The 143,219-nt window shown below is 46.0% G+C and overlaps 2 protein-coding genes and 1 long non-coding RNA gene across 4 annotated transcripts; 1 reads left to right on the top strand and 2 right to left on the bottom strand.

The window, feature by feature from the left end:
- Positions 1-78,500: 78,500 nt before the first annotated feature.
- MRPS6 (mitochondrial ribosomal protein S6) lies at positions 78,501-133,311 on the bottom strand. 2 transcript variants are annotated; one of them, XM_083884390.1, is made up of 4 exons: positions 133,078-133,311; positions 102,868-103,007; positions 80,721-80,940; positions 78,501-79,350 (listed from the first exon to the last, which is right to left on the bottom strand). In XM_083884390.1, exons 1-3 carry the CDS (start codon positions 133,120-133,122, stop codon positions 80,766-80,768), a joined length of 360 nt encoding a protein of 119 aa, XP_083740516.1. In that variant the 5' UTR covers positions 133,123-133,311; the 3' UTR covers positions 78,501-79,350; positions 80,721-80,765. The 2 variants fall into 2 exon arrangements, with proteins under 2 accessions (XP_083740516.1, XP_083740517.1); XM_083884391.1 differs by lacking the exon at positions 78,501-79,350 and adding an exon at positions 79,539-79,648.
- On the top strand, positions 79,513-80,759 carry LOC310923246. Its single transcript, XR_014592569.1, has 3 exons — positions 79,513-79,549; positions 79,600-80,500; positions 80,553-80,759. It is a non-coding gene; the product is annotated as an uncharacterized lncRNA (long non-coding RNA).
- On the bottom strand, positions 112,189-120,021 carry SLC5A3 (solute carrier family 5 member 3). The gene is made up of 2 exons (XM_083855893.1): positions 117,266-120,021; positions 112,189-113,395 (listed from the first exon to the last, which is right to left on the bottom strand). The coding sequence occupies exons 1-2, from the start codon at positions 119,407-119,409 to the stop codon at positions 113,392-113,394; spliced, it is 2,148 nt and encodes a 715-aa protein (XP_083712019.1). The 5' UTR covers positions 119,410-120,021; the 3' UTR covers positions 112,189-113,391.
- Positions 133,312-143,219: the final 9,908 nt, after the last annotated feature.

Here is a 143,219-nt window from a genome sequence, read left to right as displayed (position 1 = left end):
GGATTTATTAAAATTAATCAATTTAAAAAATCCTATTTTTCACCCTGCTCTTCCCTCAAAATTAAAAATGATTTAAAGTGTAATTATTTTATGCAAAGCATGCTGTAAAAAATAAAGACTGTAAATAACAATACTCCCAAAAAAAAATCAATTTTGCAAAGTCTTTTCCACTCTCTAAACTTCCTGATTTTGCTGATTTCTTGGAATACACTTTATTTTTTTCTTTAGGAGAGAAAATTCAAGATATATTTTAAATTTCCAAAGCCTCCGGTCACCCTAATTTATAGAATATAATTAAATTTTCTTAAAATCATTACAAATATCAGTAATATCAATCACAAACCACTGGGTTAATCACATAAATGGCTGCATAAATTAATTTTTAATGATTTTTTTTTTTTTTAATGGAAGCCACACTGCAACCTTTTGAAACAAACCTGTCAGAAATTTCCAAGGTATTGAACTCCCCCAGAATTCCATTGCTGGCAGTGAAAGAAACATGAAATGAAACAAAATGAAACAAAACAAAATGAAACAAAATGAAATGAAACAAAACAAAACAAAATGAAACAAAATGAAACGAAACAAAACAAAATGAAATGAAACGAAACAAAACGAAACGAAACAAAACAAAACAAAACAAAACAAAACAAAATAAAATAAAATAAAATAAAATAAAATAAAATAAACAGACCTGGCCTAAATCTTCAGAGCTAAAAAGTCCTGAATTAATCCAGGACTGAGTTGACGCACCTGGAACTGAGGCCGTTCTTATCCCAACAATGGAAATCTCCTCCAGGGAGCTTTGAGGGTCTCTTTAAGATAAGTTGGGAATTCCTTCAAGTGATATTTGGGAATCCCCTCAAGGGATGTTTGGGAATCTCCTCAAGGGATGTTTGGGAATCTTCTCCAGGGATGTTTGGAAATTTCCTCAAGGGATATTTGGAAGTCTCCTTAAAATACTTTAGGAATCTCCTCAAAAGGTCTTTGGGAATCTCCTCAAGGGATATTTGGGAATCTCCTCAAGTGATGTTTGGGAATCTCCTCAAGGGATATTTGGGAATCTTCTCCAAGGATATTTGGGAATCTCCTCAAGGGATGTTTGGAAGTCTCCTCAAGATGGGTTGGGAATCGCCTCATTGCTGGCTGGGAATCTCCTCAAGGGATATTTAGGAATCTCCTCAAGGGATGTTTGGAAGTCTCCTCAAGACAGATTGGGAATCTCCTCAGGTGGTGATTGGGAATCTTCTCCAGGGATATTTGGGAAAACTCCTCAGGGGATGTTTGGGAATCTCCTCAGGGGATATTTGGGAATCTTCTCCAGGGATATTTGGAAATCTCCTCAAGGAATGCTTGGAAGTCTCCTTAAGATACCTTGGGAATCTCCTCAAGAGGTCTTTGGGAATCTCCTCAAGGGATATTTGGGAATCTTCTCCAGGGATGTTTGGGAATCTCCTCAAGGAATGTTTGGAAGTCTCCTCAAGATGGTCTGGGAATCCCCTCATTGCTGGTTGGGAATCTCCTCAAGGGATGTTTGGAAGTCTCCTCAAGACAGATTGGGAATCTCCTCAAGTGGGGGTTAGGAATCTTCTCCACGGATGTTTGGAAATCTCCTCAAGGGATATTTGGAAGTCTCCTTAAGATACCCTGGGAATCTCCTCAAAAGGTCTTTGGGAATCTCCTCAAGGGATATTTGGAAATCTCCTCAAGGGATGTTTGGAAGTCTCCTCAAGGGATGTTTGGGAATCTCCTCAAGGGATATTTGGAAGTCTCCTTAAAATACTTTGGGAATCTCCTCAAAAGGTCTTTGGGAATCTCCTCCAGGGATGTTTGGGAATCTCCTCAAGGGATATTTGGGCATCTCCTCAGGGGATGTTTAGGAATCTCCTCAAGGGATATTTAGGCATCTTCTCCAGGGATGTTTAGGAATCTCCTCAAGGAATGTTTGGAAGTCTCCTCAAGACAGATTGGGAATCTCCTCAAGTGGGGGTTGGGAATCTCTTCAAGAGGTGGTTAGGAATCTTCTCCAGGGATGTTTGGAAATCTCCTCAAGGAATGTTTGGAAGTCTCCTTAAGATCCTTGGGAATCTCCTCAAGAGGTCTTTGGGAATCTCCTCAAGGGATGTTTGGAAGTCTCCTTAAGATCCTTGGGAATTTCCTCAAGAGATCTTTGGGAATCTTCTCCAAAGATGTTTAGGAATCTCCTCAAGGGATGTTTGGGAATCTCCTTAAGATCCTTGGGAATCTCCTCAAGAGGTCTTTGGGAATCTCCTCAGGGGATATTTGGGGATCTCCTCAAGGGATGTTTAGAAGTCTCCTCAAGATGGGTTGGGAATCTCCTCAAGAGGTCTTTGGGAATCTCCTCAGGGATGTTTGGAAGTCTCCCCAAGATAGACTGGGAATCTATCTCAGGTGTTGATTGGGAATCTTCTCCAGAGATATTTGGGAATCTCTTCCAGGGATGTTTGGAAGTCCCCTCAAGATGGGTTGGGAATGTCCTCAAGTGGTGGTTGGGAATCTCCTCAAGGGATATTTGGGAATCTCCTCCTGGGCTGGTTGGGAACCTCCCCAAGGAATGTTTATCCCAGTGGGAGTTTCTAAGCGTGGGAAGCCCTTCAGAGCAGGTAAACAGAGGGGAAAGTTTGGGTGAGCCCAGGAGAGGTTTGGCAGCTGCTTTGGAACAACAAATCCAACTTTTAATATTCCCCCAGCACAACCTGGAGCTCCTTTGAGTTATTCCAGTGGCCACGTGGAAAGATGAACTCTTGGAACAAGAGAGTCCTTGTGATGTTTGATGAGGGGTCTGTTTAAATATTGAGATATTCTCAGGGTTTAATCTGGTTGTTTCTCACCTGAGATTCCAAAGCTGGTGGCTCGTGTGGGCACGAAGGGAGTGATTTTCCCTCTTGACCTCTGAAGGATTTGAGTCTGACTCTGTGTCTCTCTGTTTGGTGCTGTGTGAGAATGATGAGGAGTCTCAAGGTCTTGGTTTTCTTGGTTTCTCACGTTGTTTATTAATTCTGATCTTACAATTCTCTGTGTCTGGCCAAGGTGTTCACAGCAGCCTGGACACGATGTGACTGCCCCGTGATGGGAGGTCACTGTGCCTTTATACAGATAATTCCGTGGTTATTATTGACCATTCCATAGCAATGTCTGTCACCTGCACTAACAGAGTCATTTCTACTCTGCCCCAACCCACTGAAACTCCTTTGTGCCCACGTCACTGCAGGAGATGGAGGCCAAGGGAGAAGGAGAAGAGCCCAGGGCACCGCCCTGAAATCTCCACCTTGTCCCTTTGCATCTGCATTCTAAAATCCCAAACTACAAAATCTTCTGCACAGTGATAACTCCACCACTGTCTGTCACACATTTGTGACTTGCAATTCTTCTCTGTGTTGGATGTTTTTCTCATGGACCAAAATCAAAGCCTGTGTCCTCCTGGGCTCTGTGCCAGGCAAACCCCCCTGGGCAGACCCCAGACCCCCTGCACAGACCCCAGACCCTCCTGGGCAGACCCCAAACCCCCCTGGACAGACCCCAGACCCCCTGGGCAGACCCCAAACCCCCTGCACAGACCCCAGACCCCCTGCACAGACCCCAGACCCTCCTGGGCAGACCCCAGACCCCCCTGGACAGACCCCAGACCCCCCTGGGCAGACCCCAGACCCCCTGCACAGACCCCAGACCCTCCTGGACAGACCCCAAATCCCCTGCACAGACCCCAGACCCTCTTTTTTGGGTTCCAGGCCTCTCTACTGAGGTCTGTGACTTTCCACAGCACCCAGAGGGATGCCCTGGACTCCAACAGGATGTTGCTTCTGACTGGAAGAGGAGAAACTCAGAATCCCAGAATGGGGTTGGGAGAGCCCTTAATTCCCTTTATTCCCTTAATTCCCTTAATTCCCTTCATTCCCTTAATTCCCTTCATTCCCTTAATTCCCTTCATTCCCTTCATTCCCTTCATTCCCAAGGATATTGTTGCTTCTTTACCTCCCAGGCCTGTTTTCCTTGGATTGTCAAGAACTGAGGATACTCAGCAGCAATTTTATAAAACGAAGTTAACAGCAATTTTTTTATTATTTTTTTAAGTGATGTTGCAATTTTCCCCCTTGGAGAAACGCACAGAAGAATTATTTCCCAGTGGGACAGAAGAATTCCACGCAGAAATTGTGTTCCAGAAGAAAAAAAATCGAGCGCAGAGTTTTAGATGAGGCAGTTGGACTGGTCAAATGACAAAATCTGAGATAAAAATAATGAGCTTTGCCCACAAATTACGTTCATTTGTACATAAAAATAATGGATTTTGTAGGAATTTTGTCCAGGCACAAAACTAGGCTAGAAAAAAAAAGACTAAAAGGAATTTCAGAGCCTTTTATTTCATTTAGAGGCTCACAATTAGCCCATTTACCCAACAAAAATATCTTTACCAGGCTCCCATCCCTTCCATCCCAGTTTTTAACCATTGTGCTACTCCAAAAAAAAAAAAAAACAGGAGTGAAATCAGAATTTTTTATGTGGTTTTCTCTCTATTTTTCCTTTTTTTTTCTGGTGTTAAATTGCCTTGAGCAACAAAATCCAGGCTTTGGCAGGTTAGTCCTAGTCAAGGGCATATGGCTCTTTATTCCCTGTGGGAATTCAGCCAAAAGTCAGCCAGAAAATCCAGATTCCCCTAATTAACAACAGCCAAACATTTGGCTAAAAAAAAAATCATGAGGGCTTTTTTCAATTTTTTTTTTAATTTTTTTTTTATTATTTTTTTTGCTGTTGTTTGTTTGTTTTGTGTTGGTTATCCCATTTATCCCTCTTTATTTTTTAAAGAAAAAAAAAAAAAAAAAAAAAAAAACCACACCACTTTGGAATTGATGGAGCAAATATGGAGCAAATTATGTTGTAATTATCTTAACGACGTCCTTGTGATTTTTTTTTGGGGGGGAAAATATTTGTTTTTTACTACGATCCTCCTTGGATTTGCCACAGATTTCAAGAAGAATTGAAATAAATTTTGTTGATTATAAATCATCATCTGGGGACTTTTTTTTTATTATTATTATTTTTATTTGAGGGAAGCCAAACCACTCTTAGATGCTCCAGAGGAGGCCACAAAATCGAGGATCCCACTGGGAAATTGGGAAGGCTGGAGCACCTCTAATAAATTAAAAAATGGGAGAGTTGAGGTTTGGAAAAGAAAAGGCTCCAAGGGAGACCTTCTGCACTTCCCTTGTGTGAAGGATGTTCCTAAAAAAGATGATCACAGACATTTTTCCCAAGGTCTGGATTGACAAAAAGCAGATTTAAATTGGACTTAAGCAAGATATTATTTGGGATGAGGATGGAGAGACACTGGGAGAGTTTCCCTGGATCCCTGGCAGTGCCCAAGGCCAGGTTGGACATTGGGGACAGTGGGAGGTGTCCCTGCCATGGCAGGGGTGGAAATGGGATGAGTTTTAAGGTCCCTGCAAACCCAAATCATTCCATAATTCCATGATTTTGTGATTCCATAATTCCATCATTCCATCATTCCACGTTCTCAGCACCCACTATCAGAGACATTTCCCAAGGGCTTGCAGTGACAGGACAAGGAATAACGGCTTCAAACTGAGAGAGGGAAGGTTTAGACTCGATATTAGGAAGGAATTCTTCCCTGGCACAGGTTTCCCAGATTTGCTGTGGCTGCCCCTGGATCCCTGGCAGTGCCCAAGGCCAGGTTGGACATTGGGGACAGTGGGAGGTGTCCCTGCCCATCCAGGGGTGGAAGAAAATGATCTTTAAAGGTCTTTTTCAAACCAAACCACTCCAGGAATCTGGGACAAACCATCCCAAAAAAAACCCCAGAGTCTCCCTGGTATTGCCATCAAACGGGAACAGGAAAAGTTGGGAATGTGACCAAGAGAAGCAGCTGGGAGGGATTTTAGCAGCCCTGATCTGCTCCATGACCTTGGACATGGATAAATCCTGGATTTCCTCCTCCCTGCCCTGTCAGACTTGCTCCAGGCCATCCCTTTCCCTCCCTTTCTGTAGTGGTGTGGTTTTGGTTTTATCAGTTTTATCTATGTATTTGTTCCTTGTATTAAGTTCATTTTTATAAGTTATAATGGTTTGCCCCATGTCACCTGTGTTCCACCTGTTTTGGTTTTACCCCAACCCCAGTTATGTGTCAATCATAAGTCATCCAGCCCCTGGGTCTTGTCTGTCACTTTGGGGTCTCTACCAAAAGTCTGGAAAGTTCCAGTGAGGACCCCAAGAGTTATTGATTTATTACAATGTGAGTCATTTACCTGGAGAGCCCCTGACTTGTCCCCAGTTAAACCCATCCCTGAGTTCCTCCCCCCAATAAAAGGTGTTACTTTGGGGGGTTTCTTGCCTTTTTCCCCCTGAGCTCTTTTTTCCCCACTGTTTCTGCAGAGGGGTGTCTGCTGGGGCAGATAAATAAATAAATGATGAATAAAGCCAGCAGTTAACCCTGAACAGCCTCCCTCTTTCTCTCCTGCTGTCGTTGCTTCACTCCTTGGGGCAAACAAGAACTCACAGGGGTGGGTGAGGTTCATCCTGGTACCAAACCCTTTCCTGTCGAGGTGTCAGGGCTGGCCCAGGCAGAGACAAGACACCTCTACACCTTTCCAGGCAGCAGGACACAGGTGACTACCAGGGAAAGGTGGGAACAGAAGGAAAGCTCTGGAATGTGCAGAGAGCTCCAAACCATGACTGGGAAAGTTCCTTCACACCCCAGTGCCAAAAAAAAAAAAAAAAAAAAAAAAAAAAAAAAAAAAAAAAAAAAAAAAAAATTAAAAAAAAAAAAAGTCCCAAAGCTGCTTTTATCAGAGCCTGCAAGTGTTGCTAAATTTCTTAGGGAAAGAAAACATGATTTATATATAGATATTGAACTACCTTGACTGAGGCTTAACCTGAGACCTAAATTGGGATCCAAGGACTGTGACACAGCAAAAAAATTCTCAGTTAGAATTAGATATTAAGGCGCAGTTAGAATTAGATATTAAAGTGTTTGGGAAAGGTAATAGAGTGTTGAAGGTCATTGAATAGAATTGTTAATATGCAGGTGTTAGCCACCTTAAGGGTGAACCAAACAATGTGTGTTTAAATTCTTTCCTCTGCTGTGTGCCAGTGAAAATGTGTCTGCATTTGTGAACTCTCTGAAAGAGTGTATAACCTGCCATTTTAGGTGAAATAGAGGGACTTTGTAGAATTTAACCATAGTGGTCGCGTCTACGTCTGTCTCTCTTATTATCGGTGTCTTTTTGCAAGGATGGAGCTGAGCCCATCTCAACATCCCCCTCCCCACCTGGAAACATCATTCCCTGCTGGAATTCCCTTCTGCACCATCTCCTCTTCCTCTCCTGAGTGTCCTCCTCTTCCTCCCAGAGTGCCAGAACCAGCATTCCAAGGCCAGCAATGATTCAGCAAATCAGGCAGGGCACAGTCCCAGCTCCTTTTTGGATGTTGGAGAGCAAACGTTATTCACATTCCCAGCAGTTCATTAAAAAAAAGCTAAATCAAGATGTTGCTGGGCTTTATTTTCGGTTTGTTGCTTCCAAAGGCTTAATAAGAAAATGTTGGTTTCCTTAGGGATGATTCAGTCAGACTTTTGGAGGCTCTGGGAGGGAGCAGCAGTGATTTGTGAGCTCTGGAAGGGAAAGGCAGCAGTGGAGTCCTGATCCCAGCCTGGAACTCTCCTAATAAATCACCCCGAGCTCCAGGCCAGGTCCCAGGAGCTCTCCCAGGCTCTCCCTCCACAGCAACCCCCTAAAGCCCTGCAAGAACCTGGTGAGCTCAGCTCTCCCTGCCCTCCTCCTCCACAGCCTGGCTGCCAGTGCTCTGGAATAAAGCCCTAAATCCCTGTCTTCTGTTCCTGGAACAAACCCCTAAATCCCTGTCCCTTTCTCTTCCTGGAACAAACTCCTAAACCCCTGCCCTTCTCTTCCCATTTAAAAAAAAAAAAAAAAAAAAAAAAACAAAACAAAACAAAACAAAAAAAACCTAAATCCTTGTTCTCTTCTATTCCCGGAGCAAACTCCTAAATCCCTGTCCTTCTCTTCCTAGAACAAACCCCTAAATCCCTGTCCTTCTCTTCCCATTAAACCCCCCTAAATCCCTGTCCTCTTCTTTTCCTATAAAAAAACCCTAAATCCCTGTCCTCTTCCCATAAAAAACCCCTAAATCCCTGTCCCCTTCTCTTCCTGGAACAAACTCCTAAATCCCTGTCCTTCTCTTCCCATAAAAAAAAAAACCTAAATCCCTGTCCTCTTCTCTTCCCATAAAAAAACCCTAAATCTCGGTTCTCTTCCCTTCCCGGAGCAAACCCCTAAATCCCTGTCCTTCTCTTCCCATAAAAAAACCCTAAATCTCTCCCTTCTCCTTCTCCTTCTCCTCCTCCTTCTCTTTCTCCTCCTCCTTCTCCTCCCTTCCATTTATCATCACAAACCCTTCCTCTCCCAGGTGGGAAAAGTGGGAATCATGGAACAGTTTGGGTTGGAAAGGACCTTAAAGATCATCTCATTCCAACCCCTTGCCGTGGGCAGGGGCACCTTCCACTATCCCAGATTTATTTATTTTTAATTTCACCTCTTTTATTCTCTTTTTTAATCGCTGAGGACATCAGCAGTTTGGAAAATCCTGGTGGATTTTGGGAATCCTGGGGATGTGCTGGTGGCCTCACATTCCAGAGGATGTTTGAGTGCCTGGAAAGCTGCACCTTTATTTTATGATGTCATTTTTTTAAAAAAAAGCTTAATGAAAGGAGCTCCAGGAGCATTTGGACAGGGTGGGATAATAAACCCCTAAATCCCTGTTCCTTTTTCTTCCATTCCTGCTCATTTTCCTTCCTCGAGCACCTCCCTGTGTCCCTCCAGCCCATCCTGGCTGAGCTGTCCCTGTCAGGACAGGGGTGACAGCAAAGTGTCCCTCAGGGGGGCCTGACTGAGCTCACCTGCTCCCAGCCCCTGGGCTTCAGATCCAGGAGGGATTTTCTCCCTAAAAAAGGAGGAATTTGGGGCAGTTCCACCCCTCTGTCCCAGCAAAGGCTGTGCCCTTCTCAGTAGGATCTGGGCACTTCTTCCATACCCAACTCCAGCCAGGCTGGGGTGGAACTGGAGGATTTCTAAGTCTCTTTCCAACCCAAATCATTCTGGGATTCTCTGACTCTACTCCCCTGATTCATCCCAACATCTTTTTATTTCCTCCATGTTTCCATGTGGATGGGGAAGGAATTTTTATAAGGGCATGGACAGGACAAAGGGGAATTTTAAACTGCCAGAGGGCGGGTATGGATGGGATATTGGGAAAAAATCCTTCCCTGTGAGGGTGGGGAAGGGCTGGGATGGGATTTCCAGAGAAGGAAATTCCTGGCAGTGCCCAAGGCCAGGCTGGACATTGGGGACAGTGGGAGGTGTCCCTGCCATGGCAGGGCTGGGAATGGGATGAGTTTTAAGGTCCCTTCCAACCCAAACCATTCCATAATTCCACGATTCCATGTTCTCAGCACCCACTATCTGAGACATTTTCCAAGGGCTTGGAGTGACAGGACAAGGAATAACGGCTTCAAACTGGGAGAGGGAAGGTTTAGACTCGATATTAGGAAGGAATTCTTCCCTGGCACAGGTTTCCCAGATTTGCTGTGGCTGCCCCTGGATCCCTGGCAGTGCCCAAGGCCAGGTTGGACACTGGGGACAGTGGGAGGTGTCCCTGCCCATGGCAGGGGTGACACTGGGTGGGATTTGAGGTCCCTTCCAATCCAAACCATTCCATGATTCCAACCCCAGTGATCCTGGGATTGACCCTCAGTGATCCTGGGATTCTGGGATTCAGGGCTGAGAGACGTTGCTGCTGTTCCCCTCCATCCTCCAAGACAATTCCTGTGGCCAGGCAAGAACATGGAAATCCATCCTCTCCCTCATTTCCAGCCCCTGACCCCAAGTTCCGTAACAAACCCCAACCCTCGTCTCAGCCTCTCCACAATCCAGGGGGGGATCTGTGGGATCCAGGGTGGGGGCAACCCAAACCAGACAAGTTATTCCTGCAGATTTGATGAAAGGTTCTTGGGCCAAAGGGTTTTGCCTGAAACCCAGGAATTTTTCCTTCCCTGCTCCAACTCTGACACAGCCAATTGTGTGTGGTTTGTGCTGCTGCTGTGAACATTCCCTGGCTGTACAAGAGCAGGGCTAATTAAACTCTCACAGCCATACATTAATTAATAATCAACATAAATAATCATAAAACCATCACCCTTTGATGGCAGGACTCAACCAGTTCCAACAGGGCTTGGCCCAACGGAGCATTCGAAGAATTTGGCCAATAATCTGCTTTTTCTGCCAACATTTAAAGGATTTTTTTTTTTTTTCTCCCAATGCTAAGCATGTTTTTCTTCAAGAGATTATCGTCCTTCCAAGCCAATTAACTGCATTCCAACGAAAACAGGGAGAATTTGAAATAAATGATACCAGGCTGTTGGTAAAAGAAAGAGAGAGGGGGAAGGAGAAGACAATTGAGAGGCTGAAATTGCGGTCACTTAAATCAAACCCCTTCTGTGCACAGCTGAAAACATTTTCTCTCCTCAAATCCTGACATTTTACCACGGGAGGAGGAACAAGGGCATTAAATCTTCCAGGGGTTTTCACTTGTTTGGGTTGCCAGAGCGGCTCTGGTGTTGCCTCACGTTCTGAATGTTTTAAGAAAAGACGTTAATTACCCAATTCAGGGGCAGAACAATCAGGGAAAAGCAGAAAAAAATAAAAAAAAAGGAGGAGAACGCAAAATATTCTGAGCTGGAAAGGACCCACAGGATCATTGAGAGCAGCTCTTGAGCTCGGGGATCAAATCCAGTCTTTTTGTGGAATCAGAGCTGAACAAAGCGCAGGATAAACCCACAGGAATTTGGGAAGAGGAGCTGAAGGGATCCCTCACCTTCCCTGAGCACCTGAGGTGAACCCAAAAAATGACACTGAGGCTCAGGTGTTCACACAGCCATGACCCAGGAGGTGAGAAACCAGGAGACGAGAGCAGAACTTGGATATTCCAAAAGGAATTTGGATATTCCAAAGAAATGGAAGGGCTGGGATGGGATTTCCAGAGAAGAAAATGCCTGGCAGTGCCCAAGGCCAGGCTGGACATTGGGGACAGTGGGAGGTGTCCCTGCCATGGCAGGGGTGGGAATGGGATGAGTTTTAAGGTCCCTTCCAACCCAAACCATTCATGATTCCATCATTCCATCATTCCACGTTCTCAGCACCCACTATCTGAGACATTTCCCAAGGGCTTGCAGTGACAGGACAAGGAATAACGGCTTCAAACTGAGAGAGGGAAGGTTTAGACTCGATATTAGGAAGGAATTCTTCCCTGGCACAGGTTTCCCAGATTTGCTGTGGCTGCCCCTGGATCCCTGGCAGTGCCCAAGGCCAGGTTGGACATTGGGGACAGTGGGAGGTGTCCAGTGGAACTGGAGGAGTTTTAAGGTTTCTCCCAACCCAACCTGTTGGGAAAGATGGGACAGGAAGGACTTATAGATATAATTGTCTGGTAAGAAATACTGCAGATGTAAAACTTGTGAGCAAAATAAAAATGAAAGTCAGCTTTGAGATTTAGGCATGGGAGGCAGGAAGACAGGGATGAGCTGGAGATGGGTTGAAGGACAGGAAAACAAAAAGACTCAAGAATGTAGTTTTTCTACTCTGCCAAGGCATAAAAAAAACAAGTGCATAAGGAAGTAGTTTTTAGAGTTTAGAATATAAAATGACATGGTGATGTAGCAGTTCTCACAGGCTGCAGGCAAAGTCTGTAGGTTTTGTATCTCACGCCGGTTGGTCACTGTAAATTAGAATATTCAACACAAAAAGAGATAGAATGGATTGGAACAAGATCTTCACTCTCTTTTCCCTGCTCTCTTACTCTTTTACTCAATTTCTACCCCTTAGCTCTCTTCTACCTTCTCTCTCTCTCTCCTCTTTTTCTCTTTTGGGGGTTTCCCTCCAGCCCAGGCTGGTGGCTGAAGACAAAGCCCTCCTTACCCACCACCCTTGCAATAAAACCACTTGTTTCAAGAATATCTCAGCTCTGCAGAGTTCCTTGTCCCTGCCCTCCACAGATGCTCCTACACCAACCCATTCCACGATTCCATGAACTCTCAATGGGTCTGGCTTGCTTTGACAGCTGCTCCTGCTGGTGGCCCCACCAGAGCTGCCCCTGGTGTCCCCTCTGTGGGATCAGCAGCTGCCTCAGGACTGGAATTCTCCAGGAAGCAGCTCCCAGAGGAACTTGAGCCACGAAGAGGATGAAAACCAGCCCAGCCTTGAGCACTGAGGAGAAAGAGGCCACTGAAAGCTCTCCCAGGTTTTTCCATGCAGGTCTGGTTGAGCACAAGGAAGATCCAGCTGGATTCCCTGTAGAAATTTTTCCATGGATGGCAGGGACAAGGAGCTCTGCAGAGCTGAGATGTTCTAGAAACACGGGGGTTTATTATTCCAAGGGTGGTGGGTAAAGAGGGCTTTGCCTTCAGCCACCAGCCTGGGCTGGAGCAAAGCCCTAAAGAGAGAATGGGGAGAGAGAGAGAGAAGAGAGCTCAGGGGGAAAAACGGGGCAGGAGCAGGAAAAACGTGGGGAGAAAACAGGAGCAAGAGAGGGAGAGAGGGGGAGAGAGGTAAGAGATAGCAAGTGAGGTAAGAGGGCAGAGGGTCAGAACAAGAGAGTAAAGAGAGGAGGGGAAGGGCGAAAGAGGAGCCAGAGAAGAGCCAAGAGAGCGATCCTCTTGTTCCAATCCATTCTATCTCTTTTTGTGTTGAATATTCTAATTTACAGTGACCAACCGGCGTGAGATACAAAACCTACAGACTTTGCCTGCAGCCTGTGAGAACTCCTACATCACCATGTCATTTTATATTCTAAACTCTACAGACTCCTTTCTCATGCACTTGTTCCCTGATGCCTTTGCCAAGGTGGAAAGGCAACATTCCTGAGTCCTTTTGTTTTCCTGTCTTTTCAACCCATCTCCAGCTCATCCCCGTCTTCCTGCCTGCCATGCTCACATCTCAAAACTGGTTTTCATTTCTATTTCACTCACAGGTTTTACATCTCCAGTATTTCTTACCATGAAATCATATCCATAAGTCTTTCCTGTCCCATCTTTCCCAACAATTCCCTTCCCAGGGAACACCCTGGAGCTCGTCTCCAATGCCTTCCCACCTCCCAAGGTGCAGCATTTCCACAAAGCCAGGCCTGACAGGATCCTTGGGAAAGGAGAATTCCTGTTTTCACCTGGAGCAAACCACCAGGTTTGGATATCAACACCCATCTGTGTGGGCACCCAGCTCTCAGGGTGGATTTTTGGGACTTCAAATTCTCATCCTCAATGGAAAGGCAGCGGCAGCTCTCCCATCCTTTCCCCCCTGTCACAGGGATCCACCACCAGTCCTATCCCCATGTCCAATGGCTGCACCCACACAGGGCTGGAAAAAAGTTTTTCTAAGCTTTTCTTAGGTCAAATCCCAGCCTGGCATGTTCCACATCCATCCTGTGAGGAGCCCCTCTGGAAAGGGGAGGATTCCTGCTGTTGTTATTTCTGTTCCCTTCAACACTCCGGCTCAAGGGTCTCTTTATTTTAGGAATTATCCAAACAAATTCTTTCAGCAGTCCTTCCCTGGGGGGCTGCCCAAACAGGAGAGCCTGAACTCCTTCAGGATTGTCTGGTCCTCCCACTTCCTCCAGGACCTCTGCCTGCATCAGGATTTATGAATGTGAGAAAATAGCTGCAGTTCCTCCTCTCCTCTCCTCTCCTCTCCTCTCCTCTCCTCTCCTCTCCTCTCCTCTCCTCTCCTCTCCTCTCCTCTCCTCTCCTCTCCTCTCCTCTCCTCTCCTCTCCTCTCCTCTCCTCTCCTCTCCTCTCCTCTCCTCTCCTCTCCTCTCCTCTCCTCTCCTCTCCTCTCCTCTCCAGTTCCTCCTTCAGCTTTCCCTGAATTCACCCACCACGCCGTGCTGGGGTTGTTTCCATGGACCATTCCCAGTTCCAATCCCAGCTCTGGTGACCACCAGGGTGTTCCTCATTGGGAGTTTCCTCCCTGTGGCTCTGCGTCCTGGGTTTCAGTGCAGGATGTGCACAAAGTATTTATTCTATCAATTCTATATAAATTATCTTAATGAGCTGCTGGAACCAGGTGGGGCAGTGTTTTCCCAGGCCCCTCCTTTGGGCTCTTCTGCTCATGGCCCATCAATGCCTTGCCCAGGACTCACAGGGAACTCCCTCCAGGAGCTCTCTCTGTTTAATGGGCCATCAAGGAGCCACTGCACGACTCCTCATCCCATTGGGAGATGCTCCCAATGCCCAGGGGGAGGAGCCAAGCATTCCCACCTGGAGAGAATCTGGGATTTGGGACAGGACAAGCAGCCCTGAGCCACTGGATTCCCAGAGGAGCAGAGCTCCCAGACCTTTCTGTGGGATCACTGCTTCAGGAAGAGCCCCTCACCTGGACTGCTCCCACCACCCTGCTCAGGGTGTGTTCTGACTCTGGCAGTGCTCCTTTGTGTTATTGCATTGATTTTATTTTATTTTTACCTTTTTACCTTTCTTCTTATTAAATTGTATCTCTGACTTGGAGCCTCTCACTCGTTTTGCTTTTCAAACCACGACACTCTGCAAGAGGCTGAAAGGTGGAGCCATGTCAGAGCAAATTCCCAGTTCTGTGCAGGAATAAACTGCAAATCCTGGGAAAAACCAAAGCTGTCAGGACTTCTCCACCCTCAGGTGTGTCACCTCCCTGCCAGTGAAAGGAAGGCACAGTGAGGGATGAGGGAACATTCCCATCCTTGAGTGTTGGGAAAGATGAATCAGGGAAACCTTATAAATATGATTGCTTAGCAAAAGATTCTGAAAATGTGAAACCTGTAATCGAAATAGAAATGGAAGCTCACTTTGAGTTGTAGGATATTGAGTTTTAGTGACTATAGAACCTGATAACAACAGCCTGGGCAGCTGAAGGAGAATCCCTTTGGATTGAACAATCCCCTTCTGCTGCCTGAGGGATCCAAAGGTCAATGCAGCAAAACAGAAAAGTCTAAAGAGGAGTTTTTAGAGTTTAAAATATAACACACGGTAATGTAGTAGTTCTTATAGGCTGTGTGGAGATTCTATAGGATTTTGTGTCTTGTGCTGGTTGGTCACTGTAAATTAGATTATTCATCACAAAAGGAGATAGAAGGGATTGTAACAAAGACCTCACTCTCTTTTCCCTGCTCTTCCCCCTGCACTCTGACCCTGCCCCTTGCTCCATCACTCCCCTCTTCTTCCCCCAAACCCTCTTGTTCTTTCTCTCTCTCTCTCTGGCACTTCCCTCCAGCCCAGGCTGGTGGCTGAAGGCAAAGCCCTTTTTACCCCCAACCCCTGCAATAAACCCACATATTCTAGAATATCTCAGCTCTGCAGAGTTCCTTGTCCCTCTAAGTCACGGATGCTTCTACACTTGGGAATGCCCAAGGCCAGGTTGGATGAGTCATGGACCAACCTGGGATAGTGGAAGATGTCCCTGTCCATGAAATGAGATAATCTTTAAATTCCCTCCCAAATCCAAACCATTCCACGATTCTCTAAGCTCTTCAAGCCTCAAATTTTTATTAGGGAATTTAAACCACCTTTCCCTGTCTCCCACATGCTCTGGGCTGTCTCTTGCTGCCCAAAGATGCAGGAGGAGCTCAAGGCCCCCCGAGTTCAGCTCCTGGGGGCTTCTCCCAGCTCAAAGAAAAGCTCCCAGAGGCACCTCTGGACACCCAAACTGCACTTCAGTAGCCTGGATTCCAGGGGATTTTCACTCAGGAGCTGTGCTTCCCTCTCTTGGCCAGTTTAGAAGTTCTAACAAGCCAATTTTTCTTCATCCTCCACCCCAGCAATTAGCTGGACATCCTCCCTGGATTCCTGCACCATCCCCTTGTTCGCCGAGGCAAATTTAATAAAGTCTCCAGGAGAAAACATCTCCCAGACCAAGCTCCAGTTACTTTTTGATGCCTCCCAGGAGCAAGTCTGGGCTAACAGAGCTCCCAGCAATTGAATTCCACCTTTTTTTTTCTGTCTGCTGCAGAGGGAGGCTCAGTGTCCCTGGCAGATCCCACAGCTGTGTGGAGTGTTCTCAGCCTCCTTCCACATCTGGGGCTGGAAATCCCAGCCCAGCTCAGTGTCCTGCTTCATTTATCTTGGAAAGGCTCCTGTGGATGTGCCTGGGACCTAAATTTTCTCAGCTCCTCACTTTCTTATGCCCCCCCTCTCCCCCTTTTTTTTTTTTTTTTTTCTATTTTTTTTTTCCCACCAAGAATTGAAGCCAAATATAGAGATTTCTTATCCTGCATCCTCATCTAAATAAAAACCGGGCCACAAATCATATTTTTGAGGATTTTTTTTTTTTTTTTCCCTTCAAGCAACTTGTGGTTTTTTGTTTTTTGGGTTTTATTTGGAGGTTTTTTTTTGGTTTTGGTTTTGGTTTTTTGGGGGTTTTTTTTGTGGGGTTTTTTTTTGTGTGTTTTTTGTTGGTGGTGGTGGTGGTGATGGGTTTTTTGGGTTTTTTTTGGGTTTTTTGGGGGTTTTGGGTTTGTTTTGTTTTGTTTTGTTTTTTGGTTTTGTTTGTTATTTTGGGGAAAATTTTTTTGGGTTTTTTTTGTTTGTTTGTTTGTTTGGGGGTTTTTTGGGTTTTTTGGGGGTTTTTTGTTTTTGTTTTGTTTTGGGTTTTTTTGGTTTGGTTTGGTTTTTTTGGTTTTTTGGGGGTTTTTTGGTTTTTTTTGTTTGGTTGGTTGGGTTTTTTTGGTTTTTGGGGTTTTTTTTTTGTCTGTTTGTTTGTTTGTTTTGGTTTTTTGGTTTTTTGGGGGTTTTTGGGTTTTTTGGGGTTTTTTTCCTGAGGAGCAAATTCTCTCTCACTCCTAGAATCAGCTTCTCTTGGGGCTTGTTTACAGAAGGAGAAAAAATAAAAAAATCAGTGACAGCTTCAAAGAGAGATCCTCTGGTGAGATCCTACTCACAAAGTGCGCCCACCAAGTGCCGTTTCCCAGGAGAAAACAAGCAGGAACCAATGACAGAAAACATTTTCCTGCTCCCAGTTCCTGAGTCTCTCCTCCTCCTGTCAGTCCTGATTATTTTTATTTTTTTTTTTTTCAGCACATATTTATCTATTTCTGGGGGTTTTTCACTTTTTCTCCCGCTCAGTGACTCCACTTTGGAGGAGTGAAGTCACTGCACTCATTTATTTTTTTTTTTTTTCCTCCATGGAACTTCCTCCAGAGCAAAGTTTTTGCCTCAAGGCAAGTAGTAACACCTTGCTCTAAACAACTCAATTTTCTGTCAAATCCAGCTCTTCCTCCAGCCCTTCCACCCCTAAACCCGGTTTTACTCCCTCAAGCACTCCTGAAATTCATCTCCTGGGGGTAAACAGAGCAACCTGATCATTATCCAGGGCACAGCCTGGGGGATGAGCCTCAAAAAAAACCTGGATTTGGGCTTTTCTCAGTGTCTTGGTTTGGAAAATCAGGTCTCTGTTCCTCCCCGCCTCTCCAGGGAGTGGCAATAGGCAAAGACAAACGGCTCAGACAAGAGGGGGAGATGTTGGAATTGTGGAAATTGAGATTTTAAGATTTCAGGATATAGTGATTTGTGTGAAGCATTGTGGAGGATTTGAAGGGTTAAGTCCTTCTTCACCTTTTACTTCCTCCTTCTTCACCTTCTTCACCTTCTTCTTCAACTTCTTCTTTCTCCTTCTTCTTCACCTCCTTCTTCATCTTCTTCTTCACCTTCTTCTTCCTCTTTCTTCACCTTCTTCCTCCTTCTTCACCTCCTTCTTCCTCCTTCTTCACCTCCTTCTTCCTCCTTCTTCACCTTCTTCTTCCTCCTTCTTCACCTCCTTCTTCCTCCTTCTTCACCTCCTTCTTCCTCCTTCTTCACCTTCTTCTTCCTCCTTCTTCACCTCCTTCTTCCTCCTTCTTCACCTCCTTCTTCCTCCTTCTTCACCTTCTTCTTCCTCCTTCTTCACCTTCTTCTTCCTCCTTCTTCACCTCCTTCTTCCTCCTTCTTCACCTTCTTCTTCCTCCTTCTTCACCTTCTTCTTCCTCCTTCTTCACCTTCTTCTTCCTCCTTCTTCACCTCCTTCTTCCTCCTTCTTCACCTCCTTCTTCCTCCTTCTTCACCTTCTTCTTCCTCTTTCTTCACCTTCTTCCTCCTTCTTCACCTTCTTCTTCACCTCCTTCTTCACCTTCTTCACCTTCTTCCTCCTTCTTCACCTTTTTCTTCACCTTCTTCACCTTCTTCTTCAACTTCTTTCTCCTTCTTCTTCACCTCCTTCTTCACCTTCTTCACCTTCTTCTTCCTCCTTCTTCACCTTCTTCCTCCTTCTTCACCTCCTTCTTCCTCCTTCTTCACCTTCTTCACCTTCTTCTTCCTCCTTCTTCACCTTCTTCCTCCTTCTTCACCTTCTTCTTCTTCACCTTCTTCCTCCTTCTTCACCTCCTTCTTCCTCCTTCTTCACCTTCTTCACCTTCTTCACCTTCTTCTTCACCTTCTTCTTCCTCCTTTTTCACCTCCTTCTTCCTCCTTCTTCACCTTCTTCACCTTCTTCTCCCCTGGGTGGAGCATCTCCCCGTGGGCTGATGGAATTGTCTCAGCCCTGCAGTGACCTGGATGGGCCATGGACAGCAGAGATCCCCTGGAAGGGATAAAGAAAACACTTTTAAAACTGGTTTTAACAGCCGGTGATAGAACACAAACTGCTGGTGACATCCTGCATTACAACCCATGACAGTCCCACACAGAAATAAAGTTTTGTCGTCCTTTTTTCAGACATCTGCTCCAGCTCGTGGCCACAGAGACCTTCTGTGTGCCCCAGATGGGTCGAGGCAGGGATTTGACTGATTTCTGAGTGGATTAAATTCTTTTCCTGCATTGAGACCAGACCCTCTGCCAGGTTTTCTGCTGCTCCCAAATCCAAGCCTGGAAAGTCAGTTTTGCCTTGGTTGCTTCTTTCTATGGGAATTTCTGGAACACCCACCTCAGAAAAGCTGGGGGAAAAAGGGGAAAAAACGGGGGAAAAAAGGAAAAAAAAAAAAAGGAAAAAAACGGGGGGAAAAAACGGGGAAAAAAAAGGGGGGAAAAAGGAAAAAAAGGGGATAAAAGGGGAAAAAAAGGGGGAAAAAGGGGGAAAAAGGGAAAAAAAAAGGGGGAAAAGGGGGAAAGGGGGAAAAAGGGGGAAAAAAGGAAAAAAAGGAAAAAAAAAAACGGGAAAAAAAAAGGAAAAAAAGGGGAAAAAAGGGGGGAAAAGGGAAAAAAAAAGGGGAAAAAAGGGAAAAAAAGGGGGGAAAAAAGGAAAAAACCCCAAGGTGTTGCTGGTGACCGCAGGGGACCCTTCCAATCTCTCCCGTCCTGGAATTCTCTGCAACAATTTTTTTTTTTTTTTTGGCTTCAAAAATATTCCTCGACTTGTGCATGAAATCCTGGGAGTCAGGATTAGGGAATGTTGGTTTTCCCAAGGGAAGTGAGCAATCCCTGAGCCAGGCTTTTCTCACAGCCGGGTGCTGTGCGTGGCAGGATTCATCCCAGCCTCCAACAGGTCTTGAGATTGGGGCAAGAAAGTTGAAAATTAGGTTATTTTAAAAATGACATTTAAAGTTGCAGTTTAATTTATTTAAAAAAATGTGTTTCAATTGAGGGGAGAAAGTGGAACTTGAATTTATTTTAAAGGCTGTATAGAAAATACGGGCAGCGAGAGTTTCGGTTTAATTCATTTCAAATTTGTGTTTTAATTTGGGCAAGAAAGTTGAAATTTAATTTATTTTAAGATTTCTCTGAACTTTGGCCAAGCTGCCTCATGCTGGAAGAGACATTTTTCCCCCCAGACTTTGCAAGTTGACCCAGTTCATCCACAACCCTCATTTACCTCAATAAAAAAAAGAAAAAAAAAAAAAAGGATCTTTCATCTTCACTTTTATTTCTATACCTCTCCTGCAAATTGCAGCCTCGTATCACAGAGATCTGGGAAAAAAAAAAATAACTTTTCAGGGTTTAATAAGGATGGAAACATCCTCACCTGGCTGAATTCCAGCTCAAGAGCTCACCCAGGCCTTTGTCACCTCCTGACACACAAAGCTGCACTCCCAAATCAAATAAAACTCAATCAAGCCCCTTGGAGGACTCAGAAGTAAATAATTTGCGGCATTTTAGCCCAAATTACTGCTATTTACTCCCTATTATTGTTCAAACAACTCCCAAGACATCAACAGGGTTTTATAAACACGGAGAGCAGGGAGATCTCAGCCCATAAAAGCTTTGGATGGGAACAAAAGGGAGCAGTAAATGAAGGCAGACTCTGGTGTGGGGGCTGAGGGAATGGTTACAAGCATGACGGATCATTTGGTGGAGCTGTAAAAATAAAATTGTGCATTTTTCAGCTGATATTTCTGGCATTTAAGGCTTGAAAAGCTTCTTTCTGAAACGTTCTGGGTTTATTTTGCAGGGAAATATTTGCTCCATCACTCAGAGAACTGCAGGATTGGCCTCAAGTCCCTCTTTTAAAGCAGAATCTCCAGGTTTGAGGGTCCAGACTCTTGGGAGAAGCCAGGGAATGCTGATCCCAGGCCAATCCCAGGTTGTATCCCAATGACTGGATCTTCCCTTGGAAAAACCCTGATCTTGTTTCCCCATCAGCCTCACTGAGGAGGGGAGGGGGTGGAAAGTGGGAGGTTCAGGTGAGATCAGAGAGGAAATTTCCCCCTCACAGAGTGGTCAGGCCTTGGGATGAGCTGCCCAGGGAGGTTTGAGTCACTGTCTGGGGGAGTGTTCAGGAGGAGGCTGGAGGTGGCCCTTGGGGACAGGCTTTGGGCTGATGCTGGTGCTGCTGGGGTGGCACTGCCTGATCCTCAGGGGCTCTTCCCACCTTGGCCATTCCATGGAATCAAAGCCAAAGGCACCTGCACATCCACCAAATCTTCAGGGGGCCACAACTCCCAATTCATCTGCTCCCAGCCTCAGCCCCTTGAGGGCTGTCAGGAGTCTCCAGGATGGTCCCTCCCATCCAAAGCTCAGCTTCCTCCAAAGCCAAAGGGCTGAGATGAAGTTCAGCTGAGCTTTGGAGTGACAGGCTGGAGGTGGCCCTTGGGGACAGGCTTTGGGCTGGTGCTGGTGGCACTGGGGTGACACTGGGTGATCCTGGAGGTTTTTCTCACCCTGGTGATCCTGGGATTCTGCTGACCTGATGGGATCCAGGCCAGCAGAGCCACTGCCATGGGAGTGTCACCAGCTCAGCCCTGTCCTCACCACAGCAGTGACAAAAAACCACCTTTTTGCAGTAACAGATGGCAACGATTTAAATTCATTTTATTCCATAATATTAAATAGCTTAAACATGATAATTCAATATGCTCAGATGATCTTTTCCGGTTAGAAATCAGGTTATCACCTCCTGCTAAATCCTGGATCCTGCAGCTGGGACACATATCCCCTTTTCCCCACACCTTCCAAGGCCACCCTGACAAAGAGGTTTTTCCCAATCCAAAGATTGGAATCTTTGGGATCACTGTTGGGATAACCACAGGCACAGGGATGAGGAAACATGAGCAGGTCTGTGCAGAGCTGGGTGGCGACTCCTGAATTTCCCCAGGCTGGAGATGATTCCCAGAGTTTCCTTCTGTTGTGGTTTGAAAGCAAAACGAGTGAAAGGCTCCAAGTCAGAGATACAAGTTAATAAGAACAAAGGTAAAAAGGTAAAAATAAAATAAAATCAATGCAATAACACAAAGGAGCACTGCCAGAGTCAGAACACACCCTGAGCAGGGTGGGGGGAGCAGTCCAGGTGAGGGGCTCTTCCTGAAGCAGTGATCCCACAGGAAGGTCTGGGAGCTCTGCTCCTCTGGGAATCCAGTGGCTCAGGGCTGCTTGTCCTGTCCCAAATCCCAGATTCTCTCCAGGTGGGAATGCTTGGCTCCTCCCCCTGGGCATTGGGAGCATCTCCCCAATGGGATGAGGAGTCGTGCAGTGGCTCCTTGATGGCCCATTAAACAGAGAGAGCTCCCTGGAGGGAGTTCCCTGTGAGTCCTGGGCAAGGCATTGATGGGCCATGAGCAGAAGAGCCCAAAGGAGGGGCCTGGGAAAACACTGCCCCACCTGGTTCCAGCAGCTCATGGGGATGGGGATGGAATAAATACTTTGTGCACATCCCACACTGAAACCCAGGACAGATCCCCATCCTGAAGCAATCAAGGCTCATTCCAGATGGGACACATGGAAGTATTTCCATCCCCACGGCAGCAATGCTGAGCCCCTGGGGAAAGCAGGGCTCCAAAGGCTTTGGCAAGAGAATTTGTTCAAAAACCCCAAATTCCTCCGTGTGCTGCCATTGTGCCAACACCTGTGGATGTGCAGGGACTCATTCCACCTGCCTGGGAGGGCCTGGGGACACTCAGGGCAAAGCTCTGGGCATTTGGAGAACATCAATAATTCAAAACCTGCCTGTGACTTACGCTGCCCAACCCATCCCTCCTAAGGTTACTTGGATTTAAATATTCACAGAAGGCACATGGTTGTTTCTTCTTCCAAAAAAATCATGAATAATTTACCATTCATTACCCAAAACTCTCTTTTTTGATTTTTTTTTTTTTTAACAATTGGCTTCAATCCAAAAGAATGAAAAAGCAGCAGAGAAAATGTTCATTTCCTAACCTCTTCTTGGTTCATTTTTTGTTGAGCATAAAAGTGTCCCTCAGAAATGTGGAGTTAGCAAAAGATGACATTTTTTGGGGGTTTCCTTTGAAAAACTGCATTTTTGTTTGGGAGGCAAAATTGACTCTGTTTTGAAAAAAGTGAAAAAAAAAGGCAAAAAAAAAAAGTTGGATATTTGGACAATGGTCTGAGGGATGGGGTGGGATTGTTGGGGTGTCAGTGCAGGGCTGGATGATCCTTGTGGGTCCTCCCACCTCAGATATTCCATGATTTTAAAGGAATGCACGGAAGTCACACTTCAGGAACATGGAGTGCTGGAGTCTTGTTCTCCCTGCTTGGCAGAAGTGGAGAAATTCCTCCAGAATTCCACCTGGGACCATTGGGAATGTCCCCAGCCAGAGCAGTTCCCTGGGCCTGATTTGGGAAAAGCCATCCCTGCATGGAGGCCTTGCCCATGGGATCAAGTGGATCCTGCTGGTTTTCTCTGTGGGAATGACACCTGGTCCCACTGGGAGTGACACCTGATCCCACTGGGAGTGACACCTGATCCCATTAGGGTCACACCTGATCCCACTGAGAATCACACCTGATCCCACTGGGAATGCCCCCTGCAGTGTGGGGTCTGTAGCAGTCACCACACAAACTCATTTCCATGGGATTGTCCCACCTGGCCGAGCTGAACACTTTTCCCAGAGTTTCATTTTGGGGTCTGGACAAGTTGCTGGGTTTGGGATGGGATTAGGCCTGTCCTGGGTTTCAGTGTAGGATGTGCACACAGTATTTATCCCATCCCCATCCCCATGAGCTGTTGGAACCAGGTGGGGCAGTGTTTTCCCAGGCCCCTCCTTTGGGCTCTTCTGCTCATGGCCCATCAATGCCTTGCCCAGGACTCACAGGGAACTCCCTCCAGGAGCTCTCTCTGTTTAATGGGCCATCAAGGAGCCACTGCACGACTCCTCATCCCATTGGGAGATGCTCCCAATGCCCAGGGGGAGGAGCCAAGCATTCCCACCTGGAGAGAATCTGGGTGGAGCATCTCCCCGTGGGATGATGGAATTGTCTCAGCCCTGCAGTGAGCCTGGATGGGCCATGGACAGCAGAGATCCCCTGGAAGGGATAAAGAAAACACTTTTAAAACTGTTTTTAACAGCTGGTGATAGAACACAAACTGCTGTTTACATCCTGCATTACAACCCAAGACATTCCCACAGATCCTGGGGACACTGGGCAGCCTTGGGGACAGGACAGGACCTGTGCCACACCAAGGCCTGGCAGGAGATTCCTCTCTCCAGGTGCATCTCCCTGTGGGACAAGGATCCTACTGAAACACCAGCAGTGATCTGTCCCTTCAGCTTGGAGCTGTGCCAGGAGATGGTCATGGAATGGTTTGGGTTGGAAGGGACATTAAAGACCATCCAGTTCCATCCAGGGACACTTCCAGCAGCCCAGGTGGTTCCAAACCATCCAACCTGCCCTTGGAGACTCCCAAGAGCAGCCACAGCTTCTCTGGGCTCCAGATTCAGCCTTGGAGCCTTTGGCCAGAGGAAAGCTTGAGGAGAAGAGGGTAGAGAAAAGGGCCAGGAAGTTTCCTTTCCTTTCCTTTCCTTTCCTTTCCTTTCCTTTCCTTTCCTTTCCTTTCCTTTCCTTTCCTTTCCTTTCCTTTCCTTTCCTTTCCTTTCCTTTCCTTTCCTTTCCTTTCCTTTCCTTTCCTTCCTTCCCTTCCCTTCCCTTCCTTCCCTTCCCTTCCCTTCCCTTCCCTTCCTTCCCTTCCCTTCCCTTCCCTTCCCTTCCCTTCCCTTCCTTCCCTTCCCTTCCCTTCCCTTCCTTCCCTTCCCTTCCCTTCCTTCCCTTCCCTTCCCTTCCCTTCCCTTCCCTTCCCTCCCTTCCCTTCCCTTCCCTTCCCTTCCCTTCCCTTCCCTTCCCTTCCCTTCCCTTCCCTTCCCTTCCCTTCCCTTCCTTCCCTTCCCTTCCCTTCCCTTCCCCCTTCCCTTCCCTTCCCTTCTTTCTTTTTCTTTTTCTTTTTCTTTTTCTTTCTTTTTCTTTTTCTTTTTCTTTTCTTTTTCTCTTTTTCTTTTTCTTTTTCTTTTTCCTTTTCTTTCCCACCTGATCTGGACACTAGCTGAGCACAGAGGGAATGGCTCTGCTGGCTCTGACTCTGCTCAAATCCTTCTCCCTCAGCTTTATCCTGACTGGATTTTCCCCTCTCCAGCTGCTGCTGTGCCTCATCAACCCTGGAGTGACACAATTCCTGAGCAGGCAGAGCCTCCTGCTCCTCATCCAGGAAATTATTTGGCCAGGGATGAAGCAGCCCATGAAATGAAATGAAATGAAATCCCATCCTCCAGGGCACAAAAATCCTGAAAAAAACCAACTCCTAGGAGAGAATAAACCCCAACAGGAAAACCACCAACGATGAACTCGGAATCCAACACAGCGAAAGGGGGAAAGAGGGGTTGGGACAGGAAGAAAACCTGGTGGGGCTGGAGCAAGTTAAATTCAGCAAATTCCATCAGTGACAGAATTCCAGACTGGTTTGGGTTGGAAGGGAGATTAAAACTCATCCCATTCCATCCCTGCCATGGGCACCTCCCACTGTCCAGCCTGGCCTTGGACTCTCCCAGGGATGGGGAATGCAGGGAAATTATTTTCTAAGCAATTGTGGCTTTAATTTGTCTCCTACCATCACTAAAACCTGAAAACTTGTGCAACATTATCACTAGAAATATCGGGTAAATCTATTTTAAATATGGGGTAAATCTATTTTAAATATGGTGTAAATTTTATTTGACACATTGGCTGTAACAGCCAGGTCACTTTAAAATTTATATATTAATATATATCACACAGATATTTATATACAGGCATACATATAAACCCTGTTTTTCTTTATTTTTATGCTACGAACTTTTAAATTTTTTTCTTTATTATTATTTTTTTTTAAATAACCATGTTCCCAACTGCTTTTAGCAAAAATCAGCAGTTCAATATCATAGCAGAGGCTACTTGGCTGTGAATTATTTAATTTTTTTAGATGTTCCTTTACATTTTTTAAATGTTCCTTTTCCATTTTTTTATGTTCCTTTTCATTTTTTTAAATGTTCCTTTTCATTTTTTTCTAAATGTTACCGTTTAGTTTTTGTTTAATATGGGGGTACCAAGCACCCCAATTTGCCCAGTTTAGATTCTTGTTTAGATATTCCTGTGCAGCTTCCACAAAGAAAAAGTTGAGCTATTCGAGTTTATCAAGAAAAAATTTGAATTATTCAAGTTTATGCAAGTTTTTTATTAGAATTATTGAAGTTTAAAATCTAGCCAAATTAAAACCAGATTAAAACATGGCCACTCCTCATCAGCATTTTCCTAAAGGTGAGACAGAGTTTTCCAAGGAATGGAAAGGGTGGAAGGAAGGGAAATATCCACGGATTCCCTTCCAGGGGTGAGGGCACACAAATCCCAAATCCTGAGACCCAGAGGGATCTTCAGTCAAGTCAGAGGGATCTGAGCCTGGAAGGAGGAGAGTGGACAAAATTTGGGATGTAAATTTATGTGGATTTGAAGTAAATTTCATCGGAATGTGGAGACCTCTACCTGAACATGATGATTTTTATCCCTTGGAGCCACCTGGGATAATGGAAGGTGGCACAAGATTATTTTTAAGGTCTATTCCAACCCAAACCATCCCACGATTCCATAATTCCGTGATTCTCTCACTGGGACAATCAGCAGGACAATTTTAGTTGGGAAATCTGACTGGTTTTTTAAAACCTTCTGAGCCTGGAAGTTCCTGCCATTCCCAGCCTGGAGGGTGGGGATCAGGAGCCCAGCACACAAATCCCAAATTCTGAGACCCAGAGGGATCTTCAGTCAAGTCAGAGGGATCTGAGCCTGGGAGGAGGAGACTGGACAAAATTTGGGATGTAAATTTATATGAATTTGAAGTAAATTTCATCGGAATGTGGAGACCTCCAGCTGAACATGATGATGGCACAAAATTATTTTTAAGGTCTATTCCAACCCAAACCATCCCACGATTCCATAATTCCGTGATTCTCTCACTGGGACAATCAGCAGGACAATTTTAGTTGGGAAATCTGATTGGTTTTTTAAAACCTTCTGAGCCTGGAAGTTCCTGCCATTCCCAGCCTGGAGGGTGTGGATCAGGAGGGCACACAAATCCCAAATTCTGAGACCCAGAGGGATCTTCAGTCAAGTCAGAGGGATCTGAGCCTGGGAGGAGGAGACTGGACAAAATTTGGGATGTAAATTTATATGAATTTGAAGTAAATTTCATCAGAATGTGGAGACCTCCAGCTGAACATGATGATGGCACAAAATTATTTTTAAGGTCTATTCCAACCCAAACCATCCCACGATTCCATAATTCCGTGATTCTCTCACTGGGACAATCAGCAGGACAATTTTAGTTGGGATATCTGATTGGTTTTTTAAAACCTGACTGTTTTTTTAAAACCTTCTCAGCCTGGAAGTTCCTGCCATTCCCAGCCTGGAGGGTGTGGATCAGGAGCCCAGCACAGGCAGGGAATATTTTTCCATCATATTTTTTGGAATAATCCAAACTCACCCCTTGTGCCTTTTGCCTGAAAAAACATCCAAATGCTTTCTAAATCCACGTGAAGCAATTCCCAGTGAGGGGCCCAAAGGTTCCCAACAGGGAGGACCTGCAGGGGCAATTCCCAATAAAAAGGTGTTTTTATTGCCTGTTTTTTCCCAGCTGGGAAATGGGAATGGAGCTCCTGAAATGGCAGCTCAGGGCAAGGAGGGTTTAGAAGTTTTTATCTTCTGTGAAGATGCAGCTCCTTGGTTTTTTTTCCCACTTTTAATGGACCCTTAAGGTAGAATAAATCATGTTTTTTACCTCTGCTGATTAGCAGAGACTTCACAGGAGAGCTCATACGCAAAAAACCAGGAATTATAAACAAAATTAATTCCCAAATCCTGCTCTGGAGTAGCTCAACACTTACCAGTCCAGGCAGGTGTTGAATAGGGAGAGTTTTGGGGATCAACCAGCAGGAAATCTGCTCTGGGATCGTGCAGCCAGGTGGGTAAAACCTGGCAGGAGAAGATTAAACAAGACTGGGGGTAAATCTGCATTAATTGGAGGTAAATCTGCATTAATTGGAGGTAAATTTGCATTAATTGGAGGTATAAATCAAACCTTGAGAACACTGAGCAGACCCTGGGCCTGTCAATAATGACACAACACTAAATAAAGATTCCTCTGGCTGCCCTTAGGACACAAAAGGCTCCTGAGGTGGGATGAAGGAGTAGAAAAAAACCAGTAAGGGAAGGATTATCAGTCCCCAGGGTGGGGAAAAAAAAAAACAAGGAATGAAACAAATGGGAATAACCTTGAGGTGTGCAGAGCTCCCTGATTTTTCTCAGCTGCCCCTGTTCTTGGGCAGAGCCATAAATAATGAAAAGAAATCTCTGGAGCTCTTCAATAACAGAAGTTTCCAGGTATCCTATCAGCAGGAGCAGCTCCCAGTGTTTATCGTGGAGATAAAGCGGGAAAAATATTTCTCAGGCTGAATCCCATTGGCCACAGTGAGATCAAAACCCAAACCAATCTGCTCAGCTGTTTTCCTCTGCTTTTTTTTTTTTTTTTTTTTTTTTTTTTTTTTGAGGAATTTCTGAGCCCTGTTTAGAGGTGGAGAGCTCCTCTGCTTTCCCAGTTAGTCAAAACAGGGTTATCTGGGATGACAGGACATGGACACAGTAGCTAAAGAAATAATAATTGAAAAAAAAAAAAAAAGCTTTTTGAACTTTCCCCTCAGAGATTCACAGGGGATTTTGTCCTGTTCAAACTCAAAATGAGGCTCCAGGGTTTGGTTTGGGAAAAGCTTTTGGCTGGTTTGGGAATAACTTCCAGTCACTGAGGATGGGCAGGGAAGTCCCAGTGCAGATCCATGTTGTGGTTAGAAGGGAAAAGGAGTGGAAGGACCTTCCTACAGGAGTGGAAAAGGCAGGAAAGGCACAAACACTAGGAATATCTATGTTTATATAGATATTTATATAGCTATATATAGATATTTATATGGATAAATATGTTTATCCACCCACACACAGAGCCTGGTGTCCCTTGGACTTGCTGCTTCCACAAGGTGAGCTCAGGGATTGTGGAGATTCTGGGATATCCCCAGGGAGAGACCCCAGAGCCTCTCTGGACAATCTGCTCAGGGCTGGGCAGGATTTCAGGGGAATTGCTGGGCTCAGGCCCTGCCCGGGGCTCTGGGGCCAGTGCTGGGCCTGGGGCAGAGCCTGGGGCTGCTCTGCCCTCCCTGACACAGGGACAGACATGGGGACACAGGGACAGACATGGGGACACAGGGACAGACATGGGGACAGACATGGGGACACGGGGACAGACATGGGGACACAGGGACAGACATGGGGACACGGGGACAGACATGGGGACACACAGGGACAGACATGGGGACACAGGGACAGACATGGGGACAGACATGGGGACAGACATGGGGACAGACATGGGGACACAGGGACAGACATGGGGACACGGGGACAGACATGGGGAGAGACATGGGGACACAGGGACAGACATGGGGACAGACATGGGGACACGGGGACAGACATGGGGACACAGGGACAGACATGGGGACAGACATGGGGACAGACATGGGGACACAGGGACAGACATGGGGACACGGGGACAGACATGGGGACACACAGGGACAGACATGGGGACACAGGAACAGACATGGGGACAGACATGGGGACACACAGGGACAGACATGGGGATGCCAGGGACACCCAAAGATACCCAGGGACACACAGGAAGATGCAGAGACAGACAGGGACACCCAAGGACAGAAAGGACAGAGTGGGATGCCCAGGGACACCCAGGGACACCCAGGGACACCCAGGGGACACCCAGGGACACCCAGGGACACCCAGGGGACACTGATGTCCCTCTCCCTGGGGCTCCTCTCCAGGCTGAGCAGCCCCAGCTCCCTCAGCCTTTCCTGGGCACGGAGATGCTCCAGGCCCTTCCTCAGCTCCAGGAGCTCCTGTCCCTGCTGGGCTCAGGATCCAGGGCTGGACAAATCTCCATTATTCTTCTTTGTTTTAATCCAGAAAAATCCCTCCATTTGAATTTCTGGAGGCCCCAACCCCTTTTTTTCTGCCCTCAGCCTCTGTGCCAAACACAACAACATTCCCAAGTCACCTCCAAACTCCTCCTGAGCTCCTGAAGTCACGATCTGAACATTCCTCAGGGAAGAGTTTTCCAAATCTCTCCGCTGGCTACACTCACCTGTCACGTTTTGGGAGTGAGACAAATTCAAAAGGGGGGATTTATCTTGGAAAAACAGCAGAAGGCACAGCCCTGACCCCATTGAGAAATCCAAGCATGGAAACACCAAAGATTCTCAGCAGAACCTCTGGGATAATTTAGTTTTTAATGCAGCGTGGAGAAATCAACATCATTTTTTTACTCCTGGGAATGACTGAACTCATCCAGGCAAATCATCCACAAAAAACACCAATCTGAGGTGGCTGCTTGAACCAGAACCACTGAAATAGTCCAAGACTTTTTAAAAATGTGGGAGATGCAGGAAAGCTTCCATTTTTATTTTATAAAAATTAATTTTTATTTATTTTTAAAACGTGTTCTACCTGTCCATGCTGTGAGGTGGCTGCTTGACCCAGAACCAATGAAATAATCCAAGATTTTTTTTAAAATGTGGGAGATGCAGAAAAGCTTCCTTTTTTATTTTATAAAAATAAATTTTTCCCTAATTTTTCTGGCATCCAAAGAGCGTCCTGGGGTAGCAGGAGAGCTTGGAGCACACCCAGGTTTCACCCCCAGGGGCTCTGGGGATGCTCAAAAACACCTCAGAGGGGTAAAGGTGCTGCCAATGCCAACAATTCCAGAGTAGGGAAGGACCCCAAAAACTTGGAGGAAAGAAAGTTTGGGGAAAAAAAAAAAAAAAAAAAAAAAAAAAAAAAAAAGAGATCTGGCACGCTGAGAGTTTTCTTTGGGCAGGAATTGTTCCCTGGGAGGGTGGGGAGGGGCTGGGATGGAATTCCCAGATTTGCTGTGGCTGCCCCTGGATCCCTGGCAGTGCCCAAGGCCAGGCTGGACATTGGGGCTTTGTCATGTTTTGAAAGCAAAATGAGTGAGAGGCTCCAAGTCAGAGATACAATTTAATAAGAAGAAAGGTAAAAAGGTAAAAATAAAATAAATGCAGTAACACAAAGGAGCAGTGACAGAGTCAGAACACACCCTGAGCAGGGTGGGGGGAGCAGTCCAGGTGAGGGGCTCTTCCTGAAGCAGTGATCCCACAGAAAGGTCTGGGAGCTCTGCTCCTCTGGGAATCCAGTGGCTCAGGGCTGCTTGTCCTGTCCCAAATCCCAGATTCTCTCCAGGTGGGAATGCTTGGCTCCTCCCCCTGGGCATTGGGAGCATCTCCCAATGGGATGAGGAGTCGTGCAGTGGCTCCTTGATGGCCCATTAAACAGAGAGAGCTCCTGGAGGGAGTTCCCTGTGAGTCCTGGGCAAGGCATTGATGGGCCATGAGCAGAAGAGCCCAAAGGAGGGGCCTGGGAAAACACTGCCCCACCTGGTTCCAACAGCTCATGGGGATGGGGATGGGATAAATACTGTGTGCACATCCTACACTGAAACCCAGGACAGTGTCCAGCACCCACAGGATGAACCAAAGGAACAACAAGACACAGGAGAGCAGCTCAAGCAATCCCAGACTGGTTTGAGTTTGGATTAAAGATCACCTCATTCCACCCCCTGCCATGGGCAGGGACAACTTCCACTATCCCAGGTTTTTCCACCCCTGGACATGTCCCAGGCCAGCTGGGGCAGGGCTTGGAGCAGCCTGGGACAGTGGGAGGTGTCCCTGCCCCAGTGGAACTGGAGGAGCTTTAAGGTTTCTCCCAACCCACTCCATGATTCCAGGAACTCCCAACCCAATGGGTCTGGCTTGCTTTGACAGCTGCTCCTGCTGGTGGCCCCACTAGAGATTCCCTGGTGTCCCCTCTGCCTCAGGACTGGAATTCTCCAGGAAGCAGCTCCCAGAGGAATTTGAACCCCAAAGAGGATGAAAACCAGCCCAGCCTGGATCCCTGGCAGTGCCCAAGGCCAGGTTGGACACTGGGGACAGTGGGAGGTGTCCCTGCCATGGCACTGGGATGGGATTTAAGGTCCCTTCCCACTCAAACCAGTCTGGGATTTGTTGATTCTCCCTCTCAGGTGAGACCTCCCAGAGCCAAAAGGAGAAGATGGAGCCTTTTCTCTGCACCCATTTTCACTGGGAATCTGGAGATTCCATGGAGCAGTGGAACCATCCACACCTGCTCCAGAGTCCTGGGGCATTTTGTTGCTGTCACAAATTCCAGCTGGGAATTCCTCCCTTCAGCAACCCCAGGGTTGGTGTTCCTGAGGAAAACCAGCACTGGCTCCAGGACTTGTGCAGGGTCACCACAGGGAGTGGGAATAAGGGAATGAGGGAATAATCAGGGAGTGGGAATATAAGAATAAGGGAATAATCAGGGAGTGGGAATAAAGGAATAAGGGAATAATCAGGGAGTGGGAATATAAGAATAAGGGAATAATCAGGGAGTGGGAATAAGGGAATAAGGGAATAATCAGGGAGTGGGAATATAAGAATAAGGGAATAATCAGGGAGTGGGAATAATGGAATAAGGGAATAATCAGGGAGTGGGAATAAGGAAATAAGGGAATAATCACGTCAAACAGGGAGAGGGAATTCAACTGAAGTTCTAAGCTCTGCTGCAGGGAGAATTCCCAGGCCAACCTTCCTTGTCTCTCCACCTGTGCACTCCACAAATCCAGAGCTCCCTTTTCCTCCTATTTCCTCCATTCAGCCTCTCATTTCTGAGGAGCAGCTTCTCCATGCACAGCCCAGGGAGTCCCTGGGCTCACCAGCCTTGTTTTCCTCAGGGAAGTGTCTGTGGAGTCCAGAAAGGAGCTGGAGCCTGTAAAAACACTGCCCTGGACACTCTCCCTGCAGCTGGATCGCTCCAATTTTCCACTGCTGGACTCTGCTGCCAGGGCTAGAGGAGCTCCCAGGGCCAGCCCAGTACTTTTCCATGGAAGGATGAAATCCCTAAGAATAACAATCTATCAGAGGAGCTCTGGCTCTTTGACCTGGCTCGTTTTTCAGAGATTAGGAACCAACGAGCTCCCAATGAATTGTGGTGACTTTGGTTTTTTGGGGTTTTTTTGTTTGTTTGTTTTTTGTTTTGTTTTGTTTTTTGTTTTGTTTTGTTTTTGTTGTCTTCTTTTTTTTGTTTGTTTGTTTGTTTTTGTTTTCTTTTTTTTTTTTTTTTTTTTTTCCCCTAAGAAGTGATTTTCATGTTTCATCAGTTCTCGGGGAAGGGAGGGAGGGAGGAGGGGGGAAGGAATGCACATCTGTCTTCCCAAGTGGATCAGGGAGAGGATAATAACAAATAATGATAACTCACCCACGTGGAGGGCCTTTCATCCTGCAGCAGCCCTGGAATGCTCCAGAGCCAGCCCTGCGGATTTCAGGGAGAGCTGGAGCATCACACAGGGCAGGGCAGGATCCCTGCAGGAATCTCCACAGGTATTAGTGGGAAAAGAAATTGTTTTAGCAGAATTTTCATATTCCTGCTCTGCTGGAGCAGAAGATTTTATACAGGAACGACTCATTGGGATTCAGTGAGTGGAAAAGGAGTGGGAGATATCCCTGTCGGGATGGAGGAGACAGTCATGGAATGGGCTTGGGAAAGCCACAGTGAGTGACAGGGTGACTGTCACCATCTCACTGACAGAAACAACCCCTGGCCATCCCTGCAGGTCCCACCTGCTGCTGGATTGGCCAAACCCCAAAGGTGAGGGTGGACACAAAGCCAGGCTGAGAGAGTCATGGGATCATGGGATGGTTTGGGTTGGAATGGACCTTAAAGATCATCCAATTCCAGCTCTCCACCATGGGCAGGGACACCTCCCGCTGTCCCCAATGTCCAACCTGGCCTTGGGCACTGCCAGGGATCCAGGGGCAGCCACAGCAAATCTGGGAAACCTGTGCCAGGGAAGAATTCCTTCCTAATATCGAGTCTAAACCTTCCCTCTCTCAGTTTGAAGCCGTTATTCCTTGTCCTGTCACTGCAAGACCTTGGGAAATGTCTCTGATAGTGGGTGCTGAGAACGTGGAATCGTGGAATGATGGAATCACAAAATCATGGAATTATGGAATAGTTTGGGTTTGGAGGGACCTTAAATCCCACCCAGTGCCAGCCCTGCCATGGCAGGGACACCTCCCACTGTCCCCAATGTCCAACCTGGCCTTGGGCACTGCCAGGGATCCAGGGGCAGCCACAGCAAATCTGGGAATTCCATCCCAGCTCCTCCCCAGCCTCCCAGGGAAGGATTTTTTCCCAATATCCCACCTAAACTTGTCATTTCTCAGTTTGAAGCCATTCCCTGTGTCCTGTCCCTCCAACTCCTGATGAAAAGTCCCTTTCCATGTTCCCTGTAGCTCCTTCAGACCCTGGAATTTGCTGGGAGGTCTCCACACAACCTCATCCTCTCCAGGCTGAACATTCCCAGCTCTCCCAGCCTGGTTCCATTGGGGGAGTCCTCCAGTCCTCTTGGGAACTCTTTGGCCTCCTCTGGATTTGCTCCAGAGGAGCTTCCCCATCCTCCTCATGCTGGAGGCACCAGGAGTGTTCCCCCCTGGAATGGTGGGATCTCAGGGGAGCAGAGCAGAGGGGCAGGATCCCCTCCCTGCCCTGCTGCCCTCGGGGCTCTGGGGACAGCCCAGGACACAGGGAAAGGTTCTGAGCTCAATAAAGCTGCAAAAGGCTCAAACTCCTCACAGGTTTTACCAGGCAAATCCTGCCTCCATGGGGAGCCAAAGGAGTGGGAAAAGGACACTCCTGGATGCCTCTAGTGAGATAAAAATGGCAAAATCTGTCCCCATTTCAGGTTCCTGCTGCACCTCAAACATTTCCCTGCCATCTCCACCAACCCCAAACCCATCATTAGGTGTTGCCCTAATGAGCTGCACATTCCAGCTCTTCCCCAACTCCAGCTTTGCCTCCTGGGATGACTCAGGAGCTCCAGGTGCGACTTCAAAGGCACCACCAGGGCTGGTTGTTGTGATAGGATCTCCAGATGAGATCCTGGGGATACACAAATTAAAAATATAACAGAGAATGATGAAGATGTGGATGTGCTGGAATTGAAATTGCTGGAAAAGCCACCCAGGTTCAGTGCTGGGGTTGAAGTTTTCTAACAGGCAGGGGAAAAAATTCTTTCCCATCTCATGGACATCTGTCAAACGAAAAAGGGGAAACGTTTTTAAAACATTTTTAAACGTTTTTAAAGCCTCTGCCAAATTCAGCTGCTGTTTGCTCCTGCCACCACTCCAGAGGTCAACACGAGAAATGGTTCTCACAGCACAACATCCAGTGGATCCTGCTCTGGCCAGGACAATCCCAGGCTCCCCATTCCCTCCAGGAAAACCCTGTGGACGTGCTGGGATGCCACAATCCCCCCCCTGTGCAGAGCTAAATTTGTCCAGTGCTCAACATCTGGGAGATGCTCACAGGCACAGAGGGAGGAGCTCCATGGATCCATTTTGCCAGGAAAGCAGCCCCTCTGAAAACACACAAAAGGTGCAATTCCAGCCCAAATCTGCCTCTGGAACAATCCTCACCATCTCCTGCAGCTGCTGATCCTTCAGGGGAACCTGGGAGTGGCAGCAGTGGGGCCCTGGCTCTGCACTGGCAACAGGAGCCCACAATTTCAGGGATAATCCTTGCAGGAGGTGGCCACCAATCCTAAACCTTGGGGACATCTTGGCAACCCCCAGGGAGGATTCCAAATCCATGTAACCCTTTGGAAAATACTCCTGGCTCATCGTTCAGGGCTGAGCCCCAGTGTTGGTGGGGATGGGGCTCTTCTCTCATGGAGAAACCTCTTTCCAGATGTTTCTGGGAGATGCTCACAGGCACAGAGGGAGGAGCCCCACAGAGCCATCCCTGCTCCAGGAAAGCAGCCCCTGTGAAAACACACAAAAGGTGCAATTCCAGCCCAAATCTGCTTCTGAAAAATCCTCACCATCTCCTGCAGCTGCTGATCCTTCAGGGCACCCTGGGAGTGGCAGCAGTGGGGCCCTGGCCCTGCACTGGACCCCAAAATTTCAGGGATAATCCTTGCAGGAGGTGGCCACCAATCCTTGGGGACATCTTGGCAACCCCCAGGGAGAATTCCAAATCAATGGAGCCCTTTGGAAAACACTCCTGGCTCATCCCTCAGGGTTGTGCACCAGGAAAATCCAGTGTTGGTGGGGATTGGGGTCTTTTCTCATGGAGAAACCTCTTTCCAGATGTTTCTGGGAGATGCTCACAGGCACAGAGGGAGGAGCTCCACAGAGCCATCCCTGCTCCAGGAAAGGTGCAATTCCAGCCCAAATCTGCCTCTGGAACAACCCTCACCATCTTCTGCAGCTGCTGATCCTTCAGGGGAACCTGGGAGTGGCAGCAGTGGGGCCCTGGCACTGCCCTGGACCCCAAAATTTCAGGGATAATCCTTGCAGGAGGTGGTCACCACCAATCCCACACCTTGGGGACATCTTGGCAATGAATTCCAGATCAGTGGAGCCCTTTGGAAAACACTCCTGGCTCATCATTCAGGGCTGTGCCCCAGTGTTGGTGGGGATGGGGCTCTTTTCTCATGGAGAGACCTCTTTCCAGATGTTTCTGGGATATTTTTGTGAGGGGTTTCTTTTCAATAATTCATGTAAGAATCAGAAAAAAACCCCTCAGAATATGATGCTGGGGGCAAAAAACATCAAGCAATGGTGCCTCACACAGGGACTGAGCCCACCCCAAGCCCAGCAATATCCACAATAAACATATAAATAATTCAGACCTGAATTGGAACTGTGTTTAAGGGTGGCAGAGCAGATCAGAATTGCTCCAGTCAGCCCAAATAATGCTCCATCCTCCTTCCAGAAGCATTTTCCAGACAGAAACATCCCGTCTTCTCTGGTGGCTTCTGGGCCAAGGTCATTCCCATGGGATGACACAAACCCTGACTGTCCTTGGGGATTTGGAGACTGAAAGCAGCTGATGAGTGAGGGTTGATGGTGCTTCTCAAGGCACTCTCTGAGCCTGGTTTTGCCTTCCTAGATCGTGGAATTACAGAATGGTTGGTGTTGGGATGGATTTTAAGGATCATCCAATTCCAACACAAACCATGGGCAGGGACACCTCCCACTGTCCCCAGTGTCCAACCTGGCCTTGGGCACTGCCAGGGATCCAGGGGCAGCCACAGCAAATCTGGGAATTCCATCCCAGTCCCTCCCAGGGCACAATTCCTTCCCAAGATCCCATTTAAACTTGTCATTTTTTCACTTTGAGGCCATTCCCTGTGTCCTGTCCCTTTGGCCCTTGGGAATTGTCTCTCTCCAGGTTTCCTGGGGCTCCTTCAGGCCCTGCAAGGCCACCCTGAGCTCAGCCCAAAGCTTCTCCTGTCCAGGCTGAACAATCCCAGCTGTGCCAGCCTTTCCTCCCAGCAGAGCTGCTCCATCCCTCTGCTCATCCTGGAGCCTCCTCTGGGCTCTCTCCTGCAGCTCCAAGAATATCCCAGCTCCCAGTCCAGTGAAAGGAAAGGAAAATTGCTGAATTTGAGGTCTCAGCTCCAGAGCAGACAGGGATTGATCCAAAGAGGATTAAAGGTGAACAAGCTCGAGGGGTTTGTTCTTTGAGACAAGTGGTTCTTAGAATGTTGGAAGTTGACCCTTAATTTGTTCCATTTTTACATTAAGCTGGGAATAGTAAATGGATTTTCCAATCCAATAATATTTATTTTGTTCCAGCCTGTTTTAATGAGCTTGTGCTGCCCTGGAGGCAGCTCTGCATCCAGGGACTCCATTTCAGAGCTGTTGGTTTCTGGGAGAGAAGGAGGAAAAAGATTGACTTTGATGTTTTGTAGCCCAGGGCAGAATCCTTCCTGACATCCCCTCTCCTCCAAGGAGAGGAACCTTCTGGCTGTCAGCAAAGTGGGTGGAAAAATAACACGTTAACATCCAGCAAAACTTCTGGTGATTGTCAAAAAAAAAAAAAAAAAAATAATTCCCATAGTCTGGGATGTGTGAGCACACAGGGAGAGCACAGGATAAGGGAATTCCCTGCTGTGTTTGCAACTCTGCTGCTCCCACCTCCTTGGGAAGGTGAATTCCCCAAATGTCCAACAGGCTGATCCAACATGGAACTGCTCCTGGGACCTGATGGGAGCCAGGGAGAGGCTGGAGCTGTTCCAGGAGGGATTGAGGGGGGATTTTAGGGCAAGGCTCTTCCCCCAGAGGGTTCAGGCACTGCCCAGGCTCCCCAGGGAATGGGCACAGCCCCAGAGCTCCAGGAGCCTTTGGACAGCCCTGCCAGGGATGCCCAGGGGGGATTGTTGGGGTGGGTCTGGATCATCCCTGTGGGTTTTTTCCCCACTCAGGAATTCCATGACTCTGTGATTCTCTGAACCAGCTCAAAGCTGAGTGTGCAGGACAGTGGGGAAGCAGAAAATCCCATTTTGGGTTTTTTTTTTTTCCAAGACTTCAGAGCAGGAACAGCCCAATCCCTGGGACACAGAGAACATCCCTGTGCCCACCAGAGCCACCACCCTGAGCTGGGACAATCCTGACATCCCCCAGCCCTCCATGTCCCCAGCAACACCCACCCCCTGCTCCTTCATCCAGGGAGATATTCCTGAAGGGTTTGTCCAACTCCTGGCTGATTGGGATCCCTGGACACAGCACAGACCCCCAAAAGGATCATCCCATTCCCAGAGCTGCATCCAGCTGGGTGATCCCTCTGTGTTCCCGTGTTGGGACTGGAAATTCCCATGGAGGACACACCAGGGGGGAAACAAGAAGGATTAGGATGAAGTTGGAAATTCCCAAGCAGGACACTGAGCTCTCACCCTCACTCTGCCCTTCTCATTCCCAATTTTTCTTCCATCCACATTCCCCCATGGGAATTCCCTTTCCACACCTGCACTTCCCCAATCCCTCAGGAATTTCTACCATTTCCCCACATCCCTCTCCTTTTCCCAGGTGGACCCACCCACATCCCTGATTTCCCACACCTGGGGAGGTCTCTCTTCCCACCCCTCACCAGGAGAAAGTCATGGAAGGGTCTAAAATTCCCTGAAATCCCAGAATGGTTTGGAAGGGATTTTCTAGTCCAACCTCAGAATTATTATTCTGTAATAAACAGAAACAGAAACACCTCCAAGGTCCTAAAACTCCATCCACCACCTCTCTGGACAATCTTTTTCCAGTGTTGTTCCACCCTCACAGTAAAAAAAAAAATAAAATTCTTCCTTCCATCTGATTTAAATTCACTTTTAATTTAACCCTTTTTTCACCCTACAGGCCCTGTTGGGAAGCCTGTCCTTAAAATTCCTTGAGATATTCCATATTTCTATAGGATTGAGATCCAAGTGCAATCCCAAAGTGAGGAATAAATACCTTGTTTGAAGTATTTTGGGGGTGATTGTGAAGGGCTGGGGTTAAATTCAGCCCCAAATTTCCAACCAGGTGATTTTATGATCTTTAATGTTCCTTCCAACACAAACAATTCCATGATTCCCTGTTCTCTCAGCCTGATTCCAGGAATATGGAAATGGGAAACAAATAAAGAGGGTGAAAAAAAATGAGTGAAGGAATCCACAATAAACATATAAATAATAAATTTAAATATTGTGAGCAGTGTAAGAATTGTTATAAGTGTGTATTATAAAATCGGCTTTTCGCAAAATGCGTGTTATATGATTAATAATACAGTAAAAATATAAGATATAAGTTTATTTTTGTTATTGGTAAAAGAAGATTAGATATAATGGGAGTGGTTGATGTAAGTATGATTAAATTGTTTGTTTAGTTGAGATAATACTTAGTGAACATATAAAGAAGACTCTGTTATTGATACACTAATTATGGAAAAGAGATCAAACATAATCCCAGGGGAAGAGAAAGGTGACAAAGGGACACCCAGACATGCTCTGAGGGGACATTTTTTGTCCCAGATGTGTTTAAACAGAGGAAAAATCCAGAAAAATCACCGGATTTCTTAATCTAGAAATAGAAATTTGCCTTGGCCAAAACCATAACCTTGAGCAAGAGGAAACTCCGGGTGAAACTGAGCTCCCTTTGCCTTTCCTGAGCTCCTGGGATCCTCATTTGCAGGATTATTCTCCTCAAATTAAGGATTTCAAGGCTGTTTCCCTGCCCTCACTGCCCACAGCCTGGCCCCACCTGCAGTTCTGCAAAACCAGCTGGAAAATCCACATTGGGAAAAAAAAAAAAAAAATCCAGTTTGGGACCAGATTTTTGTTTTAAACATCCAAGAATTTAAGCAAGAAGCAAAAGGAGCTGTTTGCCCATCCCTAAATTAGGGATCTGTTAATTGAGAATGAGCAAAGGGCTGAGATTAGAGGGGTTTTATTGCAGGAATTTTGGTGGTGGGATAATCCAGGGCTCTTTTCTGTGTTGTCGGTGGTTACGAGGGAAAACAACAACAAAACCAAAACAAACCCGAAAAAATAGAAGAGGAAGAGAAGTTTTGGGGATTAATTTCTCCAAACATCAGTTTCTGTAGCTTTGGAGAGCTCAGGAGAGCAGGGTTTGGATTATCCAGGGAGGAGATGATTCCTTCAAGACCCAACAAAGGTCAAAAATCAGTGGGAAGACAAATTTAGAGCAGAACTACAGGAAGGAGAGGCAGGAAAAATCATGGAGGTTCATCCAGGAGAGAGATCCATGATTCCAAGAAAAAAAATAAATTTAAAAAGGGAAGAAATTGTTGAACATCAGGTTAAAAATAGAGCTGGAAAAATGGCACCGATCTCACTTTAAAAAGTGAGATTAAACCATTTAAAAACTGGAGAGAGGGACAAAGCAGCTTCCCCAAGAATATCTGATGGGTCATGGAGAACCCTTGGATAAGGAATTCCATGGGAAAAGTGCCTGGAGCAGCTGAGTGAAGCTTTGGATGGGATTTGGGGAAGGTTGGGGTGGCTTGGCTGGGCTTTTTTGCCCAATTCCAAATGACAAACTGAGAAATAACTCTTGGGTTTAATCTGGTTTTTTCTCACCTGAGATTTCCAAGGCTGGTGGTTCGTGTGGGCTCGAGGGAGTGATTTTCTCTCTTGACCCCTGAAGGATTTGGGGTCTGACTCTGTGCTGAGTCTGGTGTGGCGTGAGAATGATGAGGAGTCTCAAGGTCTTGGTTTTCTTGGTTTCTCACGTTGTTTATTAATTCTGATCTTACAATTCTCTGTGTCTGGCCAAGGTGTTCACAGCAGCCTGGACACGATGTGACTGCCCCGTGATGGGAGGTCACTGTGCCTTTATACAGATAATTCCGTGGTTATTATTGACCATTCCATACCAATGTCTGTCACCTGCACTAACAGAGTCATTTCTACTCTGCCCCAACCCACTGAAACTCCTTTGTGCCCACGTCACTGCAGGAGATGGAGGCCAAGGGAGAAGGAGAAGAACTCAGGGCACCGCCCTGAAATCTCCACCTTGTCCCTTTGCATCTGCATTCTAAAATCCCAAACTACAAAATCTTCTGCACAGTGATAACTCCACCACTGTCTGTCACACATTTGTGACTTGTAATTCTTCTCTGTGTTGGATGTTTTTCTTCTGGGACCTGAGAAAGAGGGTCTGGGGTCTGCCCAGGAGGGTCTGGGGTCTGTCCAGGGGGGTCTGGGGTCTGTGCAGGGGGTTTGGGGTCTGTGCAGGGGGTCTGGGGTCTGTGCAGGGGGTTTGGGGTCTGTGCAGGGGGTCTGGGGTCTGTGCAGGGGGTCTGGGGTCTGCCCAGGGGGGTCTGGGGTCTGCCCAGGGGGGTTTGCCTGGCACAGAGCCCAGGAGGACACAGGCTTTGATTTTGGTCCATGAGAAAAACATCCAACACAGAGAAGAATTGCAAGTCACAAATGTGTGACAGACAGTGGTGTGGTTATCACTGTGCAGAAGATTTTGTAGTTTGGGATTTTAGAATGCAGATGCAAAGGGACAAGGTGGAGATTTCAGGGCGGTGCCCTGGGCTCTTCTCCTTCTCCCTTGGCCTCCATCTCCTGCAGTGACGTGGGCACAAAGGAGTTTCAGTGGGTTGGGGCAGAGTAGAAATGACTCTGTTAGTGCAGGTGACAGACATTGGTATGGAATGGTCAATAATAACCACGGAATTATCTGTATAAAGGCACAGTGACCTCCCATCACGGGGCAGTCCCATCGTGTCCAGGCTGCTGTGAACACCTTGGGGGACACAGAGAATTGTAAGATCAGAATTAATAAACAACGTGAGAAACCAAGAAAACCAAGACCTTGAGACTCCTCATCGTTCTTACGCTGAACACCAAGCTCAGCACAGACACAGAGTCAGACAACAGACCCCAAATCCTTCAGAGGTCAAGAGGGAAAATCACTCCCTTGAGCCCACACGAACCACCAGCTTTGGAAATCTCAGGTGAGAAAAAAAAAAAAACAGATTAAACCCGAGAAGGATCATCTCATTCCCATGGGCAGGGACACCTCCCACTGTCCCAGGCTGCTCCAAGCCCCAAAATCCATCCTGGCCTTGGGCACTGCCAGGGATCCAGGGGCAGCCACAGCAAATCTGGGAATTCCATCCCAGCCCCTCAGCGCCTTCCCAGGGTGGAATTCCTTCCCAAGGTGGAATTTCTTCCCAACATTCAGCGTAAAGGAGGAATGATGATGCTGTGAGAGAATGATGACGCTTTGTGAGGCACAAAAATGCCAGAAATGAAGGAGGATTCCAGGGAAAAGCACCAAGCAGACACAGCATCCTGGGCAGGAATATTTTGGGAGAATTTTTACCTTTTCACACCACTTTTCCCTTTATTCCTCTCACACACAGAGAGCGAAAAACACAGTGAACGTTTTTATCCAACCTCCTTCAATTAACAAATCCCTGCAGAAAATATTTTCATTTTATTCTTTTACCTCATCCCATTTTTTTCTCAGGCAGTGAAAACCAACAACAGGATGTACTCAAAGCATCCAAATTTTCTCCCTGGGCACAGCAGATGGGAAAGGGGCAGGGAGAGGCTTTTCCAAGAAGGAAGTTGGGAGCAGGAGCCTTATCCCTGTTTCCAGGATCGTGCTGAGCTGCAGCTTTTCACTCTGGCTCCCAGAGCCAGCCTAAAATTAGTCTGAATTAATGTGCTCCAGTAGAAAACCAAGCCAGGGATTCTTTTCAGGACACGTTTGGAATTCCTAGTCGGTTTTATGTTAAAAAAAAAATTTATGTTATATTTGCTAAACACACATATTTTATAATTAATTTGAATTTAATTAATTTTCAGTCTTCCATTGAATTTTTAAGTCCTCTCCATGAATTCTTTTCTGGTTTTCCACAATAAAAATAAAATATAATCCCCAAAAATAAAAACCCAAAAAAATTTTCAACGAGCTTCAAAACAAACAGTTTGTGTAAATTCAGCCTGCCAGGCACAGACAAAGCTTTTTAGGCTTTTTTTCCCCTTTTTTAGGTCTGTTACCCACCTCTGGCTCTGATTCCTCCTAAAGACAAGAAAATGGTATTTTTACCTGATATTTTTTTTACCAAGGAAATTCAAGGGCTTCATGGAAAAAGCCACTTTGACTTTTGAATTCCAGGAATGAGGAGCCTTCCATAAAAATGGACTTTTATATTGTTGGATTATTCTTATTCTGCTCAGCCTGGGGGGGAGAAACTCCAGGGAGAGCTCAGAGCACCTCAAGGGGCTCCAGGAGAGCTGCAGAGGGACTGGGGACAAGGGATGGAGGGACAGGACACAGGGAATGGCTTCAGAGTAGGATTTGATGGGATCTTGGGCAGGAATTGTTCCCTGGAATAGAATTCCCAGATTTGCTGTGGCTGCCCCTGGATCCCTGGCAGTGCCCAAGGCCAGGTTGGACATTGGGGACAGTGGGAGGTGTCCCTGCCCATGGCAAAAGTGGAACAAAATGATCTTTAATGTCCCTTCCAACCCAAACCAGTCTGGAATTCTGTGATGCTGAACTGCTGATTTTTGCTAAAAGCAGTGAGACATGGTTATTTAAAAAATAAATAAATAAATAAATAAATAAATAAATAAAAATTTAAAATCCATAGCATAAAAATAAAGCAAAACAGGGTTTATATATATGTCTGTATATAATTATCTGTGTGATATATATTAATATATAAATTTTAAAGTGACCCGGCTGTTACAGCCAATGTGTCAAGTAGATTTATCCCATATTTAAAATAGATTTACCCCCATATTTCTAGTGATAATGTTGAACGGGTTTTCAGGCTTTAGTGATGGTAGGAGACAAATTAAAGCCACAATTGCTTAGAAAATAATTCCCCTGCATTCCCCATCCCTGGGAGAGCCCAAGGCCAGGCTGGACATTGGGGACAGTGGGAGGTGTCCCTGCCCTGGCGCTGGGTGGGATTTAAGGTCCATCCCAACCCAAACCATTCAGGAATTCTGGGATTCTCTGAACTCTGAGGCTGCAGATGAGCAGAGGACGATGCTGCAATGGTCACACGTCACCCTGAGCTCTCCTTGCCCCTGGAATGCCCATGGAATCCCTGGCTCTGCCTGATGGATCATCTGAGAACCAACCAAAGTGGGGAAAAAGAATCTGTTTGCAGCTGAATGAGGGAAATGTGGAATTATGGATGGGTTGGGTTGGGATGGACCTTAAATCCCACCCAGTGCCAGGGCAGGGACACCTCCCACTGTCCCCAGTGTCCAACCTGGCCTTGGGCACTGCCCGGAATTTCCTTCTCTTCTTCTCAGAGCCTCCCCTGCTCCTCCTCCCTCCCCCCACAGGCTCCAGCTGCCCTGTCCAGGGCTCCTGGTGTTGGGAACAAACCTTTCCCTCTCCTTTCAGATAAAGAAACAGCCAAAAAGGGAATGGAAGCAGCTCCAAAGCCCTCCATTGACACACACACACCTCCAAGTGCAACCTCAGCAAGGGGCACATCCCAAATTCCAGCAACCTCAGGAATGGAGAGAATTGGATTTGGGGGCAGCCAAACCCTCCTCTGTCTCTGTTCCAGCTGCTCCATCACAAAAGGATGGGCTCAGAACAGGGAAAGATGGGACAGATTCATTCATCTCCAAATTAATCTCAAATCACATAAATTTTCAGGTTTTTTCTTGCATTTAAACGGGGTTTTTTTGGCAGAAACCTCTCCCTGTCCTGTTCCCACTGAGCATCTCTGCCATTCCCTGGGCAGCCTTGGAAGTGCCAGGTCACAGACCAAACCCACCTCTGCCTCTGATTCCTCCTAAATTTCTGTCTCTGCATCAACTCAGTGAGTCTTTAGTGATGCCCCATCAGCCAGAATTCTTTGCCATTGAACAAACTCTGATTGCAGCTGCAGCAGGAGAGAAATTCCCTGGTTTTCATTTCCCAGAAGGCTCCTTTGTCCATCTCCAGTTGTGAAATAGGGGCTTAAGTAGACTTTACACCAAGTAGGTTGCCCACAGAGGCATGAATAAACATGAGGAGCTCGCTCTCCTTTGTGTTTGCACAAGAAAATTATGATTTTTTTTTTCTCTTTGCTCGCAGCAAATCCCAAGGATTCTGCTGTAAATAGACGGGGCAAGAAGTGAAATGCTCAGGGAAGATGGAACAAATCCATTGTTTGCAGTGATTCTCCCCAGTTCCAAACCAGACCCAGCAATTAATTAGCTTTGATAGGCCCATGGTTTTCGTTAGAGCCCCTCATATTTAATTATGTCTTAATCTACCTCCAAAAAGCAGAGGGAGCTCAGCACAAAACCATTACCTACGAACAGGAGTGGGAGCCAAGCATTTGAAATCCAGTTATTGATAGAAAACAGAAGGCAGACCTCCAGCTCAAGCAGCCCCTGGGGTTTAATCTGAAGATCTATCAGGGAAAATCTCTTCTCTTTCCCACTGGAGGCTTTCATCTCTTCCCAGGAGGGAGCAATCATCGTTCCCAACCCCTCCCTCGTGGTCCTAATTGTCCAAAAGGGAGTCTTTGTGTTTGTGCATTTAATGAATTTACTGAGGGCAGATCGTGTCTGCCACGGGACGACTCCTGAGCTGCAGCAGGGTGTGATTCCCAACGGTGTGTCCTGGAAAAATCCCCTCCCATGGAGCCAGAACCCTGGAGAAATCGCTGCCTGCTTCTCCTGGAAGTTTGTCACCAGCTCACAGACATCCCCAAAGTTAAAAGTTTCCTCAGGGCAAAGTTAAAAAAGTTGCTCCTCACCTGGGACTCCGAGTTGTCCCAACCAGGGCTGGGATGTTCCTTAAGGAACTGGCACAATTTCAGGGAAGGAGAAAATCCTTTCCCTGCAGGTCTCCAGTTGTGTAGAGGGTTGGGGGGTGAAGTAGGAGAAGCTGGAGGTGCCCAAGGCCAGGTTGGACATTGGGGACAGTGGGAGGTGTCCCTGCCCATCCAGGGGTGGGCTCTAAGGTCCCTTCCAACCCAAACCATTCCATGATTCTGTGACACTGTCCTGGATAAAGCATCTCCCATGGAGCCAGAACCCAGAGAAATTGCTGCCTGCTTCTCCTGGAAGTTTGTCACCAGCTCAGAGACACCCCCGAAGTTAAAAGTTTCCTCAGGGCAAAGTTTAAAAAGTTGCTCCTCGTCTGGGACACCGAGTTGTTCCAACCAGGGCTGGGATGTTCCTTAAGGAACTGGCACAATTTCAGGGAAGGAGGAAAACCTTTCCCTGCAGGTCTCCAGTTGTGTAGAGGGTTTTGGGGGATGAAGGAGGAGAAGCTGGAGGTGCCCAAGGCCAGGTTGGACATTGGGGACAGTGGGAGGTGTCCCTGCCCATCCAGGGGTGGCACTGGGTGGGCTCTAAGGTCCCTTCCAGCCCAAACCCTTCCATGATTCTGTGACACTGTCCTGGGCAAAGCATCTCTCATGGAGCCAGAACCCTGGAGAAATTGCTGCCTGCTTCTCCTGGAAGCTCAGTTTATCACCAGCTCACAGACACCCCCAAAGTTAAAAGTTTCCTCTGGGAAAAGTTGCTGCTCCTCGTCTGGGACTCCGAGTTGTCCCAACCAGGGCTGGGATGTTCCTTAAGGAACTGACACAATTTCAGGGAAGGAGAAAAACCTTTCCCTGCAGGTGAGAGGTCTCCAGTTGTGTAGAGGGTTTTGGGGGATGAAGGAGGAGAAGCTGGAGGTGCCCAAGGCCAGGTTGGACATTGGGGACAGTGGGAGGTGTCCCTGCCCATCCAGGGGTGGCACTGGGTGGAGTTAAGGTCCCTTCCAACCCAAACCATTCCATGATTCTGTGACACTGTCCTGGATAAAGAACCTCCTCCCATGGAGCCAGAACCCAGAGAAATTGCTGCTCCTGAACTGAGTTTGTCACCAGCTCAGAGTCACCCCCAAGGTTAAAAGTCTCCTCCAGGCAAAGCTGTTTCTCCTCACTTGGGATTCAGAGTTGTCCAAATCAGGACTTGGGAGGATCCTGTGGGAACTGGCACCGTTTCAGGGAAGAAGATTGATTTCTCCCTGGCAGATGGGATTTCTCCAGTGTTGTACAGGGTGTGGTGGTGGGGCAGGAGAAGCTGGAGGTGCCCAAGGCCAGCCTGGACAGGGCTTGGAGCTCCTTGGGACAGTGGGAGGTGTCTCTGCCCATCCAGGGGTGGGATGGTGTTGGGAAAGATGAATCAGGGAAACCTTATAAATATGATTGCTTAGCAAAAGATTCTGAAAATATCACACTTATAATTGAAATAGAAATGGAAGGTCACTTTGAGTTGTAGGATACCGAGTTTTAGTGACTATAGAACCTGAAAACAACAGCCTGGGCAGCTGGAGGAGAATCCCTTTGGATTGAACAATCCCCTTCTGCTGCCTGAGGGATCCAAAGGTCAATGCAGCAAAACAGAAAAGTCTAAAGAGGAGTTTTTAGAGTTTAAAATATAACACACGGTGATGTAGTAGTTCTTATAGGCTGTGTGGAGATTCTATAGGATTTTGTGTCTTGTGTTGGTTGGTCACTGTAAATTAGAATATTCATCACAAAAGGAGATGGAATGGATTGGAACCAGGACCTGGCTCTCTCTGGACCTCGCTCTCCTTTCCCTGCTCTTCCCCCTGCACTCTGACCCTGCCCCTGCTCTCTCTCCCCTCTCCTCAGCCCAAACCCTCTTGCTCTCTCTCCTTCTCTCTCTGGGATTTCCCTCCAGCCCAGGCTGTGCCTGAAGGCAAAGCCCTTTTTACCCACAGCCCTTGCAATAAACCCACATATTCTAGAATATCTCAGGTTTGCAGAGTTCCTTGTCCCTGTAAGTCACGGATGCTTCGACAGGATGGGATGATCCTTAAGGTCCCCCCAAACCATTCCATGACTCTGTGACCCTGCACTGGGCCAGAGAGGAGATGTCACTACAACTACCCAACATCAGCTGCTCCAAACCCAACCATTGACTTAAATTTCCTGGGAAAAAACTGGATTTCTCCCAGTTTTCTGTGGTGAGGGTGAGAATCTGCTCTCTGTAACCCAGTTCCAATCCCCAGAGTCAGAACCTGGAAAGGAATAGTTGGTGTTCTGCAGCCTTCCCTCAGGAATTCTTCTCCAGGATGGTTTGATGGAAGATCACACAATTTAGAAGCCTCACGGCCAATCCCAAATTTGCTTTTATAGGAATGAAACCACTTTGGGTGGGAATGGCAAATGTGGGTGATGAATTCACCTAAAGGAGCCCCATTTTTTTGGAGCAGCTCAGTGATTCCCATTCCCAAGCCAGGATAAAACACCCCTGGAAATGCTGAGCTGTTTGAACAGAAGCTGTAATTTTGCTGCGGGTTCCGAGACTTTCAAATCCCCACTGCTTCAATATCCACGGAAATTAATCCAACAGCAAAAAAGTCTCCCAAAACATTCCAAGGCCCGCCAAGCTGGTTCTTTAAATCCCACCCATCCCCAAAAACATCTTTACAGAGGTTTCTCTCTGCCTGCAGAAGCCCTAAATCCTCTCCTCCTGTGGCATTTCCACCCATCCACCTGGACTCAACAGTGGAGCATCCCTGTCCCATTTTCATCTTGAGTTTTTGAATTCCTACAGGAGTTGAGTTAAGGATCTCCACTTTAGGCTCAGGGAGATAATATTGCTCTTATCTAACCCTGAACGCCCAAAGATCTTTAAGATCCATCCCCTTGCTGCCCCAAAATTCTCAGAATTCCCCTCTAAATCCTCTCCTCCTGTGTGGAACTTCCACTCATCCACCTGGACTCAACAGTGGAGCATCCCTGTCCCATTTTCATCTTTAGTTATTGAATTCCTGCAGGGCCTGGACTGGAGTTGAGTTACGTATCTCCACTTTAGGCTCAGGGAGATAATATTGCTCTTATCTAACCCTGGGCGCCCAAAGATCTTTAAGATCCATCCCTTTGCCACCCCAAAATTCTCAGAATTCCCCTCAGCTGTGATTCCCACACCTGTGGAGGTGGTTGTGAAGGGACCAAGGTCTTTTGAGGTGAAATTCTTTGAACCGAAATGAAAATATTTTAGCACCTGATAAATATCTGGAGTTTCCCTCTGATCAGAAGTCACCCCCAGGCATTTCAGCCTGTTCTCCATATTTTTATTTTTTTTATTTGAGGGAATGAGTCAGGATTTTTGGATCACTTCCACTTTGTAGGAAGGATAAGGACACGGCTCCTGGATGTTTGCAGAACTGCTTTGGGAGCTTTGGGAGACTTCAATTAATTTTTTCTGAGCTAAGGTGGAGTTTGTGATCAGTCCAAAAATTATAAAATAAACCCACCCTGGTGGATTCAGAGGGACATCCTGGTGGTTCTGCCTGGCAATCGAGATTGACTTCAATTAATTTTTTCTGAGTTAAGGTGGAGTTCAGATCAGCCCAAAAGTGATAAAACAAACCCACCCTGGTGAATTCAGAGGGACATCCAGCTCCTGGTGGTGGTTCTGCCTGGCAATCAAGATTGACTTCAATTAATTTTTCTGAGCTAAAGTGGAGTTCAGATCAGCCCAAAAGTGATAAAACAAACCCAACCTGGTGGATTTGGAGGGACATCCTGGTGGTTCTTCCTGGCAATCAAGATTGACTTCAATTAATTTTAACTGAGCTAAGGTGGAGTTGTGATCAGCCCCAAACTGATAAAACAAACCCACCCTGGTGGTGGATTCAGAGGGACATCCTGGTGGTCCTACCCGGCAATCAAGATTGACTTCAATTAATTTTTTCTGAGCTAAGATGGAGTTCAGATCAGCCAAAAACTGATTAAAAAACCCACCCTGGTGGATTTGGAGGGACATCCTGGTGGTCCTATCTGGCAATCAAGATTGATTTCAATTAATTTTAACTGAGCTAAGGTGGAGTTCAGATCAGCCCAAAACTGATTAAAAAACCCACCCTGGTGGATTTGGAGGGACATCCAGCTCTGGTGGTGGTTCTGCCTGGCAATGAAGATTCCAAGGGAATCCAAGCTGGAGCTGCTGGGATCTGCTGATGGCCCAGATGAAGGAAAGAGGCGTCAAAGAGCAAATTGGCCAAAAATCCCCCCATCCACAGCCACACACACACATTTGGAATGTCCCTCAGCAGGGGAGGCTCCCAAAATCATTGTTGGGAGAACAAAGGGCGAGTTTGGGATGACAGACATTTCAAACAACAGAGGAGTTGGAGGGGAGCAATAAGAAAAACAATTGGAACGGGGGAAAAGGATTAAGTGGTCAACGGGAAAACAACAAAAGGAAAATTAACATCTTTTCAAAACTCACAAAGAGGCCTCAAAAGCAGGGGAGAGAACAGTTAAAAAAAAAAAAAAAAAAAAAAAAAAAAAAAAAAACACCAAATTATGCACAGTTTAACAGCAAAGCTCACAAAGAGCTGAAGTGACTCCTGCAGAGAAAGGGTGTGGGGAGATCTCATGAACTGAGCACATTCCACAGAGGAATAAAACAGCAATTCTCACACACAAACACACGGGGTGGGAGACACCCAGCCCCACTCCGTGCCCTGGGTTTGGAAGGCCAAAATTCTGAAATGCATCTCAAATCCCAAGGGTTCTGCAAAGGGAGAAGATGGAAAATGAACCAACATCCACCAAGTCCAGCTGGGATTGGGAGGAGCTGCCCAGGAGTGACTCTGCACAAATGTGATTTTCTGGACCTGTCACCTCAACAAACTTCAGCAATTTGGGGTGAAAAATTTGCTGTGACAGGCAGTGAACTCAGGAAAAAAATCTGTTTCTTCTGAAACGTTCAGCTGATGTTCATTGTGGTGATTCCCAGAGTTGGGGTTGGTAAATTATCGAATCGCTGGAAGGAATTTCCCTCTGGAGAGCTTTGATATTCCCAGGATCTTAAAATTTAGCCTGAAATTGAGTTTCTCTGTGTCATGGTTTCATCTTCTGCCATCAAAATCCAAGTGAATTTCATGATAAAGCTGAGGGAAAAAAAACCACATCCTTAGGAGATGAGAGACCTCCTGGATTCCAGCAGTGAAACGTTCGCGGAATCCCGGGATCTCTGGGGTCGGAAAAGATTCCCAAGGCCGTGGAGTTCAAACTGTGCCTGATGCCCACCTTGTCCCCAACTCAGAGCTCTGAGTGTCACCTCCAGGTGACACCTCCAGGGATGGGCACTCCAAACCTCTGTTATAAATGTGTGTTATAAAATTGGCTTTTTCGCGAGATGTGCGCTGTACGATTAATAACGTTGTGGTGAGGATATTGTTATGAATAAAAATGGGCGGAGATAATATTAATCTCCTTAAAACGCCTTTATTAATCAGCTCTTTCAATATTTGCTCGAGGGGTTTTTGGCTGCCCGTGCGCGCCGTGGAGGAGGAGGGTCTTTATCAGCTCTGTTGCAGGGAGTTGATCAGAGCTGGAGAACCCGCCCTCTGCTGGGAGTAACCCCAGGGTTCTGAGTTTCTTTTGTTTCCTCCGGGGGTCTCACCTCTGGTTTGGTCGTTTTAACTTACAGCTAGTAAGAAAAACCGGAGAAATCAGCTCTTTCGATACTCCAGGGTCCACACGGCCTAGCATTGGTTTCTTTGCGTTTCAATTTTGCTTAGTTTTATTTTATAAGGGGTTTTTGGTGTTAAACGGTATCCCGAGATGCATTTCGAGGTCTTTTATTTGCATGCGGGGTCGGCCTGGGCGGGCGGCTGGAGACTCTTGCGACCGCATGGCAGTTTTGCAGCAGTCATGGCGTCTCAGGGGGGGGCTCGCGCTGCCTCACAGCGGCGGCAACGTTTGCGGGGGTTCGGGTCGGGGCTTGTGAGGTGGGGGTGGAACGTGGCGGGCGTGGGTTCCCTTCTTTTGGAGCGGGGCGGCGGCCCGGGCGCGTTTGGGGACGCGCCATCCAGCAGCGGCGGCTGGCCGCGGGCGGGCCGAGCCACGTGCGGGCTTTGGGGCTTCTCTGCGACTGGGCTTAAGCCGGGCAGGCGGCATGGCGGCTGGAGCCGCGCCGGGCTTGGGGGGGCGCGGCCGGCCCCTCTTTCTCCCGCTCCGGCGGCGGCGGCTGCGGGCGGCCGAGGTCTCCCGTGCCGGACGGCCGACTGCTTGGCGGCTGGAGCCGCGTCAGGGCGGGCGGCTCCACGGGCTCCGGGATCCCCCGCGCCGGTTCTTTTCTCCCTCTCGGCCCTGGCGGCGGCAACGGGTGGGGGCCGGGGCTGCTCTTCCCCTCTCTGGTTTTGGCAGGGTTGGGGGAGCCGCGGTGCTGAGCGTCTTTGAAGGGAACGGGCTCTCGCTTTACAGGTCTGTTTCTAAGGTGGTCTGAGGGGTGCCACGGAGGTGGCTTTTTACTGTTACATTACAGGATAAACATTCTAAATTTCATTTTTATCAGATATAAGGTATAAGTTTTTTTTATTTCTGCTATTAGTAAAAAGAAGATTAGGCATAGTGGTAGTAGTTGATGTAAGTCTGCTTAAACTGTCTGTTTAGTCAAAATAACACCCAGTGAACATGGAAAGAAGACTCTGCTATTGATACACCAACTGTCAGCATCTCCATCTGAAAAAAGTCTGGACCAAGGCCTGAGCTGGAGGTGATAATGAAGACACAGCCCAGAAACACAAATGCTCCAAAAAGGCAAACCCAAGGAGGGACCATGCAAAAACAGTTCCTGGAATATGGAAACTAGTTTATAGAATTATATGAATATTCATAAATTAATGTGACAGAAAGAGTATTTAAAAAATGTCTCTGAGATAGCAAAGGGTGGACTTGGCTGAATGCTGAGTCACCCGGCCCGGCCGTACTTGGCTTTTTTTTAATCTCCTAATCGTCTTAATTTTTTTTATTAAACATATTTCTTAAAATTTACCAAAAAAGTGAACCTCGTTTTTCACACCTCCCTGGGCAGCTCTTCCCAAGGCCTGCCCACCCTCTCCAGAAAGAATTTTTTCCAAATATCCAACTTGAGCCTCCTCTGCTGGTCCAGCCTGAGGCTGTTCCCTCTCCTCCTGTCCCTGTTCCCTGGGAGCAGAGCCTGATCCTCACCTGCCTCCACACAATCCCTTCATTATTATTTCCCAAACAACCCAGGAATCTGCAGAGGGAACGACTCCCTTCAAACCTGCAGAACCCTCATTTCCCCCTCTCCTATCATAGGCTCAGATAAGAGCTTTTAATGGCACAACCCTGGCAGGTTTTTCCTCCAGCCCATGTTCCCTCCACACGTGGCTCTCTGGCCACGCTCTCCCAGCAAACTTTTCCACAGTTTGTTCTCCCACAACCATCCGGTGTTGGCAAACATTATTTACAGCACACAATTCCTGCTGCCTCCCAAGAATTCCTCCTCCTTATCTCCCACGGTAAACTTCCTTATATCCTTCAATACACACTCGTTCACTTCCTCACTGATTTTTCTCTTTGGGTGTCATTCCAAGCCTTTCCCAAAGCCTCAAGTCTGCTCAGTTTCTTCATTAGCCCAGAGGTTTTAATGGAGTTTGGAATAACAAGGCTCAGCCTTGCCCGACATATTTATCTGTATTTGAATAAACACCTTTGAAAAGCTGCTTCTCTGGCCTTGCACAACTCCATCCAGTCCCTTTATTTTCACAACTCCCATTTCCCTTTATTTTTCACAACACTCCCCTCAGGGCAGGGCAGACAATGTTGTTTCCCTCGTTGGGAAATTGGGGAGATGAAAGTGTCGGGGCAGAGGGGGTGCCCAGCTGGAGAGGGGCAGGAATTGCTTTTGGTGCCACTTTGTTGGCAGCAGCTCCTCCTGAGCCCCACAGGAGCCCCCTGGACTGAAAATCCTTTGGGAAAAGGCGAGTGCTGGGGCTGAACCTGAGCTGGGACAAGCCCTGGGATCAATCCAGGCTGGGATGAGCAGATGGAGCAGCTCTGGGAGAGCTGGAGCTGCCCCAGCCCAGAGCCCCCCATGCCCAGAGTGGGGTCAGGAAAGGGTTTGGGGTCAGGAAAGGGATTGGGATTGTTCCCTGTGCCCCCCCAGGTGAGGCCCCACCTGCAGAGCTGCCCCAGCCCTGGGGCCCAGCCCAGGGAGGACGTGGAGCTGCAGGAGAGAGCCCAGAGGAGGCTCCAGGATGAGCAGAGGGATGGAGCAGCTCTGCTGGGAGGAAAGGCTGGCACAGCTGGGATTGTTCAGCCTGGACAGGAGAAGCTTTGGGCTGAGCTCAGGGTGGCCTTGCAGGGCCTGAAGGAGCCCCAGGAAACCTGGAGAGAGACAATTCCCAAGGGCCAAAGGGACAGGACACAGGGAATGGCCTCAATGTGAAAAATGACAGGTTTAGATCAGAATTAGGAAAAATTTCCTCTCTGGGAGGGCGGGGAGGCCCTGGAATAGAATTCCCAGATTTGCTGTGGCTGCCCCTGGATCCCTGGCAGTGCCCAAGGAAACCTGGGACAGGGAGTGGCATCCTCCATCTATGGCAGAGGCTTGGATTGGAGCAGCCCTTTACAGACCCTTCCATCCCAAACCCTTCCATGACTCCATTCTGTGATTATCCCAAGCTGACATTTCCCCACCACTGAAATCCCCCAGGGATTTGCTCAGGGCCAGCAGGGAATCTGTGCACAGCCCACCTGGATCCCAACACAGCCTTTTCCCATCTGTCATGGTTTGAAAGCAAAACGAGTGAGAGGCTCCAAGTCAGAGATACAATTTAATAAGAAGAAAGGTAAAAAGGTAAAAATAAAATAAAATCAATGCAATAACACAAAGGAGCACTGCCAGAGTCAGAACACACCCTGAGCAGGGTGGGGGGAGCAGTCCAGGTGAGGGGCTCTTCCTGAAGCAGTGATCCCACAGAAAGGTCTGGGAGCTCTGCTCCTCTGGGAATCCAGTGGCTCAGGGCTGCTTGTCCTGTCCCAAATCCCAGATTCTCTCCAGGTGGGAATGCTTGGCTCCTCCCCCTGGGCATTGGGAGCATCTCCCAATGGGATGAGGAGTCGTGCAGTGGCTCCTTGATGGCCCATTAAACAGAGAGAGCTCCTGGAGGGAGTTCCCTGTGAGTCCTGGGCAAGGCATTGATGGGCCATGAGCAGAAGAGCCCAAAGGAGGGGCCTGGGAAAACACTGCCCCACCTGGTTCCAACAGCTCATGGGGATGGGGATGGGATAAATACTGTGTGCACATCCCACACTGAAACCCAGGACACCCTTCCATGACTCCATTCTGTGATTGTCCCAAACTGACCTTTCCCCACCACTGAAATCCCCCTGGGGTTTGCTCAGGGCCAGCAGGGAATCTGTGCACAGCCCACCTGGATCCCAACACAGCCTTTTCCCATCTGAGCCAACAATTCTGGAGCCCAAAGGGAAAAGAACAAGATCCAACTGTCCCTGGAACGAGGCCTGAACTGCACCAAATGCAGCAAAAACTGAAATTTGCACTTGAAGCGCAGCCCATGAAGTTCCCGTGGTGTCACTTTGTCACAGACTGGCCAGGAATGGATTTAATTCCAAGTTTTAAACCTCAGGAGTGATTTAATCAAGGCCTCCCATCCTGATGTTTGGTTTTCCAGCTGCAGGGCCACAATTCAGGCTGCAGACTGGTGGCACTTCTCTAACTCATTCCTCTCCCCTGGAAAAAAAAAAAAAAACAACCTGCTATTTTCTAGATTTCAATTTTCTGGACACAAAATGATATTAAAAAGTCATCCTGGCTGATGAGATTTAAGAGCAGGATTACAGCAAGATTGAAAAACTCCATTCTGCTGGAGGAAAATCAGTTACTCCTCACCAGATTTGTGCTTTGCTGCTGCTCAGGAGATGATAATACCCACATTATTAATACCCACATTAGGTCCTGCAGCCCCTGAGGAGCCACAGACACCCTGGAGGAAATTCCAGCTCCATCCATTTGGGACTAATGAAAGAAAATACTTCCCAAAAAGGTCCAGAACCAGCCTGGGGAATTTTCTGCCACAGAAATTCATTGAGGGGCAAGAGCACAACCATATTTTGTAAAAACCAGGATGATTTTCTGGACATTCTTGGAGGTAAGGAAGAAGGAAACACACTCACATTTATTTTCCAGTCCTGTTGGGGCCTTCCATGAAGAAAAGCAGCTCCAGAAATCCAGCCCTGGGCTCTGCTTGGGGAAGTCTAAATGCACATCCCCAATAACCTACTTGAAAATTTCCACTGAGCCTGGCAGAGTCAGCCCAGGGCAGGATTCTGGAGAAGTTTGAGGTCAAGCATGAATTGGAATTAAAATGTTTATGGAGTTCAAGGACTGCAATTCCCAGGAGCAGCAGAGGAGAGTTCATGGAAATGCCAAATCTTGTGGGATAGTCCTGCTTAGGAACTCAGTGCCCTCTTGGGCTTTTAGTAGTGAAAAAACTCTTTAAAAGAAGATTTCTGGTGCAACCCAAAGCCCAGAGAGCCAAGGCTGGTGTAGGAACTGTTATCAGCAATTGAACTGATAACGAGCTGATAGCAAAGAGCTCTGAGCTGATAACAGGGACAGCAGGGCCAGGCTGAGCCAGCTCTGCTGCCAGGCAAGGCCAGGTCCCTCCTCTGACCACACAGAGGTTAAAAATGCTAAAATTCCACAGAATCCCAGAATCCCTGAGGCTGGAAAACAGATCCAAGGCCATGGAGTGCCCAGTGCCCACCTTGTCACCCTGAGTGCCACCTCCAGGTGACACCTCCAGGGATGGGCACTCCAAAGCTCCCTGGGCAGCCCCTGCCAAGGCCTGAGCCCCCTTTCCATGGGGAAATTCCTGCTGCTGGCCAAGCTGAGCCTCCCCTGGCCCAGCCTGAGGCCGTTCCCTCTCCTCCTGTCCCTGTTCCCTGGGAGCAGAGCCCGACCCCCCCGGCTGTCCCCTCCTGGCAGGGACTTGTGCAGAGCCACAAGGTCCCCCCTGAGCCTCCTTTTCTCCAGGCTCAGCCCCTTCCCAGCTCCCTCAGCCCCTCCTGGGGCTCCAGACCCTTCCCCAGCTCCCTCAGCCCCTCCTGGGGCTCCAGACCCTTCCCCAGCCCCTTCCCTGCCCTGGACACGCTCCAGCCCCTCCAGGGCTCTCCTGCAGGAGCCACAACTGGACACAGCCCTGGAGCTCAGAGGGACAATCCCTGCCCTGCTGCTCCTGCTGGACACACAATTCCTCATCCAGCCCAAGGGCCTCTTGCCCACCTGAGCACTCCTGGGTTTGTGTCCAGTCCCTGTCACCAGCACCCTCAAGGCCTTTTCCAGCTTTTCCAGCCCCTCTGCCCCAGCCTGGAGCTCCATGGGGGGGTTGTTGTGATCCAGGGCAGGGCCATTTGCACCCCTTCACCTTAAAACAGTCCCAGCACCACCCTTTGTGTCTGGACCCCCAGGGATTTGTCCTCCCTGAGCTCCAGGACACATCCAGGTGGGACAGGAACATCAGGCTCATACTCCTCCCTCCCTCTCCACCAACCCTCTGCTCGGGACAAAAACCATCAGAATTTCCAGGGTGGAGGTTTGGAGGTTTCCCACATGTGGGTGCAAAGCCCAACTCCCTGCAATGTCCATCCCAAGCCCTGGACACTCTCCCTCCAGTCCTGGTGAAACATTGATTTAGAAGAATTAAAGACTTCAGTCAAAACAGATAGTGCTGAGGTAATGTAGCCAGGACTTCCCTTTTGTTAACAGAAGCCGGATTGAAGGAACTGATAAATCACAGAACCTGACAAACCAGGTTTTTGCATCCTGAATAATCAATAGACCCCATGAATACAATACAATCATAAATCAAACAGTCCTGGAAAAACAGGATTCAGCTGTTCCTCAAAGAGAGGAAGACCCATCTTTCTTCATCATTTTGGGACCCCACCCCATAAAAAAGACCACCGACCCATTTCAAAGAACAAACTACTCATCTTAATGGCTTTTTGGCTAATTACCATACAAAGCAGAGAATAGGATGCACCAGAGTTATGAATGTGCATTTGTGTTTTGGGTGTTCAATACTCCTGGACATAAAAACTCCCTGTGATCATCTGTGGATTGAGGTATTTGTGTATTTGGGAGTCGTAATAAACCTACACTTTCTAACTTTAAACGGTTAGAGAGTCTTTGTCCGTCATAGTTGGATATTGGTATTAAATCAATATCCACAGTTTTTTAATAATTCACTGGATTTCCTGACCTGGTGCAATGCAGGTTCCAGTGCCAGGGAGGGACAGCCCTGGTGGCTCCATCCCCACCTCAGGCAGGATTTCTGTCCCCTCACAGGGACATTTCCACACATTCCTCAGCAGCATTTGGTTCATTCCCTGCCCTTCCCACCCTGGCTGCTCATTTTCAAGCCCTGACAGCTCCACTTCCCCTCCCAGAGTGGGATTTTGGGCTCAGGCAAGGGAAGAGACAGAACAAAAAGAAAAACAGCAGAAAAGGTGGGACATGCTGCACTTCCCTGGAGATGAAGCTCCTGTTTTCCTCATCGTTCCCAATGAGGGAATTTCAATTTTTGGCAGAGCAAATCTTAAAGTTCCACACCTGCCTTGTCCCAGCCAGGAAAACTCTCCTGGCCAGCAGATCCACTGGCAGGAATTCCCACTCCTGCAGGAGAGCCCTGGAGGGGCTGGAGGGTGCCCAGGGAAGGGAATGGAGCTGGGGAAAGGGCTGGAAAAGTCCTGAGGGAGCTGGAAAGGGGCTGAGCCTGGAGAAAAGGAGGCTCAGAGGGGACCTTGTGGCTCTGCAGAGTTTCCCACCATTCCCAGCCCCATCTGCATCATTCCCCTGCCACCAGGAACCCAGAGAGAGCTTTGGGATTCAGAAAATTCCCATTTGAGGCAGCACAAAGCTTCTCCTTCTCCTTCTCCTTCTCCTTCTCCTTCTCCTTCTCCTTCTCCTTCTCCTTCTCCTTCTCCTTCTCCTTCTCCTTCTCCTTCTCCTTCTCCTCCTTCTCCTTCTCCTCCTCCTCCTCCTCCTTCTCCTTATTCTTCTAATTATTATTATTATCACTATTATAATTATTATTATTATTATATTATCTTTATTGTTAGTATCAACTCGATAATAACTCAAAATAATCCTAATAACAATAATAATAACAAAGATAATGAAGAGAGTAATAATAATAATAATAATAATAATAATAAACAATAACAATAACATTAACAGCAACTACTGCTCCCAGATAATCAGCTGTCACACTGTGCTGGCTGGAATATTCAAATCCACCTCCAAATCACTCTGAAAAGGGAACTTGGAGAGTCCTGAGCTGCTGGGGCAGCTGAGGAGGGCAAGTTCCAAACACCTTCTACCACCTTAAAATGGCAATAAAAGGCACTTGGATGAGGAGAACCCCCTGGCTGGTGGAGCACACGGTGAGGAGAGCTCAGAAAAAGGTTGTAAAACCCGAATTATGGAAGCTCCCAGTCCTTCTCTGTAGGGATTTTTTTCGTGGATGGCAGGGACAAGGAGCTCTGCAGAGCTGAGATGTTCTAGAAACACGGGGGTTTATTATTCCAAGGGTGGTGGGTAAAGAGGGATTTGCCTTCAGCCACCAGCCTGGGCTGGAGCAAAGCCCTAAAGAGAGAATGGGGAGAGAGAGAGAGAAGAGAGCTCAGGGGGAAAAACGGGGCAGGAGCAGGGGAAAAACGTGGGGAGAAAACAGGAGCAAGAGAGGTGAGAGAGAGGAGAGGGGATGGGCCAAGAGAGGTGAGGGAAGAGGGTGAGAGGGCCAGAGGAGAGATGTGAGGATAAGACAAGAGAGGGGAGAAGAGTGGGGAAGAGCAGAGAACAGAGGACAAGAGGGGATAAGAGAGGACGAGAGCGGGGAGGAGAGGACAAGAGGGCGATCCTCTTGTTACAATCCAATATATCCTTTTTTCTGTTGAATATTATAATTTACAGTGACCAACCGGCGTGAGATACAAAACCTACAGACTTTGCCTGCAGCCTGTGAGAACTACTACATCACCATGTCATTTTATATTCTAAACTCTATAGACTCCTTTCTCATGCCCTTGTTCCTGGATGTCTTTGCCAAGGTGGAAAGGCAACATTCCTGAGTCCTTTTGTCAGCTCATCCCCGTCTTCCTGCCTGCCATGCTCACATCTCCAAACTGGCTTCCATTCCTATTTCACTTACGCGTTTTATATCTGCAGTATTTTTTATCATGCAGTCATATTCATAAGTCCTTCCTGTCCCATCTTTCCCAACACTTCTCCATTGATTCCTCCTCCCTTCCTGAGCCAGAGAATTCCCGGGATTCTCATTTCCTGGGATCAGAGAGGGGGTTTGAAAACCATCCAAGCTCCACTTGCCCACAGTTCCCACATGGAGTCTCCTCCTCAGCAAGGAAACCTCCCCCAGCTCCGTGCCAGGGGACATGGAGCAGTTTCTGGGAAAGCTGCCACCACTCCTTCTCAAATCAATTGTTTTTTAAGATGCCACCACTTCGCCCGGGCTGGAAGTGCCACTCTTGGGGGACATCTGAAAATAATTCCTTCAGTTTTTTTAGGTCAAGCGTTGCCCTCCAGCAGAGCAGAGTCCCCACATGGCAGGAGGGATTGGAGGGAGAAGTGGCCAGCTCTGGAATTGAGATGCCCAGCACACAGAGAGCTCCTGGTGTGGTCCAGGCTGGAATGCCATTGAATATCCAAGGCAATGAGGTTTGGAGGGAAGAGGATGAGCTCAATCCAACCTCTCCTGGGGGCTAAAGGGAGGGGAGAAGCAGTTTAGGTTTCAACCTCAAGTGGTACCTCACTCATTTAGGAGAAAAAAAAAAATAATAATAAACCCAAGAGGGGATGTGAGGCTTGAGATTCCTCAGGAAAAGAAAAAAAAATAAAAATAAAATAAAAAATAAAAATAAAAAAGGGAAAAAGCAGTCCAAGGCCTAATCCGTGTGCTGTGACAGCTCTTTATCAGCCCATAAAGGAGCAATGAACACAATAATTCAATTTTGCCTTCAGTAAAGGCTCAGCTGGAAGGGAATCCTGAGCTTGTGACAGTTTTATGACTGAACAACAGGAAAAAAAACCCAGCCAGGATGGAAGATTTGGAAGGCCTGGGATCAGAGGAGGAGCTGGAGCAGCAGCAATTCCCTTTGGAACACCCAGCTGGGTGAGGAGAGAACAAACCATCACACCTTGTCTGCTGCACCTCTGCCTGCCCAGCCTTAACTGGACCCCAGTTTGAGAAAACTGCGATTGAGAGCTGAGAATCTGAGAAATTTGAGCATTTGAGAAATTTGAGGATTTGAGAAAACTGATTGTCCCAGACTGCATTCCCAGGAGTTGGATCAAACAAACACTGGCACCTCCAGAAGGCCAAGAAGGAAGAGCAAAATCCCAAATCCCCATTTTGGCCTGCTGGGAGCCCCAAATAAAAAGCCCTGGGGAGTTGCCTCCTTCTAAAGTCCCACCCCAGGAAAACTCACAAGGGCCAGGAATTGCCAGGATAGATTTTGTTCCCAGCCAAAGGGTTGGTGGTTTTATTGGGGTTTTTTTTGTGGTTGTTTTTTTGTTGTTGTTGTGGGGTTTTTTGGTTTTTTTGTTTTTTTGGGTTTTTTTCTGTTTGGTTTTGAGTTGGTTTATTTTATTTTATTTTATTTTATTTTATTTTATTTGTTTGGGGTTTGGGGTTTTTTTGGCTGGTTTTTTGGGGGGGTTTTTGGGGTTTTTTTAATGGAAGTAAAATTTTGCAGAGTCAGGTAAACCCCAGAATTCCATGGAATGTCTTTTTGGTGCCGTCCAGCCATCGACCCCAGGTGCTCACAACCATGGCCACGAGCACAGCCAGGGCTTTAGTTCAGCTGCTGTTGTAGGAGGGCCCAAAATTATAAAATCATGGAATGGTGTAGGTTGGGAGGGACCTTAAAGATCATCCAGATCCATGTGCAGGGACACCTCCCACTGTCCCCAATGTCCAACCTGGCCTTGGGCACTGCCAGGGAACAATTCCTGCCCAAGATCCCATCCAGCCCTGCCCTCTGGCACTGGGAAACCATTCCCTGTGTCCTGTGATGCCTTGGGAAGGCTGAGCTGGAGCAGAGACTGGACAGAGCTGGAGAATAAAGTAGAGATTTACTGAAAGGTCTTTAAAGACACACCTTGGGCAGGACAAGAGCCTGGCCAGGGCTACACCCAAGGTGGACCCAAAATGGACACAAAATGGACACAAAATGGTCACACAATGGTCACAAAATGGACCCAAAATGGTCACAAAATGGTCACAAAATGGACACACAATGGTCACACAATGGACACCTGGTCAGGAGGTCTCACACTTTTCTAAGTTTTGGTCCATTTGCACCTTGGGGTTGAATTGTCCAATCCCAGCCCCAGGTGGTGCAGTCCCATCCTTCTTGTTTTCTCTCCTCAGCCCAGCCTTGGTTGTGCTTTTGGGCCTGAACACTTGTCCCAGTTGTCCTTGGTGTGCAGCAGGAAAAGGGTTTGTTTTGTGTCCCTGCTGTGTGCAGAGCTGAGTGACACTGACTGTGAGCTCAGAGCTGCACCCCTGGCCACCACAGACACATCAAATACAGCAAAGAGAAAACTTCAGGCATCACTGTCCCTCCATCCCTTGTCCCCAGTCCCTCTCCTGGAGCCCCTTGAGGTGCTCTGAGCTCTCCCTGGAGCTTCTCCTCTCCAGGGGAGCACCCCCAGCTCTCCCAGCCCTGGAGCAGCTCCGTGGCCTCCTCTGGACTTGTTCCAAAAGCTCCACATCTTTCCTGTGGGGAGAATTAGGCAACTTTGATCAGCTGTTAAAATTTAAGATTCCAAACTCAGGCTGCCACGTTCTGGCTGTGAGGCTGCACAGTGTGAGCAGGGAGATACCAGAACAATCAGAATTTCCCAGGGAAGGAATCCAGTCCTTCCCAGGACTCCCAGTTGTTGAGCACCAATGAGGCCACAGCTCAGGGAACTGTTCCCAGAAAACCATCCCTGGGATTGTGCTGTGCAAACGCCAGGCTGGGATGTGCAAATCCACCTCCAAAGGAACCTCTGCCCTCTGGAAAGGGAACTTGGAGAGAGCTGAGGGATGGCCAAGGAGGGCAGATCCCAAATGTCTTCTACAAACTTGGATGGAAAATAAAGGCACTTGGATGAGTTCTCACTCCCAAGGGCAGCTTGGATGGGACTTGGAGACACCTGGGACAGTGGGAGGTGTCCCTGCTGGTGGCAGGGGTGGCACTGGATGGTCCTGGAAATCCCTTCCAACCCAACCCAACCTAACCCAACTCAATCCAACCCAACTCAACCCAACCCAACTCAACCCAACCCAACCCAACTCAACCCAACCCAACTCAACCCAACCCAACCCAACCCAACCCAACCCAACTCAACCCAACTCAACCCAACTCAACCCAACCCAACCCAACCCAACTCAATCCAACCCAACTCAACCCAACCCAACCCAACCCAACCCAACCCAACTCAACCCAACCCAACCCAACTCAATCCAACTCAATTCAACTCAACTCAACCGAACCCAACCTAACTCAACCCAATCCAACCCAACTCAATCCAACTCAACCCAACCCAACTCAACCCAACCCAACCCAAATCAACCCAACTGAATCCAACTCAACTCAACCCAACCCATCCCAACCTAACCCAATCCAACCCAACCCAACTCAACCCAACCCAACTCAACCCAACCCAACCCAGTATAACTGAACCCAACCCAACCCAACGAAACTCAACTCAACCCAACTCCACACAACTCAATCCAACTCAACCCAACCCAACTCAATCTAACCCAACCCATCTCAACCCAACCCAACCCACTCTGGGACTCTGAGGTGATTTTTCCTGGCTGCTCAGCTGCCTTTCCTACACTGTGAGGGCAGAGATGAACCTGAACAAGGTTCTCCATCCAGGTGAAATGCCCCAACCCTGCTGCATCTGGCAGAAATGACCCTGAACGAGGTTCTCCACGCAGGTGAAGTGTCCCAGCCTTTCTGCATCTCCTGGAAACGCTCCAGGAGCCCCTTCCAGCCCCTCATTGCAGGCAGGAAGCAGCTGGCAGTAATTGCTTGTCCTGCTTTTGCTTCCAAGCCCAGCCGAGCCAGAGCCTGGGGAACAATAGAGGAGAAATGACACTTGTGGGACGAGGCTGCTGTAAAAGGCTTAAACCATCAGCCCCTGACAAAGACATCCCAAAGTGTCCAATTGTTCCAGGGGGAGGGAGGGAGGGGAGCTGAGCAGGGACTCTGTGTTCAGACTCACAAATCAGGGAAATTAGGGAATAGAATTGGCACCTGGGGCCAGCCCCAGTCCCCACTGAGGGGAATTCATTAATAAAGGGCCTGAGGAGGGAGCAGAAGGCTCCGTGGGGAGCTCCAGGAGGGTGTTTAGGCTGCCCCAGCAGGCAGTGGCTTGTTTGGAAAACTGCTCCTAATGAAGGGGATGATAAATGGCTGGGAGGGAGTGAGAGAGAGAGAGGAGAGGGAGATCAGAAGAGCCGAGCTGGAGCTTTGAAAAACAAACAGCCCCAAAGTATTCAAACAAATCAGCTCGAGGTCTGCGCAGGACTTGTCTCTGTTTGTGCCTCGGTGCAGGTCAGGGGAAGGGTTTGGAGCAGAGATCTTCATCTTCACTTGGTGTGCTCTGCTCCTGGGGCAACGATGGAAACTGCCTGGCTCCAACCCCTGGGTGTCCCTGAGTGTCCCCATGTGTCCCTGTTTGTCCCTGGATGTCCCTGAGTGTCTCTGTCTGACCTGGGGTGTCCTTCTATGTCCCTGGGTATCCCTGTGTGTCTCTGGGTGTCCTCAAGTGTCCCTGTCTGTCCCTGGGTGTCCCTGTGTGTCCCCATATGTCCCTGTGTGTCACTGAGTGTCTCTGTCTGTCACTGGGTGTCCCTGTCTCAGGGTGCCCCTGTGTGTCCCTGTTTGTCCCTGGGTGTCCCCATGTCTGTCCCTGTGTGTCCCTATATCTGTTCTTGTGTGTCCCTGTGTGTCCCTGTCGGTCCCCAAGTGTCCCCATGTCTGTCCCTGTTTGTCCCTGGGTGTCCCTGCGTGTCCCCATGTCTGTCCCTCGGTGTCCCTGGGTGTCCCCTGGGTGTCCCTGTGTCCCCCCATGTCTGTCCCCATGTCTGTCCCTGGGTGTCCCCATGTCTGTCCCTGTGTCCTCATGTCTGTCCCTGTGTGTCCCTGTGTGTCCCCATGTCTGTCCCTGTGTCCCTATGTCTGTCCCTGTGTGTCCCTGTGTGTCCCCATGTCTGTCCCCGTGTCCCCATGTCTGTCCCCATGTCTGTCCCTGGTGTCCCCATGTCTGTCCCTGTGTCCCCATGTCTGTCCCCGTGTCCCCATGTCTGTCCCCATGTCTGTCCCCGTGTCCCCATGTCTGTCCCTGTGTCAGGGAGGGCAGAGCAGCCCCAGGCTCTGCCCCAGGCCCAGCACTGGCCCCAGAGCCCCGGGCAGGGCCTGAGCCCAGCAATTCCCCTGAAATCCTGCCCAGCCCTGAGCAGATTGTCCAGAGAGGCTCTGGGGGCTCCTCCCTGGGGGATATTTGGGAACTCCAGGCACAGAAAATTCTCCAAACCTCGTCCAGGCAAACACAGAAATGGTCACAGGGTTTGACCTGAGACCACAAGCAAAAATGTGGGTTTGTAGTTTAGATGGAAACACATTAAATTAGGTAGTGGAAAGTTTTAAGGTCTTAAAGTTTGGATATAGAAGTAGTTACATAAATAGTAAGAAGTTTTAAGGTGTAACAAGTAGGTTTGTGTGACACTATAGGATTAAGAAAAATGGGCACTGAGGCAAGAGCTGTGACACAAATTAACCAGGGATTGGTGTGAAAGTAGAAACATTCTGTGTGACAGGAGTTTAGTGGCTGAAATAAACCTTTAAAACACCTTTTATCTTGTGCTCTTGTCACCACTGACCACAGACAACTGACCTTCAACTTATTCAGTGAAAATGTTCTCACTCCTTCCTGAGACTGGGACAATAAATTATGATTTAACCATCTCTTGGTGGTCCTGACAGGGATATTCCATAATTTTCACAATCTCTCCCATGCCCTGAGCTCTGGGCTGATCCCAGGTGAGCTCTGTGTGCCCTTCCAGCCTCTCCCATCCCAGGATTCTGTCCCAGCAATTGTGGTTTAGGCTCCAACCCAGCACAGAATTCAAACCACATTTCATCTTTACCTTGCTGAGCCTGGGTGAAATCACACCAGGTCCTTACAGAAATAAATAAATCCATCCACCCTTACAGAAATAAATAAATCCATCAAACCCAGGCCCTGTTTCAATGCCTGGGAGGTTGCACAGTCCTGGAGTTGTGTTTTTTTTTTCAAGAAGCTGAACCAAGTCAAACACCACCAGAGCTCATAGTCAAACAAAGTTTGAAAAAGAGAACAACAGAACTTCACTCAGAGTCCTGCAAAAATCTTTTCCTGGGAGGGTAGGAAGGGGCTGGGATGGAATTCCCAGATTTGCTGTGGCTGCCCCTGGATCCCTGGCAGTGCCCAAGGCCAGGGTGGACATTGGAGACAGTGGGAGGTGTCCCTGCCCATCCAGAGGTGGGATGGGATGAGCTTTAATGTCCCTTCCAACCCAAACCAGTCTGAAATTCTGTGATGCTGAACTGCTGATTTTTGCTAAAAGCAGTGAGACATGGTTATTTAAAAAATAAATAAATAAATAAATAAAAATCCATAGTATAAAAATAAAGAAAAAACAGTGTTTATATATATGTCTGTATATAATTATCTGTGTGATATATATTAATATATAAATTTTAAAGTGACCTGGCTGTTACAGCCAATGTGTCAAGTAGATTTATCCCGTATTTAAAATAGATTTACCCCATATTTCTAGTGATAATGTTGAACAGGTTTTCAGGATTTAGTGACGGTAGGAGACAAATTAAAGCCACAATTGCTTAGAAAATAATTTCCCTGCATTCCCCATCCCTGGGAGAGCCCAAGGCCAGGTTGGACACTGGGGACAGTGGGAGGTGTCCCTGCCCTTGCTCTGGGTGGGATTTAAGGTCCATCCCAACCCAACCCATCCATAATTCCACATTTCTCTCATTCAGCTGCAAACAGATTCTTTTTCCCCACTTTGGTTGGTTCTCAGATGATCCATCAGGCAGAGCCAGGGGTTCCATGGGCATTCCAGGGGCAAGGAGAGCTCAGGGTGACGTGTGACCATTGCAGCATCGTCCTCTGCTCATCTGCAGCCTCAGAGTTCAGAGAATCCCAGAATTCCTGAATGGTTTGGGTTGGGATGGACCTCAAATCCCACCCAGTGCCACCCCTGCCCAGGCAGGGTCACCCTGAGCAGTGACACAGTGACACATCCAGGTGGGTTTGGGATGTCTCCAGAGAGGGAGAATCCATCACCTCCCTGGGCAGCTCTTCCAGAGCTCCATGGAAAGAGTTTCTTCCTCTGTTTGGGGTGGAATTTGTTGTGTTTTATTTTCATGGCCGCTGCTCCTTGTGCTGTCACTGACACCAATGGAAATGCAACAAAATTCTGAGTAGAATGTGATAAAAACCAGATTTATCAAGAGCGTTTTTTGCATCAGTTTCGTAGTCTCTGGTCACAATTATGATTTATTTGGTCTCAGAGCCGTGGGGTTTATTGGTTGTTGTTTATTTGATTTATTTGCTCTCAGAGCTGTGGTGTTCCCAGCCCTGCTCCAGGTGACACCTCCCTGGCTGTGCCTGTTCCCTGTTTGTCCCCTCTGAGGGCTGGGGGAAGGTCCTCACTCCTCTGGGCTGTGTGACACTGGTTTGGGAGGGGAGAAAATTCCCGGTGGTGGGAGAACCCCAGAGCTCTGCCCTGATCCCTGTGTGTGTGCTGGGAGCCATCACTTGGAACTACAGAATCACAAAATCCCAGAGTGGTTTGGGTTGGAAGGGACCATAAAGATCATTTTGTTCCAGCCCTGCCATGGCAAGGACACCTCCCACTGTCCCCAGTGTCCAACCTGGCCTTGGGCACTGCCAGGGATCCAGGGGCAGCCACAGCTTTTTTGGGGTATTATGAAATCTTAAAATACGGACAAGAAATAAAAAATGACTGCAAATTATCTTTTGACTGAAGCCCCACTGCGAACTTTCATTTCAGAGCCGACCAGAACTCCAAACTTCTCATCGAAGTTTTGACGCTTCGAATTTTGGGATCAATCCAAGTATTGAAGCAGAGGGAGAGGCTGGAGCTGTTCCAGGAGGGATTGAGGGGGGATTTTAGGGCAAGGCTCTTCCCCCAGAGGGTTCAGGCACTGCCCAGGCTCCCCAGGGAATGGGTGGAAAAATATCACATTAACATCCAGCAAAACTTCTGGTGATTGTCAAAAAAAAAAAAAAAAAAAAAAAAAAAAAAATCCCCTAGTTTGGGATGTGTGAGCACACAGGGAGAGCACAGGATAAGGGAATTCCCTGCTGTGTTTGCAACTCTGCTGCTCCCACCTCCTTGGGAAGGTGAATTCCCCAAATGTCCAACAGGCTGATCCAACATGGAACTGCTCCTGGGACCTGATGGGAGCCAGGGAGAGGCTGGAGCTGTTCCAGGAGGGATTGAGGGGGGATTTTAGGGCAAGGCTCTTCCCCCAGAGGGTTCAGGCACTGCCCAGGCTCCCCAGGGAATGGGCACAGCCCCAGAGCTCCAGGAGCCTTTGGACAGCCCTGCCAGGGATGCCCAGGGGGGATTGTTGGGGTGGGACTGGATCATCCCTGTGGGTTTTTTCCCACTCAGAATTTTCCATGATTCCATCAAAGTTTTTCAGAAACATCCCAAAACATGGCCAATCTGGAAGAAAACAAGAATTTAACCTGGTTTTAATTGCTTCAATTACACCTCATTCCCAGAGTCCATCGTAAACCTTTCAATCTTCATTTGAAGCCACATCCTCTCTTATAGAAATTCCCTTACTCTGTATTTTCCCCTTATTTCATGACTAATCAATGGAATTCTGCACTGACTAATCCCAGCATGTCATAACATGACACAGCATCATTTCCATCTCCTTCTCTTTTACCCAAAAAAAAATGTTATTTTTAACAGCATGAAGGGCAGTTGCTGCCTGGCACTGATCAAAATATCTTTTTTTTTTTTTTTTTCCCTCTCATAGGATAGTTTGGTGCTTTGACACGGAAAAGAAAGGAAGATGAAATATTTTCAGCAGAAGTTACTCTAAATTATTTGAGAATTATAAAATAAAAATAAATCAATCAATCAATAATAAATAAATAAATAATAAAAATAAATAAATAAATAAATAAAAATAAATTTAAGAAATCGAATGGGAGTGGTGGGATGTTGGAACTGAGTGTCACTCTGTGTGTGCAACACCACATACAACACCCAGAAACAGCTGAAAACTGAAAAATACAAAATAAAACACGATAAAAAATATATATTTTTAAATCAAAACGCTCACTACAATTATATAAAATAAGGTTATTTCCCCCAACGATTCCCAGAAACAGCTGAAAACCCTGAAAAGTCCAAAATAAAACAGAATAAAAACGATCCCTTTGATTGTGCAGCGATTTTTGATCCCAAATCTGGCTCCATCCTGGTGGTAAAAACTTCCCTGTTTGAAGCTGGAGCTGCCACTTGTGGGAGAGCACAATAAAAAAAGGGATTGGCTCAGGAATTGTGTCCTGAAAAGGGAAATGAGTGATAAAAAAATTCCATTATTCCAAATTCTCCTCATTTTTGCAGCCAGTCCTCATGAACAGCCACCCCTTATGTCCAACTTTCCCTTCAGGTGATTTGGGATAATCTGGGAAAATTGCAAAATCCCAGGAGAGCTGGAATCAATCTGGAGCTTCTCCAGGACTCTTTATTTGTAGGGAAAGATTTTCATGGAAATCCAGAATATCCTGACTGGAAGGGACCCACAGGGATCACCCAGGGATCATCCAGACCCTGCACAGACATCCCAAAATCCCACCCTGTCCAAATGCTCCTGGAGCTATTTTAATTAAGCTTTTAAAAAAAAAAAATACAAAATAAAATAAAGGTGCAGCTTTCCAGACACTTTGGAACGTGGGGCCACCAGCACATCCACAGGATTCCCAAATTCCACCAGGATTTTCCAAACTGCTGATGTCCCCAGTGATTAAAAGAGAATAAAAGAGGTGAAATTAAAAATAAATAAATCTGGGATAGTGGAAGGTGCCCCTGCCCGTGGCAAGGGGCTGGAATGAGATGATCTTTAAGGTCTTTTCCAACCCAAACCGTTCCATGATTCCCACTTTTCCCACCTGAGAGAGGAAAGGTTTGTGAGGATAAATGGAATGGGGGAGGAGGAGAACAAGAAGGAGGAGAAGGAGAAGAAGGAGGAGAAGGAGAAGGAGAAGGAGAAGGAGAAGAAGGAGGAGAAGAAGGAGGAGAAGAAAGAGAAGCTCCATCCCCAGGAGCAGCTCTGTGCTCAAGGCTGGGTTTGGAGAAGCTGCTCCAGGCAGATTCCAGAGTGGGATGGGATCAGGGACAGTGAAAGCAGAACCCCACAGCACCTCAGGAGGGGAATAAACATTGGAGGCTGCAGGATCTCTGATTTGTGTCTTAATATTGCCCTGAGTTCGCAGGAAAACGTTCCAATGAAAACGGTGATTACTGGGAACTGAGAGGCTCCTGATCTGCTCCATGATCTCTGCAGGGAATATCCCAGAATTCCAGAAAGACTGAGGTGGGAAAAACCCTCCAGGGTCACCCAGGGCCACCCCAGGGCCACCAGCACCAGCCCAAAGGCTGTCCCCAAGGGCCACCTCCAGCCTGTCACTCCAAAGCTCAGCTGAACTTCATCTCAGCCCTTTGGCTTTGGAGGAAGCTGAGCTTTGGATGGGAGGGACCATCCTGGAGACTCCTGACAGCCCTCAAGGGGCTGAGGCTGGGAGCAGATGAATTGGGAGTTGTGGCCCCCTGAAGATTTGGTGGATGTGCAGGTGCCTTTGGCTTTGATTCCATGGAATGGCCAAGGTGGGAAGAGCCCCTGAGGATCAGGCAGTGCCACCCCAGCAGCACCAGCATCAGCCCAAAGCCTGTCCCCAAGGGCCACCTCCAGCCTCCTCCTGAACACTCCCCCAGACAGTGACTCCAAACCTCCCTGGGCAGCTCATCCCAAGGCCTGACCACTCTGCCAGGGAGGTGCTTGAGGAATGTTCTGTCCCTGGATTTCTGGGGATGAGTCCAGGTGGGCGAGAAGGTCAAGAACATCCTGGGCTGGATGAGGAATTGTGTGTCCAGCAGGAGCAGCAGGGCAGGGATTGGGGATTGTCCCTCTGTGTCCCAGGGCTGTGTCCAGTTGTGGCTCCTGCAGGAGAGCCCTGGAGGGGCTGGAGCGTGTCCAGGGCAGGGAAGGGGCTGGGGGAGGGTCTGGAGCCCCAGGAGGGGCTGAGGGAGCTGGGAAGGGGCTCAGCCTGGAGAAAAGGAGGCTCAGGGGGGACCTTGTGGCTCTGCACAAGTCCCTGCCAGGAGGGGACAGCCGGGGGGGTCGGGCTCTGCTCCCAGGGAACAGGGACAGGAGGAGAGGGAACGGCCTCAGGCTGGGCCAGGGGAGGCTCAGCTTGGCCAGCAGCAGGAATTTCCCCATGGAAAGGGGGCTCAGGCCTTGGCAGGGGCTGCCCAGGGAGCTTTGGAGTGCCCATCCCTGGAGGTGTCACCTGGAGGTGGCACTCAGGGGGACAAGGTGGGCACAGCTGGGATGTTCTGGGAGGGCTTTTCCAGCCTCAGGGATTTTGGGGATTCTGTGCAAACAAAGCTTTGCATTCCTGGCCCCACGAGGCTCTTGGGGTGCAATATTTGGGATGTGATGCAAAAGAAAAAAAAAATGATCCCAGTGCAGCCTGAAGGTCACAAGCAGGGTTTGGTCACAGCCCCACCTCCTGTATTTCTCCTTCAGATTCCCAGTTCTCTTCTGGTTTTAGGGATTTTCCCTCCAGGATCCCCTTTGTGAATGTGGGATGCTCCTGCTGTAGTTGGCTGAGGAAGAATCCAAAATTCCTGCCAAGTCCCCCCTGTCAGGGGCAGTTCAGAAATGAAACTGGGATTTTTTTATCCTGCCTGGATAAGGTGGCTTCATTCCAGGGATGTCACTTTTGGGTTCTGTGGTGCTCCTTGGGGAGGTGGGATTGGAGAATCGTGGGGTTCTGGAATGGTTTGGGGTGCCAGGGACCTTAAACCCATCCATGGAGTGTTTTGGGGTGCCAGGGACCTTAAACCCATCCATGGAATGGTTTGGGTTGGTAAAGGACCTTAAAACCCATCCAGGAATGGTTTGGGTTGGTAAAGGACCTTAAAACCCATCCAGGAATGGTTTGGGTTGGTAAAGGACCTTAAAACCCATCCAGGAATATTTTGGGGTGCCAGGGACCTTAAACCCATCCATGGAGTGGTTTGGGGTGCCAGGGACCTTAAACCCATCCATGGAATGGTTTGGGGGGCCAGGGGCACCTCCCACTGTCCCAGGCTCCCTGCAGGAGCAAAGGCACCTTGGTGAACCCCTGGACTCGATTTCATCCTCCAAAAAAAATCCCTCAGCAAATATTTCTGGTCAAACCCTCCCTCTGCCATGGGACTCCATCTGGGCCCTGTGGTTTGGCCACGTTTCCCATTGAAAGAACCCAGCACATTTCTGTGGGTTCTCACATGAGGAACACCACTATTGTCCTGTCCTAAATTCCAGCCTTTAGGGACTGCGTAATTCCCACCAGGATAAGCCCGGGAGGGGGGCTCGTGCTCCTCTCAGTGCAATTAAAGAGGGGTTGTAGAACCACAGCTGTTTTTAGAGCTCCCCGAGGTCGGCAGGAATGTCCTGGGCTGTGGGGATTGGGATTTACAACCCTCTCCCAACTCGGATTACTCAGAGTCGGCGCAGGCTGAGGAGCGGAAAATCCAACCCAGGGAGAAAGGCTGGATTTCTCAGCTGTGATTCAGCCTCCCAGCAGAGAAAAATCAGGGAATTCAGCACCTAAAGGGATCCAGGAGAGATGGGGAGAGACTGGGGACAAGGGATGGAGGGACAGGACACAGGGAATGGATTCAGAGTAGGATTTGATGGGATCTGGGGCAGGAATTGTTCCCTGGGATGGAATTCCCAGATTTGCTGTGGCTGCCCCTGGATCCCTGGCAGTGCCCAAGGCCAGGTTGGACATTGGGGACAGTGGGAGGTGTCCCTGCCATGGCAGGGCTGGCACTGGGTGGGATTTAAGGTCTCTTCCAACCCAAACCATTTCATAATTCCATGATTTTGTGATTCCATCATTCCATCATTCCACGTTCTCAGCACCCACTATCAGGGACATTTCCCAAGGGCTTGGAGTGACAGGACAAGGAATAACGGCTTCAAACTGAAAGAGGGAAGGTTTAGACTCGATATTAGGAAGGAATTCTTCCCTGGCACAGGTTTCCCAGATTTGCTGTGGCTGCCCCTGGATCCCTGGCAGTGCCCAAGGCCAGGTTGGACATTGGGGACAGTGGGAGGTGTCCCTGCCCATGGCAGGGGTGGAACAAAATGATCTTTATGGTCCCTTCCAACCCAAACCAATCTGGAATTTTGTGATTCTGTAGTTCCAAGTGATGGCTCCCAGCACACACACAGGGATCAGGGCAGAGCTCTGGGGTTCTCCCACCACCAGGAATTTTCTCCCCTCCCAAACCAGTGTCACACAGCCCAGAGGAGTGAGGACCTTCCCCCAGCCCTCAGAGGGGACAAACAGGGAACAGGCACAGCCAGGGAGGTGTCACCTGGAGCAGGGCTGGGAACACCACAGCTCTGAGAGCAAATAAATCAAATAAACAACAACCAATAAACCCCACAGTTCTGAGAGCAAATAAATCATAATTGTGACCAGAGACTACGAAACTGATGCAAAAAACGCTCTTGATAAATCTGGTTTTTATCACATTCTACTCAGAATTTTGTTGCATTTCCAGTGGTGTCAGTGACAGCACAAGGAGCAGCGGCCATGAAAATAAAACACAACAAATTCCACCCCAAACAGAGGAAGAAACTCTTTCCATGGAGCCCTGGAAGAGCTGCCCAGGGAGGTGATGGATTCCCCCTCTCTGGAGACATCCCAAACCCACCTGGATGTGTCATTGTGTCACCGCTCAGGGTGACCCTGCCTGGGCAGGGGGTTGGACTGGGTGATCCAAACCATAACAATTCTGGGATTTTGGGATCTCAACCCTTGGGGCACCACGTTGGGCACCAGAAAGAACCTCCTGGTTTAATGTGGCAGCCAAAGCTCACCCAGACACTGAGGAACTCCCTCCCTCACTCCCAGGGGATGGAGAGAGAACTGGAAAAAAAAGGAAAACTCGTGGGCTGAGATGAAGGCAGGTTAATAGGACACAAAAAAAGAAAGGAAAGTTGTGGAGTCATGGAATGGTTTGAGCTGGAAAGAATCTTAAAGATAATTTTGTCACATTCCCTGCCATGGCAGGGACACCTCCCACTGTCCCCAGTGTCCAGCCTGGCCTTGGGCACTGCCAGGGATGAGGAGCTGAGCAAGACCCAACACATCCAACTCCCACCCCCAGCTCTGCCCGTGTCCTGAGTAACAAACAAAGCCTTTGGCTCTGGAGTTTCTTGGAAAACTCCTTTTCCAGCCCAAGTTTCTGCAGCTTTGCCTTCCTGCTGATCGTCCTGCTTCCCCTGGCAGAGATCCCAAACAAATCTGAGCATCACCAGGTCAGTTTTGGTTTCCTTCCTCTTCCTCTTTGGGCTGGGGGCAGCTCTTCTGGAATTGTTTTGTTGTTCTTTTTTTTTTTTCGTTGTTTTTTTGGTTGGTTGGTTGGTTGGTTGGTTTTTGGGGGGTTTTTTTGTGGTTTTTTTGTTTGTTTGTTTGTTTTGTTTGTTTGGGGTTTTTGGGGTATTTTTGGGGTTTTTTGGGTGCTTTTTTTTTGTTTTTTGTTTGTTTTTTGGTTTTTGTTTTTGTTTTTTGTTTTGTTTTGCTTGTTTTGTTTTGTTTTGTTTTGTTTTGTTTTGTTGGGGTTTTTTTGTTTTGTTTTGTTTTGTTTTCCTCAGTAGAGGGCAGGGAATTATTTCTAGAGGATTCCAAGGATTATCAAATTGACTCTTCACTCTTTCCAGTGCCTGGGACAGCTGGGAATATCCTACCCTTGGAAGATCATTCATGGCCATGCCAGGAGCACTCCTGAAATTCCCTCGTCCTTAATATTTAAGGAATGAGAATATTTAATTTCCAGCATTCCCGTGAGCAGGAGAGTGGAAATGCTGCCTGTGCATCCCTGGGATAATGAACACCCTGCTCCTGGATCCCTCCTGAGTCTCTCAGTCCCAGATGGAGCAGAGCCTGTGACATTGTCATCCTGCTTGTCACCCAAACCAGGGACCAGCCTGAAAGGACACTGGGGGTTCTGGTCAGCAGCGGCTGGACATGAGCCAGCAGAGTGCCCAGGTGGCCAAGAGGGCCAATGGCCCCTGGCCTGGATCAGGAATGGTGTGGCCAGCAGGAGCAGGGAGCTCATTCTGCCTCTGGACTGGGCACTGGTGAGGCCACACCTTGAGTGCTGTGTCCAGTTCAGGATGGACATTGAGGGCTGTGTCCAGTTCAGGATGGACAATGAGTGCTGTGTCCAGTTCTGGCCCCTCAGTTCAGGAAGGACATTGAGATGCTTGAACGTGTCCAGAGGAGGCAACAAAGCTGGTGAAGGGATTGGAAAACAAGTCATAAGAACGACTGAGGGAGCTGGGGGTGTTTATCCTGGAGAAAAGGAGACTCAGGGGTGACCTGATCACTCCCCACAACCCCCTGAAAGGTGCCTGTGCTCAGTGGGGTTGGTCTCTCTCCAGGCAGCACTGACAGAACGAGAGGACACAGCCTTGAGCTGCACCAAGGGAAATACAGGTTGGACATTAGGGAGAAGTTTTTCACATAAAGAGTGATTAAATACTGGAATGGTCTGCCCGGGGAGGTGGTGGAGTCACCATCCCTGGATGTGTTTAAAAGGAAACTGGATGTGGCACTCGATGCCATGACCCAGTTGAGGTGTTGGGGTTGGGTTGGACTCGATGATCTTGGAGGTCTCTTCCAACCTACACGTTCTGTGATTCTGGGATTCTGTGAGTGTGCCATGAGCTGCCAAGGGGAATTGGGGAGGGAAAATCCAACTGAAAAGCTTTTTGTCCTTTACCTGTGACCTTCACATCTGCCCTCAGCACAAACCTGAGCTCAGCTCCTTGCCTGGGGAGCCCTGCAGGAGTTGGACATTCCCCAAGGAATGTTGGAGGTGTTTCCACCAGACTCTGCAGAGAAGTTTCTTGTGAGGCTTCACCAGCAGAATTCCCAGCTCTGGAACCCTGCTGAGGTGGCTGGGGGATTCCTCCTGGGATAAAGTGCACTGGGCTGCCAGGATAAATGGAATTCTGGAATGGTTTGGGTAGGGAGGGAATTGAAACCAGCCCATCCCATCCCTGACCCCGAGCACTGCCCCAGGCTGCTCCAAGCCCCAACTTTGGACACTTCCAGAGCTTCCCTGAGCATCATCCACAACTCCTCTGTTCCCACAAAACTCAGCCAGGGGGCTCCTGCAGGATCTCAGCATCCCACAAAACTCCCTTTAGGATTTTCCTGAGCCAGATTCCCTCGGTGCCAGCAGCACCCTCCACACACACCCCAAGCACAACCCAACCCCAGCAGGGATTGAAGCTCTCCCAGCATCCATCCCCTCCCAAAAAATCCCCATCCTTTATAAACCTGGAATGCTGCAGGAGTGGAATCTGGCAGTGCCAAGCTCCCCCCATTTTCCATGAGTGCTGCCTCCTTTATGGAGCCTCTCATTTGCTGGAATTTGTGGGGGTTTTTTTTTCCCCCAAGGGCTTTTCAGTGGGATGTTCAAGGGAAAATCTCGCCAGCACCCAAGTTGGAGAGAAGTGAATCATAAAAATCTCAAAGGCCAATTAAAAACCCCTCGTGTTTTAAACAATGCTGGTGATTTTTTAAGCTTGTGCTTCCAGGCCTTAAGTTGAAAATATCTGTGGGAGGGGAGATTTGGCTTAAATTGCAGCTTTCCAGAACCTGAAAGGAGCCTGAAAAGGAGGATGGATTCAAACTGATGGGGAGGAGATTTAGATGGGATTTTGGGAAGGAATTCTTTATCCTAAGGGTGGGATAGGTCCTGGAATAGAATTCCCAAATTTGCTGTGGCTGCCCCTGGATCCCTGGAAGTTCCCAAGGCCAGGTTGGACATTGGGGCTTGGAGCAGCCTGGGATGATGGATGAGCCCTAAAATCCCTCCCCACCCAAACCAGTTTGTGATTCCATGAGAGAATGGAGATTCTGGACACACCCTGGGAGACTCTTTGGGCAGAAATAACCTATCATAATAATAATCCTAAGAAAAATTCCTGACTCCTGATTTATATCCCAAAGCTTTCCTTCCTTATCCATCAAATGGAGCTGATCCCACCAAGGGACAGGGATGAGTTTCAGGGATCAGATTCCCAAATCCAGCTGCAGGAGCCCCTGAGCCAGGGTCTGATTTTGGCCATTCCAATCCTTCCCTGGATGATTCCCAGGGAATCAGGAATTCCCAGCCCAGCCCCTCCTGCAGCTCTCAGGATTCCCAGAGTGACATTGGAACAGAAAATCCTGAAATTCTTTGTGCCCACATTGCCAGCAAAGGGGATTTTGTTGCGCTCTGGATTCAGGGAGAAAATCCTATTATTAGTATATATTATATATAGATTATATATAAATATTATATAGAAATATTTAGAATATATAATATATAATATATATTATATATAAATATTAAATATAAATATTGTATATAAATTACATATAAATATTATATATAATATATTTTATATATGATATATATTATACATATATTATAAATAAAATATTATATAATATGTTATATCATAATATATATTATATATTATATTATTATATATTATATATTATATTATATTATATTATATTATATTATATTATATTATATTATATATTATGTTATCTTATAAATATATTATATATAATATATACTATAGATATTATATTGTAATATATATTACATTATATATAATATATATAATATATAAATATATATCATATATAATTATATATATTTATATAATCTATATTTTTATTATACATATATTCTTATTATATAATAATTTATTAAATAATATTATTTATTACTACATTAATACTATTATTTTTATACAATTATAGTCATTATATTATCAATATTATATATTTATTATTATTATATTAGATATTATTATGATAATTATTATATTATCAATATATTATCAATATATTATCAATATATTATATTATATTATATCATATTATATTATATTATATTATATTATATATATTATTAATATATAAATAACTATTAATACAAAAATAACTACAACAATAAAAAGAACCTATAATAAGGAATTCAGCTTCAGGGAGTGTGTAGTGCATTCCCTCTGTTCTTCCAATGATTTTTCCAGGAAAAAAAAAGAGAATTAAAAAAAAAAAAATGAAAATCAAATTTAAATTTAAAAAAAAAAAAAAAAAAGGTTTTTTGTTTCTTCCCCAAAATTCCACATCCAAGGAAAAAAAAAATAGCACAAAAAAGCCACATCAACACTTTATTCTGATTTTTCCCCCAGTTTGAAGTGTCCACTTGATGGCAAAACAAAAAAAATCTTTGATTCTCCTGCTCCTACAAAAGTTTGTGGATTTTCTAATTCCCACCTGGAATTTTCTGTGGATTTTTTTTTTCCCTGTGCTTTGAACATTTATTTACCTTGACGACCATGAGTGAAAATTTTGGGATTTTTTTAATATTTTAAAAAAAAGAAAAGAGTCGGTTTTTATTTTTAACCACATTTTTATTGCCTTTTTTTTTTTTTTTTTTTTTTCCCTGCCAAATCACATCCTGGATTTCTATATTTACACTGCAGACTTTTTAATCTCCCATGTAAATATCCATATTCTGGAGTAATCTCTGAGAAAAAAAAAAAAAAAGCTAAAAAAAAGCTAAAAAATAATCTATTTATAGCATCCTGCAGCTGGAGAAATCTTCATTATCAATGTAATGCTCCGAGAGAAAAAAAACCAAATCAATTTGCAGAGTTGTCAAATATCAAGATAAAGCAGCCAGATTAAAATTATCTCAATTATTTTAAAAAAAAAGAATTATAATAATGAAGATAATGTGATAGACCACACACACATCTCATGGGCAAAAGTGATTTTGTAAAAAGTGATTTTTTTTTTTTTTTTTTTTAATGGACAGGAGTTATCACAATTCTTATGGATAAAAAGTGATTTTTTATTTTTTAATGGACAGGAATTATCACAATTCTTATGGATAAAAAGTGACTTTTTTTATTTTTTTTAAATTTTTTTTAATGGACAGGAGTTATCACGATTCTTATGGATAAAAAGCGATTTTGGGGTTTTTTTATTTTTTTTTAATGGACAGGAGTTATCACAATTCTTATGGATAAAAAGTGATTTTTTTTTTAATTTTTTTTAATGGACAGGAGTTATCACAATTCAGTGATTTTTTTTTTTTTTTTTTTAATGGACAGGAGTTATCACAATTCTTATGGATAAAAAGTGATTTTTTTTAATTTTTTTTTATTTTTTTTTAATGGACAGGAGTTATCACAATTCTTATGGATAAAAAGTGATTTTTGTTAATTTTTTTTTTATTTTTTTAATGGACAGGAGTTATCACAATTCTTATGGATAAAAAGTGATTTTTTTTTTATTTTTTAATGGACAGGAGTTATCACAATTCTTATGGATAAAAAGTGATTTTTTTTTTATTTTTTTATTTTTTTTTAATGGACAGGAGTTATCACAATTCTTATGGATAAAACGTGATTTTTTTTTATTTTTTTATTTTTTTAATGGACAGGAGTTATCACAATTCTTATGGATAAAAAGTGACTTTTTATTTTTTAATGGACAGGAGTTATCACAATTCTTATGGATAAAAAGTGATTTTGGTTTTTTTTTATTTTTTTTTAATGGACAGGAGTTATCACAATTCTTATGGATAAAAAGTGATTTTTTTAAAATTTTTTTTTTATTTTTTTTAATGGACAGGAGTTATCACAATTCTTATGGATAAAAAGTGATTTTTTTTTATTATTTTATTTTTTTTAATGGACAGGAGTTACCACAATTCTTATGGATAAAAAGTGATTTTTTTCTTTAATTTTTTTTTTTTAATGGACAGGAGTTATCACAATTCTTATGGATAAAAAGTGATTTTTTTTTTTTTTTTAATGGACAGGAGTTATCACAATTCTTATGGATAAAAAGTGATTTTTTAATTTTTTTTTAATGGACAGGAGTTATCACAATTCTTATGGATAAAAAGTGATTTTTTTAAAATTTTTTTTTATTTTTTTTTAATGGACAGGAGTTATCACAATTCTTATGGATAAAAAGTGACTTTTTTATTTTATTTTTTTTTAATGGACAGGAGTTATCACAATTCAGTGATTTTTTAATTTTTTTTTTTTATGGACAGGAGTTATCACAATTCTTATGGATAAAAAGTGACTTTTTTATTTTTTTTTTTTTTTTAATGGACAGGAGTTATCACAATTCAGTGATTTATTTTATTTTTTATTTTTTTTTAATGGACAGGAGTTATCACAATTCTTACGGACAGTAGCAATAAAAATTAAAGGTTTTAAATGTTTGGGATTTTCAGTTTTTCTGGAGTTTCTCTCCAGGGCTGAGGGGGGTGATGCCGCCGCACTCCTCTGCCTTGGCCGGGGGGTGTCTGAGAAAAGCCCTCCTGACGACATCGATGTCGCGGCCCAAATGCTCCATCATGGGGGACACGATGGAAGGAGGAGCCTCCAAGTCTATCAGAAAATATCTGCAATGAGAAAAACAGCAAATCAATCAAAATATCTGGGTTGGAATAAAAAAAAAAAAAAAAAAAAATACCTGGGGTGGAACCAAAATCAGCCCAAATAGCTGGGCTGGAACCAAAATAAAACCCAAAATACCTGCGCTAGAATAAAAAAGATCCCAAAATACCTGGGCTGGAAACAAAAAAATCTCAAAATACCTGGGCTGGAACACTAAAAAAAATTCCCCAAAATATCTGGGCTGGAATAAAAAAAACCCCCAAGATACCTGGGCTGGAAACAAAAAAAAATTCCCCAAAATATCTGGGCTGGAATAAAAAAAAAAAAAAATCCCAAAATACCTGAGCTGGAAACAAATCAGTGAAAATACCTTGGCTGGAATATAAAAAACCCAAAATACCTGGGCTGGAACAAAGAAAGAAAAAAAAAAATCCCAAAATACCTGGGGTGGAACAAAGAAAGACCCCAAAATATCTGGGCTGGAAAAAAACAAACAAACAAACAAAAAATCTCAAAATATGTGGGCTGGAATAAAAAAATCCCCAAAATACCTGGGCTGGAACAAAAGAAAAAGTTTTTTTCCCTGGGAATGTTGTCCCAACACTCCTGGAGCTCTGTCCAGCACTGCTGATCCAAGGAAATCAAGGAATTTTATTTTTCCTCTTCATTCCCACATCCTGACTGGGACAGTTTTTAAGGTGAGGTGGGATGGCAGGAGCAGCTCCTTCCTCCAACTCCTGATTTTTTTTTTGGGGAAACAGATACCAAAGGGAAACATCTCAATCTCATTCACACACACACACAGAGATTCCTTCCTGCAAAGCTCTGCCTTCGGGGCTGAATGGAGATGTGAAAAATAAACTGATATTAAAAAAAACACCAAAAAACCAAAGCAAAGTCTCGGGTTGGTTTTCTCACCCGAGATTCAAGTTGTTTAAAGTCCTTGGCCCTCTAAAAGCCCCGAGTCGCGTTGGTACAAAGAAGCGGAGTCTTCAAGGCCTTGCTTTCTGGTTTCTCGAGTTGTTTATTATTTGATATCACAGAGTTTTTTCTCCGCTCCCAGCCGAGGTCCGGACAGCGGCTGGGACACGAGGCGACTGCCCACCGATGGGACGTCACCTTACATTTATACAGATAATTACGTATAGGATATTTACTATTTCACACCAATGCCTAGTGCTTACACTAAGAGGGTCACTTCTGCTTTGACCCAATCCACTCTAACTATCTTATTTCATCACCACCCCAGAAGATGGAGGACGAGGAAGAAGGAGAGGGACACGAGGTACCACCCAAATTCCACCATCTTGTCCCCCATTTACCTCTATTCTAAGAATCTTAAAACTACTGAATTTTGTATGTTCTACTGTGTTATACTACTATTTTCACTTCCTGGTGATTTGCAATTCCTCTCCTAATGCTGGAAGTTTTTCCCATGGGCTAAGATCAAACTCAGTGTCTTCCTGGGCTCTGTGCCAAGGTTTCCAACCCCCCTGGACCGGTTCTACACCCCCCTGTCCAGGGCTCAAATTCTCTTTCCCAGGTCTCAGGTCATCCAAGGGGATGTCCTGGACTCCAACACAAAGAGGTGGATTTATCCCAAATCACATCCTTGATGTGAACATGGATTAAATCTTCAATCTGCTGGAGTGTGATGGGATCTTGGTGGGATTGAGACATGGAATGTCCTGAGCTGGAATAAACCCACAGAGATCAACAATCCAAGCCCTGTCCCTGTCAAGAATCCCAACAATCCCATCCCTGGCAGGGCTGTCCAAAGGCTCCTGGAGCTCTGGCAGCCACTGGGTGGAATTTAATTTAATTTGGTTCCTCCAACCCAAATTATTCCATGTAGGAAATTGAGAAGCTGTTGTTGTGAATGGCTGGAGGCGCTTGACTCCAATCCTGCCAAAGTTTGAGGAATGATCACAGAATATCCTGAGTGGGAATAAACCCACAGGGATGATCCAGTCCCACCCCAACAATCCCCCCTGGGCATCCCTGGCAGGGCTGTCCAAAGGCTCCTGGAGCTCTGGGGCTGTGCCCATTCCCTGGGGAGCCTGAGCAGTGCCTGAACCCTCTGGGGGCAGAGCCTTGCCCTACAATCCCCCCTCAATCCCTCCTGGAGCAGCTCCAGCCTCTCCCTGGCTCCCATCAGGTCCCAGGAGCAGTTCCATGTTGGATCAGCCTGTTGGACATTTGGGGAATTCACCTTCCCAAGGAGGTGGGAGCAGCAGAGTTGCAAACACAGCAGGGAATTCCCTTATCCTGTGCTCTCCCTGTGTGCTCACACATCCCAAACTAGGGGAATATATATATATTTTTTTATTATTATTTTTTTTTTTTTTTTGACAATCACCAGAAGTTTTGCTTGACGTTAATGTGTTATTTCTTCACCCATTCCCTGGGGAGCCTGGGCAGTGCCTGAACCCTCTGGGGGCAGAGCCTTGCCCTAAAATCCCCCCTCAATCCCTCCTGGAGCGGCTCCAGCCTCTCCCTGGCTGCTGTTCCTGTGGCAGGTCTCAGATCCCCAGGGAACCCTTTGGTGTCCCCACAGCTCTCCTGACATCCAGGAGGAAACATCCACCAGGATGTGGCTCCTCACTGAGATCTCAATAACCAAAGTTGTTTCTGCAATGAATCCCTTTCCTGAAGATCTGCACCTTCTCCAGGAGCTCAGCTGGAGTTTTCCAGGAGGATTTTCCAGCTCCAGCACAGCTGAGGGAGCGAAGGGGTGTCCTGCACTTCCCAGGGAACACAAACAAACCCTGTGCATCAATTCCTAATTCCCACCATCCCATCCAGCCCTGCCCTTGGCACTGGGAAACCATTCCCTGTGTCCTGTCCCTCCAGACCTTGGAAATTGTCTCTCCAAACCAAAGAAAGTGATAAAAAAATTCTGGTTCCAGCTTTATGGGCAGTGCTGGATCATTCATAACATTTCACGGGAGAAGGGCTGGATGAGATTTTGGGCAGGAATTGTTTCCTGGGAGGGTGGGGAGGGGTTGGGATGGAATTCCCAGATTTGCTGTGGCTGCCCCTGGATCCCTGGCAGTGCCCAAGGCCAGGTTGGACATTGGGGACAGTGGGAGGTGTCCCTGACACCCCAAACCATTCCATGGATGGGTTTAAGGTCCCTTCCAACCCAAACTATTCCAGAATCCCACAGTTCTCCAATCCCACCTCCCCAAGGAGCACCACACAACCCAAAAGTGCCATCCCTGGAATGAAGCCACCTTATCCAGGCAGATAAAACATCCCAGTTTCATTTCTGACCTGCCCCTGACAGGGGGGACTTGGCAGGAATTTTGGATTCTTCCTCAGCCAACTACAGCAGGAGCATCCCACGTTCCCAAAGGGGATCCTGGAGGGGAAATCCCTAAAACCAAAAGGGAACTGGGAATGTGAAGGAGAAATACAGGAGGTGGGGCTGTGACCAAACCCTTCTTGTGACCTTCAGGCTGCACTGGGTTCATTTTTTTTTTTTTTGCATCACATCCCAAATATTGCACCCCAAGAGCCCCCCTGGGGCCAGGAATGACTCAGGCACTGAGCACTGCTGGATTGCAGAATCCACCCCTGGAAAATGTGCCAATGACATTTCTCCTCAACCACCACCCTGATCCCACAGCAGCATCCACAAACTCATCCCCAAACCCTTTCCAGAAAGTCCAGAATTCTTTATGGGATGGGCAGGATGGTAAAAAAAAAAACCCCAGATTAAACCCCAAATGCTGAGGCAGGGTCCTCCAGGAGAGGTGCCCAGCTGGAATGGGCAGTGCTGGGTGTCCAAGGGAGCAGTGCCAGCCAGGCCAGCTCAAAATTCCAGGGATTTGGAGGAATTCTGGGCTCCTTCATCCTCAAAAAATCCCCACAACAACAACAACAACCATTTGGCTTTTTGAGAAATTGGGCTGCAGAATGGCACCAGGGCTGGAGTTTAGGGACGTTTTCCAGTTGGGACAGAGCAGCCCAGCAGGATGTGAGGATGATGCTCCCCCTGGACGTGGGATCCTCTGGAAAAGCTCATCCCCAAACCCTTTCCAGCATCCACAAACTCACCCCCAAACCCTTTCCAGAATTCTTTAACTGCTGGATTGCAGAATCCACCCCTGGAAAATGTAATGACATTTCTCCTGAGCCACCACCCTGATCCTACACCAGCATCCACAAACTCACCCCCAAACCCTTTCCAGAAAGTCCAGAATTCTTTATGGGATGGGTAGGATGGTAAAAAAAAAATAGATTAAGACCTCAATGCTGAGGCAGGGTCCTCCAGGAGAGGTGCCCAGCTGGAATGGGCAGTGCTGGGTGTCCAAGGGAGCAGTGCCAGCCAGGCCAGCTCAAAATTCCAGGGATTTGGAGGAATTCTGGGCTCCTTCATCCTCAAAAAATCCCCACAACAACAACAACAACCATTTGGCTTTTTGAGAAATTGGGCTGCAGAATGGCACCAGGGCTGGAGTTTAGGGACATTTTCCAGTTGGGACAGAGCAGCCCAGCAGGATGTGAGGATGATGCTCCCCCTGGACGTGGGATCCTCTGGAAAAGCTCATCCCCAAACCCTTTCCAGCATCCACAAACTCACCCCCAAACCCCTTCTACAAAATCCAGAATTCTTTAACTGCTGGATTGCAGAATCCACCCCTGGAAAACGTGGCAATGACATTTCTCCTCAACCACCACTCTGATCCCACAGCAGCATCCACAAACTCATCCCCAAACCCTTTCCAGAAAGTCCAGAATTCTTTATGGGATGGGCAGGATGGTAAAAAAAAACCCCAGATTAAACCCCAAATGCTGAGGCAGGGTCCTCCAGGAGAGGTGCCCAGCTGGAATGGGCAGTGCTGGGTGTCCAAGGGAGCAGTGCCAGCCAGGCCAGCTCAAAATTCCAGGGATTTGGAGGAATTCTGGGCTCCTTCATCCTCAAAAAATCCCCACAACAACAACAACAACCATTTGGCTTTTTGGGGAACTGGGCTGTAGAACGGCACCAGGGCTGGAGTTCAGGGACATTTTCCAGTCGGGACAGTGCAGCCCAGCAGGATGTGAGGATGATGCTCCCCCTGATCCTCTGGAAAATCCATCACCATCCCACTGGTGAATTGAGCAGATTTGACACTTGAACTCTCCTCCTTGGGAAGGAGCTTTTCCCAAACCCTCTCCCCTCCCAGGGAGGAGGATGGGGGCAGCAATTCCAGCTGGTGCCTCCTGCCCCTTTTCCCTCACCTCCATCCCCTGCTCTTCTTCATCCAGAATTTAATCCCATTTCTCACCTGCTGCTTTTGCATTGCGCTCCCTAAAAGAAACTTATTTTCTTTTTTTTTATTTTATTTTATTTTATTTATTATTATTATTATTATTATTATTATTTTTCCCCCCCTCCTTCCCTCTCCAAAGGCTGCTTTGCAACTTTGTGTTGCTTTTTTCTCTGCCATTAGCAAAGGGTGGAAATTTCCACTGACGCACTGTTGATAAGCCAAGGAGAGGCACAGGGGGGGGGGAAGGGAGGATGAGCTGTTCCAGCAGATCTTTTCTGACTCCTCGCAGGAAAAAAAAAAAAAAAAAAAAAAAAAAAAAAGGTATTTTATCAAAACTGCAGGCACTGGGGCTTTCAAAAACAACCACTTCTCTCTAACGTGAGCAAGGTTGTTTCCCTCTGCCACAACAACAACAAAAAACAAAGAGAAGGGAGAAAGAAGCAGCATTAAAAAAAAAAAAAAAATTAAAAAAATTTGGATTTCTTCAGGAAAGAAAGAAAGGGGCTGGAAAAAACAATGAGCAGCACAATGGATAATGAAATCCCTGAACCCCTGAAATCTCCAGGATGAAATCAGCTGGCAGGAGGTTTTTAAAACCCTCAGAACCACAACGGGGCTGTTTGTGCAGCAAAAAAAAACCCCCAAATCCCAACCAGACAAAGGCAGGGAAAAATACAGGAATGCAGCAGGGGAACCACCTCGTCCTTGCAGACAGAAAATGCAAAAAAAAAAATAAAATAAAAAAAAAAGCATTTGTGCTCTCTAGGAGTCACCAGGGGAGAAATGCAGGAAAATTCCACTGATTCACCACGAGCCCACAGTTATTTTTGTTCTCCTGCTTGACTGCAAACACAGGGATGATTTAAATGCAGGCTGGAACACATTAAAACAATGCATCAACTCAAAAAAAGAAAAAAAAAAAAAATTAAAATATAAGATGGTCTCAAATAAAGGAGCATGTGTCTTTGCATATGAAGGAAATAATAATAATAATAAAAAAGAGCCAGGTTTAATTTTTCAAATTTACCACATTCAAAGCAGAAATTGTTTGAATTCTGAGTCCTGAGGATGCTCAAATCTGTTGCTTTAAAGGTAGAACCTCAAGGGTGAAAATTCCCTTTGAAATCCTCCTGGAATAAAACTCTGAGCCAAGGGAACAATGAAGACACGGCGGGTTTGGAAAAGCATCTGGGGGCCCATAATTTTGGCCCCAAAATTCAAAATTCTTCCCCTGTGTGGAGGTGGAAGATCCAAAGGCAAGAAAATGTTCTGAGGAGCAGAAAACACCTGGAGGAAACCACAGCAGGGGCAGGGAGGAGCTCCACGTTGTGCTCATTAAGGTAATTCCACAATCTTTTTTTTATTATTTTTTAATCTTTTTTTAATATATTTTTAAATTATTTTTTTAATTTTTTAATTTTTTTTAAATTTTTTTAAATTATTTTTTAATTCTTTTTTTTTTTAATTTTTAAAATTTTTTAAAATTTAATTTATTTTTTTTTTTACCCAAAAGGTAATTCCACAATCTTTTTTTTTATTATTTTTTTCATCTTTTTTTTTATATTTTTTTAAATTATTTTTTAATTTTTTAAAATTTTTTTAAATTTTTTTTTTTAATTTTTTAATTTTTTTTTAAATTTAATATTTTTTTCTAGCTAAATGTTCATTTTTAAGGCCACGGAAATAGGAGAATTTGCTTTTTGCTTTAATTTAATTTTTTTTTTTCTGGCTGAATGTTCATTTTTAAAGCCACAGAAATAAAGGAATTTTCTTTTCCCCTCCTCATCAGCAGGGCAAGTTCATGATCAGGATTATCAAAAGGACCAGCACAAGTTTTGCCTTCAACTTTTTAAAAAAAAACACGGCACTGGGAATTCCTTGAAATCCTGGGAAGGACCAGATTTCATTTCTCAAATTTACCACATTCAAAGCAGAAATTGTTTGAATTCTGAGTCCTGAGGATGCTCAAATCTGTTGCTTTAAAGGTAGAACCTCAAGGGTGAAAATTCCCTTTGAAATCCTCCTGGAATAAAACTCTGAGCCAAGGGAACAATGAAGACACGGTGGGTTTGGAAAAGCATCTGGGGGCCCATAATTTTGACCCCAAAATTCAAAATTCTTCCCCTGTGTGGAGGTGGAAAATCCAAGGGCAAGAAAATGTTCTGAGGAGCAGAAAACACCTGGAGGAAACCACAGCAGGGGCAGGAAGGAGCTCCACGTTGTCCTCATTAAGGTAATTCCACAATCTTTTTTTTATTATTTTTTTCATCTTTTTTTGTTATTTTTTTAATTATTTTTTTAATTTTTTAAAATTTTTTTTTAATTTTTTTAAATTATTTTTTAATTCTTTTTTTTTTTAATTTTTAAAATTTTTTAAAATTTAATTTATTTTTTTTTTACCCAAAAGGTAATTCCACAATCTTTTTTATTATTATTTTTTTCACCTTTTTTTTTATATTTTTTTAAATTATTTTTTAATTTTTTTAAAATTTTTAAAAAAATTTTTTTTAATTTTTTAAATTTTTTTTAAATTTAATTTTTTTTTCTAGCTAAATGTTCATTTTTAAGGCCACGGAAATAGGAGAATTTGCTTTTTGCTTTAATTTAAATTTTTTTTTTCTGGCTAAATGTTCATTTTTAAGGCCATGGAAATAGGAGAATTTTATTACCCCTCCTCATCAACAGGGCAAGTTCATGATCAGGATTATCAGAAGGACCAGCACAAGTGTTGATGAGGAGGGGAAAAGCAAATTCTCCCATTTCCATGGCCTTAAAAATGAACATTTAGCCAGAAAAAAAAATTAAATTAAATTAAAAAAAAAAATTAAAAAATAAAAAAAAAAATTAAAAAATAATTAAAAAAAAAAGATGAAAAAAATAATTAAATAAAAATATTGTGGAATTACCTTAATGAGGAGCAGAAAACACCTGGAGGAAACCACAGCAGGGGCAGGGAGGAGCTCCACGTTGTCCTCATTAAGGTAATTCCACAATCTTTTTTTTATTATTTTTTTCATCTTTTTTTTTTTTTATTTTTTTAATTATTTTTTTAATTTTTTTAATTTTTTTTAAATTTTTTTAAATTATTTTTTAATTCTTTTTTTTTAATTTTTAAAATTTTTTAAAATTTAATTTATTTTTTTTTACCCAAAAGGTAATTCCACAATCTTTTTTTTATTATTATTTTCATTTTTTTATATATATTTTTTAAATTATTTTTTAATTTTTTAAAATTTTTTTAAAATTTTTTTTTAATTTTTTAAATTTTTTTTAAATTTTTTTAAATTATTTTTTAATTCTTTTTTTTAATTTTTAAAATTTTTTAAAATTTAATTTATTTTTTTTTTACCCAAAAGGTAATTCCACAATCTTTTTTTTTATTATTTTTTTCATCTTTTTTTTTTATATTTTTTAAATTATTTTTTAATTTTTTTAAATTTTTTTAAAATTTTTTTTTAATTTTTTAATTTTTTTTTAAATTTTTTTAAATTATTTTTTAATTCTTTTTTTTTTAATTTTTAAAATTTTTTAAAATTTAATTTATTATTTTTTACCCAAAAGGTAATTCCACAATCTTTTTTTTTATTATTTTTTTCATCTTTTTTTTTTTTAATTTTTTTTAATTATTTTTTTAATTTTTTTAAATTTTTTTTTAATTTTTTTAAATTATTTTTTAATTCTTTTTTTTTAATTTTTAAAATTTTTTAAAATTTAATTTATTTTTTTTTTTACCCAAAAGGTAATTCCACAATCTTTTTTTTTATTATTTTTTTCATCTTTTTTTTTTAAATTTTTTTAAATTATTTTTTAATTTTTTAAAATTTTTTAAATTTTTTTTTTTAATTTTTAATATTTTTTTAAATTTAATTTTTTTTTCTAGCTAAATGTTAATTTTTAAGGCCACGGAAATGGGAGAATTTGCCTTTCCCCTCCTCATCAACACTTGTGCTGGTCCTTCTGATAATCCTGATCATGAACTTGCCCTGATGAGGAGGAAGCAAAAAGCAAATTCTTCCATTTCCGTGGCCTTAAAAATAAACATTCAGCTAGGAAAAAAAATTAAATTAAATTAAAAAAAATTTAAAAAAAATTTAAAAAATAATTAAAAAAATGAAAAAAATAATAAAATAAATATTGTGGAATTACCTTAATGAGGAGCAGAAAACACCTGGAGGAAACCACAGCAGGGGCAGGGAGGAGCTCCACATTGTCCTCATTAAGGTAATTCCACAATCTTTTTTTTATTATTTTTTCATATTTTTTATTATTTTTTTTATTTTTTTAATATATTTTTAAATTATTTTTTAATTTTTTTTTTAATTTTTAATATTTTTTTAAATTTAATTTTTTTTTCCTAGCTGAATGTTCATTTTTAAGGCCACGGAAATAGGAGAATTTGCTTTTTGCTTTAATTTAAATTTTTTTTTTCTGGCTGAATGTTCATTTTTAAAGCCACAGAAATAGAGGAATTTTCTTTTCCCCTCCTCATCAACAGGGCAAGTTCATGGTCAGGATTATCAAAAGGACCAGCACAAGTTTTGCCTTCAACTTTTTAAAAAAAACCACAGCACTGGGAATTCCTTGAAATCCTGGAAAGGACCAAATCAAACCCCAAAAGTTGGATTTTAGTGACCAAAACTTTGCCACAACAAATGACGGGAGAGATAAACAAACCCAGAGCCCCAGGAATGGCATCTCCAAAATTCCATCCTCAGGCACCTGTTGTTCGGTTAATTAAAAGCGTGGAAAGATGTTTTATTAATTTAAAGATAATTAAGAAAAAATAAAATAAAATAAAATGAAAATTAAAGTCAAATTGTGGTTGGTTCTCACCTCACCAAGCCCAGTGGTCACTACACTCAATATCAAGGAGTTTGATTTTGAAAAGAAATTTTGAAAAGAAAATAAGAGAAGTTTGGTGGATTTTGGTGCCTTCACATCACCAGCTTTGCTCAAAAAACCTCTGAAAAAAAACCCACCAAAATTCCCAAATGCACTTTCCACAGGGAATGGGAAAAGGAGGAAAAAAAAAACATCCCAAAACCTCTAAAAAAATCACCAAAATTCCCAAATGCACTTTCCACAGGGAATGTGAAAAGGAAAAAAAAAAATCCCAAATATTTCAGGGATTTGATCCTTGAGACACTTAAATGGGGAAAAGAATTTGAAGGTTAAATAATGGTACAAGTGATTAATGAAGAAAGCCCCATCTAGTGGAAGGAGACAATGAATTGAGCAGCAAAAAATATTTCAAAATGTGCACAAATCCACAAATATTCCACAATATTTTGTTCTCCTCCAAGTGCTCCGCAGAGCCAGGACACCTTTTGGCCCAAAGTGTTCTAAAATCCAAACAGCAGCAAGAAATTGGGTTGGGCATTAAATTTAAATTTATTTTTGGGGGAGGGATTGATTTAATTTAATTTCATTTGATTTAATTTAATATTTTAATCTGGGGGTTTTTTTGTTTGTTTTGGTTTGGTTTTTTGGGGGGTTTTTTTGGGTTTTTTTGTGGTTTTTTTGTTTTGTTTTGTTTTTGTTTATTTGGTTTGGTTTGGTTGGGGTTTTTTTTTGTTTTGTTTTGTTTTTTGTTTTTTTGTTTTTGTTTTTGTTTTTGTTTTGTTTTCCCTCTTTGGTCTTCAAAAAAAAAAAGCATCAAGAGGTTCATTCTCCAACACGTTTGGAGAATGAAAAAATCCTTTAATTATTTGTGTCATCCTGCATTATTTGTGTTCAATAAAAGGTGGGGAGAGACCCTTTATTTCAATTGTTCAAACCTGGGAAAACAATTTTGACAGGTAACTATTATTTCAGGCTTAAAAATCAAATTATATCCAGGAGTTGGGGGGTGATCAGAGGGCACCTCAACCTCTCCCATCCACCTGGAAAATTTCATCCTGCCCCCAGCAGAGAGGTTTAAATCTGAATTCCTAAGCTCAGCTGGTTTATGGGATGAGGCAGAGCCTGAAAATGGAACAAAAATTGATTTTTGTGGAAATGTTCCCACAAAAAAAAAAAAAAAAAAAAAAAAAAAAAAAAAAAAAAAAAAGGGGTGTCCAGAGAGGTTGTGGATTCCTCATCTCTGGAAATGTCCTGGGAGAGGCTTTGGAACCAAATAATCTTCAATATCCCTTCCAACCCAACCCTTTCCACGATTCCATGGGCAATTATTGAATTTTTCCTCTCAATAACCATCAATTCCTGGAAATAAGAGTGTTTATCCTGGGCAAAGACAGCTGGAATTTGTGTCTCCTGAGCCCCCTGGATGGGGCTGTGCCATCCCCTGAGCCACAGGGACCTGCAATTCCCCTCCTGCACAAAATCCCCCGGGAATGTGTGAAAATAAACTGCCCAAAATGCAATTCCTGGGTGAGAGTTCCTGATAAACTCCCCAAAATTGGATGATAATTCCTGATAAACTCCACCAAATGCAGTTTTTGGATGAGAATTCCTGATAAACTCCCCAAATGCAGTTCCAGGATGATAATTCCTGATGAACCCCCTAAATGCAATTCCTGATCAACTCCCCAAATGCAATTTTTGGATGAAAATTTCTGATCAACTCCCCAAATGCAGTCCCTGGATGATAATTCCTGATAAACTGCCCAAATGCAATTCCTGGAGGAGAATTCCTGATTAACTCCCCAAAATGCAATTTTTAGATGATAATTCCCGATAAACTCCCCAAATTGGATGATAATTCCTGATGAACTCCCCAAAATGCAATTCCTGGGTGAGAATTCCTGATCAACTCCCAAAATGCCATTTTTGGATGATAATTCCTGATCAACTCCCCCAAATTAGATAATAAATCCTGATAAACTCCACAAATTGTATGATAATTCCTGAGGAACTCCCCAAATGCAGTTCCTGGATGAGAATTCCTGGTGAACTCCCCAAACTGGATGATAATTCCTGATAAACTCCACCAAATGCAATTTTTGGATGAGAATTCCTGATTAACCCCCCAAAATGCAATTCCTGGAGGAGAATTCCTGATAAACTCCCCAAAATGCAATTCCTGGATGTTAATTCCTTATTAACTTTTCAAAATGCAACTCCTGGATGATAAATCCTGATAAATTCCCCAAATTGGATGATAATTCCTGATAAACTGCCCAAATGCAATTCCTGAATGAGAATTCCTGATCAACTCCCAAAATGCAATTTTTGGATGATAATTCCCGATAAACTCCCCAAATTGGATGATAATTCCTGATGAACTCCCCAAAATGCAATTCCTGGATGAGAATTCCTGATCAACTCCCCAAATTAGATAATAAATCCTGATAAACTGCCGAAATTGGATGATAATTCCTGATAAACTCCACCAAATGCAATTTTTGGATGAGAATTCCTGATTAACCCCCCCAAAATGCAATTCCTGGAGGAGAATTCCTGGTGAACTCCCCAAAATGCAATTCCTGGATGTTAATTCCTTATTAACTTTTCAAAATGCAATTCCTGGATGATAAATCCTGATAAATTCCCCAAATTGGATGATAATTCCTGATCAACTCCCCAAATGCAATTTTTGGATGAGAATTCCTGATGAACTCCCCAAAATGCAATTCCTGGATGAGAATTCCTGATAAACTCCCCAAATGCAGTTCCAGGATGAGAATTCCTGATGAACCCCCTAAATGCAATTCCTGATCAACTCCCAAAATGCAGTTCCTGGATGAGAATTCCTGATAAACTCCCCAAATGCAATTTTTGGATGAGAATTCCTGATGAACCCCCTAAATGCAATTCCTGATGAACTCCCAAAATGCAGTTCCTGGATGATAAATCCTGATAAACTCCTCAAATTGGATGATAATTCCTGATAAACTGCCCAAATGCAATTCCTGGGTGAGAATTCCTGATCAACTCCACCAAATGCAATTCTTAGATGATAATTTCTGATAAACTCCCCAAAATGCAATTCCTGGATGTTAATTCCTTATTAACTCTCCAAAATGCAACTCCTGGATGATAAATCCTGATGAATTCCCCAAATTGGATGATAATTCCTGATCAACTCCCCAAATGCAATTCCTGGATGAGAATTCCTGATCAGCTCCCAAAATGCAATTTTTGGATTATAATTTCTGATAAACTCCCCAAATGCAGTTCCAGGATGAGAATTCCTGATGAACCCCCAAAATGCAATTCCTGGATGAGAATTCCTGATTAACCCCCCCAAAATGCAATTCCTGGAGGAGAATTCCTGATAAACTCCCCAAATGCAATTCCTGGATGTTAATTCCTTATTAACTCTCCAAAATGCAACTCCTGGATGATAAATCCTGATAAACTCCCCAAATTGGATGAGAATTCCTGATCAACTCCCCAAATGCAGTCCCTGGATGAGAATTTCTGATAAAGTCCCCAAATTAGATAATAAATCCTGATAAACTGCCCAAATTGGATGATAATTCCTGATAAACTCCCAAAATGCAATTCCTGGAGGAGAATTCCTGATCAACTCCCAAAATGCAATTTTTGGATGATAATTCCTGATAAACTCCCCAAATTGGATGATAATTCCTGAGGAACTCCCCAAAATGCAATTCCTGGGTGAGAATTCCTGATCAACTCCCAAAATGCCATTTTTGGATGATAATTTCTGATCAGCTCCCCAAATGCAATTCCCGAATGATAATTCCTGATCAACTCCCCCAAATTAGATAATAAATCCTGATAAACTCCACAAATTGTATGATAATTCCTGAGGAACTCCCCAAAATGCAATTCCTGAACACCTCCCCAGATGCAATTTTTAGATTATAATTCCTGCTAAACTCCCAAAATGCAGTTCCAGGATGAGAATTCCTGATATATTTGTTCATCAAGAAGAAAAGCCAGCCCTGGCTTTGCTATTTCAGAGAGAACACGGGGGCCTGAGGAGACAACTGGCAGTGAAGAGCAAAACAAAAAGATGAAGAGGCAAAGCAAGCAAATAACAAAAGAAAATTGCCAACTTTTCAAAATCAAATTTGAAAGCAAGGAGAAAAAAAAAAAAAACAGCAACAAGGCAACGAAAAACTGGCAAATAGAACGTTGTGAAATTGTAAATATTCAAGAGTTTTGCTGGAGAATTCCTAATTCATGGAATGGTTTGGGTTGGAAGGGAAATTAAAACTCATCCAGTGTCATGGCAGGGACACCTCCCACTGTCCCCAAATATCCAACCTGGCCTTGGGCACTGCCACAGTAAATAAATGTGCAGCTCAATAAAATAAAGGGGATTAAATTGTTAAAATGTGAGGAGAGAGGTGTTAAACATTCCTGTGTTACAGGTGGATTTAACAGAGGGAATCCCCCACATCCCAAAACCAGGGAGAAGGAAAAGTCCTGGTGCTCCATCAACCCTCAGCAGGCTGAGCTCCACCACCTTTGCTCCAGAGACCAAAAATAAGAAGGGAAAACAACATTGAAGGGGGGCTAAAACCCACTAAAAACTCAAATTCCAACCTCAGTTTCCTCCTCCAATCCCCCAATCTCACCTCCTGCAGCTTCATGGATTCCTCATCTGCAAATCCTTGGAGCCACCACCTTCCTAAAGCAACGTGTGAATCCTATTTTTATTTATTTATTTTATATATATATATATATATATATATATATATATATATAAAATTTTTTTGGTGGTTTTTTTTTTTGGTGGTTTTTTTGGTGGTTTTTTTGGTTGGTTTTTTTTGGGGGGGGGTTTTTTGGGTTTTTTTTTGTTTGGTTTTGTTTTTTGTTTTTTGGGGTTTTTTTTGTTGTTTTTGTATTTGTTTTTGTTTTTGGTTTTGGTTTTTTTGGGGTTTTTTTTTGTTTTATTTCTGGTTGTTTTGGAGCTGCCTTTGGCTCATCCCTTTGCAGTCCAAATCCATCCCGAAGCCCAAGTCTGGCCCCCCAAAAAAACAAAAAACAACCCAGCACTGCCCTGAGCCAAGGAAAGGCACCAGGGTGGGATTGAGGCAGAGCCAGAGCAAACAGGGAAATCACAAAAAAAAATGCCACTATCACTTTACAACCAGTTGTAAAGTTGTCGGGGAAAGCTCTGCAGGCTTGGAGCTACAAAAACACAACTGAAAACCAACACAAAACTGACCCTAATCAGAATAAAATACACAAACAGCTCTGGGACCAAAAAAAAAAATTTAAAAAATAAATAAACCACCAAGCACCTTAAAAGCAATTTAAATGCAGCTCGTTAGTAACGAGCAGTTGTGAGTAAAAAAAAGAATATTTGGCACAAATGTGTTGCCCCAGCAGGAGGGGAAGGTTGGGAATTTTTATTTAAATATATTTTTCCCCTGGTTTTTCAAAGCCAGGGCAAGTCAGGCTCGAAGTCTCACCTGAATTCTAAATTTCCATTCCTGGAACTTGGTGTTTTGTCATGTTTTATTGAGCCACAAAATGAATTGTTACAATTCATCTGAAATATTTTAAAACTGAAATATTCCTGTCCCACCGTGAACAAAATAAATGTCAATGAGTGGCTAATTCAGTTTACTGATCACTAAATCAGGGATTGAAAAGTTGGATTCTTTAGCTGAATCCACACAACTCCCAAAACTCAATTTTCCTAATGACCTACAGGTCAATATTAGGTCCTCCAAAAGAAATTTAAAACAAAAGGAGGAGGATGCCCAAAGAGATGCATTTAAGAGAAAAATCTAAATTTTAACACCCCCTCAATGAGCAGGGAATAATTCCATTTTTTGTTCAGGAGAATAAAACTGCTCCTGCCAGTGACAGCTGAGAGTCACAATCCCCCCATGGAAAGCTTGGAAAAATCTGTTTTACACAGAAATTGCCAGAAAATTCCCTTTTTTTTCTGCAAAGTCTCTTGGATATTGTTAAGTTTGTAAAATTCACTTTATATCCACAATATCCCAGATGATGCAGGAGGGGAAAAAAAAGCCTTTTTTGAAGGACAAACCGTCCCTCCTGCTGATTGATGAGTTTGTATTTTTTACCTGAATTCTTTCCCTTGTCTCTAAAATCAGCACCAAAACCTGCTCAAAGCTTTGCCCTGAAAATCATGGAATGGTCTGGGGTGGGAGGGAAGTTAAAGATTATTCCATGGGCAGAGAACTTTCCACCAGCCCAGCTTAGTCCAAGCCCCATTAATTCCATTTAATTCCATTATTTAACCCCCAATTAATTCCATGAATTTTTATATCATTGTAGTAGATTCATTTTCATATCATTTTCATATAATTTTCATATAATTTCATATAATTTTCATATTATTTAATATAATTTAATATAATTTTCATATAATTTTCATATAATTTTCATATAATTTCATATAATTTTCATATTATTTAATATAATTTAATATAATTTTCATATAGTTTTCATATAATTTTAATACATTTTTCATACAATTTTCATATAATTTTCATATATTTTTCATATAATTTTCATATAATTTTCATATATTTTTCATATATTTTTCATATATTTTTCATATAATTTCATATAATTTTCATATATTTTTCATATAATTTCATATAGTTTTCATATAATTTTCATATATTTTTCATATAATTTTCATATATTTTTCATATAATTTCATATAATTTTCATATAATTTCATATAATTTTCATATAGTTTTCATATAATTTTCATATAATTTTCATATAATTTTCATATAATTTTCATATAATTTTCATATCGTTTTCATATAAATTTCATATTGTTTTCATATAAATTTCATATAATTTTCATATAATTTTCATATAATTTCATATAATTTTCATATAATTTCATATAATTTTCATATAGTTTTCATATAATTTTCATATAATTTTCATATAGTTTTCATATAATTTTCATATAGTTTTCATATAATTTCATATAATTTTCATATAGTTTTCATATAGTTTTCATATATTTTTCATATAATTTTCATATAATTTCATATAATTTTCATATAGTTTTCATATATTTTTCATATAATTTTCATATATTTTTCATATAATTTCCATATAATTTTCATATAATTTTCATATAATTTTCATATAATTTCATATAATTTTCATATAAATTTCATATAAGTTTCATATAGTTTTCATATAATTTTCATATAATTTCATATAATTTTCATATAAATTTCATATAGTTTTCATATAGTTTTCATATAATTTTCATATATTTTTCATATAATTTTCATATAATTTTCATATAGTTTTCATATAATTTTCATATCGTTTTCATATAGTTTTCATATAGTTTTCATATAATTTTCATATAATTTTAATATATTTTCATATAATTTTCATATAATTCACTGACTGGGAGATACAAGGAAATAATGGATTGAGTGTCTACCCCAAATCTCTAACTAACCACATGTTCTAGGAAAATAAATCAGTTAAAGATCTAAGAGTCAGAAAAAAAAAATAAAATAAAATAAAATAAAATAAAATAAAATAAAATAAAATAAAATAACCCCTTGAATAATAGTAAAACCTCAAACAAGTAAAAAAATGAAAAGCTTTGGAGGATTCAAGATGCTCCCCCCAGATATTAATTTGAATTCTCACAGAAGCCTCTTGAATTAATTCAGAATAAGGCAAGACTAAGGAAAGGTGAAATAATCTGGATTATCCACATCAACCTCCTCCAAAAGGAGAATTAGAAACTGGCTGGGAGGGAGAAAAGATTCCAGCATTTCATGGGAAATCCAGGAGCTTAGGGAGGAAAAATTATTTTCTTTTTAACTTTGCCCCGTTGAAGAAAAAAAAAAAAAAATTAAAAGGTTATTTTTTTACAGCTGCTGTGAAGTAGATCTGGCTGATTTGATAAGGCGGCTCAGAAACTGATGGATAATGAAATATTTCCTGAATGTTTTATTTTCTAATATAAATTACTGGAGGCTCCACCAGGAATCCCCCCCCTGCCTCGTCCATGGAGCTGCAGAACCCACAGGAAAATCTGCAGGAATAAAATCCTCTGGAATTCCCAGGTGGAATAAAATCCTCCGGAATTCCCAAGTGGAATAAAATCCTCTGGAATTCCCAGGTGGAATAAAATCCTCCGGAATTCCCAAGTGGAATAAAATCCTCCGGAATTCCCAGGTGGAATAAAATCCTCTGGAATTCCCAGGTGGAATAAAATCCTCTGGAATTCCCAGGTGGAATCACTGCCACTGCAGGATCCTGTGGTCTGAAATTTGAGATCCCCAAAGAAAGGCACAAAAACCATTTCCTGCAGCACCAACCCCAGGGACACCTGGGGGAGGTTCCTGTCCCCTCCAAGGACACAGATCCAAGGGCAGGAAGAGGAACTGAGAAATATTTGGGGATATCTGACCTGGGAGGAGGAGGAGGAGGAGGTTTTGATCTGATGTTCCTGCTTTGAAGGTTGGTATTACTGGTTATTAAAACCTTGTTTTACTCAGCACGTAAAAAGACACCTGTCCTGGGGGCTCTGCAGACAGGAGGGGTTTGCTCAGAGATCCCTGGGACAAGGATTTGGAAATGAGGGGGGAGAGCTGGAGCTGCCCCAGCTCAGAGTGGGGATCAGGAAAGGGTTTGGGGTCAGGAAAGGGTTTGGGATAGAGAAAGGGATCGGGATCAAGAAAGGGATTAGGATAAAGAAAGGGATTAGGATAAAGAAAAGGATTGGGATTGTTCCCTGTGCCCCCCCAGGTGAGGCCCCACCTGCAGAGCTGCCCCAGCCCTGGGGCCCAGCCCAGGGAGGACGTGGAGCTGCAGGAGAGAGCCCAGAGGAGGCTCCAGGATGAGCAGAGGGATGGAGCAGCTCTGCTGGGAGGAAAGGCTGGCACAGCTGGGATTGTTCAGCCTGGACAGGAGAAGCTTTGGGCTGAGCTCAGGGTGGCCTTGCAGGGCCTGAAGGAGCCCCAGGAAACCTGGAGAGAGACAATTCCCAAGGGCCAAAGGGACAGGACACAGGGAATGGCTTCACACTGAGAAATGACAGGTTTAGATCAGATATTAGGAAAAATTTCCTCCCTGGGGGGGTGGGCAGGCCCTGGGATGGAATTCCCAGATTTGCTGTGGCTGCCCCTGGATCCCTGGCAGTGCCCAAGGCCAGGTTGGACATTGGGGACAGTGGGAGGTGTCCCTGCCATGGCAGGGGTGACACTGGATGGGATTTAAGGTCCCTCCAAACCCAAACCAGTCCCTGACTCCACTTCAGGCACTGCCATCATGCCCAGGCCTGTTTTACTCTCTTTCTCCATATATATATATATATATATATTTATTTTTTTCTTTTCAAACCATGGCTTGACCCTGGCAGTTTTGCAATGCAGGATGAAATCCTGTTGCCTGCCCATGGGAGCTGAGAAATTCTTGTCTCGAGACAGAATTAGTGATTACCTCATCCTGCTGTCGGAGCAGAAGCATTTTATAAACATTAAAGCCTTTTCCAAGGGCAGAACAAGGAGCTGGTGTTTCTCTCCTTGTGCCAGTGGGGAGCTGAGGCAGAGGGATGAAATCCCACTGATTTTGGGTGCTGAAGTGGAGAGATTGGATCAGAGTTTTTGCCTTGGGTGGCAGCACTTCTAAAATCAGGTTTTGGGTTTTTCAAGAGAAGACAGGAAGCAAAATCTGCAGAACTTTGGAGAAGAGATAAAGAGAGGCCATTCCTCCAGGGGATCTGTGCCAGGGCCTCAGCACCTTCCTGGGGGAGGAATTCCTCCCCAGTCCCCCCTCTAACCCCCCTTGTCACCCTAATCCTCAGCCTTCTGATGATTGTTTACATATTTTCCTTTGGAGTCTCTCAAAACAGTGTAGATTGTTTTCATTCCTCTCAGTGATGGACTTCTGTATGGACCACTGGAGTCAGAGATGTGTTCCTCTCATTGACCAATCCTTGACCAAATCCCAAATCCTTTATAAACCCTAAATCATAATAAACTGCTTTTTTTTTTTTTTTTTCCTGCTTCTACCTGACAGGTGAGTGTGGTTCTTTTCGTGTCCCTGGCAGTGGGAACCCACTCCTCATGTCTTGGAGAAAATCCCCTTTTCCTTAAGGTTCTGAAAGGGCTCTGAGCTCTCCCTGAAGTTTCTCCTCCCCAGGCTGATGGAACAGGAGAGTGATGGACATTCCCCCTTCCCCTGGCAGCTCTCACCATTCATTCCCCTTTGGCAGGAGCACCACGAAGAAGGAATAAAACTGGGATCACCCCTGGAGAGTTGATCCAAGGAGGATTTTGCAGCTCTGGAGTCCCCAGAGCTCCTCAAGGAAGGGCAGGGTTGGCCAAACTCCTGCTCCAGGCAGAGGCATCGCTGCAGGATCTGCAGGATCTCGTTAATTGTGATTGGAATTCGGCAGCCCCAGCAGTGGGAGTTGCTTAGCAACATCTCCCAGGCCTTGGGAGAGGCAGGAGCCATTTCAGAGGTGGCCTGGAGGAGCAAAACCACCCTGGGCAGGGGATGGAGGCTACAGCAGCTCCCTCTGCACTGGGGGGCAGCCCAGGGTGTATTTCCATTTATTGTGTTCTCATAAACACAAGGGTACCCTAAACATCCTTACCCAGTGTGCATCCTTATTTATTGTGTTCCCATAAAACACAGGGTAGCCTAAACATCCTTACCCAGTGTGCATCCCCATAAAACACAGGTGTACCCTAAACATCCTTACCCAGTGTGTATCCCCATCTATTGTGTTCCTATAAACACAGGGGTACCCCAAACATCCTTACCCAGTGTGCATCCCCATCTATTGTGTTCCTATAAACACAGGGGTACCCCAAACATCCTTACCCAGTGTGCATCCCCATCTATTGTGTTCCCATAAAACACAAACATCCTTACCCAGTGTGCATCCCCATTTATTGTGTTCCCATAAAACACAGGGGTACCCTAAACATCCTTAAGTGAGGGGCTGGGAGAGCTGGAGGAGAGAGAGGAGAAGCTCCAGGGAGAGCTCAGAGCCCCTGGCAGGGCCCAAAGGGGCTCCAGGAGAGCTGGAGAGGGACTGGGGACAAGGGATGGAGGGACAGGACACAGGGAATGGATTCCCATTGAAATGGGGGAAATTTAGGTGGGATATGGGGAAGAAATTGTTCCTTTTGAAGGTGATGAGGCCCTGGCACAGAATTCCCCCAGAGCAGCTGTGGCTGCCCCTGGATCCCTGCCCCAGGTTGGAGCAGCCTGGGACAGTGGGAGGTGTCCCTGCTCATGGCAGGAGATGGAACAAGATGAGCCTTAAAATCTCTCTCAACTCAAACCATTCCACGGTTCTGGACTTTTATCAAACCCCAAAACTGTGTCAGAAACACCAGCAAATCTTACAGGGGCACCAAAACTTGATAATGAACATTGGAGGAAAGGAACCAGTCCTGCCAAGCAGCAGATGAAGCTCAGCTTTTATCAGGAAACAGCCTAAAAATAGTTATTTAAAAAATAATAATATTGTTTATGTCGGGGAAAGCTCTGCAGGCTTGGGGCTACAAAAACACAACTAAAAACCAACACAAAACTGACCCTAATCAGAATAAAACACACAAAACACTCCGAGCAGGACACACACACACAACCCCAACAACCTCCCAGCTCCCAAAAATCACCAGAGAAGCCCAAAACGTCATTCCTGATGTCCATTTTTCCAGGAGCACCACTGGAAGGATTTAATTTAATTTAATTTAATTTAATTTAATTTAATTTAATTTAATTTAATTAATTTAATTTAATGCAAAGGCATCACCACGTTACCCTCCTCTCTTGTGGCGCTCCTTGTGCTTGGAGATTTTGTAAGGCAGGGACCTTTCCCCCAGGTTTTCCAGGTTCCTCACGACGGCTCCTCTCTCCATCAGAGCCTCGACGGTGCGTTTGAGCACGGCAGCTGTCTCAGGCTTGAGAAAAAAAAAAAGAAAGAAAGAAAAATGAGAAATTCACAAAAAAACTGGTTATTTTATATGGTGGGAAGGAAACCTTGCACAGCTCTCATTTGGAGAGCTGGTGCTGCAACACAAGGAGAAAAAGTGGAAGCATTAAGAGTTTTAGGAGCAGGAAATTCCTTAGGAAAATATCCTGTGATTTCCAAGTCCATGGATTTGACTCACCTGGAATCGTTTGGTCTGAGCCTGGCACAAGCCAATATTCCTAGCAAAGGAAAAATGATGGATTTGGAACAGTTTTGGAGTCCTTGCACCGTTGGTGTTTATTCATATTTAAAGTGAAGAGTGTGGGGAAAACACGGATCCATGGCTTGACATGGAGACAATAATCAGCACCAGGTTAATTTATATATATATATATATATATATGTTTATTTACAGTAACACTTAGAGAACCATGGGATATCCTGGGCTGGAAGGGATCCACAGGGATCACTGATCCAGCTCCTGGCCCTGCACACACCCCAACAATCCCATTGTGTCCCTGGGAGGTTTTCCAAAGGCTCCTGGAGCTCTGGGGCTGTTCCCATTCCACAACCTCATTTCAGGGAGTTGTGGAGAGCAGTGAGATCCTCCCTGACAAACCCTTCGTAACCTCCGTGAAGATTTGAATTAAATTAAATTAAATATTGCTGGGTAAACTCCCTGCCCTCCATCCCTCAGCCCCCAAAATGACACAGAAGGTTTTTGTCTCTTTTCCACATGCCCAGGGATCAGCACATTCCCTGAGACCAACATGAGGTGCAGTTTCTGAACACAACGAAGCCAAAGATTTGAGCCCCGTGTATTTAAAAACAAAACCGAGAGGGGAAAGAACAAGAAAAGAAAGCCACAGATTTCTACATGCAGGATTGTAAAATTTGCAAGCTTCCCCACTTGTGGCCGTGCTCTGAAAACATCAACTAATTGTTGGGTTGGAGAGCTTGTCACTAGAATCCCTCTCATTCTCCCTCTCCCAAAATTGCCATGGTTTGTCCTGGCTTGCCTGGAGCCATCACCCAAACTAAAAATAAGCTGAACTCTGCTAACCAAGAGATCCACAGACACAGGTTCTTTGGTTTGCCTCAGAGCCAGCCCACTTGGGGACAGAGGAAATGGGCTTGCCTGGCTCCCAACTCATGAGCCACAACATTTTTTCCTGAACAGTCCAGCTCTAATTCCAGTCCCAGAGCCCAGCACTAATTCCAGTCCCACTGAATTAGCCCAGCACTAATTCCATTCCCCCAGCCCAGCTCTAATTCCAGTCCCAGAGCCCAGCACTAATTCCAGTCCCCCAGCCCAGCTCTAATTCCAGTCCCAATGGGGAGGGAAGAGGAGACAATGGGAGAAGGAAGAGCTCACAAGAGCACGGACAGCCTGGTTTGGAATTCCAGCTCTGGACACCCCCATGGGACACCAGAGCCATTCCCAGCTGCTCTCAGCCCTGGGGAGCTCTGGCAGTGACCTTGGGCCACGTCAGGGGGTCACAGTCGTCACCTTGTTCTAGAAAGGTCCAGAATCCTGGGATGGGCCCACAGAGCTCACCTGGGATCAGCCCAGGGCTCAGGGGTTGTGGAGATTCTGGGATTTCCCCAGGGAGAGACCCCAGAGCCTCTCTGGACAATCTGCTCAGGGCTGGGCAGGATTTCAGGGGAATTGCTGGGCTCAGGCCCTGCCCGGGGCTCTGGGGCCAGTGCTGGGCCTGGGGCAGAGCCTGGGGCTGCTCTGCCCTCCCTGACACAGGGACAGACATGGGGACACGGGGACAGACATGGGGACACGGGGACACAGGGACAGACATGGGGACACAGGGACAGACACGGGGACACAGGGACAGACATGGGGACACCAGGGACAGACACAGGGACAGACACGGGGACACCAAGGACACCAGGGACACAAAGGGACACCCAGGGCTGAGGACCTCCGGAAGAAGGAACCAAAGGACTTTTGTCTACAGACCCAAATTCCCCTCTCCCCCACCTCCACAGTATTTTCAGGATGCCCAGAAGAAACCTGGTAACTCCACAGTTCCCACCAAGTCCAGCATAGCCCCAGGTGTGTCACAGCAGCCACAGGTGAGAAATGTGTCCCCACCTCAAAACCTGTGTCCAGCTGTGGCTCCTGCAGGAGAGCCCTGGAGGGGCTGGAGCGTGTCCAGGGCTGGGGAAGGGTCTGGAGCCCCAGGAGGGGCTGAGGGAGCTGGGGAAGGGTCTGGAGCCCCAGGAGGGGCTGAGGGAGCTGGGGAAGGGTCTGGAGCCCCAGGAGGGGCTGAGGGAGCTGGGAAGGGGCTGAGCCTGGAGAAAAGGAGGCTCAGGGGGGACCTTGTGGCTCTGCACAAGTCCCTGCCAGGAGGGGACAGCCGGGGGGGTCGGGCTCTGCTCCCAGGGAACAGGGACAGGAGGAGAGGGAACGGCCTCAGGCTGGGCCAGGGGAGGCTCAGCTTGGCCAGCAGCAGGAATTTCCCCATGGAAAGGGGGCTCAGGCCTTGGCAGGGGCTGCCCAGGGAGCTTTGGAGTGCCCATCCCTGGAGGTGGCCCAGAAATGTGGGGTTGTGGCCCCTGAGGATGAGGTTTAAAGGTGAGCACACCATTGGTGCTGGTCCATGGTTGAACTGGATCATGTTAAAACTCTTCTCTAACCCCAGCAATTCTGTGATTGTGGCCTCTCCCCCTCTCCTCAGCCGTGTCTCAGCTCAGCACAATCTCACCCAGGAGCAGGAAGCTGCTCCAAGCACATCTGGAGGTGCCCCATCAGTTCCCCCCAGGATTAAATCCACAAATACCCCCAAAGAACCATCAAAGCAACACCAACCACCTGGTCCTGAGGGGATGCTGTTTATCAGAGGGAATAAAAATGTTCCAGTGAGTTTTATCAGTCCCGCAGGACTCACCTGGCAAGCAGCAAGGGTATAAAGAAAGGGAAACTGAGAAAAAAATAGGGATTTTCTGGTGGCAAAGAGGCTTCAGGCATGATCATCACCCATGGAGATTAAATGACACCTTGCAGACAAACCAAAGGTGGAAATAAAACCTTCAGAGGGCTGCTGCCTCCTAAAAAATGAGGAGCCACCCACCTGGAACCAGAGCTGTGTGCAAGGACTTGGCCCTACTGCTCCTTTTTCCATCTCATTTCCCCCAAAAGTCCAAGGGATAGAAAATCCAGCAGTGGCTACGAAAAAAAAGCTTTGTCAACCACCAAAACCTCCTCCAAGAAGAGTCTTTGGAGAAAGAAAACACCAAATCCTCAGTAGTTTTTAGGGCTAAGGACAGTTCTCAAGTTCTTCTGGCCACTTGCTCAGTCCAACAGGAAGCATTTAAAGTCAGTGGGCACATCCCAAATTATAAACAGGAATAACTCCTTCCCAATTGCTTGATTATCCCGTCAGTGTAGTAACAGCAGGATAAAATTATGTCTTTTTTTGGGTTGCTCAGCAGTTACAAAAGGTTGGCCTGGGATTATTTACTGAGGTGGAAATCAAAGAAGACAACAAATCCATGTTTAGAAGGGAGCTGCAATTCCAAGCAGCAAAACGAAGGGGGAAAACAATTTACTTGCTGTCACTTATTACTTAATAAAACATTAGAAATCATTAGTGAAAATGATTAAAAACTCTGCAAATTGCTGTAAAAGCACCAACAACCCAGAGCAGCAGCCTCAGGTCGGGTACAACCACTCAGGGCAGATCAAAATCCAGATAAATGCAGAATTCCAAGGAAAGAGAGGATGGGGGACAGTTCTGAATGTCAGGGGAGAATGGGCTGAGCTGGGCCAGGCTGGAAATGGAGAAATGGAAATGAGAGGACTCTGAACACCTGCCTGGAGGTTCAGGGGTGGGGAGGGACCTAAAATCCCCTCCAGTGTCACCCCTGCCATGGCAGGGACACCTCCCACTGTCCCCAGTGTCCAACCTGGCCTTGGGCACTGCCAGGGATCCAGGGGCAGCCACAGCAAATCTGGGAATTCCATCCCAGGGAACAATTCCTGCCCAATCTCCCATCAAATCCTACTCTGAAGCCATTCCCTGTGTCCTGTCCCTCCATCCCTTGTCCCCAGTCCCTCTCCAGCTCTCCTGGAGCCCCTTGAGGTGCTCTGAGCTCTCCCTGGAGCTTCTCCTCTCCAGGGGAGCACCCCCAGCTCTCCCAGCCCTGGAACAGCTCCGTGGCCTCCTCTGGACTCATTCCAACATTTCCACACCTTTATTCTCTTGGAGCCCCAGATCTGGATCAATTTAGGGACAGGTGGATGAAGGGACAGAGGTTTCTGTAACTACAACAGAACAATTTTCCCAAGACAGATTAAAGGACAAATGGGAAACCCCAGGGGCTCCTGACCATGACAACCTTTCCCTGTTCCCATCCCACACTGAGTGAACACAAAATATTCAGGAGAGAATATTCCAGAAAATGGCAAAGAGAAAGTTACAGCAAGGCAAGTCACCAAAAAGAACTTGGGGGGAAGTTGATCAAAATTACTTCTCAATTAAAATTACCGCCCCATCCTCAAGAGAGATTTTAATTAGAATTTGAATGGTGTGTAAGGCAAAGAACCTGATGTGAACACGAAGCCCATGGACCTGGATGCAGAGGAAGCACCAACTTTTAAACTCAAAGTGATGCCTGAACTCTTCTGTTCCCAAAATCACCTTTTCTCCTTCAAAGAATCCAAATTCTATGATGAATCTTTCCAAACTTGAACTCAGCTTTTAAGATCCAAGGATATTATAGAAGAAATTAAACTAAAATCTAAGGAATACATGTACTCTATAAATACCAACTCACAGCTAAATTAAAATATCAATCCCAACACTGAATTTAATTTGTTTTAGAGAGCTGAAAGACTTGAGAATTTCTAAAAAGAAGCCTAAAAAGGTGAGTTTTAAATCTGAAATAAACAGCAAACAAACCCTCCATGATTTAGGGTCAATTTTAATGAGTTAAAGTAATAATTGGCCACAATGTCACAGAAGGGTTGGGGTTGGATTTTAGGGGTCATCCTATGGCAGGGACACCTCCCACTGTCCCCAATGTCCAACCTGGCCTTGGGCACTGCCAGGGATCCAGGGGAAATCCTCAACCTTCCAGAATCAATTAAATCTCAGAATTAATGAAACCTTTTCCTTAAAACTCCAGAAACTCTTCTGCCAACCACAATACAGTCTAATAGGGGCTTCAGGGTAACACTGCAAAATTCTGCTTATCAGAAAGTTGCTGAGTAAGAGCTCCCCAGGAATGCCAAGTTGTGTTCCTGCCAGGACTTTTTGATGTGAATATGTTTTATCAAGTTTTCTTCGTGTGTTCATGAAGCTTAATTAAGAGTGGAAAGGAAAAATAATAAAATACAAACAAACAAACAAAAGACATGGAGGGAACATCCCCAACCACAGGGGCTGGTTTGTCCCCATGGTCAGTTGAGGTCCCTGTCCCAGCTCTGGAAAGAGCTGGAGTGGCAAATCAGCCAATTTCCCAGATTTAGAGAATCCCCAAAATCCCTGAGGTTGGAAAAGATTTCCAAGGTCAAGGAGTCCCAGCTGTGCTCACCTTGTCCCCCTGAGTGCCACCTCCAGGTGACACCTCCAGGGATGGGCACTCCAAAGCTCCCTGGGCAGCCCCTGCCAAGGCCTGAGCCCCCTTTCCATGGGGAAATTCCTGCTGCTGGCCAAGCTGAGCCTCCCCTGGCCCAGCCTGAGGCCGTTCCCTCTCCTCCTGTCCCTGTTCCCTGGGACAGATCCAGCTCCCACCTCCCAGCTCCATCCACACAATCCAGCACTAAAGGGTCACTCCAGGATTTTCTCTCAGCCCTTTTCCTGCTCTCAGTTGTCACCTCAGAACTGCAGAATTTCATCCATTCGAGCCTGAGGAGGCCACACAAGAATGAAAAGAAAATCCAGGTGTTGAGGTTTCCAGACACACTTGAGTGTTGCCCTTTTCATTCCAGAACAGGATCCCTCATCCCAAGGGATGAGAGTTTTTCCCACTCTGTGAGGGGAAAAAATGTTTCCAAATTCCACCCTGAGCCTCCCCTGGTGCAATTTGAGGCCGTTCCCTCTCCTCCTGTCCCTATCCCTCCTGGCAGGGACTTGTGCAGAGCCACAAGGTCCCCCCTGAGCCTCCTTTTCTCCAGGCTCAGCCCCTTCCCAGCTCCCTCAGCCCCTCCTGGGGCTCCAGACCCTTCCCCAGCTCCCTCAGCCCCTCCTGGGGCTCCAGACCCTTCCCCAGCTCCCTCAGCCCCTCCTGGGGCTCCAGACCCTTCCCCAGCCCCTTCCCTGCCCTGGACACGCTCCAGCCCCTCCAGGGCTCTCCTGCAGGAGCCACAACTGGACACAGCCCTGGAGCACAGAGGGACAATCCCTGCCCTGCTGCTCCTGCTGGACACACAATTCCTCATCCAGCCCAGGATGTTCTTGGCCTTCTTGCCCCACCCAGACTGGTCAAAGCCATCTCTCCCTTCTCTGAGAGGAATTTTCATGGATCAGACCTGGCTCTGGACATGCAGCCCTTGGGCCCACCCTGCTGCCCAAGGAGTCAGGACAAAGACAAAGCTGAACATGTTGATTAAAAAACCTTTCACAGCACGTTTTGAGGACCACAAGCATCATTTTTACATCCTCCCCCTTGCACAGAACAGAAGCATCCTTGGCTCTGGAGCAGAAGAAGGTTTAAGGTGGAAGTTACAATAATTTTTCAAGTGAAGAAGGAATCTTGCCAATTCCTTGCTCAAATTCTCCCAGGTAAATCCTGGGATACACAAAATCTCACAAAGAGGGGTCAGGTAAATATTTAAAAAAAAAAAAAAAAATCACTGCTGACAAAGGGTTATAAACACCATAAACTGACTTATCTTCTATCACTCCACCAACACCTCAAAAACAAAGCCCAAAACACCCAAAAAAAAAGCAAATCTCTGAGTACAACCTATTAAAGTGATGAGAGAAGATCCAGAGGTGAAACCTCCTGGCTCCTTCCCTTTCCCAGCACCAGAAAATCCACAGGAAAACTGTGGATGTTCCATCCTAGGGGGGGAAATTCAGGAAAAAAGCCTCATTGCCACCATCCCTGTGGGATTTTCCGCAAAAATCCTGCCCAGAACCCCAAACCCAGAGGAACCTGCAACCCCCAAGAGCAGGAAATTAAGGAGTGGAAATTTGGCCAAGGCAAACAGAACCAGCTGGTGACAAAGAGGCTTCTGAACCTCTTTGAGAATCACTGACCTGGAAAGCTGCTCGCTGAGTAAACACCTAATAAACTAATTACCAACTGGTTAATTAATAGTGAACTCGTGAAAACGCTCCTTCCTGGAAATCACAGATCCCAACCAAGTTTGGAAGGCAAGAAACTACTTAAACTTTTTTATCCCAAATCCAAAGTTTCCTCTCAAAAATGTGTTTCTTATCCGCCCCTTGAAACAAACAACAGCAAAATTTCCATTTTTTTTTTCTTTTACGACACCCACGGCAAAAGAAGAGAATAAATGAAAAATTTGGATTAATTCATATTATCTGCAGCTGAAATTTTGGGTTTAACAGCCTTGCCAACATCCCATCCCCAAAGGAAGGTGAATCCCTAATTGAACAGCAGGTCTGCCCCTCCCTTTGCTGAACCACCAACATTGGACAAGAAATTCATAATTCCCACCACGATTTCCCAAGTTTATCCTGCCCTTATGGGGGAGACAGGGATGAGGAGAAGGAAGGGGGAGATTCAGGGCTCTGCTCACAGAATGTTTGAACTCCAAAATCAATAAGAAGGTGCTGGTCCCACTCGAGAACTGCTTAAACAGCAGCTGAACAGGAGATTTAAAGGTAAAACCAAACAAAAAAAATGGAATTTTACACAATATCCACTCAGATTTCTCAGCTAAAATGGGGTTTTCACTTCTGTTTTGTGCCCTGAGCCCAGCCCAGCCCAGCCCCACCTCCCAAAACCAGTGGCCAAACTCAGGATTTGGGATCCTGAAATTCCCCCTGCAGTTCCCAAGACCCCAGTCTGGCTTTGCCTTTGGAATAACCAGGAAAAGTGGGAATCGCTTTTACCTACAGGGAACACAAGGCTGACTGAAATTAAAATACTCCAAAACAGCTCCACAAATCTCTGTTCTGGTGGCTTGGTCGGTTTGGGCTTTTTTTTTTTAGGGTTTTTTTTTTTTTTTTTCCTCTATTTTTATTGAAACTTTGTACAGAAGTTTGAAACAATTCCATACAATACTTCGAGACAGGACAAAAAAATGCCATGGTAAAGGAATGTAAACTGCAAGAAACACAGTCTGAAAGTATCCAAATACTCTCTAAATAAGAGTTTTTAGTTTGAAGACTAAATGCAGGAGGCAAAATAATATGCATACAGTATACAAAGAACAGTATACACAGGGCCAGCAGTGCTAACTATGAAAATTTTGCATCAGATTTACTTCAAAGATTGATAGCAATATGATAATTCTATACACTAGACCAAAATTAATTTATCATACATCGTTTCTATGACAAAAAAAAGGCTTGTCATTAAGGACAGTAGCAACTTACAATATAATTAAGCTGTATTTAATCTCATTAACACTTCTAAATCTATATTCCTACTACAGTAAAGGTTTTTTTTTTTCTTTTTTTTTTTTTTTCTCAGTATATTGTCTTATAAGATCTTAACAGACCTTTAAATAACACTTTACCAAAAGAGACCTGGATCCATTATAGTGATCTTATCTACATGCCCATTTGGCTTATTTCCAAAAAAAACCAACCAAGGGACAAGGAAAAAAAGGCAGGTTTCAAAATGCTATATATATATATGATATCATTTGGTTTTGGTCTGAAATGTATTTTAGAGAGTTTTTTTTTTAAAAAAAAAAAAAAAAAAACCAACAGAAAAAAGGCAGTTCGTTAACTGGTATTTTATATAAAATCTGCAGAAAAATACAACAGCAACAAAACCCAAAAAAATACTTCACAGATATCTAAAAAAACTTTTTTTTTTTCTCAGAGATACAAGGTAAAGCAGCATCACTTTGACACTGTGCTTTAAAAAAGAAGACGATGAATGAAGAGACTGCTCGAGTGAGATTAGAAAATTTTCGCTTTCTTCTTGAAGAAGACTACTAACATTTTGCACAGCAACTATTTTTATAACCACCTCATTTGAAAAGCGTTGAATTCCTGGACACACAATTGTCTTTTTTTTTTTTTTTTTTTTTTTTTTTTTGCTCAAAGTGTCTGACTTTACACAGTGGAAATTGAGAATGCCAAAGTGTCACCAGATGTCACTATACCATGAGTTCAAGATTTGGAACAGAAGTGAAGCAAATGCCTTGAGAAACCAACACCAGGAAAGAAAAATCAAAAGTGTTTTGTAAACAAAACAAAACCACTTTGCAAAAAAAAAAAAAAGAAAAAAGAAAAAAGAAATTAAAAGTTCAGAGATCTCACAGTGAAATCAGAAATTCTAATTATACATGTTTTACATTCTAGAACTACTCTTTACCTTAGGCCAATTAAAGCACATTAAACCATTTAATTATATACAAACATTTTCTTTAAAAAAAAAAAAATAAAACCCAAAAAAATAAAAATTAAAACATTGCACAGAAGTCTGCTTTTAACATCACGTAACAAGGTTAGTTTTATTTTCAAAACAATTACATTTAAGGGCACAGAACATACAGAATACCAAATGAACAGATGAGTAATTTTGCTTCTCTGTACATGCTAAATCCAAAGATTTCCTTGAGAAAGCCGGAGCTTGGCAAACTCCAGCTTCTTCCACGTCTCCTGTTCTCTGAAAGGGAGCGACTCCCAACACCTTCTCTATCTCAGGATTTAAAAAAATAGATATATAAAAAAAATAAAGCTGTTTTAAAGTTGTAAGCGTCTTTTTTTTTTTTTTTTTTTTTTAAGTGCTGGCAGAGCTCCCTGGGTGGCTCTGCCCCCTCCACTGTAACCTCGTGGAAATAAATCCTTTTTTCTCTCCTGGGTTACATGACTCTCATCAGAAGTCTCATCCTGGCCCTTCTGGGATCAGGGAACACACAAGTGGAGAAATAAAAAAAAATACACAATATAAGGAATATACTGAAGGCCGTTTTTATTTCTTACAATCTCGTACTGTTTCCTTTCACTAAAAGCTAAAACAGGAAAAAATTATTTTAAAAGAAAAAAAAATTAAACAACAAAAAAACCACCTCTAAGCTTTGGCAGAGAATAGCATCAAATCAGCAATTTAAAAAAAAAAAACTTAAATAAGAAAAGTCTCCCAAAATGTACTATTAAACTCTTAAGAAGCCGCCTTCTTTTTTTATTTTATTTTTTTTCTTTTTTTTTTTTTTTTTTAAATAAAAGGCTTCTCCCATTTCCAGGAGCAAAAATTCATATATCTTACCTGAAAAAAAAAAAAATAAGTTAAGGGAAATAACAAGAAGAAAAAAAAAAAAAAAAAAAAAAAAAAAAAGCTGTCATTCCAAACTCAGCTTTCCAAGACTTGTCATCCTAAGCTCAAGGCAATAATAAATAAACCCATTGCTGCAAGACAGAAGCACAACCAGCCCCATGCAGAGGGAGGCAACAAAATTCACCACTGTCCATTGTGGGAAACACTCTGTGGTTCTGCTGGACCAAAAAAAAAAAAATAAAAATAAAAAATGGGTGTTTTAAACCCCAAAATTTTCAATTTCCCCCCTCGGCAAAGGCTTGTTTACGCTATAAAAAAAATCCCTTCTCCTACACAAGGTCCTTCTTGCCAGCAGGCAGCTTGCCTGGAACCTTAGAAATATCTTTATTGAATAATAAAGGCCTTTTATTAAGTGGGTTTTTTTATGCAGCAAAGAATTATCGGCAACTTTCAGGACCTCTATGTGAGGCTGGAGAGGAGCACACAAAACACCTGAAGAGGAAAAAAAAAAAAAAGCACACACTGGAGAAAGAATTTGCTTTAAAAGCTTCAGAATCCCAGGTGCAAAGATGGGGTGGGGGGGAAGGCAGATTATTTATAATTCACGATGATCCTGCCAATGAGCAGAGTGATTAATTGTGGGGGCAAAAAGGAGAATAAATGATGGGAGAGATGGAGCACCTGAAGGACTCAACTCCCTTCCACAGCCAAGAATGTTTTGTTTTTTCCCCCATGGATCTGACTGAGCAAGACACTGGAATTCTGCCTCTTAAAACCCTTCCAAGTGTCCTGTTTGAGGAGAAAATGACTCAGGGAGGGGGCACAGAGGGCTGGAAGGAGCAGGGAGAGGGTGATGGAAGCGCCGGGAGCGCCTCCTCCAGCCGCGTAAGGCACCCTGGGGAACAGCACAGGGGGGCGAGGGAGCCGAGCCAAGGGGTCCCTGAGCTGAGCTGGCTTCCCAGGTGGTGGCTAAAGAGCTGGACATTGAGATTGAGGGCGAGGAGGAGCAGCCGGGATGATCCCAGTGCCAGTTGATGCTCCCAAGTCGTGCCGAGTTGCCAAAAGACATGAATCTCCTTCCCTGGTGATTGAGCCACATCTCAGCCTTCTCAAGAGGATAGTGTTGGGCTGAGAATTATCTTTTGCCCTCTAAAAGAATTATCTTTTACCCTCTAAAAGAATTATCTTTTACCCTCTAAAAGAATTATCTTTTACCCTCATCCCACTACAATCAAACTTTGTTCTAAATTCTTTTATCCTGTATAGAAATAATTCCCTAATTTTTATATCAAACCATCCTTCACAGCTCAGCCCACTAACGAAGCAACTCGAGATGCCATTAATTTCACACACCAGGATTTAAAATGTTCTCCCAAACCCAAACCAAGCTGTGGCCACAGAAATCATGAGAAAATGTGTCTTGTCCCATTGGTGGCAACGTCAACACCAGGTATGGTGACTCCTCTCTACAGATTTTGCAACAAGGCTCCAAGGTTTCCACTTTGGAGTGGTTCTACTTCCCAGCAGCAACAACCACACCAAGTGGAGAAAAGTGGGGCAGCTCAGCCTCTGGTCAAAAGTTTGGAATGAGTGACATTTAACTGGTATTAACACACCACCAAAAAAAAAAAAAAAAAAAAAAAAAAAATCACCCCAAAAATAGAAGTGAATCCTTTTATCTGAAAAGTGTTGGAAATTATCTACTAAAAGCCATGTGGGATGGCACCACTGGAAAAGCAAAATATCTCCAGCAAAGGCAGGATCGACCCAAATTTCATCTCTGCAAAATGGTTTTCCCCCCACAGGAATTGGTTCTTGTTTGTGTGCCAAGGAAACGTTGCTGGACCCCTGAACTGGTTTTGGTGAACGCTCAAAATGGTCCCTCAGTCCAATTTTGGCCCAGCCAGTTCACGCTCTCCTGAAGGAGCTCAGGAGCAAAGACAACTGGAGGAATTATTTCCATGCAAAGCCTGGATATGACCACTCTGTCCTGGAGAGGGAGGAGTTTAATTATTGATGGGCTCTGCTCCCAAAAATCAGGACCCAGCTTGGCTGGGGGGAAGGATGAGAGCACCAACCTGCTGCACACACACATCCTCCATCTGCTCATCCATCCTTCAGGAGAGGAAAGATCCTCTGGATCTGGAGACCTACAAATAGCTGTGACTGCCTGGGAGGAATTCAGGTTTTTGGAAAAATCCTGAGGACAGGACAGACCTCGATTTTCGGCACAGATTTTTGGCTGCACACTCTCCCTTGTCTCTCCTGACACCAAATCCCTCAGGATCCTTCTGAGGAGGGAGGGAGAGAAGGAATTTCTTCACACAAAGGTCACTCATGAGAAGGAGTTGCCCAGGGAGATGTGGAGTGCTCAACCCTGGAATTGTCCAAGGAATGTGGAGCTCAGGGCTGGGTGATGAGGTGGGGACTGGGCACAGCTGGAATTCAATTAACCAAGGAGGGCTTTTCCAAGCTCAGGGAATCTGGGATCCCCTAAAAAAAGGCAAAGTTTGACAGGATGGAAGGGGAAGTGGGAGAGGACGTGGGGCAAAAGGGCTCTGGACAACAAGGAGCACTTTCACCTCTCTCCCCCATTTCCCCTTCCTTGCCTTTCCAGTTGTTCTCACCTGCAGCACTGGGGCTGCAGGGATTCCTCCCAGACACAGCAGAGGAAAACCCTTCTGGTTTAAATAAAACAGTTTTTCAAGACATGCAAAGCCTCATGTTTCTCTTTTTTCCCCAAGAGGTAGAACCTACAAACGGATTTTTCCCTAAAAAGAAGCTAATCCTGACAGTGTCCTCAAGGTTCAGAGGCTGCAGAGGCTGAATGAATCTTTTCGGCCATTTACTGAAACTCAAGAAATTCTGCCTAAACCTGAGGAAAAAAAATCCTTCCACGGAAGTGGCAGAGCCCTGGAACAGCTGCTCAAGGACATTCCAAACCCATCCTAAAAATTCTGGGATTCTTCAATTTTAATATACTGCACACCCCACAGAAATAATTATTTCTTTTTCCTCCTCCTCCATTGACAGTTTGTCATCTCCAGGCTTATTTTTGTTTTAATTTTTTTCTCTTTTTTCTTTTTTTTTTAATACAGAAACTTTTCAGTAATGGAATTTACATTGGATAAAAATCAAAAATTTTCTTACAAAGAATAAAAAAAAAGGCAGAAAGCTGCTAAGAGCTATCATGTTTTAAGTGCTATAAAATGAGACAAAACAGCTTCCTGTTGTTGCCAGAAGAAAAAAACGAGAAACTGGAAAAAAAAAAAAAAAAAAAAAAAAAAAAAAAAAAAAAAAAAAAAAGCAGTGAGTGCAATTAAAAAGTGCTAAGTTGGCCAAGGTAATACAGTTATTTTATAAATGTGCATCACAGCTCTGCATTTAAAAAAAAATCTTTTGACACAGCTTTAATCACTCAGCTTTTACACACTGGTAACTGATTACCTGTTATCTTCACTTAGTGCTGACTGAGCTGTAACTGCCTGACTTCAAACACAGCCACCTGCCTGCCTTTGGTATATTTATACACAGAAAAACAAAAGGTTAGTGCTGCAAATGGAAAAAAAAAAAAAAAAAAAAAAAAAAAAAAAAAAAAAAAAAAAAAAAACACCAACACAAAAGGGAAAAAAGAAAAAGCCACCACAGGACAGGTTCTGCTCTCAGCAGAGGGAGGACAACACATTTCAAATGGTCTCGAAATAGGCTAAAGCTGAGTTGATCTTACAATTATAGCGTAAACAATGCCTGGGTTGTGGTTATGTTGTTTGAAAAGAAAAGAAAAACCAAAAAAATCTCCAGAGACCTGTATCAACTTCTGTATGTTTAAGCCATACCCTTAAAAGTTCACTATTCACTCACAAAGAGAAGTAGACAAACATGAAGATTCCAAGCGAACAGACACAGACCAGTCCAGTATTTAGTAATAGTTTAACTTTTGGAGTCTCTTCCAGCATTTGTAAACAAATAGTCTCTTCCTCGGCCTCCCGAACCACTCTCTTGTTTACGTTTTTACTTTTAAAGCCACAGAACCAATCTATGAATTTCAACTGTCTCGCCTTGTCGTCAGTCCCCTCCTCTATCTCGTGCTTTTTCTCCCCCATCAGGGCGGCCTGTCCGTTGGAATAACAATCCACGGGCGTCTCCACCTCCGAGTGGCTCACCGACATCACCGGGTTGCTGTCCTCCCTGCACGTCACCAGGAGGTTGATGTCCTCCGGCTTCACGTTCTTAATGTTCTCCTCCGACTTCCCGTTGGGAATCATGTGGTTGGCGTTCTCGTTGCACTTGAGGACGCTCTTCTCCTGCGCCTGGTACAGCTCGCCCTTGCCGGCGCTCTCGGGCGCGCCGCGCTTCATCAGCGCCCAGAACGTGGTGGTCCTCACCTGCTCCTTGGTGGGCGGTGGCGTCAGCAAGCTCACCACCACCGTCACCACCCCGGTGACCCAGAACAGCCCCGTGGCCACGTACATGTAATGGATGTTCTTGATGAAGCCGGGCCTGGTGTCCGGCTGGTCGCACTCGGGAGCGCGGTAGAAGAAAGCCAGGATCAGGCGGGTGGCGCCCAGGATGAAGCCGGCCATGCCGCCGTAGAAAGCTCCCTGCTCGTTGCAGCGCTTCCAGAAGATGGCCATGAGGAACAGGGCGGCCACCGGCGGCGTCAGGTAATCCGCCACCTCCTGGATGTACAGGTACATCTGCCCGCCCTGCATCTCCACGATGATGGGCACCCAGGCGATGCTGATCACCACCATGAAGGCCACGAACACCCTGCCCACCACCATCAGCTCCCGGGAGGTCGCGCTCTTCCGGATGAGCTTGTAGACGTCGAGCGTGAAGATGGTGCTGGCGCTGTTGAAGATGGAGTCCAGGTCGCTCATCAGGGCGGCGATCATCACGGCCATCATGAGCCCGCGCAGCCCCACGGGCACCAGGTTCATCACCAGGCGCGGGTAGGCGATGTTGGAGCAGCCGGCCCGGCTCCCGCACACCTGGAAGCAGTGCTCGGGGTTGATGCAGGCGATATCGTCCACAAAAAGGATGCGGGAGATCATCCCCGGCACCACGATGATGAACATGGGCAGCAGCTTCAAGAAGCCGGCCATGAGGGTGGAGCCTTTGGCGTGAGCGATGTTTTTGGCGGCCAGAACTCTCTGCACGATGACTTGGTCGGCGCACCAGTACCACACCGAGGCCGGGGTCTGTCCCAGCAGAAACCCGGGCCAGGGAATGTCCTCGTCCGTCGGCTCGCGCAGCATTTTCAGAGAGTCGGGCTTCGGGTGCACGTTGCAGGAGTTGGTGTTGGAGATGTTGTAGGTTAGGAGGATGGAGGTGACGTTGGGCGTCGCCAACATGTACCTCCTTTTCACTTCTTCGAAGCCGCCGACCTGCATGAGGCTTATGATCATGAGTGTGAGGGCCCCGATGATCATAAGCAGCGCTTGGAGGGTGTCCGTGTAGATGACGGCCACCAGCCCTCCGGTCACCGTCAGCAGCGCCGTCATTCCGATCAGCAGGATCACCGACAGGTAGAGGTTCCACCCTAGGGACTCTTGGATAAAAAGCGCCCCTGAATACAAGTCAACCGAGAGTTTGGTGAAGATATAAAGAAGCAGAGACAACGCTGCAAAATAGATTTGAATCCTATGCCCTCCGAACCGCTTGGACAAGTATTCGGGCATGGTGTACACTCCCGACCGGATGTAGACTGGCACGAAGACCCATCCCAAAAGCTGCAAAAGCATTAAGGCGTTGAACTCCCACGCGCCTACGGCGAATCCGCTCGCCGCTCCAGATCCTGCGAGCCCAATGAAATGTTCACTTCCAATATTGCTCACAAACAACGAGGCCCCGATAGCTACCCAGGTCATAGAACGCCCTGCCAAAAAGTAGCCACTCACGGTGCTCCGATTGTTTCTCCACATGGCAAAGAAACCTATGCACATTACGAGCACGAAGTACAGGGCCACAATGGCAATGTCTGCTGGCTCCAAAGCAGACCTCATTTTGTAACCAAAAAAAAGCCTTCGCTGACGTCCACTTCTCGCCCCCCAGCCAACGTCTCTTAAGCACCACGTGAACCAGTTTTAACCAAAATCAACACAGCGGGTCAAATTCTTTGTCCCTTGGTTTGCTGTCCTGATGCTGGTGGCAGTGGTACATTTACTTTTCTCCGCTTCTCAAATTTGGGAACTTAGCACGCACTTTTAATCCACATTCCACAAGAGCATCAGCCTTAACTCAGTTGATGTAGGAGAAATTCTTAGTTGCAGCTAAGTTTAGTGAGGCCTACTGTACCAACCCTGCAAGGCAGCAAAGACAAAAGACAAAGATTGAATTAGAGAGGAATTTCACGAAGTAATGAGAAAAAATTTGAAGTGTAGTAAAACAAATCACTGAACACCACAGATTTTTCCCCCTTTATATTTCCTGCAATCCATAACAGACATCATTCAATATTTGTAGGGCTAAGTGGTAAAAGCCTTTTACAAGTCAACTTTAATGGTCACAGGAACCTTCAGAGACGCAGCGATTCGGGAGGATTGAGTGACCCAAATTTCCCACAACGCGGCAAGTAATAAAAACACTTTTTCTTTTTCTTTACTCTGCTGTCTCACAAGTCTCCTCAAGCCACTAACCAAATCTTTCAAGTAATCTCAGGAAAATAAAATTAAAATAATCCAACAAATACCAATGGCTGTGGAGCACTGGCTCAGCATTTTCTGCACTGCACCCCCTAAATCCTGGGAGATTCTGGCACTACAGAAATCCACTTGAGACACCAGCTGGCTGCTAGAAAAATCAAAGTGAAGTCACAGCTCTGTCAAAAAAAACAACATCCATTTCAAATCAGCTGGAGAATCAAGGTTATTCTGCAGGTTTTGAGGCGAGTTTGCTCCTGTCTGGGGTAGAGATAATCACAGAGTTATTTTTTCACTTGGAAAGCTCTCCATACACATCCATGGGATCCTAGGGGAGAAAATAACCCATTCCAGCAAGTGGCAGAAGCAAAACTCCGCCTGACATCCCATTTTAGTGCTTTGGATACCCACACCTGGGGTTTTGTGGGTGCACCAGACGCACAGGAGGGAACACTGGGGGGATTCTGGCAGCAGTCACAGCTGGAAGGATGTCAGGAAATGCCCTTCCCAGCATCCATTCTCATCCCAGAACAGAGAGGTGGAGGGCAGGGAGGCAAAGCCTTCCCTATCGTGCTCTTCCCGAATTCCCAATCCCATCTGAGAGCTCCCAAATGTGCCAGGAAACAAAACCCATTTTGCCAAGCAGGACTGAAGAGCTGGAAGGGAAGGGGACAATGAAGATTTGGTGGCAGAGAAAAGGGCACTGAGGAGCTGCGTGGTGGCTCCCGCATGGATTTGGGATGTGCTCCCATCTCCTGTTTATGCCTTGGGAGGTACCACAGAATCACAGAATGGTTTGGGACCTTAAATCCCATCCAGTGCCACCCTGGCCATGGCAGGGACACCTCCCACTGTCCCCAATGTCCAACCTGGCCTTGGGCACTGCCAGGGGATCCAGGGGCAGCCACAGCAAATCTGGGAAAGGAAAAACAAGAGGGAAGATAAATTCTCTACCAACCCAAAGGTTCCAATGGCTTTAGAGAGAGCTGGACACGAGATTCTTCTATTCCCTACTCCCATGGGAAGGGAAGACCAAAGCAAAGAACAGGTTTAGTCCAAAGATCAGAACACAAACCTTCAGCAGCAATAATGAGATTATTATTGAAGTGAGGAACAGGGTCTGACTCCACTCCTCTTTCCCACTCACTGGTAAAGGCACAAGAAAACCAACACTGGGTGTTTTTTTCTGGCCATAAAGTCTCACAAGTCCTCCAAGCATCAGCTCCAGGCATCCCCTTCCAGTTCATTCTCTGGCACGAGGCTGCAGCTCCCATTTCCCCATTAATTAATGATTAATACAAACAGCCTGATAGCATATTCTAATATTTGGTTGGTTTCTTGTTTAGCATCCCTGACATATATTGTGTTTGTTTAAAGGGTCAATAAAACCATTTCAAATACCAAGAGAGTTAAGGTTGAAACTGCACACGTTGTGTTGAAGGTGCTGAGGTAAAAACGTGCAACTCCTCAGACATTTTAAAAATAGCTCCCAGCAAGCCACAACTTCACCCTTAAGGAGAAATCCATCATTTGTATGGTCCAGCTGTTTTTCAGGAGAAAAAAAAAATTTAAAAATAAAAATAATAAGGGTTCCCCCCCCCCCAGCACCACAAACCCACTTGAGAATAGAGATATTCCTACTGCTGGAATTACAGCCAATAATGAGAGACTAAGGAGACATGGCACAAAACGGACTGATTACAGCACTGGGCTAAATTTATCATTCCTCAGAAGCCTCAAACCACAGATGTATTTTCAATTCTTCCACAGAAGAATTCACATTTCTCCCCACCCGCAAATACAGGAGTAGTTAAATGGTCTAATAGCTTAATCCAACCCAAAATTATAAACACTTCACATCAAGATGACGCAATCAGAGCCAAGTTTAATGGACTATTCTTAGTTTTAAGCACTTTGGAGCAACACTTTAATAGTGTTGTGTCTTTTGCCATATTCAGCTAATTTTTCAACTACATTATGTTTATACCAAAACTATAAATATTTGAAGAGAAAGGGAAGAAGAGATTTTACTGGGATATGACAAAAGGAAAATCTGCTAGACAGAAAACCAGAAGAATAGCCAGATAAGGAAATGGTAATAATTAATGTTTTTATTGTTCTGTTGTCCTTCTCATTACTAAAAAATGTTTGATTTCCACTTGAGTTCACCCCCTGTAATCTTTCCTGTAGGTTCATCAGTGCCCTGTCACAAATATCCTAGAGAACAATATGGGGAAAAAAAAAATCACAAAAATATCTGTTCAAATGAATTCAATTTGATACCAGAAGTATCCAGAGTGTTTTTATAAACAGGATATTAACAGGGAAGCTGTGGCTGCCCCTGGATTCCTGGGAATGTCCAAGGCCAGGCTGGATGGGGCTTGGAGCCACCTGGGATAACTGAAGGTGTCTCTGCCCTGGGGGTGGGACTGGATGGACTTTAAGGTTTCTGGGAATCCAAATCTTTTTTAATTCCAGAATCCAGACTCTCTGACAAGTGTGTCAGTATTAGATGCAGCTGTCCTCAAATAAATTGTGACATTCTTCAATTAAGTCACTTCAGCTCCAAGGGGCTCATTCCAACCAAAATAAACAACATGTGAAGTTCCTGGAGCACTTTCCATAGGGAGACACAGCCAGACCATGCACCTGAAATAATCAAATTTCAGAGAGCTGAACCCTGCCCTTTGTCACCAACACCTGAGGGTTTTTTGGGTTTTTTCTTTTTTTTTTTTTTTTTTGCAGGGCTCAGTTTGCCTGAGCTGGAAGGTGGAAAGTTTTCAGCAGCCACCACAAATTTGCTGCACTGTCACTAAATTACAGCGCTGAAGTAGCTTCTTGTACCAGTTTCTTAGACCTAATTCCAAAATAACCCTGGAACTTTTCTTCATTAGGAAAATGAGACTCGTCCCTCTGAACTTTCAGCAAGTTCTGACCTCAAGTCTTACAAAGGACTTTTGAGATGCCCCATGTGAGTTTAATCCTGAGTTATTAGAACAGTGAACATTGTGGCACTGACAGAGAGAGGAAAAAAAAAAAAAAAAAAAAAAGGCAGAAAGACAGTGCTGCTGCCAAGGACTGGGAATATTCTTCCCTGAGGCTGTTTTCTGGCTGGATCATATCAAAAGACACAAAACAATGTGCTTCCCTCTTGTCTGGAAATAGAGGCTGCAGCTCTGGTGAAACAATGCATATGTCTCTCCAACACCCAGCCTGTTCCTTAAGGGAATAAAAAAATCCCAAGCAAGTCCCTGAAGAGAGATTTCATAATGTGAAGCAGACCCAGGGTGGGATTTTGAGGAGAAATTTGTACCATTGTTCTAAAGGAAAACTTTCTCCACAGTGCTTTTCTAATAAAATGGGTGTTTAAAACACGCCAGAGCCCAACTGCTCCAGCTCTGAAGCCACTATTTGTTCTCAGCTCTGTTGGTTTTTCTGCAGATGGGAAGTTTCTGAGCTGACTTTCCTTCTCTCCTCACCAATCCTGGTGTTTTAAGGATTCATTTGGGGATGGAGATGCCCACCTATCCCACAGGAGTGGCCACTGTCAGTAGATTTCCAAGTAGTTTTCAGATTATTTCTTGGAAACAACTTTTTTTCCCTCTCCACCTTCGTGCAGGAGTATTTGAACTCAGACCTGCAGCACTTCACCTACTGAACAGCTCTGTTGTGTGGGAGAGATCTGTCCAGATTGCCAGGATCATGGAAAATATTAAAAATATTAACTCTGCCACAGAAAAAAAGAATAAATTACAGAATTCTGATGCTTTGAGTGGGGTCTGTGCCATGTCCAACCCCCTGAGTGTGTTCTCCAGGCTCCTCACACTCCTGGCCATGGACACACCAGTGAGTTCCTACCTGTCCACTGCTCCTCAGTAAACACAAGGCAGCCTCAGGAAAAAAAAAAAAAATCTCTTTTAGAGGAAAAAAAATAGGAAAAGCTTTGTTCCATTTACTGCAGCACTTCAGAATATAAAAAAAAGGAGCAGTGAAGCTCTTGGTGGAGTAAGTGATACATAAATTATGTAGCACATGCCCTTGAGGAAGCAGGGGCTATCCTTGGCAGCTGCTCAACACAGCCCTCAGCATCCAGGGCAGCAGTTCCAGCCTTTTCCCTGAAAACCAGGAGCTGGAGCAGTGTAATATGCCAGGAACCCCCCTGGGGACAGACAGGGAAGGCAGAAATTGAGCTGGAGCATCCAATAAATAACTTGAGCTGCTGGGGATGCCAGGCCAGAGCTGAGAAAGGGCCACGTTACCTGAGCCAACCTGAGTGAACCTGTTGGTCACACTCTGCCTCATCACCACAGCAACCTCCTGCTGGTCTGCAGAACTCAGAGCCAACTCTATCAACCAGCACTACCAAAAAAAAAAAAAGATCCGATTTGAGGTGCAAGGATCCAAATCACTCACTCCAAGGAGTTGTTATGAACACGTAAAGGAACGTTTGTTTTGGTCAGGAATCACTCCAGCTCTGGTCTTCGTTTTACTGCAGCAGCAGCAGCAGCACAAAAAGCAGCTTGTTCCAGCATAAATTCTTCTGGACTCTTTTCTGCACAACTGCTGAGGGAGACATGAGAGAAATAAGTAACCCCAGAGCCAGAGACACAGAGAACTCGCTGCCTTTGCCAGACAGAAATGGGATGTGCAGTGGACAATTACAGAGCAGAAACTGGAGTGATGCGAGGCCAACTGCAGCTCAAGGGCACCGGGACTGACACTGTTAGAGCAGGACATCATTCAGTTGTCATTTTTGGATTTTTTTAACCATTTTCCCCCCTCTCATCCCAAGCAAATCCACCCATTCCAATGTCCCACCAAGTGACAAGTGAAGGAGGGGGAGAGAGCACAAAAAGGACACTCCAGCAGTCAGTGGACACACAAGAGAAGCTCCAGCCTTGCAAAGCAAGAAAAGATGGATTTTTTTTTTTCAGGATCTGCATCACCCTTCCCGAGCCACTTCGTGCCACTGCCTGTGACATTCACACTTGGCTGGTTCCCTTTGCCAAGAGCCAGTCCCCAGCACTCCAGCAGGAATAAGGAACTGATTTGTTTCTACTGCTCCTCCCAAAACTCCAAACACCTACAGGGCAAGGAGGGGGTAAGCTGGGGACAGAGGAAAAGAGATAAAAACTCCCTTTTTATCTGTTAAAATACAGAAATTCTGTCTTCTCCAGGCCAACCTAGACATGATGTAGCATCACACCCAGGAGATTAATCCATCAATTATCAATTTAAAGAAAATAAGGAGCTAATACCTTCCTTTTCCCCTTGTCAGCCCAAAGAATTAGCTTGTGTTTCTATGGGTGACAAATGTTATCTGGAGGAATTTCTTAATGGAAAGGAACTGGAAGGGGCTGCCCAGGGAGGTTTGGAGTCCCCAAGGAAGGGCTGGAGGTGACACTCAGTGCTCTGGGCTGAGTGACAAGGTGGACATTGGGCACAGCTGAGACTCCCTGGGCTGGGAGGGCTTTTCCAACCTCTAGAATTCTGTAAAAGGAGCAAAAACTGCCAAAAAAATTGGGCCTCTCTTCGCTGGGAAAATCAGCAGAACCTTTTGTGCCCCAGCAGGGCCGCCCTGAGCTGAATTTGTCACCACAAACCCCAAGCCTCAGCAAGGAAACCACAGAGAGGTGACATCCACCCCTCTCACAGGACACGGTTCTTTTCCACAGGAACTGAAAGCAAAAGGGGCAGAGACAACCCAGAAGCCACGTGGCCAACAGCAAAATTAAGGGCACCAGAGGGCAAAAAGCCAAGATATTTTCAAGGAAGAGGGAAGGGGCTGGCAAAAACTGGAAGGTTCTGGCATCACACAGCACCAGGCAGGATTTCCCTGGAAGGTGCAGGAGGACACTGAGTCCCAAAGCTCAAATCCCTCCTTGTGGCAACCCAAAATCCAGCAGCACAAACATTTCACTGCTGTGGCAGCAATGGAAGAGATTAAATACTTGGTCCCCAGAGCAGCAGCAGCAAGAGAATGGGTTAAACAAGCCTCAACAGCCAAAAATTTGATTTCTGCAGTGGATTTGGGGACCACTTCAGTTCTCTGGATAAGGTTATCATCATTTTTAAAAGCAAATATCAAAAATGCTGCAAAATCTGAGGATGCCCTTTCCTTCAGCTGGAAGCTCTAAGATGTGATGCAGCTGGTGGCGATCACCACTCAGCAGGAACTGGATAATCCCAGCCTAAAAAATGTGCTGCTTCATCCCATTTGGGGAGGATTTTTTGGCTGGGAGAGTGCAGAAGTTACTTGGAAAAGGAGAAAGGAGTGGCAGTCCCCATGAAACTGGGCAAGACACCAGGAGGAAATTCTTCTTCAAATTTCTAGGAAGAACAAAAATAAAGAAAAAAAAATAAAAAATAAAACCAGACTCATGAAGCTTCTTTAGGATCTCCCCAAATTCCCATCACATTGCTGGCTGCCCACAATCTTTGGAAGAATATAAAGCATCCCCAGGATTATTGATAGGTGAGATAGAAGTTCAGGATCACACATAATTCAGGAATGTGAGGCTCTTCAAGCTTCCCAGTCAACTGGGTGCTGTTTCAAGATTTCTGGTCCTTCTTGGAGATTTCAAGACACCAAAACTAGAGTTCAATAAAATTCTGTTGGTTATAAAACAATTAATGCTAATTTACAAAGTTCGATGCAGAATATCTGTACTAAAAGCTACTAAATATTAATTTGTTTTTTCTAAAACATCAACTCCACTGAACACCTTCCCTCCCTGTATCCATCCTCTGCACGGACCTGGCTTGTTATTATCCCTTGGATATTTGCAAGATTGAACACAAGGATTGGCTTGTGAGTGGACAAACCAGGATTAAAAATAGCAGAACAACAGTTCTGCAGTTCCTCAATCCTATTTCTTTGGTTCATGACCCTCCCTTTACACCATCCACTTCCTTCCTGCTCTTCTCACCAGGACTGATGAATTTTACACAGAATCTCATTTTTAGCACCAATATTTGCACCAGTGCTCCACAGGCCAGGTATTTCACATCTTGCCTTACTTTCTACATATTTACTTCAAATCCTTCCTGTTCCGCTTCTCCACGATTAGTTATATTTTGCATCTCTTTTTTTGTGTTATTATTTTTCCCTGCTTTTCACCTTTTTTATCAGCTCCTCAATGCCTGCTGGGGATATTCCTGCTGCTCCACAGGGCAGGAATTTTTCCAGGGGATAACCTGGTGCCCAGAGATTCCTGCTGTCCTCAGGTAAGGATGGGACACAAAGCTCTACCAAGCAACTGCTTCCACATAAGCAGCTCTTCCTTCATCCCACATTTGCAGCTTGTGGCTCCAGGAATTATCAGCCTGCCACAGATGGAGCCTGAAAAATCATAAAATCATGGAATGGTTTGGGTTGGAAAGACCTTAAAGCCCATCCAGTGTCACCTCTGCCACAGGCAGGGACACCTTCCACTGTCACAGGGTGCTCCAACCTGGCCTTGGACACTTCCAGGGATCCAGGGGCAGCCACAGCAAATCTGGGCAAAGGGAAAACAAGAGGGAAGATAAATTACTTGATCAACAAGTTAACAACTCCCAAAGCAATCTTTGTGTGGTAATTTTGGTGCTGGGATAAGGGAACTGGAGCAATCAGGACACAAAGAGAAAACCAGAGCTTCCATCATTCCAAAATATGGAACTGAGGAAGATGAGGAGACAGAAAACACAAACAACGTGAGCTGAAGGAGCAGTTTCTCCTCCGTGTTACAAGGGACAACTTTTACAGGAGTCAGCCACGTCCCAGGGCTTTCCTGCAGAGATTAATGCTGTTCAGCACAAAGGGTTCTCCTGCCTTCTTTCCCAAGAGTTTAGGGACAGAATCTGCTCCACACTGAAGTTACCAGCACCCCCCTGTTCACATCAGGAATAAAACCCAACCAGGAGCAAAGAGCTCCTTGCTGAGGAGGAACCAGGGGCAGCCCAGAGAAGTTTTAATTCAAAGGTTAACCCCCACTGCTGCCCCCTGAGGAGGGATTGGCCAAACCCCACTGAAATCCTACTAAAGGCCTGCAAGAAATTGAAATTAAGCTTAAACCATTCTGCAGAAGAGAATAATGCTCTGTGTCCCCTCAGACCCAGGCACATATCCCACACTTGGCAAAAATTCCTGCTCTTCCAAGACTGAAAATGTCAAATATCAGGCAAGAGGGTATCGTTCCCAAATGCTGTCTGCACCAAAATCCAGCTCTTTTTATGGAATGCTCAAGGCAGAAAACAAAAAGGTGACTCCTCCAGCAGAGCCAGTGCTGGATCTTGCTGTTTTCCGATCCTGTCTTTTGGTTCCAAGGCTTTGGTCTCCTTTCCAGCACCACCCCTGAGTCCAGGATCCCTCCCTGCCAGGCTGAAGAGCCTGTTCCAGCCTCCTCAAAATGCCAGTGGGAACAGAGGAACAAACTTTTTTGTGTCATTTTAACCTGCTCAGCCTGGGAAGAGAAGTGGGGAAGGTGCACAATTGCACTGGAAGAGCAGGTGGTTCACCGGAAAGGAAATAATAAAAGAAAAAGAAAATAAAAGAAAATAAAAGAAAATAAAAGAAAATAAAAGAAAATAAAAGAAAATAAAAGAAAATAAAAGAAAATAAAAGAAAATAAAAGAAAATAAATAAACCCAGTATCTTCCTGCTTCAATTCTCTCCCCCTCTTTCCTGGCAGCTGAGACATCAAAAGCCCCAGTTGCTGCAGCTGCCTACACAGCAATTAAGTGGAATAGTCAAGATGTCAAGCAACACTACTGCCCATTTACTTTGGCATTCCCAAAATAGCCAACAATCTCCACATGGCAGGTAGAGAATTTTAGAAACACGGCAACCCACTCCAAAAGCAACAAAGAGCTGCTGAAGACAAGTTGTGTTGTGAGAACATGGCTGGAGAAATGAGAGCCCACATTCACTGCAGGATTATTATTATTATTATTATTATTATTATTATTATTTGGAGGTGTCCAAGGCCAGGTTGGACAGGGCTTGGAGCAACCTGGGGGAGTGGAAAGTGTCCCTGCCATGTGGAACAAGGTGATTTTTAAGACCCCCCTTTCCAACCCAAACCACTCTAGGATTCCAGAAATGGGTGGATGGGTCTCCTAGTCCAGCTATTTGCTGGGAAAGAGGTGACTGGGTTTTAAATTATCACACTGTTTGAACTTTGTCACAGGTGAAGATGAGCACGCTGCTCATAAAATATTGATAATTTTCCTCGTTTTTAGTGAAACGCTTTGAGTTGTTTACGAAGTGCTCATTCAGTTCCAGTTCCAAAGGGATGCTGTTGAGGATGGGTTTTTCTGCTCTGGGTGACAGGGTGGGGATCAATCCTGGAGGTCTTTTCCAAGCTCAAGGGCTGTGGGATTCCCACTCTGTGTCCCCTCGGAGGGCTGGCATTGCCACCCCACAGTCACTCTGCACAAATGGCCAAGGAGGAGCAGGAAACCATTTCCAGCCTTTCCTTCTTTCCTTCCTTCCCAGGGAGTTTCAGAGCTCCCTGCAGAGCCCTGGCTCTCCCAGCCAGTGAGAATTCCTGTGAATTCACTCCTGGGGATTCACTGCTCAAAGTCCTGCCCTGCCACAATCCTCCCACTCTGAGCCAAAGACGGGAGAAAATCAGGAACCTACTTGGAAATTCAGCTTTTGTTACAAACAGGGAATTGAGGCCATGGACAGCTGTGTGTTCATTTTGCACCTTTCCCTCCAGCACAGCTGCAGGGCTTGGCTGGGGCTGCTGTGGGCAGGTAACGTTTGGTTTGCAAACACTTGGACACTGCTGATAACAAATCTGCCACCGAGCTCCCCCCAGCAATTTATTCTTTCCACGCTGTGGTGTGGGAAACAACACAATGGGCAAAATGAATCATTTCACCTCGACGTGCTCACACCTTTCTCTGCCCAAAGCGTTTCCTCCATCACCTCACGTGCAGCAACGCAAACCCCTTGTCTTCAAAGTACACCAGAGTAGGGGGGATAATTTATTTTGGGGGTGCTTTTATTATTGTTTTTTTAAGAGTTGCTAAGCAGGGGCTCTGCTGATGAAAAACTCTCTATACATACAGAGTATAAAAATTATCCTGTGTTTTAGTATATAAAAATACAGTGTTTTTAGTCCATTACCTCTCACAGATCAGGACAGAGAAGAGCTGCTCAACTTTGACTTCAGAATAAAATCCTGACTTTTTGCATAAAGTACAGGCACACGAACAGTGACAAAGGCTGGAAAGTGAAACCAGTGCAAAGTGAAAGTTTTCCCCTGTGCCCCCACCATTCCTAAAGCTCTTGGGTGTTGCACTTTTAAGGCACAAAAGGAGAACTGAAGAGGCTCTGGAGCTTGCCAAGCCTGAGGAGAGCATCAGGCAGGATGGATGGGATGTGCTGCCCTGGGACCCTCCCAACAGACTCCAAACAGACGCCACAGGCAGGAAAAAAAAGGAGAAAAGATCCCTGACTTGGGCACGAGCAGGGCCAGGCAGCAACAGGGTTTAAAATACCAAAAACAAACTGGAGGGACTTATTCTGGATCCCTGAGAACGCCAAGGGAACTGCTAAAAGAAAGTTGTGGGTGGGGAAAAACCCACAGAAGCACCAAGTTTGTCACTGCAGAGAGGCAGCAAAGTCTCCAGGCTGAGGTTTTTGCACCAAGCTGCCAGAAGTTCAGGACGAGCCCTAAAGCACAGGAAAGCCAAGTGACAAGGGTTTGGGGTTTTTTTTTGGAGGACAGGGGAGCTGCCACAGGTGAGGAAGGACATCACAGACAACAAAAGAAGAGTTGTTGCTCAGACAGCACCAGGACATGCAGAAAGACTGACAAGGAACACCTGCCCAGGCGCTCTCACCCGTGTGGAAAAGCAATGTCATTTATTCTTTGACAAGAAGGAGTTATGGAATCATTCCACTCCTTCAGACTGGCTTATTATCCCCATATTTTGCCTCGTTTAATTCTGTATTACAGCCAGGATTATGCACAGCTTACAGGGGTCATTAGAACAACCCCCCCCCCCAGCCAAGATCCAGCAGCACCACAGAGAATAAAACCCCTCGAGGAAATATTTCTAAGTGTTCTCTGATGGCACAAGAAAGGCAGGAGCAGCAAAATATTGGGAAACAAAAAAGCAGCCAGACCTGGCGTGCTGAAAACAACACGAAAATAGCAGCACCTACAGACAGACTGTAAATTTTAGACTGACAACAAGCGTGGCTTAAAAACACCAGCACAAACTGAAATGTTTGGACATAATCACAGAGCTAAAAAAAAAAAAAAAAAAAAACACAACCAACAAACCCTTGAAGGTACATCCATGTGGAAAGAACATGCTGGAGAGCCCAACTTCAAAGAGGCAAAGGTTGCAGATGTTAAATCCCCGAGTGCACTGATGCTCATTAGAAGCATCTTACAGCTAAAAGCTTATCCCTGCATCCCCGTGGTCACATCCTAGAAACCAGGGAGCCTTTCCAGCAGAGAGCACTCCACGGCATCCTTTCAGAGAAATCAGTTTTATTCCTGCCTCAGTGTTTATGGTAGATTTGCTACGCTCGCTGTCCTGCCCGGCTTTAAGCATCTCCCACACCAACAGCACGGCCACAAAAAGCACCTCTGCCTCTTCCACCCGCGGGGAGAGGTGTAAAAAAAGGACAAAAAAAAAAAAATCGGACAAAAGTTATGTGTTGATAGGGAAGCGGAAAAGCAGCGTGGTTTTTGCCCGGGCGAGCTGGTGCAGCAATGTCACCCGGCTTTTCTCTCCTCGCTGCTGTGTTTCTCCACTAGAGGACTCAGGTGAGATGTCTCTACTACAGCTTCTGCAGCTAAACCACGGGGAAAAATATATTAAAAAAAAAAAAAAAAAGAAGAAGCAGTCAGCCCCGACATGTGGATGGTCCATGTAAAATGAATGGAAATGTACTAGTGCATGCGGCACACCAGACGTGATCCCGTAATTCCCAAAAAAAAAAAAAAAAAAAAAAAAAAAAAACAAACAAAACCACGGCCACGCTCGCTGAGCTGCTGCTGCTCGGTGGGAATGAAGGGTAAATTAAATCCCAGAGTATCCAGGATCAGAGGGCTCCAAAGTGCTGCTACATTCCACCACCAGCATTTAAAGCTGGAAAGTAGAGGATAAACAAAGGCTATAGAAGGTACTAGAGAAGGGCCACTATCAGCTGTTATTTACCAAATAAACCTCCCATCCGCACGGAGGTGGCTCTATTTTATTATTATTATTATTTTTACGCACACACATCCCCCATTTCCCCCTCCCTCCCTCCCTCCTCGTCCTTCCCCCCCACCCCACGTATTGACTCAGCTCCTGCCGAATGGGAAGAGCATCATTTTAACCGAGCTCTGTTATCACCGCGCTGCCAAAAAACAGCGGCAACGGCTGCTGCCACCCCCAGCGCCCCTTCCCGGGGGCGATACGGCCCAGCCCAACTGCTGCGGGCAAAACCCCAGCCCTGGGGGGAAAAAAAAGGTGGCACCCAGCGGTTGGGAGCTGCCTGGAGTGAATATTTGATTTTTTTCCCCCCTTTTTTCCCAGCGCAGGTGCTGGGAGGGGATGGATGGATGGATGGATGGATAGAAAAAGCGCTGGTGCCGCAGAGGGAGAGGGGGATGAGAAGGGCCGGTTTTTCACCTGCTCCAGGCGTGGAGGGAGGGAGGGAGGGATGGAGGGGATGGGCAAGGAAAAACCGCATCTGGGAAAGCGTGGGATCTGCTTACCTGCGGCCCCGAGGGGAGGGGGAGAGGGGACTGCGGCTGGGCTGGGAGTGGGGAGGGACTCAGCCAAGTCCCCGAGGGTGCGGGCAGGGGAAAGGGGCGGATGGAGCACGGACAGAGCCCGGGACACGCTGGGGACACCGCAGGGCCACGCCGAGGGGACACCGCGGTGACACCACGGGGTAATGGAGGGGGGGGGATGGGGAGGGGAGAGGAAAATAACTGCCAGGAAAAAAAACTGCCAGGAAAAAAAAAACAAAAAAACTGCCAGTCCCACCTCCCTCCCTCCCTCCCTTCCTCCCGTGTCCTCTCCCTCACTCACCCTCTGCATGGCTTTCACGATCAAAGCCAGTTCATAGCGGGGCATCTTAGAGCCGGCAGCGGCGGGAGGAGCGGGGCACGGGCTGAGGAGGAGGAGGAGGAGGACGGGGGGGCTGAGGCGAGGCCGGAGAGGAGGAGCAGGGGGGGAACAGGAGGAAGGCGCTGTGTCCCGGCGCTGTGGCGGTTCCTTCCCGCGCGGCTCCCGCGGCTCAGACACCCGTACGGGCAGGGGCGGCGCGGCTTAAAGGGCGCAGGAGCTGCGCACGCTCGACCGGGCCCGGCCCTGCCCGCTCCAAGCGCCGCCCCCGCCGGGGCCGGGGCTGCCCCGCACCGCGGCCTCAGGGCCGGGACCCCCGAGCGGGGCACGGCCGGGCCCTCCCCGCGCTGCCCCCCGCGCCCGGCGCCGCCCCTTCTCCCCCAGCCCCGGCCCGGCCCCCGCCGAGCCGCCCGAGCCGCCGGCGCTGCCGCCGTTGCTGCAGGGAGTGGAAATTTCCACTGCGCCGCCCCCTCGCTCTGCTCTCCCCCCCTCCCCGCCCGCCCCGCCGGGCCGCGCTCGCAGCCGGGGCCGGGGCCGCGCACGGAGCGCCGCGTGTGGGGGCCGCGCGGGCCCGGGGGCGGCTCGGGCCGGGCTCGTGTGGGACACTTGGGCTCGTGTGGGACACCCTGCGAGTGTGGGACAGCGGGGCTGGTGTGGGACACCCTGCGGGTGTGGGACACCCGGCTCGTGTCACCCTGCGGGTGTGGGACACCCGGGTTCGTGTGGGACACCCGGCTCGTGTCACCCTGCGGGTGTGGGACACCCGGCTTGTGTCACCCTGCGGGTGTGGGACACCTGGGGCTCGTGTGGGACACCCGGCTCCTGTCACCCCGTTTGTGTGGGACACCCAGGCTCATATGGGACACCCTGCTTGTGTCACCCAGCTCGTGTGGGACACCCGGGCTGGTGTGGGACACTCAGCTCGTGTAGGACAGCAGGACTCGTGTCACCCTGTGGGTGTGGGACATCCGGGCTCGTGTCACCCTGCGGATGTGGGACACTCGGGCTGGTGTGGGACACCCTGCTTGTGTTACCCGGGCTGGTGTGGGACATCAGGGCCTGTGTGGGACACCCACGGCTCATGTCACCCACCCTGCACGTGTGGGACACCGGGGTTGGTGTGGGACACCCGGGCTCGTGTCACTCAGCTTGTGTGGGACACCTGGGGCTCGTGTGGGACAGTGGGCTCTTGTGGGACACCTGGCTCGTGTCACCCCACTCGTGTGGGACACCGGGGCTTGTGTGGGAGACCTGGCTCCTGTCACCCCACGTATGTGGGACATCCGGCTCATGTCACCCCATTCGTGTGGGACACCCAGGGCTCGTGTCACCCTGTGGGTGTGGGACACTGGGCTCGTGTGGGACACCCGGGGCTCGTGTAGGACACCCAGCTCCTGTCACCCCGTTTGTGTGGGACACCCGGGCTCATATGGGACATCGGGGCCCATGTGGGACACCCGCCTTGTGTGGGACACCCTGCTTGTGTCACCCTGTTCGTGTGGGACACCCAGGGCTCATGTCACCCACCCTGTGGGTGTGGGACACCCGGCTCGTGTGGGACACCCTGCTTGTGTCACCCCGCTCTTGTTGGACACCCTGCTCATGTCACCCTGCTCGTGTGGGAGGGACACCCAGCTTGTGTCACCCCACTCGTGTGGGACACCAGGGCTGGTGTGGGACACTGGGGCTGGTGTGGGACACCCTGCTTGTGGGACACCCTGCTTGTGGGACACCTGGGCTCATATGGGACACCTGGCCTGTGTGGGACACCTGACCTGTGTGGGACACCCTGCTTGTGTCACCCTGCTCATGTGGGACAGACACTGCTTGTGTCACCCCATTGGTGTGGGACACCCTGCATGTGTGGGACACCTGGCTTGTGTCACCCTGCTCGTGTGGGAGGGACACCCTGCTTGTGTCACCTCACTCGTGTGGGACTCTCTGCTGGTGTGGGTCACCCTGCTTGTGTCATCCTGCTTGTGTCACCCAGGCACCAAAGGCTCAGGTGGGGGACAGGACATGGGGAATCATCCTGCTCAACTCACTGCTGTGGGCACAGACACTTTCCACAGGGCCAGGTTGCTTCGAGCCCCAGTCAACTTGGCACCTTCCAGAACCTTCCTCATCCTCAGGACACCTCAGTGCACCCCCAGGACTTGCTGGTTCTCAGAGCTCCTCAGTGCAATCCCAGAACCTTCTTCTGCAGAGTCCCAGAAATTCTCCATCCTCAGAACCCCCTAGTGCAGGTCCAGTATCTTCCCCATCCTCAGTGCAATCCCAGAACTTCTCCATCCTCAGAACTCCCCTGTGCAGGTCCAGTATCTTCCATAACCTCAGGGCTCTCCCAGAACTTCTCCATCCCCAGAACTCTCCAGTGCAGGTCCAGTATCTTCTATAACCTCAGGGCTCTCCCAGAACTTCTCCATCCCCAGAACTCCCCAGTGCAGGTCCAGTATCTTCCCTCTCCTCTGTGCACTCCCAGAACTTCTCCATCCCCAGAACTCCCCAGTGCAGGCCCAGTATCTTCCCTCATCCTCAGTATAATCCCAGAACTTCTCCATTCCCAGAACTCCCCAATGCACAGCCAGGACATTTCCCATTCTGAAAGCACCCCCATGTCCTTCCTTATCCTCAGGACATCCCCAGGACCTTCCCCATCCTTGGAGCCCCTGCAGTCCCAGCCATGGGGTGAGCAGCTCTGGGGTGGATGTGGCAGGGTGTGGAGGCCCGAGGAGCAGCAGGATGGAGTTAAAGCTGCATGTCTGGCCTTGGTGCTGAGTCCTCCCAGCGAGGGAGGTTCTGGACACGCATTTCCCAGCCTGGCACAGGCTCCTGGCCTGGTGCTGACGTGCAGCCACCAAGGTCAGTGACAGATCCCTCCGGCTGCAGCACACCCGACACCGGCGTCCAGACGAGCTGTGCTGGGAGCTGAACCACACAGAAGGTGTTTGAGGGGCCTGGGGGGTTTTTTGAATCCTCTTTGTCTTGTCCACAGCAGAGAATTGTCCCTCCCTTCCCACTCCTGGCTTTGGGGAGAGACAAGTTTTTGCCCAAGCCCTCATTGCTCAGTCCTGTCCTCAGGAAAGAGGGATGAGAGAGCAGCCCCACCGTGCCCGAGGCCCAAGGGGAAGCAGAGAAAGTGGCAGATCTCGAGATGAAAAAACTTCAGTGAAATATCACTGGAATTCCAGCCCCAGCTCACCCAGAGAGGCTTCAGCACCTTCCCTGGGAGCCCCAGCCATGCTCTTTCTATATCCAGGGTCATTTTCTTCTGCTCTGTCTGCACGGGGATGCTGCCACAGTCAGTGCCACGGATCCTGAGGGCAGGAATGGAAATGGAAAACTTCCCCCAGCGCTTTTCAGCAGGACTCACAGCTCAGCCAGCCCCGGTACTGCCTCATCTCAGGCAGGTGTGAGCTCCCCGTGGTTCCCAACACATCCTGTGCCCTCCAGGCATGAGGGCTGTGGGAGTCCTGGGAGCTGTTTTGGGTACTGCTGCAAGACAAATTGCCTGTGCAGAAGTGTTTACAGGTATTCCCAAGCTCCCACCCCTCCGTGCTCAGGCAGTAATTGCCAGGCAGCTGACAGGGAGAATTTATTGCCTGTTGGTGCTCTCAACACAAACTCTCTCCAGCTTTTCTTCCCTTTGTTTGTTTTCTAATACAGTGTTGTCTGGCCTGAGCTTCTTCCTTATTTTGAACATTTGTGCCTGGCGAGTTCAGGAGGAGATCCAGGTGAGGTGGGAATGCCCAGGGATCCCTGCCATTCCCACATCAGCCATTCCCACCCTCCAGGTGCTCCCTGTGCAGCCACAGGTGACCCATGATGTTCTCTTTGGCACATTTTGGCCAAGGGCACAAAGGAGTGGGGAGAGCTCTAATTCCCAGTTTTTCCAATGCTCTACATCCTTTAAACACTCCTCCGACAGAAGAAAAGGGAACATTCAATCCCTGTCCCTGTCATCTTCCCAGTGCTGATTTCAGATGCCAGTATCGGATTCCCAGTAGGATATAAATTTACAGTCACTGTTCATTCTCACTTCTGACTCCATTCCACATGGAATCTCCCTAAATACACATCTGCAAGTGGCCAATTCTCCTTTTTGGGAATCCCTCCCAGCTGTATTTAAAGCTGTCTCAAGACTCCCCAAACATCAGCCTGAGTCCATTTTTGTCTATGATGGGATTTGCTTCCAGCAGGAACATTTGGTCCTGAGACCTTATGAACCCATTCCTAGGTGGATGTTTGATATCCCTGGAATGAGATCTGGGTGCCTGAGTGTCTTCAGCAATGCAGGTGGTGACTGCACCTGTCTGTCACAGACGTGTGGGCATCTCATGGAGCATCCAGGAATCCCAGAGTCATCAGCAATGTGAGAAGAGCCCTCCAGGACTGTCACCCTTGGGGACAGGCTTTGGGCTGATGCTGGTGCTGCTGGGGTGGCACTGCCTGATCCTCAGGGGCTCTTCCCACCTTGGCCATTCCATGGAATCAAAGCCAAAGGCACCTGCACATCCACCAAATCTTCAGGGGGCCACAACTCCCAATTCATCTGCTCCCAGCCTCAGCCCCTTGAGGGCTGTCAGGAGTCTCCAGGATGGTCCCTCCCATCCAAAGCTCAGCTTCCTCCAAAGCCAAAGGGCTGAGATGAAGTTCAGCTGAGCTTTGGAGTGACAGGCTGGAGGTGGCCCTTGGGGACAGGCTTTGGGCTGGTGCTGGTGGCCCTGGGGTGGCACTGCCTGATCCTGAGGGGCTCTTCCCACCTTGGGGATTCCATGGAATAAAAGGGCGACTCAGGATCAGGCAGTGCCACCCCAGCAGCACCAGCATCAGCCCAAAGCCTGTCCCCAAGGGCCACCTCCAGCCTCCTCCTGAACACTCCCCCAGACAGTGACTCCAAACCTCCCTGGGCAGCTCATCCCAAGGCCTGACCACTCTGCCAGGGAAATTTCCTTGCCCAATCTCCAGCCTGAGCCTCCCCTGGTGCAATTTGAGGCCATTTCCTCTCCTCCTTTCCCTGCCCCTCCTGGCAGGGACTTGTGCAGAGCCACAAGGTCCCCCCTGAGCCTCCTTTTCTCCAGGCTCAGCCCCTTCCCAGCTCCCTCAGCCCCTCCTGGGGCTCCAGACCCTTCCCCAGCCCCTTCCCTGCCCTGGACACGCTCCAGCCCTGCCCTGTCCATCCCTTTATGGAAGTTCAGGATGATCCCCAGATCTTTCATCACCAACCTGAGGTGTCCACCAACTCCCTTGAATCTCACAAGATTGGTTTTTCCTCCAAAAGCATCTAAAGACTGTAGGAAAAATAATATTTGATATTTAAAAGCACAGAGTTTGAGAGGATGGTCTGAACAACGAGTGGTGGCTATGCCCTGAATACTCAGTAAGGAAATAAAAACTCCCCTGATAGAGATTTTATTTACTTTATTTAAGTAGTAAGTGTCATGCAAAATGTCCTGACTTTTTCATGCTGGAATTTGGGCAAACCACTCTCTCTGCATCCTGGTGTCTATCCCAAAAAACATCACATGGATGAATAATTCCACCCTTAATACATCACCCTTTGTAATAAAGCACAAGATCAAAATATGTCCTCATGCATTCCATATATTTATATGCCAGTGCAGGTTTTCTTTGGGAAAGGTGTTGGGAATATTTGAGGTTTGTAGCAGAGTGAGGCTCTGCTCCCAGAGAACAGGGACAGGACAAGGGGAAATGTCCTCAGGCTGTGCCAGGGGAGGCTCAGCTTGGACACCAGGAGCAATTTCTCCATGGAAAGGATGGTCAGGCCTTGGAAGGGGGTTCACAGCTTGGGCTCAATGACCTGGGAGGGCTTTTCCAACCTCAATAATTCTGGGATTCTATGAAAAAAAAAGTCCTGCAATATCTCAGAGACTTTTGAAAAAGAAGCTGGCCCAGCATGGCAGAGTTAATGGCACTTTCAGAAGCTCAAGATCACCATCCAGAGCCTCTCAAACCACAGCTATTTTGGGTTGCAGCAGTCTCTTGATTAGGCTGGAGTAAACCTCATTTTGCACGAGGTCCTCTGCACCACAGAAAGCCAATTCTCTTATTAGAAACCTTAATTTCCACCTACGAAAACTTGCTCAATATCAGAATAAAATGAAAATTTATCACAGGTTTGGGACTGGGGTATTGCTTACCTCCAGCCTCAGATCAGGAGAGATGGAGGTGTTGGGAGAGCACAGGGATTACCTGTGGAAAGAGGAATTGCCCTGCCAGGTGAGGTTTTGTTTGCCTGGGTAAGGGCAGGGGTGTAGGACAGGTGCAAGCCTGTTCTCCCTGCTCTTTCCTCACTTCTCCAGGAAGTTTATCCACAAACACCACACATTTCATGTGGGTTTAGGATTTAGGACTAGGATCTAATGATAGGATGTAAAAGAGAGGTAAAAAGGAAAGGGAGGAGAATAGATGGAAAAAGACTGGGATGAAGAAAGGCCAGATTTGAGGAAGATTAGGAGAGGAAAAGATGGGATAGTAGGAAGACAAATGAGCTCAAAGAGAACAGGAATAACCATGAATTTGTGTGTCCAGAGGAGGCTCCAGGATGAGCAGAGGGATGGAGCAGCTCTGCTGGGAGGAAAGGCTGGCACAGCTGGGATTGTTCAGCCTGGACAGGAGAAGCTTTGGGCTGAGCTCAGGGTGGCCTTGCAGGGCCTGAAGGAGCCCCAGGAAACCTGGAGAGAGACAATTCCCAAGGGCCAAAGGGACAGGACACAGGGAATGGCTTCACACTGAGAAATGACAAGTTTAGGTGGGATGTTGTGGAAAAAAAGTCCTTCCCTGGGAGGGTGGGGAGGGGCTGGAGTGGAATTCCCAGATTTGCTGTGGCTGCCCCTGGATCCCTGGCAGTGCCCAAGGCCAGGTTGGACACTGGGGACAGTGGGAGGTGTCCCTGCCCATGGATCTGGAGGAGCTTTAAGGTCCCTCCCAACCCAAACCAGTCCATGGATCTGGGATGTTTCTTGTCAGCTCCCTTCAGACTCTTCCTTCAGCTCATCCCAAAACTTCTCCTGTCCAGGCTGAACAATCCCAGCTGTGCCAGCCTTTCCTCCCAGCAGAGCTGCTCCATCCCTCTGCTCATCCTGGAGCCTCCTCTGGAATTGCTCCGTGTCCATCTGCCACAATGTGATGCTTGCACACCATGGAAAGAGTTTGGATTCTTTTCGCTGTTTACTTTTAAAAAGCTGCATAATTGCACACATCCAATCTGCTCTAAATGAGGACTAGGTTGCAAAATCAATACCACATAATGAGGAGCGTTATTCCTCCTTCCTCTCCTTTGCATCTGCATATGCAAAGTAGATAATTGCCTACTTTTCTTTTCCGTGGGCTCCGTGCCACATTTATTTTTCAGGGTGGAGCCACTCTGGAGCTGTGTCAGGATGACATAGTGGAGGAGGTTGCTGTCTCCAGAAGTTTTTTTCCACATTTGTTTCAGCAGACAGAAGATGAGCAGTGAATTTGCAGGGGATTACGTGGAAAAGGATGAGCTCTTGGGTTTGAACCAGCTGGGATGTGCCTTAGGAAGGGATGAATCCCTCCTCCTTTACTTGGGTGAGGCTGCACGAGTCAGTTAAACCACACTTCTTGCAGGTGGCCATGAATTTCACCCTCCCAGTTTCTGAGTGTCTGAATTGACATTTTGTGGTCTCATTTGCAGAAGTGCTGAATGATCCCAGATGGAATGAATTCAATTGGTGCTACACATGTGAAGTGCTCTGAATGAGGATCGCTGCAACTTCTCAAATATTCACTCGAGCTCTTCACTGTCTCAAACTGAGACACCAGAATCTAAACAAGCTTCAAGTGCAGGTAATTCCAGCCCATCCCAAACCCATCACACCCAGGAGGAAACAAAACATGTTTGTGGCTGATTGTTCTTTCCCATGGAAAGGGCAGGAAGGGGCATCTTCCTGCTGTTAATCCTGATATCCCAAAAGTGTCCTGCCCAAAACCACCTAAATCAGGATGGTCCCTCTCACCCTTCTCCTGAGTGTTGGTGGCTCTGCCAGGTGAGACCAGGAGTCTCCAAAATCCCTGCCAGGAGGGGACAGCCGGGGGGGTCGGGCTCTGCTCCCAGGGAACAGGGACAGGAGGAGAGGGAACGGCCTCAGGCTGGGCCAGGGGAGGCTCAGCTTGGCCAGCAGCAGGAATTTCCCCATGGAAAGGGGGCTCAGGCCTTGGCAGGGGCTGCCCAGGGAGCTTTGGAGTGCCCATCCCTGGAGGTGTCACCTGGAGGTGGCACTCAGGGTGACAAGGTGGGCACAGCTGGGACTTGCCTGGCTTTGGAAATCTTTTCCAACCTCAGGGATTTGGGAATTCTGAGAAATATAACTGGGTGGTGGGAATGACTGTGGAGGGTTCTGGGGCTCTGGCACCCTGGGAATTCAGGTTTGGGAGGTGCAGTCACCAGGGGGGCTCAGCTGGGTTATCCCCAAATGCTGAGTGCCAGGAGAACCTGGGGAAAAATGAGGGACAAAAGGCTGAACTAAGAAAAGCCTTAAACCCAGAGAGAGGCAGGCCAGTGATCGAGTCCAAAAGTAATTGTAACAAACTGTAGTTTATGTGGAATACAAGATAAGATTACTGAGATACAAAATGAGATTAGGTGAGACATTGGCAAGGAATTGGTCCCTGGGAGGGTGGGCAGGCCCTGGCACAGGGTGCCCAGAGCAGCTGGGGCTGCCCCTGGATCCCTGGAAATGTCCCAGCTCAGGTTGGGTGTGGAACCTCATGGAAGTTTCCCTGCCCATGGCAGGGGTTGAGCTTTAAGATCCTTCCCAAACCAAACCATTCCATTGTTCCCTGGTGAGGAAACAGCTCTAAATGCAGGAGAAGGCAGAGAGACTCTGGGAGAAGCTGCAGAGCCACCACAGGCACACCTTTGGTTCCTGTGTCCCATCTCCAGGACACAACTCAATTAAATCCCAATCAGTGGCTCATTAACCCTCCAGACACTGCAGCAAAGTGGGAACAGCAATGAAAACAGAAGCCTGTAAGAGTGAAAACAAATAAAAATCAATGTAATTAGCAAAGGAAAGAGGAAAATTCCAGGAAGGTGTGGCTGTCCTTTAGAAAATGGTGAAGGACTGATGTGCTCTTCCTCCAGGATGGCAGAGTGGGAAAAGAGGACACAGGGAAGGCCAAAATGATCAATGGCTTTTTCTCCTCACGCCTCAGCAAGGAGAATGAACAATGAGCCATTGAGTAACCACCAAGAACAGAGAGACCAGAGCAGAACATTTCAGCGAGTTTGGGGTTTTTCCAGAAAAGCCAGACCTGGCAGAAACCAGCTGAGAGGATGTGGAGGCCTGGCTGAATCCTTGAGGAATCCACAAGGAATCCCCTTCCCACACCTGGAAAAGGGAAAAGCAGGAACAGGTGCTGCTGTCACCTCACTGAAAAAAACAAAACTCAGAGAATGGGGAATGTCAAAGGAGAAGAAAACAGCCCAAACTTGAATTCCTGGAAATTTCTAGAAACACCTCACGAAACAAAGTTTTCTTTTGTGCATGGGAAATAATGAAATGATAAGTGGAGGCCAAGAATGATTTGCCAGGAACAAATCCTGCCCGGGCAGGCTCATTTCCTCCCCTGACAAGTAGCAGCTCTTATGGACAATAGATATTGCGTATCTTGACTGGAGCACAGCCTCTGCTCAGGGAACTAAAATGAAACCATTGTAAGGTGGACTCAGCTGTTCGAAACATCAAAAACTCACCAAGAGGGTTTGTTGTTGGTGTGGAAAAATTACGGAAAGCTTTTTTTTTTTTTTTTTTTTTTTTTTTTTTTTTTTTTTTTTCAGATGCCCTGTCTGGGGTTTGTGCCATTCCCTGTTTTCTGTGTGTTTTGGAGGATGAAGGATTGAGTGGGAAAGTTCTGCCAGGATTAATACCTTGATCCTTGAAGAAATGGTGTGAAAACAGCAGGATTCAGTGCAGGTGTAAATTCAGTTTTAGATAAGAATAAACCACTCCCAGTGGAAGGAGCCAACAAAACTAAAAAAAAAAACCTGGACAAAAAATCCCATGGGGATTTTGGAAGAGCTTAAGCTCCCTGGGAACCAAAAAAAGGTGTGGGAAAGC

The sequence above is a fragment of the Zosterops lateralis genome (genome assembly GCF_965231275.1).
Source record: "Zosterops lateralis genome assembly, chromosome: 2".
In the NCBI taxonomy this organism is placed as follows: domain Eukaryota; kingdom Metazoa; phylum Chordata; class Aves; order Passeriformes; family Zosteropidae; genus Zosterops; species Zosterops lateralis.
The sequence above is the reverse complement of the archived record's forward strand: the minus strand, read 5'-3'. Positions and strand labels throughout refer to the sequence as shown.

Bases quoted from the DNA above. Each gene is read 5' to 3' on its own strand.
- SLC5A3 (XM_083855893.1), bottom strand. From the start codon at position 119,409: ATGAGGTCTGCTTTGGAGCCAGCAGACATTGCCATTGTGGCCCTGTAC.
- MRPS6 (XM_083884390.1), bottom strand. From the start codon at position 133,122: ATGCCCCGCTATGAACTGGCTTTGATCGTGAAAGCCATGCAGAGG. The intron at 103,008-133,077 runs GTGAGTGAGGGA...TTTTTTCTCAAG, and splicing joins TCGTGAAAGCCATGCAGAGG to CCTGAGACAGCTGCCGTGCT. The intron at 80,941-102,867 runs GTAACGTGGTGA...TTCTCATTGCAG, and splicing joins GAGCGCCACAAGAGAGGAGG to ATATTTTCTGATAGACTTGG.